This window comes from Acinonyx jubatus, chromosome B1, assembly GCF_027475565.1.
Source record: "Acinonyx jubatus isolate Ajub_Pintada_27869175 chromosome B1, VMU_Ajub_asm_v1.0, whole genome shotgun sequence".
In the NCBI taxonomy this organism is placed as follows: domain Eukaryota; kingdom Metazoa; phylum Chordata; class Mammalia; order Carnivora; family Felidae; genus Acinonyx; species Acinonyx jubatus.
The window spans coordinates 146,585,939-146,714,861 of NC_069382.1; the positions used below are offsets into that span (position 1 = coordinate 146,585,939).

Genomic DNA, 128,923 nt, shown 5'->3' on the forward strand with positions numbered 1-128,923 from the left:
AAGTGGGTAGAAGAGGGAAAAGAAAACAGGTAAATATGTATTTGTTTTCCATGGATGTGTTAATAAAATTTGTGTTAATCTAATTTTTATAAACTGAATTATACTTTAATTCCCTAAAGTAGCCTTGTATTTAAATAAATATATTACTTTGAATTATTTTCTATATAGGATATCTATACATACACACATATATTTGCTTAAGGGATAATAGGCTTTTAATTTTTACCTCTGAAATCTGGGCTTATTATTTTTTGTTTGCGAACAGAAGAAAACACCTATGTTCTGTCATTTCTTCCAGCAGAGGGCACTACAACCCAAGTATCAAGTTTCACATAGTTTTCATAACTCACATAGTTACTTGACAACTCATAAATGTGCCAAGTATAGCCCCATGAGGAGGCAGGGGAAGACAAAGTAAAGACTTCCCTTCCAGACCTTTTTTCTGGTAAACAAAGAATATAAACCAAGATGATTTGCGCATGTTCTTATCAATTTGTACCAAGTGTCAAATAAATGGAGACAGATAACAGCCCAGAGGGCACAGTTATAAAGGTGCCATCACATCTAGGAGGGGTTAAAAATGGTTTTGGGAAGAGCATAGATGAAGTTCCATTTTAAAGGAAAGTATCAAGAACATTCTTGTAAAGGACAATATCAAGTTTTGTGATAAATAAGGACATACATATTGACTAATGGATTGTGCTCTAAAAACCACATGATCTAGTGGAGGGTACATATAAATACACAGCAAACTCAGATGCATGACAACAGCAATAACTGCCCAGTTTAGACCTCAAAACTGTTTCAAATTTCCAGTTGCCTCCTTGACCACACCAAACAATTCAAGTTCCCATAAACTTAACATCACCACAACATTTCATCATCGGACTCACATGTGGTCCTCTTTCTCTGTCCATTCATTATTTAATGTCATTGCTGATCTTGTACATTGCACCATATTCACCAAATTTAAAGCCAAACAGTACATTGAGCATGGTGTAATTAATATACTGAATCAAATGGAACACTGGTAGTACAAGTTAGGGTATCTTTATACTTGTGTCCTTGTTCATTTGTGCTATCCATTGCTTATATTCACTTCCTTATGGGAGCTGCACCAGAAAAGTATAAATTTATATTTAAAAATTTAAAGATCTGTATAAATCTTGTGATTGTCCAGTGAAGGGCTATAGAGAGGGTAGTGGTTTTTTTTGTTTTTGTTTTTTTTTTTAATTTTTTTTAACGTTTTTATTTATTTTTGAGACAGAGAGAGACAGAGCATGAATGGGGGAGGGGCAGAAAGAGAAGGAGACACAGAATCGGAAGCAGGCTCCAGGCTCTGAGCCATCAGCCCAGAGCCCGACGCGGGGCTCGAACTCACAGACTGTGAGATCGTGACCTGAGCTGAAGTCGGATGCTTAAACGACTGAGCCACCCAGGCGCCCCAAGAGGGTAGTGTTTTTAACAGTACTTTCAATCAAGGTTTGAACAGTAACACACCTGAAGGAGTAAATTTAGTAAGTAAACTGTAGTAAAAAGCATTTTTCAAAGTTTGCATAGTTTCTTTACAGAGGTTTTCTGGATTTTTCAAAATAGGATTTTCAGATTAGCCCTTGTAAAAGAGCAAAATTAAAAGAAAAAAACAACCCTGCCTCTCCAAAAGTAGCTTTTTCTCTTTGGTTCTGCTGCATTTTCTTTGACTAAATATTGGCTATGAACTAGCATAGTGTTTCTCTGAGTCACCTTCTATGAAAAGCTGCCAAGCATTGGCAGCTTTTCACAAAGGAGCAGGTGGGGGCCAACCAAAACTTCTGGTACATCAAGAAATCCTTCTGAGAGGAGATTACTTTAGCTGAATTTTAAAGCTAAAGCTTTTCAGGGTGTCAAAAATATTTTCTACACTAAATGGGTATAGGGCATACCAAGCAAAGGGAAAAATATTCACAAAGAATCAGAAGTATACCTGAGCATGCAGCCTGTTTGCAGGTCTGCAGGTAGTTAGGCCTTTAAAAAAATGCTTATTCATTTTTGAGAGAGAGAGAGAGAGAGAGAGAGTCCTTATGAGTGCATGCATGCACGAGCAGGGGAGGGGCAGAGACAAAAGAGGGATAGAGGATCCAAAGAAGCGGCCTCTGCTGATAGCAGAAAGCCCCATGCAGAGTTTGAGGTCAGGAACCATGAGATTATGACCTGAGCTAAAGTTGTGCACTTGACCAACTGAGCCACCCAGGCGCCCCTAATTAGGCCTTTCTTAAGCAGAGAACGTTGAAGAAGTTGTGGACAATGAGGCAGAAAAGCTAGATTGTTGAAGAAGTTGTGGACAATGAGGCAGAAAAGTTAGATGAGGCCTTTGTCAAACTTACTGAGAAAAAAAAATCCTGAGCAGAGAAAAATACAATTGGATGTGTATTTAGCAGTTAATCACCAAATATTTTCGAATTTACACATGTCTAGAACAGTAAACATTGTTATGGAGTCTGGTCAAGAAATACAAAATATTGTCCTTACCTACCAACTTGTGAATTATAAGCTAAAATATGTGAAATACTAGGGGATGAAGCAAGGCAGGACCAAGATGGGAAGTGTACTTATATCAAGATACAATAGTTGTCCTGGAATGGTCTGGGAAGGCACACTAGAGTAGTGGTTTAAAGCATGGACATTGGAATCATTAGACCTGTACTGGAATTCTGTCCCTGCCGTCATCCAGTATGAACTTAGGCAAGTGTCTTAAATCTCCCAAGCCCCCGTGTCTTTGTCTACAAAGTATAAATGATAACAGTACCAAGGCTTGTACATAATGTAACAAACATAAAGCATTTAACACAGTGCCTAGTGCATAGTAAACCACTCTCCCCCCACAAAGAATGGTGACCTATCATTACAGAAGTGAGGCCTTGACAGGAGGGGAGAATTTGGACAGGTACAGAGTGTGGGAAAAGGCTGGCATTTCAGGTGAGGGGGATATTGAACCTGAGCAAAGCAATGAACATGGCACATTTGAGGACGCTAGGAAAGAAATGAACATTAAAGGGAAGAGGAATAAGTCTGGGCATATGGGATTGATATGGAGGGTGGTTCCCATATTTAGAGCCCTAAGTGAAGGAGTAAGATGTGTAGTTATCATATGGAGTCCTCAAATCTGTTGGTGCTCCAAATAGTGGTCTTAAACTAACTTTGTATTGCTTAACACTTTTAAATATGTATGGATGCTGTCGAAATTTATAAAGCACAAATTAGTTTAAAGGGGCCCCTGAATTAATAAATATTTAAAAATTTATCCAAGCATACCATTCTTCAGGTCTCAACTTAAATCTTATATCCTCAGACAAACTTTTCCTTATTCAAATACTTAAAGTAGTGCCCATGCCTTCTTTCCTTTATAGTCTTTATTCTGCTTTAATTTGCTTCATAGCACCAAAAGCTAAGCTTGGAATTATATTATGCATTTATTTGACTATAAGCTTCCATAAAGGAGCTCACTCTTTGACTGTAAGCTCCCATGGAGGCAAGAACTGTTGTATTCACTGCGATCACTCCAGCATCTAGAACAGTGTCTCTACACGGTGGGCCTTAGGTATATATTTGCTGAATAAATAAACCTACAAAGCAGTAGTTTCAAGTGCATACTACAAGGCAAATTAATTGATTATGTTATACGTAGTCAGTCATTTTCAGTGAATAATTCCAATTTAAATTGCTTCAGAAGACTCTTTGCTTCCTCTTTATTGTTATCATTGGCTCTTTGCCTGAAAGAGAATTTATTAATATAAGAGGTGACACAGAAGAATTGTCCCAATTATGAAACACATAAGGGGGAAATAAGTCTTTGTTCTACAGGGATGCAGCTTAAACATGTGAAAGAACACTGCTTCTGAGATTAGGTATATGGCATAGCCATTTATTTCAGTGCTCAAATGATAAAGACATTAATCAGAGCCTCCTATAACCCAAGACAGGTTAAACCTCTAACATGTTATTTAAAATTAGGTAATGTGTGTTGTCACTTGGATGACAAAGCATCCAGGTGATAATAAATTTTGAATTCCTGCAACCTCAGTCATCATAAGACAATGAACCTGTGTCATAAGATTGCTTAAAGTATAATAGAAACAAGATCCGTGTTTATGTATTAAGCAAGCATGTCATCAGAGGATATACTGACCATTTGATGAGAAATTTGGTATGACCCAAAGTACTTATGTCAGGAGACATCTGATATTCTAACATAAATGTTACATTATTTGATCCCTTGTCATGTTTTTTGGGTTCCCTGACCTTTATTCTGACATATACAGACACATATCATTTAGATTGCCACTAATTATAGAGCAAAAGTTAATAGCTTCACTAAAAGTATTTTATGTGTCTCAACTTCCCTCTCCTGAGAGTTTGATAGGGTTCACTTCATTTTCTTCCTATAACAGGAATGGAAATAGTGGTCGTGTGATGCTCCTTTCTTCTCTCAAGACTGGCTGTTATTCTTTAAACTGTATATTAGCAAATTTGCTCTGGATATTTGACCGTGAATGAATAGTATGTTTTAATAGAAATCACAATAGTAAGCAAACAATTACATGTGCGATAACCTGTTTATCCATATACTCCCCTATTGCTACATCAGAATTATTTCTGACATGTCTGTCCCTAAAAAATCCTAAACTCCACCTCTTGCAAATCAAGTAAGATATTTTCAGTGATAATGACTTGGATATTTGCATGTGTAACTCCCTTCCACCCACCATACCTGTGAGGCACAGAGTTAGAATCGGGAAATTTGTCCTGGTTCTCTTAGTGGCAACCTCCTTTACTTTTTTGGAGCCCAGTAAATATGATTCTCTTTTCTGAACAGAAAAGTTCTGACAGAACTATAAGCAAGTCCATAAAGACTCTGTTTTTACAGTTTAAAGTTGTTGATGATCTTTTTAAATAAGATGCTTAATTTAACTCCAGGAAAAGAGGCTAATGGTAGGGGATGTTAGGATCACCATTCAGTGAGAAAAACATTATTCCAATCCCAGTTCTGTTAGTCATATTGTGGCTTGAGAAATTTACTCAACCTTCCTGATCTTAGTTTGCTTTCCAGAATAATGGGAATAATAGTGTACACTTCACAGCATTGTTGGGATTAAGGAAACAAAGTACTGAAAATACTCAGTGCAGCAACAGGAAATCAACAAATCTTGGTTAAATCAGAAAACTGCTCCAGAACTATATTTTGTCACCTCCTTTTGTCCTTAAATATTTGTTTCATATGCAAATGTGCATGCCACTATATTTTATTAGTTACATAACTCAAATTAACTGGATCTTTGTTTTTTAAATTTTTGTTTTAATTTCAGTTAGTTAATGGACAGTATTATATTAGTTTCAGATGTATAGTATAGTGATTCAACAATTCCATACATTACCTGGTGCTCATTACAACTGTACTTCTTAATCCCCATCACTCCCAACTCCTCTCTGGTAACCTGTATAATTAAGAGTTTGTTTCTTGATTTGTCTCTATCATATTTCCCCCTATCTCATTTGTTTCTTAAATTCCACATATGAGTGATATCATATGGTATGTCTTTTCCTGACTGACTTATTTCACTTAGTATTACATTCTCCAGCTTCATCCATGTCATTGCAAATAGCAAGACTTCATTCTTTTCTATGGCTGAATAATATTCCATTGTATATATACCACATGTTTTTTTTTTTTTTAATTTAAATTTTAGTTAACATACAGTGCAATATTGGTTCCAGGAGTAGAATTTAGTGATTCATCACCTACATACAACACCCAATGTTCATCACAATAACTGCCCTCCCTAATACCAATCACCTATCTGCCCATTTCCTACCCACCTCCCTCCATCAGTCCTCAGTTTGTTCTCTATAGTTAAGAGTCTCTTCTGGCTTATTTCCCTCTCTCCTCTTCCTCCCTCCCTTATGTTCATGTGTTTTGCTTCTTAAATTCCACATTTGAGTGAAATCATACGGTATTTGTCTCTGATTGACTTATTTTGCTTAGCATAATACATTCTAGCTCCACCCACATTATTACAAATGGCAAGATTTCATTCTTTTTGATGACTGAGTAGTATTCCATCATGTATGTACATACCACATCTTCTTTATCTGTTCATCAGTCAATGGACATTTGGGCTTTCTCCATAGTTTGGCTATTGTTGATAATGCTGCTATATACCTTGGGGTGCATGTACCCCTTCAGATCTGTATTTTTGTATCCCTTGGGTAAATACCTAATAGTACAATTACTGGATTATAGGGTAGTTCCAGTTTTAATTTTTCAAAGAACCTCCATACTGCTTCAGAGTGGCCTCCAGAGCGGCTGCACCAGTTTGCATTCCCACCAACAGTGCAAGAGTGTTCCCCTTTCTACACATCCTCCCCAATACCTGTTGTTTCTTGTATTGTTCATTTTAGCCACTCTGACAAATGTGAGGTGGTATCTTATCATGGTTTTGATTTGTATTTCCATGTTGATGAGTGATGATGAAAATCTTTTCATGTGTCTGTTAGCCATCCAGATGTCTTCTTTGGAAGTGTCTATTATATCTTCTGCCCATTTCTTAACTGGGTTGTTTGTTTTCTGGGTGTTGAGTTTGATAAGTTCTTTATAGATTTTGGATACTAGCCCTTTATCAGATATTCCATTTAATACAGAAGCTTGGCTTGCAGTAGGTACAATGGATCTTCAATAAGGATCAATGGGCCATGTACATAATGTTTGCTTTGTGAGTGCCAGCAGAAGGTGGTAAACAAGAATTAAAATAACTTTTTAAAAAATAATGTTTCATTGTGTGGGTTTTTTGACAATTGCTTCATCTGTTTTTTCATTCTTATTAAAAACAACTCTTAAAAATAATTTGTTAACCAATTATCAATAAGAAAATTGTTAGATATTCAACATGAAAATTTCAACTTCTAGCAATTTCATTCTTTTATCTGCTGAATATTAGTTAGATTTAGTATAGTTTATTTAACCACTCCTATATTGATGGACACTTTAGTTCTTTCTGGTTTCCTATAATTAAGAGAATCCTGCAAAGAACATACTTGTATTTGTTAGGTAACACAAAACTGTTATAACATGCCAGAGCAAGAATGCATAATGGGGATTCCCTGTGCCTTTTGGTTCTGGATATGTGTTTCCTTCCCTAGACTGGGGAAGTTTTCAGCTATTATCTCTTCAAATAAATTTTCTCCTCACTTTTCTCTCTCTTCCTCTTCTGGTACTCCTATAATAGGAATGTTATTACATTTGATGGAGTCACTGTGTTCCCTAAGTCTATTTTAATTTTGCATAATTCTTTTTCTCTGTTTTGTTCAGCTTGATTACTTTCCATTGCTCTGTCTTCTAGGTCATTAATTCATTCCTCTGCTTCTTCCAGCCGGCTGTCATTCCATCAAGCATGTTTCTCATTTTGTTTATTGATCCATTTTTCTCTGCTATATTATTACTTTTCGCTGTGTTAAGGGTCTCACTCATGTCTTCTCTTTTATTAAATCTAGTGAGTATCCTTATAATCATTACTTTAAATTCTCAATCAGGTATGTTACTTATGTCTGTTTCACTTAGATTTCTCTCCATGGGCTTTTCCTGCTCTTTCATTTGGGATACATTTCTCTGGTTTCTCATTTTGTCTAAGTTTCTATACTTGTTTCCGTGTGTTAGGAAAGTCAGTTACATCTCCTGTTCTTGAGGGTAATGGTCTTATGAAGAAGCCCTATATTTCCCTGCCAGGTAGTGTCCCCTGTTCCCTAGGGCCTGGCACTTCTAGGAGAGTCTCTAATGTGTGCTGCATCTGCTCTGCTATTTTGTTCTGGCTACTTTATCCTTTAGGTCAGTTGACTGTGGAAGCTCTCTTTGCCCATTGTGGGCAGAGGCTGGTCCCTGGCCTGAATGTGGTGCACTTTAACTAGGTGAGTGCTGGTGTGCTTGTGAAATGAGATCTGTCACCACTGCTGCCAGAACCAAGGCTCTGCAAAACTCCTGAGTTGAGAGACAAAGTGTGTGCAGGGATTTGGCTGGGGGAGGGGGCCTGCTGTGCTGGGACTGAGGCAAGCAAGACTGGGAATGAACCTGTGAGAGTGTGAGAGCATGGGGTTTGATGAAAACAAGTTAGGTAGCAAGTGTGGGCACTGTGTTGGTTCCCCCACGTGTCCCTGTGTTTATGTTAAGGGGCAGGGGAGGGGAATGGCACCTGCCAGTTCCTTTGTTCTTAGAGGGGTCTCTCCATGAAAGCTGCCTCTCTGGGACACATTCTGAGATGAGCAAATAGTGTCCCCCCTGTGTGTGCTAGACACTATTCAGATCACTGTTTGGGGGCTAATGTCCATGGACTGTTTGCCTGCCTTTGCTCCAAGAGCAGCACAATGCTCTCCAGGATCTATCTCAGCCAAACTCACTGACCTTTAAAGGTTTAGGCTTTAAGCTCCACTTGTTGCCCGAAGTCACAAAATTCAGCCACTCTTGCTTTCCAAGCTGATTGCTATGGGGAATTATCTCTTCCATGGGCTCCCCTGCATGCTAGTCTGTCCCTTGTCCTTCCCTAAGACCTTGGCTCCCTCTCCACCATGGTGGCCTTGATCTTTTTCTCTCCCAAACAGTGTGTGCCTGTACTTCCTACCTTCATGATGTGACCTCTTCTCTACCTTTAGTTGTGGGGTTTGTGTGCCAGTCTTTAGTTGATTTCTGGAATACTTAGGATGTTTTGATAGTTATCTAGTTGTGTTCATGGGACGAAGCAAGCCTAGGGTGCTCCTACTCCTCCATCATCTTCCCTCTCCTCTCCTCTTAAATAGGATTTTTAAATATATTTTGAAAAGGCACACTTAATGTCTGTTTTAGTCAAATTATCAAGCATTTTAGAATCTGTTATACATGTCATAGAATGTAAATTACTAAACATACACAGTAAAACATTAATCTAAGAAGAGGTAAGCAATACTAAAATAAGATTTTCAGACTTGCAGCTACAAGTTCTAGAAATCTGATACAGTTACATAATTCAATTATAAAATAGGTATTTATCTGTAGGTTTTAGCAAAATGAGTTATTCAAGAATATTTATTGAGCCAACTGCTATTGAGAGTTAATTTGAAAAGATACAATTTCTATAAACCCAGCCAAATGGATGGGTAAAACCACCAAAACCTGCAAGTTAGTATAAATGCATTATTACCTCCCAATGCAAAGACCCCAGTCAAGTTTCAGTAGTTATCCCCACCACATGTGTTACAGCAAGGGACTCAGAATCCCTTGTTGCATTTGGTTGTTTAGACTCCTTCAATCTGGAAGAGTACTTCAGTCTTTCTTTGACTTTGATGACATTGACATTTTAAAAAAGTATAGGACATCTATTTTGCAGGCTTTCTTCCATTGGAATTTTTGTGTTTTTTTGCAGAAACTTCATAGGAATGGTGCTGCTGTGTGCTTGTTATATCCTATCAAGTAGAACACAATTTTGATTTGCCCCATTCCTGGTCATATTAATTTTGATAATTAAGCAGTTGTCTGCCAGTTTTCTCTACTGTAATATGTTTTTAATTAGGAATTTTTAAAATATTTATTCATTTTTCAGAGAGCAAGAGTCTCTGCTCTCTGAAACAGGAACAGGGGAGCAGGAACAGGGGAGGGACAGAGAGAGAGGGAGACACAGAATCCGAAGCGGGCTCCAGGCTCTGAACTGTCAGCACAACACAGGGCTTGAACTCACGAACCAGGAGATCATGACCTGAGCCAAAGGTGGATGCTTAACTCACTGAGCCACCCAGCCACCCCTTCACTGTAGTATTTTTTGTAACTAATAAGCAATTTGTGGAAGATGTATTGACTCTATGCAAATATTTTGTTCTTCATCAGCCTTTCCCTTACTAAATTTAACATCCACTGATTTTTTGGCTTAATCAATCATTGTTACGATGTTTGCTAAGAGGTAATGTTCCCAATTCCATCATTCTACTTACATTCGTTGATGGACATTCCATTGTAAAGAAAGACTATTTCTTTTCTCTGCTTCTTTATTCATTTAATTATTTATAAAAATATTGCTTTGTAACCTCCTATTTTATTCAGATTATAATGCTACTATTATTATTTATTTTGATACTAAAATTGTCCTGGACTTGGCCTGTATGAACCCCTTCATGCTGGCTTCCATGCCTTTTTGGCATGTTCCTATAATTCTTTGAATACTTCCATACGTTCTGGCTTTGTGTGAGTCAGCCTTGAAATCAATCATTTCTCCAAATCCCTGTTTAATAAAGAATGGTATTTAGAAACCAAGACCTGACTGCTAGGTGTGATCATTACTATTGGGGTATTGCTTCTCCCAAGCCCTCTTGGTGGACAGAACTAAAGAATATATGCATATGTATATCCACATCTATATACAGTTATTGAACTATAACTATATATATGTATGTACATATTTGCATCTATATTTCTTTATCAATGTTTTGAAAACTATGGATTCATACCAATATGCCCAATGTCAAAGAAAAATCACAAGGTTCACTCAACCTTTATCCCTTTTAATATTTGTAATTTCCTTCTATTGTGAGAAGCTTGGCTCTTACTATCCTCAAAATATTTACTTATTTACTCAAGTTACCAGAGTAATCTGACTCCTTGACAGGCTGCTGCTTCTGCCTTCTACTTCCCAATCCTGGGCACCCACATGAACACACTCTGTGAGGTCCCACCCTGAGTTAGGCTGCTCCCACTGCCAACTCCTTTTTAAAAATTTCATTCATTCATTCATTCGTTCATTCAATTTTTTTTTAATTTAAACCTAAGTTAGTTAACATATGGTATAATAATTATTTCAGGAATAGAATTTAGTGACTCATCACTTACATATAACACCCAGTGCTCGTCCCAACAAGTGTCCTCCTTAATGCCCCTTGCCCCATAAGCCCATTACCCCACCCAACACCCCTTCAGTAACCCTCAGTTTGTTCTCTGTATTTAAGAATCTCTTATGGTTTGTCTCCCTCTCTGTTTTTATATTATTTTTGCTTCCCTTCCCTTTTGCTTATTTGTTTTCTATCTTAAATTCCACATATGAGTGAAATCATATGAGATTTGTCTTTCTCTGACTGACTTACTTCGCTTAGCATAATACACTGTAGTTCCACCCATGTTGTTGCAAATGGCAAGATTTCATTCTTTTGATTGCCAAATAATATTACATTGTGTATATATAATATATAGATGTACCACATCTTCTTTATCCATTCATCTGTCAATGGACATTTGGGCTCTTTTCACACTTTCCCACTGCCACTTCCTTGGATGGATATGTGTCATTCCACTTAGGCTCTCTTTAAGCTGCCACATTTGAACACCTATTTCACTCACCCCTGTTTAATGGATTTTCAAGTGAATTATGAAAGAAGAGAGGAAACAATTAAGGAAAGAAGGAGGAATACAGGGAAGCAAGTAAGGAAGAGAGGAGCATAGGCTTAATTGATTTTTATATCAAGATCATGTTAACATTTAGAAAGACTTTAGGAAAAGTTTATGCTTCCCTCAGCAGTATATGAGACTGCCTTTTTCTCCATGGCCTGTGTTAAGGTCTAGTATTACAAAATATTTAAATGCTTATTTAATGGGTGCAAATGATACATCTCTATTTAGAGTTCCTTGATTCCTACTGAGATTGCATATTTTCTCCCATGTTTATTTGATCATTTGTTTCCTTTTTTGGTATTATTTATTTGATAGGAAGTGATAGTTGCTTAGAGAAATTTTGCTGTAAAGCAAAATAGAGAAATGACAATGGCTTAACCTATCAAGGATTTTCTTTCTTTCTTAAAAATGGGTGTATTCACCTTTTGGTATACTAAAAGGAACAATCCAGTACAAAGTAGAAAAATTATTGATACAGGAGAGAAAGGCTATCAGTTGCTAGAATGACATCTTAATAGACTAGTGGAGGCCAGCATTAGGGCCTAAAAGGAAGAGTCTCAGATAAGAACGATTGATGCATGCATCCATGGGTCAGAGAAAGAAAATGTGTGGATTCAGATGAAGGCAGGCCACTAGATGAGTGTGGGACTTGACTCCTATTTCTTCAAGAAATAAGTAATAAGACCATCAGTTGGGTGAGAATGAGGAGGAATTATTTGAAAAGAACAGAAGTTCTGAAATAATTGTCCAGGAGAATGTAAGAATTGAATAGAGATGTATGGTAGGATTATTAAATAGCATTTGGGGGCTACTTGAGGTTAGCACCATGAATGTAAAGACAGAAGAGAGTTGAAAGCTTATTCAGGAAATTGCTTATAGAGAAGGACCATGTAATCTAAACTGGGTAAGTAGGGGTGCCTGGGTAGCTCAGTTGGTTAAACATCTGACTCTAGATTTCTGCTCAGGTCATGACCTCATGGTTCATGAGTTTAAGCCCTGCATCAGGCTCTGCACTGGCAGTGTGGAGCCTGCTTGGGATTCTCTCTCTCTCTCAAAGTAAATAAATAAACTTAAAAAAATAAATTAAACTGCATAAGCAAAAGAAATCAGATTTGATTTGGGTGAAAGACCATGTAAAGGGGTTCAGTGGACTGAAGGTCCGAGTGGGGTCCAAGAATTGTTGGAGTCAGGTTACTAGAGGAAGTGAACTGGAGAGATAGGCAGTGAATGCATGACAGTATCTTAATTTCTTCCTCCCCTTAAATAATTATGTATCTGAAAAATGGAGTTCTAGCTTATACATTATTTTCTTATATTTTTAAACGTATTGCTCTATTTTCTTCTTTTTGCATCCTGTGTTTGTAAAAGAGTAAGCTGTATTTTTATATGTTTGATTTCATTTTTTTCCTGGTTATTGATATTCTTAAATTTTATTGAAATATTTTATAGATTAGAACTTTTAAAAGCACTTTATCCTACTTTCAAATTGTTAGGTTCTCTATTCTTAAGATTTATGTTTTTAGTTCTTAGAAATTCTTGGCTATTATTTCTTATAATGTTGTCTCAGTCTATAATATCCTTATGAGATCCTATGGAATATGTTTTCATCTTATTTTTACCTTTATAGGTATTTTAGGTAATCCTCTTTGCCATTTTTATATAAGAAATTCTTGGGCCCAGCATTTTAACTAGCATTGCTAAATGAACCCTATTTGTTCTAGATGTTTATCAACAGCAATACTTAAGAGGTGTTCTTTATAGACTTTTAGAACATGATGCAAATATTAAATGAGACTATTTAAAAATGTTATTATAAAATATTTTAAAAATACATAATGAATTATATGTAGCTTATTAAAAGTTACCTGGTTATAGGCTGAATATAGAAATAGGCAATAGGCAGATTATATATAAAAATGTAAAACTCTGACCCATTACCTTCAGCAATCAGCCCAGAAAACCAACTCACTATCTGTGACAATCAATCCAAGAGGCTCAACAAGAAATTGGTCCCAGATGACTAGAATTTGATTAGTAATTTAATTAATAGCTGACAACTTCAATATTTTCCTCTGCTTCCAACTTAGGACCAATCACAGGAAGCTAAATATGCACCTTTATCCAATCAAGTAGGATGCCTTACTTTTATTTAACCCTTCTACAGTTTTCCTCTGCTCTGCCTATCTTTGAGTCTGCCAGACACAAATGACAATGACTGACTCCCTTCCTACAGAAACTCTGAATAAATACGCTTTACCTGTTCTCATTTGGTTAGTCTTTGTTTATTACTGTGTGTGTGTGTGTGTGTGTGTGTGTGTGTGTGTGTGTGTGTGTGTAGAGAGAGAGAGAGAGAAGAGAGAGAGAGAGAGAGAGGGAATTTATAATGTATTATGTAGTGTGGTTCCAACATTAATTTCTAGCACTTTATTATTAAAGAATTGGCCATTAGGTATACCTAGTGAAGATATCTCAAAAATTAGATATTATGGGGGCACCTGGGTGGCTCAGTTGGTTAAGCATCTGACTTTCTGCTTAGGCTCAGGTCATGATCTCACAGTTTGGTGACTCTGACCACTGCATTGGTCTCTGTGCTGACAGTGCAGAACCTGCTTGGGATTCTTTCATTCTCTCCCTCTCTCTCTGCCCCTTCCCTTCTCACAGTGTCTCTGTAGCTCTCAAAATAAATTAATTAATTTAAAAAATAAAAAATAAAAAATAGATACTATGTATACTGTTTATGTACAAAGTCCTTATGCATGTGTACTTGATTAATTTGTTACTTCAATAATATTTACAACTATGTGCCAAGTACTGTTGTAAGCACTAAAGAGGCAACAATCCCTGTTTTCAATCTACTAATAAATTGATGAATTAATATATGCATATAGGTATGTATATATATATATATACATATATATCATATATACATATATATATGATATATATGTATACAGAGACAGAGATAACAAGCTGTAAATGCTAAGACAAACAAGTAAGCAAAGGTTGAGGATGGAGAGTGAAGGATTCACTATTTTAGAGAACATGGTCAGAGAACTACCTTTGATGAGGTGACATTTGAGCAGAGATGTGAAAGAAATAAAGGATCAAGACTTGTAAGTATCTCTAGGAAGAGTTTCAAAGGAGAGAGAGAACATAAATTACAAACCCGGGGAGCGCCTGGGTGGCTCAGTGGTTAAGCGTTCGACTTCCGCTCAGGTCATGATCTCACCGGTTGGGAGTTCGAGCCCCGCATCGGGCTCTGTGCTGACAGCTCAGAGCCTGGAGCCTGCTTCGGATTCTGTGTCTCTCTCTCTGCGCCTCCCCTGCTCATGCGCTCTCTCTCTCTCTCTCTCTCTCTCTCTCTGTCTCTCAATAATAAATAAATGCTAAAAAAAAAAATAAAAAGAAAATAAAAAGAAATTACAAACCCGGAGGACAACATGGCTGGAACTGAGTGAAAATGAAGTTAGAAAGAACAGAGAATTAGTAGGGCAAGATTATATATGGCTTTGTATGCTAAAACAGTAGTATTCTAACTGTGCTGAAAAGGCATTTGAGCAATATAATCTAATATTTCAATGAGATCACTCTAATTGTTGTATACAGGATAGATTAGATGGAGCCAATTATGGAAGCAGTGATGCCAGTTAGGAGGTCATACAGTATTTCAGATGACTGATGATGAAGTTATTGATTAGGGTGAAGATGATGACAAGCAGTCAGATCTGATTATATAGTTTGAAGGTTGAAACTCTAGGATTTTCTAACGGATTGGATGTGGAGAGCAGTCTAGGATCACTTCAAGGTTTTGTCACAACCAACTGGGTGAGTAATGGTGCAATTTACTGAGATTGAGATTGAGTGGGAAGAAGCAGTCAGGAGGTTTAGGGAGAACTAACTGTTAAGGTTGGGACATGTTACGTATAAGATGCCTGCATGAAATACAAGTGAGTATGTTCAGCAGAGATTTAGATATGCAAGTTTGGGGTTCAGAGAATGTATCAGAACTGGAAATATAAGTTTGGGAATCATGAACAAACAGAGAGTATATTTGAAACAAAAAAAGACCATAAAAGTCAGAGAGTAAATGTGATAGAGAAGATATTTGAAGGCTGAGCCCTGAGAACGTGCAAGATTTACCGGTTGAACAGAATGGAGGATTTTGCAAGAAGTTTCTCAGTCATTGCCCTGTAATTAGCCGTTGTTGAGAAGTCATCTAACTCTTAGCTGATTCATGTTTCAAGTATTAGATACAATCTACTACTGCCACAGGTGCACTAAGAGCATGGCGTGTGGTAGTTTGAACACATTTTCATTTTTTTTTTTTAATTTTTTTTTCAACGTTTTTTATTTATTTTTGGGACAGAGAGAGACAGAGCATGAACGGGGGAGGGGCAGAGAGAGAGGGAGACACAGAATCGGAAACAGGCTCCAGGCTCCGAGCCATCAGCCCAGAGCCTGACGCGGGGCTCGAACCCACGGACCGCGAGATCGTGACCTGGCTGAAGTCGGAAGCTTAACCGACTGCGCCACCCAGACGCCCCACACATTTTCATTATTAATTAGCAATAATTTAAAGCCAAAAGGTATCTACAAATTATTTTCTTGGGTAATTGTTCAATAACCTTTCGAATTAGATGTTTCAACCAAACACTAAAAGTACTGTAATTTAATTTATGTAATAATAATGTCTGCCAAACCACTCAAATCTTTAGTGCCTAAAAGCATGCCTTATAGCAGTAGGAGCCAAATAAATGTTAGTTTCATACTGTAATGTTTTGTTGGCAGATATTTAATAGTCACAAAACCATTTTATATACTAGCAAAGAACACTCTAAAAATTATTACTGTAGAGAATATTTCCTATTCATTTGCTTTGGCAGCAAAAAGGGAATATGAATAAGAAATGTATTCCTTGAAATAAAGATCCCATATCCAAGTTATTTCATCAGTATTTTCACTTCTGACTTACTGTGAGGCTTAGGTCAAACTGCATAACTCTTATATAGAGTGAGCATAATTTTTTCTTGCTACATGTTGGAAGCTATAAGTCTTGATAGGATGGTGTGCTGTCCTCAGAAGTCTCTGGTACCGAGTCAGCGTTAATGATAGTGGTGATTATATAGATGTGTTAGAATGATGTCTCAATTAACCAGCTGTTGTTTTTAGCATGGCCCTATGATTGGCTGAAGGAAGATGGCATGTGATTAGCTTCAAATTGGCAAGAACCCTTTTGAAATTGGGCCCATGTCTGACTCAGATTTAAAGGGTTAAGTCCTGGGAGAAGGAGGTTAACTCTGCATTGTCTTTAATATATTTCGGATGTCAGAGAAAAGATTCCAGATTGTATCCTAGGACCATTTCCAACAGCTGCCAGCCAAAGAAGTAGAAACTCTCTAATGATGAAACCAGTTCAGACTATAAACTACAAGGTATGGAAGCAATGGTTAAAAGGATTAAACACATATGTAAAAATCCATTTGCTTTCTTCCTTATGCCCTATTATAGTTTCCTATGACATGCTTTTTTTTTAAATTTACTCCTTATGCTTATATTTTAAATCTATCTTGTTCAAATTTTATTCTCTCTACTTGAAACTTGAATGATTAGGCATTTCAATTTATTGTGTAAAAATGTACTTATAGTCGTTTAAAAATATCTTGGGAGGTTTAAAATGGCATTTATTTTGTTTGAAAACTTTAATTCAGTATGTACTGAAGACTCCTGGGAATTCCTGAAACTCTCATGGACTGCTAATATCAAAATTAAAGTACTACTAGTAGTTTTGCTGTGTTGACATTTGTACTGATTGAAGCAAAAGCAATGGCGTTTAAAACTGCTGGCATCTTAGTGTGAATCAAGACAATGGCACCAAACTGCCATCATATTTTTGCTTTCAAGAATTCCAGAAAAAAATAATTCCATTTTCACTTAAGAATGTTATTGATGAAGCAATAAAAAGTATTAATTTTATTAAGTCTTGACCATTGGGTACAGAGCTTTATTAATATGCTGGATGACAAAATGAAAACCATGCATAAACACTTCTGGTGCAATACTGAAGTGCAGTTATCTTGAGGAGAGTTCTTGGATATTTGAAAAAAACTGAAAAAGCTACTATTTAACATATTGTACCATTTTTACTTTAAAGAGCGACTGATGACAAATTAGGGTTACTTAGACTTAGTTTTTTGGCAGGTGAAATTAATAAAGTAAGCCTGCCACTTCAAAGAAAACACTAATTTGTTGTTTGTGATAAAATTCAGACTCACAAGTGTTAATTAGAATTTTAAAAAACTTGTATAATCCTCTAAATTTTACAGCTTTCCAATATACTTACTTTTTATAATGAGGTTGGCGTTATATTAAGAAATATGGCTTTTTTGATATTACATAATGAAATGTGTCAACACTTGAGAGATGTGCATGATTATGTGAATTAAGTGAATCAGAACTTTATAAATAGCAAGCTATTACAAAATCATACACATTAAGAGATCCACTCAAGTGTGACAGAGACTGATGGATTTTAACATAACAAAGTACAAAAATTTCATTGATGTGGTCTCAGATTCTACACGGCAACAATTAATCTCTAAGAAGCGACCATTTTTCAAGTTTTAGCATAAAATCAGAATATCCACAATTATTCAAAAGGCTATCAAAATGTTCCTTCTTTCTAATTACATCTGTGTGAGATAGAATTTTCCTAAAATACTTCAATCAGAACAACACATGGCAATACAGTGAGCTTACAAGCAAATAAACATAAAAAAATTCACATTTTTTTGAAAATAGTTTTTTTAAAAATAAAAATGTCATTTAAATGGCTTATTATTTTTATTTTAAACAACGTCTCAAGTTTCTTAGTTTTAATATATAATACATTAAATATTGATAGATAGTCCACATAAACCATAGTGCTTAAGGTCCTCAGTAATTTTTAAGGGTATGGGGTGGTCCTGAGACCAAAATGTCTGAGTACCACTGCTTTAATTTTTTGCAAGGGAGAAGCCAGCCATAACAGATTTATGTAATGGTAGGGTGCTAATTCATTAGCCTTGAAGCTAGATTTTAAAAATATATAAGCCCACAAAAAAATGGTATCTCTTCTTTTTCATTCAGTGACTCAGTCCATGACATATTTAACATAGTGATTATACATATGCAGATCAGAAGCTGTGCAGATCAGAAGCTTTAAAATGTATAATTCTAGTGCTCTGGGTGATATATATATTTTTTGCTTGTTTAATTAATACTTATCTCCTGGCTCCCAGCATTTAACATAATTATTTCCACAGTCACACTGAGGATCTTTAACAAGATGTATTTTTGATGATCAGAGCTTTGTGTGACCCTACTATAAATAGTCTTAGGTTTGTTATAGGTCACGTGATTAAAATCATGGAGATATAATTATTTTAGAATAGAAAAAGACATGGGATGAGGTAGTCCAAACTTTCTTTTGGCAGAAACAGAAACAGAGGCCCAGACAAGGATAAATAACATACAAGGTCAGCATGTGACTAATTCTGGAACTGGAATCTGGTTTCCCAGTTGAATATTCTTTTCACTGTACTGCTATTTATTCCCTACTTTCTGATATGTGAAATATTTGATCTTGAGTGCAAAATATTGAATTGTGATGTTACCATAATTCCATAAATTGCTGATCTTTGAAACTTTCACCCACTCCTTCAGTCCACTAAAAGGGCCCAATTTTATTAAGTTAATGTTTTGAGGTATTAAATTAGAGGTGGAAAAATCCAATGATGAAAATAAAATTTGGAACTTGAGCTTAACTTTCCAGGTAGTATTATTCTAGTTGTTACCATACCTGCTTTGTAAAAAACATGTATTTTTTACTATAATTATTTGGGTAACATAACTAAACTGAAGCCTCTGAGAAACTATAGATAAAAAGCATTTGAAGAGCCACAAGCTGAAAACATTCTGAAGTTTATACCTATAGGAATATTTGAGCATTAAAATCTACTAATTTTCTGTTTTTTTCTCTCATTTTCATTATCTTTTTATTGTTTTCTGCCCATTCTCTTCTTTCTCTTCTCTACTTCTCCCCTTCCTCATCGTCAAATCTAATATGAATTTTCACATTTAAAAAATATTCCATTTATTCAATAATTGGGTGTTATCAGTTTTCACATATAAAATCATCCATTGAGGGGTGCCTGGGTGACTCTGTCGGTTAAGGGTCTGAATTCAGCTCAGGTCACCATCTCATGGTTTGTGAATTCAATCTTCGCATCGGGTTCTGACAACTCAGAGCCTGGAGCCTGTTTCAGATTCTATGTCTCCCTTTCTCTCTGCCCCTCTCCCACTCAGGCTGTCTCTCTCTCTCTCAAAAATAAATAATAAACATTAAAAAAAATTTAAAAAATCATCCATTTAGCTTTTCTTTTGTAATATTTTTCTGTATATCTTTGTAGTATTTTTTTCTCTTTAAAATGTGTATAGCTTTCTTTATGTGGGTATTGCACATTTCTTAAGGCTATTACTACTTACATTTAATTCGTTTTGCTTTTGTGAAAAGATTTTATTATTTACAACTGGCTAATACTGATAAAGTTATTGTTTGCTATATTTACTTTTCAAATCAAGTCACTTTGAAAGCTTTTATTAGATTAGCTAATTCATCCTTAACTAACTTCAATATTCTACCTAGAAAATCACATTGTATGCAAATATTAATTTACCTAGCAACCTTTTAATAGTTAAATGTCATTCTATAATTGTGGTCATATCATATTATCATGAGCATTACAGAAAACTGTTAAATAGCATTTAAATCCCTCATTTTAACAATGGGAAAAACCATGGCTCAGCAGAAATGATAACCTATATTTATACTAGCTAGAAAAAAGTATGCATATTAATCTGTAATCAATCCCTACAATCCCTACTGAAACAGATTTAAAATCATTTTCTCACATGGTGTAAAATAACTGTATGGTTATTTATGTAAAACTCAGAATAAATCATCCCCTTTAAAATCTTTATCTAATATATTTCATAAATTTTAGCTGTTTAGAATACATTTTTGGAAATTTTATACTAATGATTAAATCCCTGTTTATCATAAACCAAAGAGTATATAAGGGAGAATAATTTGTAATACTTGAAATGTATCATTTAATATAAACTTCTCATCTTGCTGTTAATTAGGCATCTAACCATAGTTTTCATGAAGAAATCCTGGCCAGCCAACATTGCATCATGACTGGTTTCATTAATGAATTATGGGCATATAATAACTCCTCCGGTGAGAAGTACTTGAATTATGCATAGATAATGATAGAGATACCTAAAGAATTAGTACACTCACTGGAGATGAATAAAACAGGACACATGGTATAAAGAGGGATGGAGATTAATGAACTTCAGTGTTATGTGAATTTGGAATGGAACTAGAAACTGGCCAGAGTTCAATGAGAATAAGTATGTTTTGAGATGGGGAATAGGGTTGAGGAAGAGATTGAGAGAAGGTACTCAGGTCAGGGCCAGATTTGGAAATGGAAACTCCAAAGAACAAGGGTGTGTGGGGGGGTGGATTTTGGGGTGACACCCACCTCTCAGCCTGGACCAATGGTGGGGCTCGAACTCACAAACCGTGAGATCATGACCTGAGCTGATGTTGGATGCTTAACCGACTAAGCCACCCAGAAGCCCTAGGAATTGCACTTTAAACTGCTACCCTAAACTGTCAGAGATTTCCTTAAGGAGGTGGTAATTGGGTTGAGCTTTTACAAAGTGTCATACTTAAGTGACAGAAAATAACAGGGAGAACACTCCAATGGGAAGGAGTCTATAGTAATAGAAATTACAAAGTCAGAATGAATATTACACATTTTAAGAATGACAAAGCTTAATTAGGCTTAAAATTCATGATGCAATGTAGCATGGGAATTAAAGGTGGGATGAATTTGATTCTTGGAGGATTTAGAATTTCATTGAGCATATTTTTGGTGAGGTAGAAAATAAGGAAACTATTAAAAGGCTTTTTAATAGTGACATGATGAAAGTCATGTTTATAAACAATTAGTTTTTAATGAGCATGAAGGTGAAATGAAAGAAGAAACGAGGAAAAGTCATAAAATTCAGCTGGAAAGCTATTATAATAGTCATGAGAAAGGAATATATGGACCAAAGAAATAATTTGAGGGAATAATTACCAAAATCATTGGCTTGATACAGAGAATTAAAGTGAGCACGGAGTCAAAGATACCTTTCAAATTTTGAGTGTAGCTGATTGAGACATTTGGTGGTGCCATTGACAGTGACAGAGAAATTTGGAGGCACAAAGATTTGAGTTTGAGATAACTGACTAGACTGTAAAATTCTCTGAGAGCAGGGTGGTATCACATTTACCATTTAGCCTTAGCAAGTTGACAGGCTCAATGCCTGGCACATAGTAGTTGCTAAAGAAAATATTTCTTAAAATATATGATTGAATATAGTTATGGTAAGACAATGAAACAAAACATCAATAGGCATTTATAGGACTACAACTTTAATGAGGGAGTAATTGGGGATACAGATTAAGGAATGGTCTGAATAGAGAAGAGTCCTATAGAGTCATGAGAATTAATTAATTCATGAAAGAAATTGTTTTGAAAAAAAAAATCTAGAGGACCTGGTATAGAAACCTCCTACTTGAGGTCTTAAGGGACTTCTTTCAATTTAGAAATTATGAAGAAAAATAAATGCTTATTTAGTGCATGTGTCACTAAACAGTCTTTTCGCATGTAACCCTACTGGGGGATCTTATGGTGTGTTGATTAGTTTGATGTATTTTTTCATTCAGTCAAAGACACTGACATGTAACTAATACACAAGAATGTAAAAAATACATTAGTCTGTCTTACTCAGATCCAGTATCATTTGATGACAATGGGAATATCTCAGTCTGCTTAATTACAAATGAGAAACATGTAATGATTTTTAATTTTTTTAAATTTTATTTAAATCCAAGCTAGTTAACATATAGTGTAGTAATGGTTGCAGGAGTGGAATTTAGTGATTCATCACTTACATATCACACCCAGTACTCATCCTAATGAGTGCACTCCTTAGGGCCTGTCACCTATTTAGCCCATCCCCCCACCCAACACCCTGTCAGCTACCCTCAGTTTGTTCTCCGTATTTAAGAGTCTCTTATGGTTTGTCTCCCTCTCTGTTTTTTTTTTACTTTATCTTTGCTTCCTTTCCCCTATGTTTAATTGTTTTGTTGCTTAAATTCCCCATATGACTGAAATCATATGGTATTTGTCTTTCTTTGACTGACATTCACTTAGCATGGAACATTCTAGTTCCATGCACATTGTTGCAAATGGCAAGATTTCATTCTCTTTGATCGCTGAGTAACACTCCATTGTGTATATACACCACTTTTTTATCCATTCATCAGTTGATGGACATTTGGGCTCTTTCCATACTTTGGCTACTGTCGACAGTGCTGCTGTAAACATTGGAGTACTTGTGCCCCTTTGAATCAGCATTTTTGTATTCTTTGGATAAATACCTAGTAGTGAAATTGTTGGGCTGTAGGGTAGTTCTATTTTTAATTTTCTGAGGAACCTCCATTCTGTTTTGCAGAGTGGCTGCACCAGTTTGCATTCCCACTAGCAGTGCAAAAGAGTTCCTCTTTCTTCACATCCTTGCCAACATCTGTTGTTGTCTGAGTTGTTAATTTTAGTGATTCTGACAAGTGTGAAGTGATATCTCATTGTGGTTTTGATTCGTATTTCCCTGATTATGAGTGATGTTGAGCATTTTTTCATGTGTCTGTTAGCCATCTGGATGTCTTCTTTGGGAAAGTCTATTCATGTCTTTTGCCCATTTCTTCTCTGGATTATTTGTTTTTTGGGTGTTGAGTTTGGTAAGTTCTTTATATCTTTTGGATACAAACCGTTTATCTGATATCTTCTCCCATTCTGTTGGCTGACTTTTATTTTTGCTGATTGTTTCCTTCACTGTACAGAAGTTTTTATATTGATGAGGTCCCAATAGTTCATTTTTTCTTTCGTTTTCCTTGCTGCTGGAGCCATGGCCAGTAAGAAGCTGCTGCAGCTAAGGTCAAAGAGATTGTTGCCTGTTTTCTCCTCTATAATTTGATGACTTCCTGTCTTAATGCTTAGGTCTTTCATCCATTTTGAGTTTACTTTTGTGTATGATGTGAGAAAGTGGTCCAGGTTCATTTTTCTGCATGTCGCTGTCCAGTTTTCCCAACACCATTTGCTGAAGAGACTGTCTTTTTTCCATTGGATATTCTATCCTGCTTTGTCAAAGATTAGTTGGCCATACATTTGTAGGTCCATTTATGGGTTCTCTATTCTGTTCTATTGATCTATGTTTCTGTTTTGGTGTCAGTACTATACTGTCTTGATTACAGCTTTGTAATACATCTTGAAGTCTGGGATTGTGATGCCTTCAGCTTTGGTTTTCTTTTTCAACATTACTTTGGCTATTAGGGGGTCATTTCTGATTCCATACAAATTTTAGAATAGTTTGTTCTAGCTCTCTGAAGAATGCTGGTGTTATTTTGATAGGGATTGCATTGAATATGTAGATTGATTTGGGTAGTATCAACTTTTTAACAATATTTGTTCTTCCAATCCATGAGCATGGAATCTTTTTCCATTTTTTTGTGTCTTCTTCAGTTTCTTTCTTAAGTTTTATACAGTTTTCAGTGTATAGATTTTTCACCTCTTTGGTTATGTTTATTCCTAGGTATTTTATGGTTTTTGGTGCAATTGTAAATGGGATCAATTCTTCAATTTCTCTTTCTGCTGCTTCATTGTTGGTATATAGAAATGCAACAGATTTTTGTACATTAATTTTATATCCTGTGACTTTGCTAAATTCATGTATCAGTTCTAGCAGTTTTCTGGTGAAGTCTTTCAGATTTCCCATGTATAGTATCATGTTGTCTGTGAAGGGTGAAAGCTTGACTTCCTCCTTGCCTATTTGGATGATTTTTATTTCTTTTTGTTGTGTTATTGCTTAGGGTAGGACTTCCAACACTACATTGAACAACAGTGGTAGAAGTGGACATCCCAGTCATGCTCCTGACCTTAGTGTTTTCCCCACTGAGGATGATATTTGCTGTGGGTCTTTTGTATATGGCCTTTATGATCTTGAGATATGTTCCTACTATTCCTACTTTCTTGATGGTTTTTATAAAAAAGGATGCTATATTTTATCAAATGCTTTTTCTGCATCTATGGAGAAGTCCATGTGGTTCTTACGCTCTTTTATTCATGTGATGTGTCACATTGATTGATTTGTGGATAGTGAACCATTCCTGTGCACACCTTGCACTTCTGGTCTGACACCGTGCCATCGGGCACCTCGTCCTCGTGACTGGGCTTTTTCTCCTACTGGTTCTCCTCCCTGGCCCTGTTCTGCTTGGACACAGCTGCGGCTCCTTCAGCTTGTGCATGATGAAGAGGTGCTTGGACAGCGACGGGTGCGATGTGTAGCCGGCACTGGTAGGAGGAGTCATCTGACTTGTGCTGAGGGTGAATACTTGTTCATGGTGAATAATTCTCTTTTTTTCTACCTTGTCTCTTTCTTCTTTCTTTCTTTCTTTCTTTCTTTCTTTCTTTCTTTCTTTCTTTCTTTCTTTCTTTCTTTCTTTCTCTTTCTTTCTTTCTTTCTTTCTTTCTTTCTTTCTTTCTTTCTTTCTTTCTTTCTTTCTCTTTTTCCCTCTTTCCTTTCCTTCCTTCCTTCCTTCCTTCCTTCCTTCCTTCCTTCAAGACAGGCAGGGAGGGGAAGAGAGGGAGGGAGGGAGAGATAGATAGAGATAGAGAGAGAGAGAAAGAGAGAGAGAGAGAGAGAGAAAATCCCAAGCAGGCTCCTCACTGGCAGTGCAGAGCCTGACGGGGGCTCAAACCCATGAACTGTGAGATCATGACCTGAGCTGAAATCAAGAACTGGAAGCTTAACTGAATGATTCACTCAGGTACCCATGAATAGATCTTTTAATGTATTGTTGGATTCAATTTGTTGGAATCTTTTTGAGAATTTTTGCATCCATGTTAAATAGGGAAATTGGTCTGTAGTTCTCCTTTATAGTGGGGTCTTTGGTTTTGGAATCAAGATAATGCTGGCCTCATAGAGTGAGTTTGGAAGTTTTCCTTCCATTTCTATTTTTTGGAAGAGCTTCAAAAGAATAGGTGTTAACTCTTAAATGTTTGGTAGAATTCCCCTGAAAAGCCATCTGGCCCTGGACTCTTGTTTTTTGGGAGACTTTTGGTTACTGAATCACTTTCTTTTTTGGTTATGGGTCTGTTCAAATTTACTGTTTCTTCCTATTTCAGTTTTGGTAGTGATATGTTTCTAGGAATTTTTTCATTTCTTTCAATTGCCCAATTTGTTGGCATATAATTTCTCATAAAATTCTCTTATTTTGTTTGTATTTCTGTGGTATTGGTTGTGATCTCTCCTCTTTCATTCTTGATTTTACTTATTTGGGTCCTTTCCTGTTTTGTTTTGTTTTGTTTTATCAGTCTGGCTAGGGGTTTATCAATTTTGTTAATTCTTTCAAAGAATTCAAAGAACCAGCTCCTGGTTTTGTTGATCTGGTGTTTTGTTTTTTTGTTTTTTATTTTTTGTTTTTTTTTATAGTATTGATTTCTGCTCTAATCTTTATCATTCCCTTCTGCTGGTTTTGGGCTTTTTTTGCTGTTCTTTTTCCAGCTCCTTTAGGTGTAAGTTTAGGTTGCATATTTGGGACCTTTCTTCCTTCTTTAGGAAGGCCTGGATTGTTATATACTTCCCTCTTATGACTGCCTTTGCTGCATCTCAGAGGTTTTGGCTATCATGTTTTCATTTTCATTGGCTTCCATGTACTTTCTAATTTCCTCTTTAATTTCTTGGTTAATCCATTCATTCTTTAGCAGGATGTTCTTTAATCTCCTAGTATTCATGGTCTTTCCAAATTTTTTCTTGTGATTGATCTCAAATTTCATAGCATTGTGGTCTGAAATATGCATGGTATGTTATTGATCTTTTTTGTACTTGATGAGAGCTGATTTGTGACCCAGTATGTGATCTATTCTGGAGAATGGTCCACTGTATTCTGCTGCTTTAGCATGAAATATTCTGAATACATCTGTTAAGTCCATCCAGTCCAGTGTGTCATTCAAAGCGATTGTTTTCTTGCTGATTTTCTGTTTAGATGATCTGTCCATTGGTGTACGGGGGGTGGGTATTAAAGTCCCCTGCTATTATGGTATTACTATCAATGAGTTTCTTTATGTTTGTGATTAGTTGATTTATATATTTGGGTGTTCCGAGTTGGGGGCATAAATATTTAAATTGTTAGCTCCTCTTGGTGGTTAGACCCCTTAATTATGATATAGTGCCCTTCTTTATCTCTTAGTACATTCTTTGTTTTAAAGTCTAGTTTGTCTGGTATAAGTATGTCTACTGAGGCTTTCTTTTGACATCCATTAGTATGATAGATGGTTTTCCATCCTCTTACTTTCAATCTGCAATTGTCTTTAGGTCTAAAATGAGTCTGTTGTAGGCAGAATATATATATGGGTCTTTTTTTTTTAAATCCATTCTGTTACCCTATGTCTTTTGATTGGAGCATTTAGTCCATTGACTTTAGAGTGGTTATTGAAAGATATGAATTTAGTATCATTGTGTTGCCTGTAGAGTTAGTTGGTGTTTCTCATGATGTTCTCTGGTTCTTTCTAGTCTTTGTTTCTTTTGGTCTTTTTTTGTTTTGTTTTGCTTTTTCAACATTCAAAGAGTCCCCCTTAAAATTTCAAGGCTGGTTTAGTAGTCACAATCTCCTTTAGTTTTTGTTTGTCTGGGAAACTCTATCTCTCTAATGAATTTTTGGAAGTGTATACTGGGGGATGCCTGGGTGGCTCAGTCAATTAAGCATTCAACTCTTGATTCAGCTCAGGTCATGATTTCATGGTTCATGAGACTGAACCCCAAGAAAGACTCTGTGCTGACAGTGTGAAGCTTGTTTGGGATTCTCTCTCTTCCTCTCTCTCTGCCCCTCCCTTCCTCTCTCTCTCAAAATAAATAAATAAACTCAAAAAAAAGTGGCATATGCTGTAAAATGTTAGATCATATTCTGAGCTCATGTTTTATCATCTGAGAATGGTATACATCAAAACAATGGCAGTGGTTAACTCTGAGTGGTATGGGGAGATAAAAGAGACTAGAAGAGTAGGTATTAATCCAAAGAGACTTTAGTCATATCTTTGATATTTAAGAGGCTGGATATATTATTTAAAAGTATTAGGAAAAAGAGCAAGACTTCCTCCCATGCTTCTCTGAAAGAGTTAACCTTCCCAATAGGTCAAGCTTCATACTTCTTTATTATTTATACTCCACCTTTCCCATTTTTTGAGGAATGTTTATAAAACCAGGTATATTTACTCATAAAAAGTTCACCTAATCAAATACATGAAATTTCAATACATCAAAATATGATAAAAGCCAAACAACAAATACCAGTGTCACTGTTAACTGAACCCTTAGCCTAGGATGCCATCTAATGACCTGACATCCAAGGCTTAGTGAAGATGCCAATCTCAATCAAGGAATTAAACACGAGTAATGTGTTGCTTCTTTCTTAATATTCTGTAGATTTAAAAATACATGTAAAATAAGTTCTAGCAGTTTCCTTCCATACCTCTTCTAATGACCTTGTGCCTCACCCACCTTATAGAGTGTGAGCCCTTCTCTTTGAAGACTAAACTATATAAGACTAGCCTATATATACTCTACATGTCAATAACTCAATAACACAATGGGTGTAACTGCTTAAAAACAACTATGAGAATGCCAGAGAAGGCAAGGAGAACTATGAGAATGCAAAAAAGAAGAAAAAAAATACAAGAAATAAACAGCAACTGCCCCCTACCACTCATCTGTCTATGTAATCTTTCCAGGATAAGGAATAGAAAAAAAAAAAAAAACTTGATCAGGAAGCTAAGTGTCCTGATGACAGAACTGACTGCCATCTCAGAGTTATGTGTCTGAACAATGCAGATAACATCTCTAGATCTCATTTTATATATATTTGATGGATAAATGGATAGGTAGGTAGGTAAATGATAGGTGACAGATGATACATAGATACATAGATAGATGATAGATAGATGGATAGATAGATAGATAGATAGATAATTTCAGTGTTTGGACTAGGTCCAAGGCCCATAGATATATTTGTTTTTTTTAATGTTTTTTAATGTTGGGAAATCAGCATGGAAGAAATGCAATCTCACCCATAGCCACAAGCTATACTCTTCATAGCATTGCATGATAACATCAAACATATCATCCAGAAAGCTTTTCAACATGGTTTTGTTGTTGTTGTTGCTGTTTTGTTTTGTTTCGTTTTGTTTTTCTGTTTTCATGAGTTTGGTCATTCCTTGTTCTTTGGCCATTCCAATGACCCAGTGCACTAATTGTCTGATCATTTGATAACAGAGAAGCATACACACTCCCTGTTGGGACACATGGAAATCCTTCCTTGTATAGCTTTGGCATCATATTATTGGCCATTTGGCTATTTGGCTTTAATGCTATACTTATGCTCAAAGAATTTTTAAAGAAAGACTCTTTTGGTGGAAAGATCTTTGGCTTTAAGAAGTTCATATTTTTTCAACTTTTCTGTTATAGACTACCCTTTCATCTAGCATTCAAACTTCTTATCAGGTTGGAGATCAAGGTCAAGTTTTTTTTTCTTTCTAAAGATGACAGGTTTTAGTTAATCAGTAGTTACAGACTATTACTACGCCACCCCAGGAACATACATTTTTAGACTTCCTATCATGTGAAAAAGTTCATATAGATGTTATTAAGCCATTTATGTACATAGAAGACCTGTTCATTTTAGAAAGCCAGAGTTAAAAGTATCATGAAAGAAGATATGTGTGAACTATAGATATACTGAAAGTGTAACAAAAGAATTTCCAAAATTTGAGTTGAAGTTGATGTAGTGTTCTATCTCAACAGAACCTACTGATTTTTTCCCAAGAGTTAAACAGCTTGTACATAAACTATTTTCCAGTAATGTCACCCAAAGAATGAAAATAAATTACTTTTTATTAGAAATAATCGCAGTGCTATTGATATTAGACAATTCCCCTTCCATATAAACACTTAAATATCTTCTATTCCCCAACATTTATCTAAATGATAAATGGATCACAAAGCACAAAAAAGTGAACTCTATATAAAAGAACTCTATATAAAATGCAGAAATATATCTTATAATTACTTGTAAAATAATTTGAGTAGCAGTATTTTTAAATATAGAGACTGATAAATTATTTTAGATTTATAGATTTAGATAAATACAAATACTTAAATAAATACAGCAAGGAAATCATTTAATACTTTATATTTGAATGAAGATAGAATATTCTTCAACTTTGAAGATGGTTATAATGAAGTAATTAAGCTATTTGTATTGAAATAAAATAATTTCTCTTATATGTAAAATATATATTTTGCCTACAAATAAACGTTTTCTAGGGGCATCTGGGTAGCTTAGTCTGTTGAATGTCCGACACTTGATTTCAGCTCAGGTCATGATCCCAGCGTTGTGGGATCAAGTCCCAGTTAGGGATCTGCACTGAGCATGGAGCCTCCATGAGATTCTCTCTCTCTCTCTCTCTCTCTCTCTCTCTCTCTCTCTCTCTCACTGTCTCTCTCTCACTCTCTCTCTGCCCTTTTCCCCAACTCACGTGCTCTCTCTCTCCAAAATAGAGAAGAAAAAAACTATTGACTTGAACATTGGCTCAAAAAACTCCAAGACCTATTCTATGAGATGAAAAAAAAAAGCTCATATATTATCCTTTCATCTCAGTTCCATGATTTAATGAACACATGGAAGTGGTACATGAAAATGAGTTGATCTTAGAGTGAGTGTCTCTAATTTTTGTCACCCCAGTTGTCTGGGCAAATGATATCTGTTAGTTTTTATATATATTAAAGAGAGGCCATTCAATTTGGTGTTCTTTTCCTTAGGTCAGTGATACATTCATTCTAGTCCAAAGAACTCATTGTTTCCTTTGAGGGTGGCCTCTTCCATGTTATCACCCTTTGGCAGTGCTCGTACATTAACTCCTTTACGTTCTTTCTTCAGTGGTAAAATTGAATTAAAATTGTCTTAATAAGTGTAAGATAAAACTTAAGGCCACTTCTCAAACTTTAAGCTGTTAGCAAGTATGAGGCTAATTTATTTGTGATAATGCTATTAAGTTCATAAATTAATTTATTATAAAATCTGCAACTACAGGGAAATGTATAAAAACCTTCTATAGATTCTACTCTAAAAGTTCTCTTTTTTCTATTCCTTTCTTTTATTTTGGACACTGAAGAAATATGATCAGTTTGGGAGTGTCTTAACTTTCCCCTTGATGTCATGATGTAATGTCATCTTATTGTTGACTTTCCCCATTGACATTTTGCAACATACACTCATTGTGTTTTGACCAATAATAAATCAATCAACAATGCAGTAATAGAAACCAGTATTGTGCCTGCACACATGTAGCAAGGTGTGCTGAGGGTGCTGAGAACCAATTAAATAAAACTCACATGTAGTAATTTCACTTCTACAGTACAAACTGGTAATGCCTGCCAATCTTCAGAATTAGCTGATAGTTATTCAGCCTTATAAGGAACATTTATTTAAAAAAATGCATATGTGGGGTGCATGGATGGTTCATTCCATTAAGCATCTGACTCTGGCTCAGGTCATGATCTCATGTGAGTTCAAGCCCTGTCTTGGGCTCTCTGCTGTCAGCGCAGAGCCCACTTTAGATCCTCTGTCTGTCTGTCTGTCTCTCTCTCTCTGCACCTCCTGAACTTACGCTGTCTCTCAAAAATAAATTTAAAAACTCTGCATATGCTAAATTAATTAGAATCCAATACATCAATATCTTTAATTATGCATTACAATTAAAACTAATTTAATTAAAATTTAAAAAAAATTGTGTAGACACAATATATATTGCTGAAAAGAGAACCATATAAACAGAAGAGTTTGGAAATAGCACTTTTGAAGTCTGTTGAAAACAATTAGCAATATAAGACTAATCTTAGAAAAAAATGAGAGTTGGAGAGAAGAGTGTACCTAATAATTTTGTGAGCTTTATTATGAACCAGGCATTACTTTAAGTCCTTTACATTTATTATTTCATTTAAACTATGTACAAGTATTATCCTCACTTCACAGAGGGAGAAACTGCGATGTAGAAAGTTTAAGACTTTTCCTAAAGTTTATACAGTTAGTTGATGACAGCAGCAGGAAATGAACCCAGCCATCTTACTTGGAAGCTTAGGGTACTGCAACCGCACCGTGGCAAAGACATTACCTCAGAGAGTAAATGGAGTTATTTTACATATTCACTGAAAGTAGAAGGAGGAGGAAAAAACGAAAACAATTAAAGAAATAGAACATTTAAAATCAGAAGATAATTTGAGAGAATGGAATAGGAAGAAAGATTCCTGAGCGTAACAATTGAACCTCTAGTTTTGCATATATATGAATGTAAGAAATACATGCTTACCACATGTCTCATTCCAGAAACCTCAAAGCAGATTCTTGTACTTACAAGGTTCTTGTACAGAAAAATTTCCTCCATTTAAGCCAGACTTTGTGTTCTCTGTATTATCTACTAACATAAAGAACTGAGGGGCCCCTGGGTGACTCAGTCGGTTGAGCATCTGACTTTGGCTCAGGTCATGATCTCACAGTCTGTGAGTTCGAGCTCCGCATCAGGCTCTGTGCTGACAGCTCAGAGCCTGGAGCCTGCTTTAGATTCTGTCTCTCTCTCTCTCTCTCTGCCCCTTGCCTGCTCATTCTCTGTCTCTCTCTGCCTCAAAAATAAATAAAAACATTAAGAAAAAAAATTTTTAAAAGAACTGAGAATATTTTAATATTATAATATTAATTTATGCAAATATATTAATTTATTAATGAGAATATTTTAATGTAAAGATTAAAGCAATTTTAAAAGCATATGTGTATGATGTTAATTTCAAGTTAAAACTTTTTTTAAAATGTTTATTTATTCTTGAGAGAAAGAGACAGACAGACAGAGCATAAGCAGGAGAGGGGCAGAGAGAGAAGAAGACACAGAATCTGGAGCAGGCTCCAGGCTCTGAGCTGTCAGCATAGAGCCCAAAGCGGGGCTCAAACTCACGGTCCATGAGACCATAACCCAAACCAAAGTCGGACACTTAACTGACCGAGCCACTCAGATGCCCCACTAATTTCAAGTTAGCATGGTACTATAATACAGAAACAATAATGGGTCTTTATTGTATATTAAAATTAGTATAATTTTTCTAGTACTTTTTTTGGTTATAATTTTATGATTTTTTTCACTCTTGAAAAAAATCATATCTCCAAAGAACAAAATTACTTTCTGCCAAGTTATGATTTTCAATATAGGTAAAGTGATTCAGTAACTTTTCTGAATTATTTATTCAGAAATTTTTATTCCTTTTCAAAATTCTATTGTCACATGTCTTTTTTTTGTTGATAATTGATTACACAAACTGACAATTTGGCCAGTTTTTCCATTCATAATATGTCTTGAGAAATATATTTCATATTCATGACTATGTGGAATATTATAATAAAAATGTTGGAATTAGATTGATATTGTTTGTAGCATTTTAGATAAAGGTATTCTGTATGAACAACAACAATGCATGTTTATTTTTTTTCCTTTAATATTTCCTGGCTCTAAGCCTTTAAAAGCAGCTCTTAAAATTGTCATATCCATTCTGAAACTTTACTGATCTTCATTAGAAGTTCATATATTGAGACCAGAATCTCTGTGAACGAATGCAATTATCTAAAGTGACAATAGGGGTGCCTGGGTGGCTCAGCTGGTTACGTGTCTGACTCTTGATTTCAGTTCAGGTCATGATCTCATGGTTTGTGAGTTCAAGCCCCGCATCAGGCTCTGTGTTGATAGCGTGGAGCCGGCCTGGGATTCTCTCTCTCCCTCTCTCTCTGCCCTTCCCCTGCTTGTACTCTCTCTCTTTCAAAATAAATAAATAAAAATTAAAAAAATAAAGTGAGTATAAACACTGAGGAATTCATACCCAGTTAAGATGAACTAAGCTGTTCTTAATGATGAGAAAGAAGAAAAAAGTTTTGTTTTGTTGGTTTTTTTTTTTTTAATGTTCCTCTTTTGCCTTTTGGGGGCTAATTAAATTCTTTCGATAAAATATATAATCTTTAGAGCTAAAATGCACAAAAAAGCTAACACAAGTATTGCCAGTTTACTTATGATCAAAATAGTTCCAATGAGTTAAGTACCATGCCTATGGTCATACTACCAAGGTGGTGGAGATAAGCACCCTGGCCCATAGCCCAGGTCCTCACCACAGGACCATAAAGTTTCTCTTAAAGGGAAGAGACACAACAATTCTCATGAAGAAAGGAAAAAGTACCATTGAGGTGCTCTAATGTTTTGTTGTTGTTGTTGTTTAAACAAATTGGAACCACACCTCAATCCTGATCATACCTCCCCAACCGGAAAAGTATGGTCTTCTGAATCATCAGCAGTTGCACGTTGTGCCGTCCACTGCTTGGAGCTTCTCTATGCTATGAAGCATTAATAATTACTTCACTGTGTTGAACTGGCTGGCACAAAATTGATCATGTTCTTATCAGGCTACATCAGGACAGCAGATCTCAGTCAGTAAACCTGTAGGACTTGTTTCCTTTCTTGTTGCCAGTGACTCTTATTATTTTCCAGCCTCCCAGCCTTGACCTGGCTGATAGAGATCAGATGGTGACTGAATAGAAGCTGCCCCAGTCCTGGGTCCATGATGTACGCGTAAGTACGCAGCTTTTCTCAGTCAGAGTTATCAACAGGGACAGAGGTTCACAACTCCTGAGATGGGCAGGACAAACGGCTAGTGGATGGTGCTTTAAAACTAAGGGGTTTTTTTAAAAAAATGTGTTACTATATTTTCTGTTAAAGTTTTATTTTGTTGCTATGTTTAAATATAAGACTTTTTTAAAACAAAAGGAGCCAATATGATCCTTTCTTTCTAAATAACAGAAATAGAAATGATATGCAGTAATATATTAACTATATTATATTTAAACATTTAGAAAAACCTATGCTTCAAAAAATAATCTATAATACAGTTTAGTTAATTTCTTTGGTATGATCAGTAGCTTGGAATAAATTTTTGTCTTATGCTGCTTTGTGAAGTATATTCTGGGAAAATTTGAAATATAAGAGGAGAGTTTATTGGAATATCAATTTTTAATTCTAAATAATAGAAAATATGGTAGCAGTAAGATTTATATATATATATATATATATGAAGGATGAAAATTAAAATTCATATATAAATAATTATTGAATTAACAAAATCTAGACTATGTGACATTTGTCATGATAGACATACATATATATATATACGTATGTATGTATGTATATATATACACATTTAGGTAATTTCAGGCTATTGTTTAACAGACTCAGAAATAAATAACTAATATTTTATGTGAGTGATTTCATTCAAACACCTGCTTAGTCTAACCTTGCTTCTCAAAGAGATTCTTGACCCCTCTACAGACACCAATTTCCCACAAGGTTTGCATTGACTGATGTTTCAGACTTAATCATGATTCTTTGATAATTATAATTGTACAGTCATTTGATTTTGTCTTCAATGAAACATAGTACTTTAAGCCTGTAGGCTCTGGTGCTCTTAGATAATGAGTATTCTTGCCCTTCCTAAATTACTCTGAAATAAAAGCATTAGCCTGAGGAAGACTGTCTATTTCATACATAAAGCTTCTCCCCACAGGCCTTTTAAGGACAGCCTGATACAGCATATTATCTGTACTTTTTATTAAATAGGAGAGGTGTACTTCTTATTAAATATGAGAAAGTATTATTTCTAATTCACCACAATAAGGACAGAGTAAGACAAAATGTGCAGTAGGAAAAATTAGTTTTGTATTTAATAAACATTCACAAATAATGCTATGCTCACAATTTCAGTTGTAAACAATTAACAAAGAACTTGAAGTTCTCCCATTCTCATTTTGCTCAGAATTCTGTAGTATGGCTTTTCTGTCAGCCTGGTTCCTCTCTTCCCAACTTCTGGTATCATCTCTGTCCACTCCTTTTCCCACTCTAAAAGTATCATTACGGACACATCAAATTTCTGTATTGAAACCTCATCAACTCTGACCCAGAGTTTATAATTCTGAGGATTTTAAGTATCTTTTCTAATTGGATTCTATATCAGTATTATTTTTAACATGGATATTCTTTCAAAAATGTGGGCTGTGCCACAAAAGTAAGAAGGGTAGGTAGCAGGCTTATTGACTTCCTTAGTACAGGTATTTTGTCCATGGGCAAAGAGTCTGTCTCAAAGAATGAATGACTTAGATGCTATAGCTTCTTCACAGCAGCTCCGTCTTTCTCACTGTGGTGTAGTGGAAAGAGCACTAGCCTGACATTTAGACGTGTCCTAGATCCAGCTTTGGACGCATTGTCTGGACAAGTCACTTATCTCTCAAGACTTCACTCCCTTTATGTGTAAAATGTGAGGAGAATTTACACTAACAGAAATGGGGGAGTAGTTGTCACTATTAATGGGACTAGAAATCGTTTTTTGGTGGGTAAGCACAAAGCTATTTTATTTATTATTTGGCTTATTTTGATATTATTTATCTTGGGTTTTTTTCTTGGTTAAATTAAATAATTGTGAAGTAATATGTGATATTGGGGTTTTTGTTATATTTTTACCATGGCATACCTAGTAAGTCTAGATATTGAATTGTGGAACTGTTGTTTTAGATACATGATTATGTGTGTGTTCCATGCTATGATGCAGAACATTTCTTACTGTGGGTCATGGCAAAAAATATTTTAAAAAACTGCATTAGCCTTAAAGTCTTTTGAATTCCATGATTTCAAAAGTGTTAATAGCTAGTTAATATGGAGGACATTAACTTTCTTAAGGCACTAGAGAACCACTTAAATTATCCCCGAGTAGAGCTTTTCTTTCACTAGTCCCTATATCTGGTGCCTCCCACAGGTGAGGCAGAGATGAGATATGGCTGGCTACCTGCAATACAGATACTTTAGTGGCAGGATGCCACACCCTGAGGGCACAATCTGACAAGTGTGGGAAAAAAAGTATAAACAGAATGCTATAGGGATACCCACTCTATCTCATAAAGGCCTCTCTGAACATAAAATGATTGAGTTTAGTCTAAAAAAAACCTTCAGAATCAGCTGGAGGAGAAGGAAGTCAGGATTCTGGACTGGTCGAACACAGCTCTTGCAAAGGTCATGAGACTTGACATACACTGGTGAATGGATGTTGGAAATTATCAGATGAAATGAGCAAGTGGTCAGACGATGAAGGACATTTTGTACCAGATGAAAATCACTGAGCTGTATTATGAGAGTTGAGTAAAACTTTAGGCATAAGGAAGGAATGACAAAACTTGCTATTGAGAACCATTCAGGTAGACAGAGCAGTCTAGGGGGTCTCTACTGGTGTAGTTGCAGAACTGCACATATACACATATACACATGCACATAGACACATATATACATGTGCATGAAGGGAACAGCAGGGAGACTGCTATGTACAGGTTGTTTCTTCTGTCTAAAATGAATGTTCCTTCTCACAGTTGATGAGATTCCATATCTTCCTTAAAGATTCTAATCAAAATCGCTGTGAATTTTTTCTTACTTTACATTTTATGTGTTAATTATTCCTGAAGCACAGCCATCCTATTAAAAACTCGCATAAACATTGTATATGCTACTGTTGTCACTTCTCTGTATGGTCAAGTATTTTACAATTATGGCCCCCAGTCAAACAGACAGCTCTCTATATTCCCAGTGCTAAACACATTGCCTGGCCCATTGGAGACCCTCAACATTAGTCTGGTGACCTATGATAACATATGCCTAAAGCCAAAGAACAGAGACTGAGAAAGGAGGAACGGTTGGAGTCAATGAAAATTTCAAGTTTACTTTTCATTACATATCTATTCAAGAAGGCCTAGGAGATATTTGAGGTAGAGTAATTCAGAAGGTAAACAAAAAGCCAAAGAGTGGAGAGAAGAAAACTTGTGTTGTGGTGCTGATGGGGATTTATTATAAAAGAGATGAAAGCATCACATAATGCCTATAGACTAGATTTTAAAGTTTCATTTATTCATTAATTCAACAAATGCCTATTATTCTAGCTTATAGTGTACCAGTAGCACATTATATACACACATAATATAGACACATATATAATGTACTATATATGCATTGTGAGTATATATCATGTTTGCATATATACACGTATCATATGCACATAAACGTACACATAGACACATACAGGAATATAAAAACATTCTCTACTTTTCTGATGTTTATAACCTAAGGAGACACCATATTAAACTAAACAAACAAATGGTTATGAAAGACAAATACAATAAGTATGAGCTAATTTTTTTCCAAAAGTTTTTTATACTTCACTGTATTTCTTTTAATTATTTCTGGAATCAGTGATAATGTTGGCAGTGATAACTGCTGGCTTTTTTAAAAAATAGACTTTCAGTTTATATGATAACACTCTACAGCCTACTTTTATCTGCAAATAAATGAAAGCTAAGTTTGTGAAATGCATTTGAAAATATTAAATATTTTCCTATATACTTAAAAAAGCCTTGTGAAGATCTAAATAGGGCCTCTTAACATTCTTCAACAAGTGTAGAAAGACAGCATGGAAACCAGTATCTTGACCAAGAAGATAGTGCTGTGTGCAGTTGTTTGCAGTAGTCTTTAAAAAAGGTATTGTAGGTATTTACCCAAAGGATACAAAAATACAGATTTGAAAGGGTATATGTACCCCAGTGACTATGGAGAGAGGCCAACTGTCCATCAACTGATGAATGGATAAAGAAAATGTGGTGTGTGTGTATGTGTGTGTGTGTGTGTGTGTGTGTGTGTGTGTGTGTGTGTGTGTGTTGGAATATTACTCAGTCATCAAAAAGAATGAAATTTTGCCATTTACAATGATGTGGGTGGAACTAGAATGTATTATGCTAAGTGAAATGAGTCAATCAGAGAAAGACAAACACCATATGATTTAACTCAAATGTGGAATTTAAGAAACAAAACATATGAACATATGGGAATGGGGGGAAATAGAGAAGAGAGGAAAACAAACCACAAGAGACTCTTAGTGATAGAGAACAAACAATGAGTTGATGGAGGGAGGAGGGTGGGGGATAGACTAGATGGGTGATGGATACTAAGGGGGGAATTTGTTATGATGAGTACTGGGTGTTGTATGTAAGTGATGAATCACTGACTTCTATTCTTGAAATCAATATTGCACTGTATGTTAACTGAAACTTAAATTTAAAAACAGGATGAAAAGGAAAATAAATAAAATTAACAAAAGGATGGAGTTTAAAAAAAAGGATATTGTGTCTTTGGAGTACTGTGGGGTTAGATGTAGTAGGGTAATGGATGGATTTTTGGGAAAAATAGCAAGATGGTTTTCATGCTATTGAATCATATATTCATTATATGGTTTCATTATTTATGAAGCATTCGAACCCTTAGCATTTCAAGAATATTCACATCAAAATCCAAGTTGAGATGTCAATTCAAAGAGATATGAGAGAAGTTTTCATTTGCTGTTTTAGACTCTGTACATTAAATTTTCTTCCAATAATGTATACAACTAAACTTTGACTTTTAACTGATTCCTTGTAGTTGCCAGTATTAAAATGTATTTGTCTTTGAATTATTTTACAAAGTTTTTAAGATTTTATAATTAATTGTTTATTACTGCTCACTATTTGAAAACAGGCTACTTTGAGGCATTCAGTAATTTACGTAACATTATCATTGGGTGAAAAGAGCAGCCCACAACTTTGGCATTTTATATAAAATGAAAATGAATTAATCTAAAATATAACTGTAGAACATATACAGTAGTGTGATCTTTTAGTGGGACCCATATGAAGTTGCCCTTTTATAGGTTAAAAATGACTGAGCCAGAAATTTCATATGGTTCAAACTACTCAAATCTCTTCCAAGTCTTATTTTGTTTATAAATACACACATATAAACACACATATAGAATGACTGACACAACTTTAAAATTCCATGATTTTAAAAACTATGAAGACAATATTTGAAAAATCCTCCATACTATCTAAAAAACCACAGACTTGGATACTAGAATGTAAAACAAACTTGAATACACATCCCAAAAGGTGAGATAAGGTAGAGTGAGCTGACAAAAATTAACTCCTGGAAAAAAAAAATCCAGTGCAAAACAGAGTGTAGGGTGTATCTATACACTATTGTAAGCAAACAGGGGGGGAAATTCCAGTTATTTATTTAATCTACAAGGTGTCAACAACTCTTACATGTCCCCCTTTTACACCTGTTGACAGATTTTTTCATATGCTCTGTACTGCTTCTTTTCATAATCAACCAGATAAACCGAAATAAATAAAAGGACCTGAAATGAATGAGACGTTTAGTACAACCTGGCAGTGTCAAGTCATAAGAGAAGCTATATAAAGCAAGAATCTACAGCTTTATCTTGATAAAAGTTTTTAAAGATAGATTAAAAATCAGGTCAGTTATGTTACTCCCATCTTACACACTCAACTCCTGGTTTTGGTCATACGTGCAGACATGAACAAGTTGTCTGTTAAAGATAGTGTTGGGCATATTAGCCCAGACACCACCTCGAAACTACGTCAGTGTTTTCGTTTTATCTCTCCTCTCTACTATGTCAATGAGGCATTTCCTGCCCAATTATGTTCTAACTTCTCCTCCCTCTTATCATTCATCCTTCCATAATCATTTTTCTCCTTGACGGTTACTTGCCTCTGATTATACCTTTACTTTCAATCTCAAACTTCAGTTGCTTTGGTGGTACTGGCCACCATTTCTGCTACTGGCAAGAGAGAGGAAAGATCAATGTATTATTCCATTCCGTATATATCATGTCACTTTTAAGAACATATTAACTCATGGGATATTGTGATTGGGTACTTGGGTTATCATCAGATAAAATGGTTCAGACAAGTACCATCACCTGTTCACATTTTTGATAAGGTTAAGTGAAGAAATATGCCCTCTTTAGAGGAAAACATAAACTTAGAATCCTCGCTTTTCATGATTCATCTTTTTTGGAGCAACTACTTCTTGTTTAGGACCGCTCCTGTGTCCTTCACCCTTTGGTCCAACAAGAGCAGGAAAAATTTAGTCAGTATTTACTACTTCTTTAAAATTGGTAAAACCATTCATTTTCCTTTGTTGCTATTTATTTAACTGGTCAGCTGCCATCTTTCTCTTGTTGACAACAGCTTTTAAAAGAATATTAAACATTGCTTATAACAACCCTGTGGCAACAGGGAAGGATATAGCTTACTAGCTGAGAAAGACTTCGTTCACAAACTTCTGGATTTTGAATCAAATTTTTAGTAGTGTTGTGTACATCTATTTGTATTGTGTGATTTGTCCTGACTCTTTCAAGGCTCTCTATTAGTTGGAAATTTGCGTGGCTGAGGTAGAGTTGCAGTTTATTATCAAGGAACATAGCAAAGGCAACTGACTGTATTCTTACTACACAATTCTAATAAGCTAAGCTACGTACCCCTTTTATTAGTAAACTGGAATTCAGGTTCAAGGATCAACCTACATTCCCTCAGAAAAAAGTTTAAGTGGATCAGGCACTCAGGGAGCACACTGCCTATCTCTAAACTAATGAGGATAAAGGGTGCTAGATTCATGATTGTCTTTCTGGAAATGATTTAATGCATTTTAAATAAAATGTAGTTTGATTCAAGACTGATGTATTAGTTGTTCTAGGTGCCTGAAATGGGATTTTCTGCTTCAATTATGTGTTACATATTCATTAGAGTAAATGAAATAAGCATTATTTAGAGTGGAATCTACCTACCAGAATTGCATTTTCTTTGATTCATAAATTAATGTTGTATTTATAATACTTAATTGTTTAATAGCATAGGAGAAGATATATAGAAGCTGAATTCCAAATTCTGCAATATTTATAATAAAATATGGCTATTATTATTCACATAGCTATGAAATAAGCTTTTTTTCTGACTCTAATTCCTTTTCAGAGTTTTATCTGTGGCCAGATGTAATACCATGATAAGTCAATTAATGGACTTTCATGGAAATATAGAAGTAAATTCTTGTTGATTCATTTATAAAAATAGAAGTAGAATCTATCAGAATATGAAATTCAATAATGGAGTCCTACAAAAATGGAGTCCAAACAAAATTTAATATTTACACTGTTTAAACTTTATACATAGTTTGTAGGATCTCTCTAAAAGTTCAGAAGTTCAAATCCAATTATTTTATGTGATTCCATAGCTACATAGTGTTTCTTTAAACCACTGGGACTTAGATTATTTTACTATAGCAATTAGTTCATTATCAGTGGAAGCACCTGGGTGGCTCAGTTGGTTAGGCCTCCTCTGACACTTGATTTCGGCTCAGATCATGATCTCATGGTTTGTGAGTTCAAGCCCTGCTTGAGATTCTCTGTCTCCCACTCTCTCTGTCTCCCCCTTTCAAAATAAATAAATATTTTAAAAATTTATCAATGAGCCATTTAATGTATACTCAGACCTTCAAAAAATAAAAAATAGCTGTTTGAAAAAAATACAAATCTAATGAAATAGCATTTGGGTTGCATGGTATTTTAGTAAATTCATCAATGATAAGGCAATTGAGCATTTGAGGGGAAAATTCTAAGAATGAGAAGCTCTTAAACTCTGTATCCAGTCTAGCACTCTTACCTACTCATTACCTCTTTCACACATGACACCTCAGAAATGTGGCAGAAAGATTCTGGGACATGTTAATTTTGTTTATTTAATATGCAGATTATATTAATTGCAAATGAGAACACTGTTGATGTCCTTTATCTAGGACATTTATATCTTAATCATACATCCTCCCACTGAACTGGATTGCAAAATACCATTGAAATACAAACCTTTATATCAATCATACAGGAAGCTAAGCAAAGAACATTGGCTGCTTACTGAAAGTAACTGCATTTTAAAAGTACATATACATGCATATATGCATTTATTTATTTTGCCAAAAACTGCAAATCAATAGCACATTCTGTTTGGTATCTGTGATCGATCTATCTATCTATCTATCTATCTATCTATCTATCTATCTAAAACATTGCAAGTCCAAATTTATTGTAACTAACAGCACTCTGTAACTATTTAGTCTTTGAATGGTAGACAACAGGGGCACCTGGGTGGCTCGGTCGGTTAAGCGTCCGACTTCGGCTCAGGTCATGATCTCATGGTCCGTGAGTTCGAGCCCCGCGTCAGGCTCTGTGCTGACAGCTCAGAGCCTGGAGCCTGTTTCAGATTCTGTGTCTCCCTCTCTCTCTGCCCCTCCCCTGTTCATGCTCTGATTCTCTCTGTCTCAAAAATAAATAAACGTTAAAAAAAATTTTTTTTTGAATGGTAGACAACATACTGAAGGCTTTTTAAGATTGGCATCCAAAAATGTTTCACATCAACAAATACACAAAATATTTGTCAGGAGAGTGTATGCTTAGCAGTTTATGAAATTATTCAGTCACTATGACCATTTTAATTCTGTCCTCTAAGATATTCTCCCAAATTCAGTCACAAGTAGCAGAATGTGATTTCAATGGAAGCATATTATGCTGTGTTAAGTGAAGATGAGTAAAATTATTTTCGTTGAAACAGATGGAATTGAGTTAAAAAGAAAATTTGTTGAGAGTTCATTGGGCTATTTCGTCAAACTTAAAAAGGAATTGACACAGGAGGTATGGCTCCAGTATGGATCCAGTCAGCTGGTTGTGCTATATAGAAGGGGAAGTGAGGCTGATATGCACTTTCTCATAATTTTTTTCACTTTCTTGTAATTTAGGAATTTTCTTTTCAATTTCTCCTATGTCATATTTTAAAAGAGAATTCCAGGATCATACCTGAGGAAAAAAGTAAACACCTTGCCTATTACCTGACCTGAAGTTCAAAACCTTAATGGAAAACCTTGTTGTTCTTACTATTAGATAACATGTGCTGTTATTTTTCTGAAGCTTCAGGGGAGAAAATAAAAACCTCAGACCAGGGATTCTTGATTTGATTCTGGGAAGTTATTATGGTTGTTCTCAATTGTTTTGTGTCAAATATTGATTTATGTCTTCCTTGTCTTCAGGAAATACTGGCAAGTTTGTGGATTGGGTTCCTTGTGACTTATTCATATTTGAAATTTTTCAAGTCAACCAGACTTCCTAAATAATTGCCATGCAGGAGCCTTTTGGAAATATGAAAGCAGAAGACAAACCTTGATGCTTTAGGAGTTTATAATCTTAGAGAAGTAAACTTTATACACATAAGCAAAAAATAAATCAGCATGTAACTGGTGGCTGAATAGAGCAGTACACTGTAAAATATAGGTAGAAAAAAACAGAAGAATGTTAATATACTAGGATGTTTATATTAATGATCACAGACAGGTAGTATTTCTGTAATTCGTTTACCTTTTGCCTATAAGGTATCCATGTTAATACTGGTTTTCTAACATTTTTACATGACTAAATTTTACAAATATTCAGAGTACTATGATGAGCTCTGTATATTTTTATTTTTATTCATTAATGAACTTTTTATGATAAAAATATTGTCCAGATTTGTGGAACTAATTTTGTTCACTCATACACAAAAACATCTGTGGAATTATTTTGTTTATCTTTTGCAGTGACTTTAGGCTGTTCTCTTTCACACTCACTGTGTTTCATCCACACTGGTCTTATTTTAGTATTTGAATTTGCCAAACTTCAACTCACCCACGTGCGTTGCTTCCTCTGCCTGTGCTGCTCTTCCTTCTAAGCTTCACTTAATTAGATAATGCTTCAGATTTTAGTTTAAATGTTCTTGGGGGGATCTTCCCTGATCCCCTACACTAGATCAAATTTTTGTATTATACACATAGATGAGCACCTTGCATTTCTCTTAGCATTTTCATTGTGGTAATTATATACATATTCTTATAATATTTTTTAAGTCTGCATTTCCCCCTGGGCTATAAATTCTATGAATATGTCTGCTTAACCATTCTACCCCAAACAGTAAAAATTTTCAAGAACTATTTTTTCAATGAATATATAAATATCAGAACTCCTTACCAAGGAAAATCCTGAAGACCCGATTTCAAAGAATTGCTAGAAATATTTGTAATTAGTATACCAAGGATTTGTAATTGGGTGCTTCCAAATTGCATAAAATACAGACAAAGCAGTGGGTTAAAAAGAATTTTCTTTTTAAATATTTCTGTAGGCATGTAATACGAGAGCCCGTGTCTGAACTATCCAAAATAGAGTTACAATAGAGCCTGAATCAAATCTTTAAGCTTGGGAAAAAACAGAACAAAAAACAAAAAAACATCCTTTCCATATTCTTGGAAGATACTGAGGCTGAAGAATTAACATTTAAATATGTGTATTAGTTTCGATGTTTTCAATTGCAATCAATTAAAAACCCAGCCTCTGGAGATATCTGGGTGTCTCAGTAGATTAAGCATTCCAACTTAGGCTCAGGTCACTGTTCGTGAGTTCAAGTCCTGCCTTGGGCTCTATGTTGACAGAGCAGAGCCTGCTTCAGATCCTCTGTTTCCTTCTCTCTCTCTGCCCCTCTCCGGCTTATACTCTCTCTCTCTCTCTCAAAAAGTAAGTAAACATTAATAAAATAAAATAAAATAAAATAATAAAGTAAAATAAAACAAAATAAAATAAATAAAAATCCAGCCTCAAACTGGCTTACACAATAAGAAAAATTACTTAACATAACAGGATTTCTAAAAGCAGAGCTGGTCTTAGTCCTGTTTGATATAGCAGCTCAAATGTGTTAGGTAAGATCCAGATTCCTTCTGTCTCCCCTAGGCTGTTTTTAGTGACTCAGCTTTGCCCTCAGGTTGGCTTCTCTCAGAGTTGCAAGATGGCTATAGCAGTCCCATGTGTCAGATTGATACAGGATGTGCAGAGGAAAAGAAAAGAAATGATCTCTTAGTTTGACTTATTTTATTTATTTATTTTTAAAATTTTGTTAGCATTTATCTATTTTTGAGACAGAGAGAGACAGAGCACTAGTGGGGGAGGGACAGAGAGAGAGGGAGACACAGAATCCAAAGCAGGCTTCAGGCTCTGAGCTGTCAGCACAGAGCCTGATATGGGGCTCGAATTCAAAGACTGTGAGATCATGACCTGAGCCAAAGTCAGACGCCCAACTGACTGAGCCACTCAGGCACCCCTAGTTTGACTTATCTTAAAAGAAAGGAAGCCTTTGCTAGCAGTCCTCCAGCCAACTTCCCCTCCCATATACTTGGCCAGAACTGAATTGACATGTCCACTCTTGAACAACCATTGGTCAGGGGGGTAGAACCATCTAGTTTAGCTAACACTAATTACATGGGAGTGAAATAAATGTAGCGATGTTCCTTAAGAGAACTTTTGCCCAAGGATCAATGGTAATTAGTAGTTCTTTTTATAGTTCAGTGAATTGAAGATTGAGAATTCTAAGAGGCAAAAACATGAACTAGAAAGGTTTTTCAGTGAGGATGCCCAACTTTCTACTCAAGATAACATTAAATAATCATTGGATATTACTTGTATTAGTACTCAGATTCCTTTTTTGGTGAGACGTTTATCCTTTATTATGACAAATATTTGTTCAAAATTTCAAGAAGTCACCTTTCTTTACCCACATGTTAACAGAATAACACGAAGATTCTACTGTTCAGTCTGTGAACATTATGTGAATACTGTTTCTTTCCTCTTGAGAGTAATGTCAAGGGATCTTCAAGGGACACCCTTTGATACTCAAGATAATTGAAAAATAAAAATTCCTAAGTACAAAATTCCATTCTCCATTTGGGAAAGTGATAGGTTTCCTCTACTCTCTAAAATAGACATTTCAAAGTAATAAACACTGAAAAGTTCTTAGGTCATAGTGTAAGATTTAAGTGAAGTGATTTTTTTTTTATGATTTCTCTCTCTCCCCTTGTTATAGTTTAGCATGTGGATGTGGAATGGCCTAAGCCTTGCTGAACCTTTCACCCAGTGATAATCTTACTAAGAAGGGGAGTCCTAGTTGAAGAGAGTCTTAACAGAAACAAATAGCAAGCAAAATATTCCAAGAATACGTGCCACAGTAACATGGACCCCACCAAGATATTTGTTACAGAAAAAAATTAACTCTTATTCTTTTCTTACATTTAAATAAATAATTTTTGTTGAAGGTTTGTCTGGCCATGAAATTCACTCAGAGGAGCCCATCCAGCCTGGTAATATGTTGCCAATCCAACCTCAGGAAGTGTAACATGTAATAATCTGCACTGCCTTTCTGTTATCAACACTAGAGATGAAATATACTGCAACTTTTAGTTGCCATTATCATTTCAGTATTTATAAACATGTACAAATTCTCTTTTTCTCCATCATGTTTCCTATCAGCACAACCTCTTGGAATTAGTTTCATAAATTTATTATCTATTTTCAGACATCCCAGTTTCCATTTGGCTTAATTCTAGTTTAAAAGGATGCTCACTCTTTTTAACACTTTGGGATTTGTTAAACGAGTTTTTGATAATGACACTGCTCACTCTTACTCTTTCCAGATTAGAGTTTAATATTTCTACTCTAGGATCATATGGCAACTCTAGGAGCCCCTTGGTCATTTTAGTTTCCTTTCTTTGGGCCTGTTCTGTGTCCATTAGCATTTTCCTTCAGTGCAGTCACTGTAATTATTATACATGGTGTTACAGAAGATTGATTGGCCTTTTATATTCATGAGATTTTCCTTCCTAACTTTCCTTTACGGTAAATTTACTCTTTTAGTTTTGCAGTTCTATGAGTTTTGAGAAATGTATACAATCAAGACTATATCTATTACCTTAAAAAGTTACCTGTGCTCATTGATAGTCAATCTTCTATTCCTGCTCCAGTCTGCGATGGTCACTGGGCTGTTTTTTGTTCCTATAATTTTATCTTTTTCAAATGTCATATAAATGGAATCAAATAGTCTTTTGTACCCAGCTTCTTTCTTAGTTGTGTGTGTGTGTGTGTGTGTGTGTGTGTGTGTGTCTATCATAAAATCATTGAGAGATTTATCTATGTTATTGCATATATAAGTGTGTTCATTTTTATTGCTGAGAAAGAATACATTGCATGGCTATATCATGATTTCTTTATCCATTTAGTAGCTGATGGATATTTGGAATGTTTCAAGTTTTTGGTGATTTATTTTTTTTCTACTGGTTTTCTATTTTGCTCTTTGCTATTCCTTTCTTTGACTTTTTCTTGGTTTACTTTGCTTTTCTTTTTTCTAGTGTCTTAAGTTAGAGGCTAAATTATTGTCTTATTTTCTAATAAAAGAACTTAAAGCTATAAAATTTTCTTTTAAGCACTGTGTTAAGAGTATCCCACAAATTTTTATATGGTAGATATTTTTTCTTTCAATGCAAAGTATTTCTAATTGTGAATTCTTTTTAATCTATAAGTCATTAGAAGGTGGTTATTTAATTTCTCAATACTTGGTGGATTTTCCAGACATCTTCCTGTTATCAATTTGTAGGTTAATTCTCCAGTTAAGATTTATTTTTAATTTGTTGAGGTGTAACCAGATTGTGGTTTTTCTTAGTAAATGTTCCATATGCAGTGGAAAAGAATATATATTGTGCTGTTGTTGGGTGGAGTGTTCTAGAAATGTCAACTAAGGCAAGATGGTTGATAATGCTCCTAAGGTATTTTCCTTCCTTACTGATTTTCAGTCTACCTATTATATAAATAGGATATACTACTAAGGAGTATATAAGTATACTACTAAGGATATACTACTAAGGAATGTTGATGTTTCAAACTATAAATGTGGATTTCTCCTCTGATTTTAATAGTATCTGCCTCAGGTATTTTGAAGCTCTGTTATTAGTTGCAATGATTGTTATATCATAGTTATGTTGGTGAAATGACCTCTTTATTATTATTCATTATCTTCTTTAGTTCTTGATAAATTCCTTAAATTTGTAGTCTAATTTTGTCAAATGTTAATAGAGTCACTACAGCTTTCTTTTGATTGGTGTTTGTATAATAGAAAGTTTTTCTATCCTTTTACTTGTAGCTTATGTCTTTATATGTATAATAGTTTTTTTATAGACAGAATATAGTTGGGTTTTGTTTCTATGATCAATCTGATAATCTCTGCCTTTTAATTTGGGTTTTTAAAATAATTTACATTTAATGTCGTTTTGATATGGTTGTATATATGTATGCATGCATGCATGTATTTTCAAGTTTTTATTTGAATTCTAGTTAGTTAACATATGGTGTAATACTAGTTTAGAAGTAGAATTTAGTGACTCATCATCTACACACAACATGCAATGTTCATCACAATGTATTCAAATCTAACTATTTTGCTAATTGTTCTATATTTGTTTCATCTGTTCTTTTTCCCCTTTTACTCTTTCCTGCCTTCTTTTGGATTAATCAATTATTTATTTTTTCCCACTTTATCTCTACTATTGGATTTTATTTATAACCCTTTCTTAAAAGTTTTAAGTATCTTTCTATGATTTACATCTTTAAATTATTATAATTTACTTTCAAATAATATTATACCACTTCATATAGTATAAGACGTTAATGCTGTATTCTTCCAGTTTCTTTCTCCCATCCTTTGAGCTATTCCTGGAAAACATTTTACTTTTTGTATGTTATAAATCCCATAATGTATAAAAATCCCACAATATATGGTTACTAATTTTGCTTTATACAATTATCTTTTGAAGCAATTAAAAATAATGAAGTTGTCTTATATCTACCACTCACTACTTCTTAAACACATGGGGCATTTTCCTGATTTAGACTCATTGCACAAGATGTTGCCTCTACCTAAGGTTATCTTTCCCTACCATGTGTATGTATCATTTTTTTTTAACTTATTATGGTCTTGCTTCATAGTGAGAGTTTCCTTGGCTACTCTATTAAATGTTTTACTCCTGCAACCTAGTTCACTGTTATGCTTAAACTGCTTTATTTTTCTCCTATAAGAATTAGTACCATCCAATATGCTATATATTTTTTACTCATTTTTCTGTCTGACTCTTCTAGAACATTCATTGTAAGCTTCATGAGGATAGGGTTATCTGTCTTGATGACTGACATATTCTTAGGCGTATAGCACACAGTAGGTGACTACTCAATAAAAAAGATGGTGAATGATACTAATGGAACATTATTTGCATGACTCTGTTTTTAATAATGAAATGGAGGCATATCTAAAAAGACCAAAATGACATTACTTTAATTGTTATTACAAGTCTATGGGATAGATTTTGAAAGAATGAGTTTTCAATGTTAATATTACCATGACTAACCTATTTCCATCTGTAGTTCCATCAAGTGAAACTGAAACTATTAATTTATAACAAAAATTTTACTAAAATGCTCATTGATGGAATGAATAGTTTTATTACTAATCTTTTCTACCCTTTATGCTAGATTTTAAGATATTTAAATACAAATTAATGGTGATAAAACTATGTTGGGAAATTCTCTCTGTGAAGAAAAGTCTTTCATGTGTCATGACTATCTCTCCTTGGGATTGTTCTAATACCAACTAAAGGCTGTGATGCAGATAATCCATATGCTGCTTCCAGGTAAATTTTTAAAATTAAAATCTATCTGTCTGGGTGAATTTATAAGGGCTTTTATTTCCCTAGATGCTGATTCACTGCAGTGAATAAGAAAAAAATGGAATGTTATGTTAAATCAATATGAGACCTGATTTCTTCCCTTGAGAAATGTACACTATGTGGGTGTGTCTCTTGTTTAGCTGTGTGCATATTTGAAAAATAATGAAAACAGCTGAATACACCTTTGACACAAGCTTGTAGTTCAACTTGATAGAGGTTTCTGTTATTAAATACTAAAAGAGCAATAACAGTAATAATGATCATTTATGGGAAGATGACTGTTAAGTTAAATGTTACACTCATTTATTTATCAGGTGGTTAATTGATAGCTACCATGTGTCAGGAATTAAGTTAAAATATTCTACCAGAAGAGGTAGAAAATAAGTAAATATATAACATAATTTGGATAGTTATAAGTACAACAAAAATAACAAAACAAAGCAGAATAAAAGGGTTGCTTGGAAAGTGATATGGGCTATTTTAAGTTAATCAGAGAAGTCCTCTCTGAAATGGTTTTTGAGCGGTCATCTGAATGAAATAAAGGCATGAGACATACAGATGTCTGGTGGAGTAATATTTTAAGCAAAAGGACTTTTCAATGCAAAGATGCAGACTTAATTTTTTTAATGACCCAGAGTAAAATATTACTCTGAATAACTGGCCAGAATAACTGGGAGATATGACAGATTGAATTATAAAATATTTGAAAATGTAATTATACACATATCATTTTCTATCCCTTTGTTCTTGATTCAGTAGACAGTAGGCATCTGGAGATGTTTAAGCAGAAGAAACACCATCAGAAAAGTACTTTATAAATATCTCTATTCACAGGGTGTTAGATAGATTATCAGAAAGAAAAAGTGAAAACAAAGAGAACAGCTTAGACTCTATTATGATTGTTCAGTAAGGACACAGGGACGCAGAACTTAACCCAAATCTTTGGGTTTAATTATTTGTGGGTTCAATTGTCAAAGGTAGGTGTGTAAAATACAGAAACAGTTTGAGATTTGGAATCATAGTCCTGAATTCAAATCCTAATCCCAAATTTTGCCAATTTTACTTTGCCCAAATTAATCTAAATCTTAGCTAATTCATCGCTAAATGAGGCTATTAGTAACTACATGGTAAATTGCTGGAAAATTTGAGATAAGATGTATCAACTGCCCAACACCATGACTGACAGAGAGGAGATGTCGCAAAGTAGAAAATACACAAATCTGCCTCCCTCAAGATGACATCTGGGGGATACCATCCTTTCATTGACTACTCATTATATGTCAGACACTGTGCCTCAGCATTTAATTTATATTATCTTTTAATATAGTCCATAAAATTAAAGCCATTATCCCCATTTTATCAAAAAGTTACCTGCGAGCTGGAAGTATTAGGCAATCTGTTTCATGTTCTCTTAATATAGCAGGCAAGAATGTCTCGGCTGTCATAAGAATATTCCTAAAATTTTTGGAAGGAGAATGTGTTTATTAGAGATTCAAAGTGACAGAATAATTTCAGAAATATTAAAATTGTGATAGATGTGTAAACTTCAACTGTAAAATGTGGACTTAGGCAATTAAGGTAAAGAAAGGGAAAATAGCTGTGTTCTGGAATTCCAGTGCTGAGGTTTAGTTATATTATAGTATCACACCTAATATAACACAGAATTCATATAGAAACCTCCTCTACTTGTTGAGCTTTAACCTAAATGAGGCATAAAAGAAACATGGCATGGGATCAAATGCATGATGGTCTTAGTTTTTTTTTTTTTTTGAGGTGACTTAATAATCTCTTTGAAAAATGATTGAAGAATTATTACTCTTCATTCCTGTCCTTGGACCCCTACTAGAGCTATTTTTCTTTTTTGAGGCAAGAAAGTCTGACAAGAATACAGAAAAATATTCTACTGGAGTGAGAACCAAAATTAAATTAACATACTGTAAGGGAGGAAAGACATTGGATTCAATTATACCTGACAAAACACTGTGTTCTTTTTTAAATAAAAATTAGCAAGCTAATGGCAGTTTAATAATAGCAAGCTCATTTATAGCATTCACGGCACTTTACATATAGAATTTCATTTTATTTCCATAAAACTTATGAAGTAGATACTCTCACATCCATTTTGCTAATAAAAACAAAACAAAACAAAACAAAACCGAAGCACAAAAAAGTTAAGTATCTTCTGTAACGTCACACAGCTGATAAGCATTAATGTGGGATATAAAGCAAATAGCTGGACTCCAGAGGGTGCTTCTGAACACTATACTATATCTCAACTCAAATCACTCTAAACAAACTTTATGCCTTTTAAGTAACCATAGAGCAGACCATAATGAAAGGCCATTGTTGGGGATTTAATTTCACTGTACCTTATATCCATGGCTAAACACTAGAGAGAAAGGGTCTAAGTCTATGGATATTTGTTTCACAAGTATCTTTGTGCATTCAAAACTGCATTTATTTATTTACTTATTTTTGTGTGTGTAAAGTAATTCTGTCTATCTATTTATTTAGATTGTATTTTTTTAAGTATTGTATTTTTTTATTATTTTTTGTCATCTCCTTAACATAACCACTTCCGTTATTGCTTTTAGTGTTTTTCTTTTTAATATAATTTATTGTCAAGTTGGCTAACATACAGTGTATAAAGTGTGCTCTTGGTTTTGGGGGTAGATTCCTATGGTTCATCACTTACGTACCACACCCATTGCTCATCCCAACAAGTTCCTTCCTCAATGCCCATCACCTATTTCCCATCTCTCCCGTGCTCCCATCAACCCTAAGTTTGTTCTCTGTATTTAAGAGTTTCTTATGGTTTGCCTCCCTCTCTCTTTGTTTGTAACTATTTTTTTCCCCTTCCCTTCCCCCAATGGTCTTCTGTTAAGTTTCTCAACTTCCACATATGAGTGAAAACATATATCTGTCTTTCTCTGACTGATTGATTTCACTCAGCATTAATACCTTCCAGTTCTATCCACGTTGCTGCAAATGGCAGGATTTCATTCTTTCTCATTGCCAAGTAGTATTCCATTGTATATATAAACCACTCTTCTTTATCCATTCATCAGTTGATGGATATTTAGGCTCTTTCCATAATTTGGCTATCGTTGAAAGCGCTGCTATAAATATTGGCGTCCATGTACTCCTATGATTCACTCCTATATCCCGTGGATAAATTCCTAGCACTGCTATTGCTGGGCCATAAGGTAATTCTATTTTTAAGTTTTTGAGGAACCTCCACACTGTTTTCCAGAGTGGCTGCACCAGTTTGTATTCCCACCAATAGTGCAAGAGTGTTCCCGTTTCTCCACATCCTTGCCAGCATCTGTTGTTTCCTGAGCTGTTAATTTTGGCAACTCTGACTGGTGTGAGGTGGTACCTCACTGTGGTTTTGATTTTTATTTCCCTGATGATGAGTGATGTTGAGTATCTATTCATGTGTCTGTTGGCCATCTGGATGTGGATGGAATGCAGACTTGAAACTGCATTTAAAATGAATATTGTGTCAAGTAAAAATTGCTGTGGCTGAGGTAAGAGAGAGGTTTTTTCTTGCTTTCTCCTCTAGGGTTTTGATGGTTTCCTGTCCAAAGGCAAGGGAATTAAAAGCAAAAATGAACTATTGGGACCTCATGAAGATAAAAAGCTTCTGCACAGCAAAGGAAACAATCAACAAAACTAAAAGGCAACCAACGGAATGGGAAAAGATATCTGCAAATGACATATCAGACAAAGGGCTAGTATCCAAAATCTATAAATAACTCACCAAACTCCACAACAAAAAACAAATAATCCAGTGAAGAAATGGGAAGAAGACATGAATAGACACTTTCTCAAAGAAGACATCCAGATGGCCAATAGGCACATGAAAAGATGCTCAATGACACTCCTCATCAGGGAAATACAGATCAAAATCACACTCAGATACCACCTCACGCCAGTCAGAGTGGCTAAAATGAACAAATCAGGAGACTATAGATGGTGGAGAGGATGTAGAGAAATGGGAACCCTCTTGCACTGTTGGTGGGAATGCAAACTGGTGCAGCCGCTCTGCAAAACAGTGTGGAGGTTCCTCAAAAGATTAAAAATAGATCTACCCTATGACCCAGCAATAGCACTGCTAGGAATTTATCCAAGGGATACAGGAGCACTGATGCATAGGGGCACTTGTACCCCAATGTTTATAGCAGTGCTTTCAATGATAGCCAAATTATGGGAAGAGCCTAAATGTCCATCAACTGATGAATGGATAAAGAACTTGTGGTCTATATACACAATAGAATACTACTTGTCAATGAGAATGACATCTGGCCTTTTGTAGCAACGTGGATGGAACTGGAGAGTGTTATGCTAAGTGAAATAAGTCATATAGAGAAAGACAGATGCCATATATTTTCACTCTTATGTGGATCCTAAGAAACTTAACAGAAGACCATGGGGGAGGGGAAGGAAAAAAAATTAGAGAGGGAGGGAGCCAAATCATTAGAGACTTAAAAACTGAGAATAAACTGAGGGTTTATGGGAGATGGGAGGGAGGGGAAAGTGGGTGATGGGCATTGAGGAGGGCACCTGTTGGGATGAGCACTGGGTGTTGTATGGAAACCAATTTGACAATAAATTGATGGGAGATGGGAGGGAGGGGAAAGTGCGTGATGGGCATTGAGGAGGGCACCTGTTGGGATGAGCACTGGGTGTTGTATGGAAACCAATTTGACAATAAATTTCATAAAAAAAAACTTGACCCCCCCAAAAAAATGAATATTGTATGTTTTCTGTTGCTGTTTCTCTCCATTAACATGTGTGCATCACTACGTGTGTGTTTTAGGGGAGGTTGTTAACCTCAGTTAACCCATGTTATTGAAGAGGTATTACTAATCACAGGCATTACCAGAAATGAAGGCTTTTTGGCAAGAAGTAGAGAGAATTGTTTCCAAACAGAATATCTAATGTGTATCTGTGCTTCAGGTTGAATACAAATACGTTAAGACATGTGTAAGACATAAAAAGAATTTTCCCTTGGGGCTGCTGCTGTGAGAACACCTGATTAGCAAATAAATTATGCTGCACATTGAGGAGTGTACATCATTTATCTTAAGCTGGTTTATTCACATTTCTTTAGTACCAAGGATAATCAGATATTTAAATTCTCATTCTGATGGCACCGGCTATCTGATGGATTCACTTCATCCACTTCAAATTAATTGTACAGAGTCTCTTTCTAACCTTTTAATGGCATTAAGAACAAACACAGAAATATGCCCAATGAGGAAGTTATGTGAGAGTGATCAAAAAGTTTTGAATAATATTGGTCATACTCTGTTAAAGGATGTTTATATAATCATTACAAAGTAACTTCTCTTTTGTGCATAAACCCTTAGCCAACTCATTCTCATTCCCTTGTGTTACTAAGTCAAACTAACCTTATTCAACATAAACTCTTGGCTCTGTTTCTAATTTTGAAAGGCATCATTTAGTTGGTTGATTTGAAATCAAAGGCAAAGCCTTAAATTCTTAATGAAAAAAAAAAGCATACTTACAAAGTTCTCTGGGACCTGTGCTTTCATCATTTATATTCACTTAATATATAGTTCCTGTTGATATTTTTATAATTCTTTTTTTTAATGTTTATTTATTTTTGAGAGAGAGACAGAGACAGAGTGCAGGCAAGGGAGAGACAGAGAGAAATGGAGACACAGATTCTGAAGCAGGCTCCAGGCTCTGAGCTGTCAGCACACAGCCTGATGTGGGGCTTGAACCCATGAGCTGTGAGATCAGGACCTGAGCTGAAGTGGGCAGACGCTTAACTGACTGAGCCACCCAGGCACCCCAATATTTTCTTTAATTCTTGAAAGTTGTTTGGGAAATGTTTTCTCAACATGTCTTTCCCAGGCAGTAAAGAGCTTTAACCCTTTGGTTTGGCCCACAGGTGGAAGAAATTGACATGCTCACCTGATTTTAATTCATGTGACACTATGGGGATAGGTTTGTTAGTCACCAAATACCCAGTGCTTATAATGGTGCTGGACAAACAGTAGGTGCTCAATAAGAAACTGTTGAATAAATTACATGTGGCAGAAGGATTAGATCCATTTTATATGAACCTAAGGAAAGATAACTAGTGTAATAGATGTAAACTTTAGGAATGCATTCCTTAAAACCATTGTAAGGTTATTTAAAGGTAAAAGGAGCTTCCTCAAAGAATTAGGAAGGAAGGGTTTTAAGAACGGGTTGGAAAACATTATAGTGGTGACATAATGAAAGAGAGTTTAGCATTGGTGATTGAAGTGGATTAATAATGTTATATTTAACCATGAATTTCGAGAAACTATATGTGTTCTTTGGTAAAATCAAGAAAGAGGTCTTCATATCCCTACCCCCATACTTGCAGATACATTTGTATCTGCAACCAGTTTCATAGGAAGCAGTTCCCTTTATCAACACTCTCTCTGGAGATCCCAGCTTTTCCTACCTCTTCTGAGGCCCTACGACAGAGAGGGAATAAAGGACTCACGTCTGTGTCTACCACCTGCCTGCTGATTGCTTAAAGGTCAAAGCCGGCTCCAGTTCAGGAGTTTCCTATGATGAAAAGACTTTATAGAGGTGCCCCTTGAAAAGGTTCTCCTTGGGTGTACGACAGGCAAAGGCTGCAAATTGAATGTGAGGAAGGTGATTAGGGTCTGTGTGACAGATCAGGCTACAGTGGGCTCCATCTTGGGGCATCTTCAGGATTATGCTAAAGAGTTTGTACATCAGTGTGAAAGTCAGCAGTTCATTCTTGTGAATGGGTCTCAGTGAGGAGATTATATACTAGTAGAGTTCTATATATCCTCTCCGTTCCAGAACAGCTCTGTTTTAAATCAGTGTTCTACGGTAGAGTTCCATGTAAGCATTAATTTGGGAAAAGCGTTCTCACCCCCTTGGACATGTTTCTTTTCCCTGCTTAGGGTAAATACCTTGGAATCCTCCTTAACTCTTTCTCTCACATTCTGCATCAATTCATCAACAAAGTCTGTCAGCAAGGCCTGCAAAATATATTCTGAATCCAATAATATATTCTGATCTTTTCACTGCTCACATTCTAGTCCAAGCCACCATCGTCTCCAGCCTGAACTTCTGCAGTGGTCCCCTAACCAGTTTTCCTGCTTTTACCCTTCACGCTACCCCCTCCCTCCACCACAATGTGTTCTCTACAGAGTGATCCTTTTGAAAAGACCCTTACATTCCACCAATCAAAACTCCATAATGCTTTCCTTTCTCACTCAGAATAACATATAGGAGTCCTTATGGTGGCTTGCTAGGTTATGATCTGCTGTGTGACTCTCTCTGACCTCGTCTTCTCTTCTGCTTGCTCACTGCACACTGGCCACATTGACCTTCTCGCTCTTCGGCCAACACACCACATCTGCCCCCACTTCAGGACACTCATACTTCTCTGTTCCCTTTGCTTGTAGTACTTTCCCCTCAGACAGCTGCACGACTCCATCCTTCACTTTGTTCATGTCTGCTTGGATGTCATCTTTGCAGAGAAGTCTCCTCTGATCGCCTTAATCCCACCCACCTCCATTCATTCTCTATTCTCTTACCTGACATTTTACATTTATATATAGATTATGTGTTGTTCACTGCCTTTCTTCCTCACCAGGGGACATGAGGGCAAAGAATATACCTTCAGTCCTACTATATCCCTACTACTAAAATAGTGCCTGAAACAAGTAGACAATGAACATATGTTGACAGGATGAAGTCAAAGCATATTAATGGTATGCTTGGCAATCATAATAACCGTAAGATCTTTTCCATGCAGGAATTGTGATCATTCTAATGCAAATTTTGTAGTTATCCAGAAAATAAAAGATTTTGAAGAGCCTGATATATTTTTGAGGGACACATGAAAACTATAGCTATGTTACCCATATGTGTAAGAATTAAATTAAATTACTATTGTTGTTCTTGTAGCTGCTTTCACAGAGATGGAGCTGACCTTGATAATATTGTAGCAAGGGAGAAGGTGGCCTTTGAGTGCTTAGAAGATGGCAATCATGATTTTGAAAATAAGCTATAAGGGGGACAGATCTCATGTTGGATCTAAAAATCATAGGTCTAAAAGAATTTTTTTAAAAGCATTTTTGGAAAGCACATGAAATTCTTATCAGCAATATCCTAGGATGTCCTATATGCTTTTATGTTACATTGCATTATGTAAATAGGATTTAATAGGATTAACATACCTGTCTCCCTGCAACGTACAGAACTATTCCACACTACAATAAAGGAACAGGTTGCTATCCATTTTCTGCCCAGTCTGCAACTTTGCCCCTTTCCATTACCTGCCAAACCAGTCAATTTTATGACTAACTCATACTTGAAATCCCCCCAGGTTCTCATCACTTTGCTAGCTCTTTATGCTACTGTAGTCACTTATTATCATCACATTTTTAGAATATGCTTTCATGTGCCTTTTGAAAAAAACCAGGGGCATTTCCTGCTAGAGTCCCTTGATTTGTGTTCCTAGTCTTTAAAATTCTTATCAAGTCTGAAGCAAATTTTGCCTCATCATGAATGTATCAGTGTCGTTACTACTTAGATGACTGAATTTATCTATTTATTTATTTATTGTAATTTTTTTACTCAAGTATAGTTGACATACGATGTTACAGTAATTTAAGGTGTGTAATACAGTGATTCAACTTCTCTATACATCATGCTATGCTCACCACAAGTGTAGCTACCATCTGTCACATACAGCACTATTACAACAGTATAATTGACTATATTCCCTATATTCCTTTTATTCCCATGACTTTTTCATTCCATAACTGGAAGACTGTATTTCCCACTCCCCTCACCCATTTTGCCCCCACCCTTCTCCCCTGTGGTAACCATCAGCTTATTCTCTGTATTTATAGGCCTGATTCTGCTTGTAGTTTCTTTGTTTATTCATTTGTTTTGTTCTTTAGATTCTACATATGAGTGAAATAACATGGTATTTGTCTTCCTCAGTCTGATGTATTTCATTCAGCATAATACCCATTAGTTCCATTCATGCTGTCACAAATGGCACGACCTCATTCTTTTTTATGGCTGCATAATATTCCATTTTACACACATACACACACAAACACACACACACACCCCATATCTTCCTTATCTACTAATTATATATCTTATAAGAGTTTAATATCCAAGATAGATAAAGAATTTCTACAACTCAACACCACAAAACCCAAAATTTGATTAAAAAATGGGCAGAGAACCTGAATAGACATTCTTCCAAAGACATACAGATTGCCAAAGACACACGAAAGATGCTCAACATCACTAATTATCAGGGAAATGCAAATCAAAACTACAATGAAATATCACCTTATGTCTGTTTTCTTTTGTTGATTTTATCAATTTTCATTTGAGTGATATCATTTATTGGTGAGTTTTCTTTGACTTCCAAATAAAGTCTGTAGCCATATTCGTGTTTAAAAAGGTGCTTTTATAATAATGAGAAGTTGTTCTGCTTGCAAGCAAGGAGTAAACAGGAGCAGGATGTATTTAACCCATATCACATGCTGGAGAGCTCCTTTGATCCATCAAGGTCCTGCTCAATTGTCATGTCTGAGATGTCTTTCCTGTATGCCTCTCTATCCCTTTCCCAAACACCTTTATTATTCAATCTTCCATGTTTACTTCTCACTGTACTTAGTAAATCTATTATTTTTCCTATGACACTATATTCATTTTATTATTTTATATCTTTCTACTCTACCATAAGCCTCTTGAATATATGCTGGAATGTATTAGGCACATAATAAGTTTCTTAAATAGAATTGAATTAAGTATAACAAAAGGACGTATAGCAGTTCCACTGGCCAGATCATGAATCATGTATCTGGGTTCCAAATTCAGTAGTAGCAGAACTTTGCCTAGAGATAAACACTTGACATATTTCACATCAATAAACTAATTGTCATATTATTATGGTAATGTGAAATATAGTGTTGGGATCTTTTACCATGAACTCAATAATCGCATAGTAAGACTATAGGAGAAAAAAAAAGTATTGAAAAAACTTCTAGTCTATGTGGAGTTCAGAGAAAGGAGATAATACCCACATCTACAAAGCTCAAACCAAGCTTTGCCTCAGCATCTACAAATAAAATACTATAGTATAAATAATACAGATATTTTAATTATATCTCTATTAGTTATTATTAAATGCCTATTATATATATATGACCTGAAAAGATTATAATTAGTAATTAGTTCAGAGAAGCTGAGAATTAGTCTATCAATGCTAACACTAATACCAACACCAATGCTAAACCAAGAAATAATTATTCAATAATAGCATAAATGTTTTCCAGTGATATAAACTTAGAAAATCAAACACACACACACACACACACGCACACATACACGCACACACACGCACACACACAACTATAATAGGAAGTCTAGAAATGGGAAAAGCAATGCCAGTATATTTCAGTAATGAAATATGGTGAATTAACTAAAATCCCAATTTTATAACTGAATTAACTAAAACAGATTAAAGTTTAAAAAGAGGCAGTGTACTGTACCAAAACACATGCTATTGAGGGTCTCAAATTAGTGGTTTAAGTCATATCAAGCAAAATGACAGGCAGAAGATAAATCCTAAATATGAATTTAAAAATTAACCTTTTTTGCCGTCTGACTCTTTATTCCATCTAGATAATATCTAGTAGTTATGTTTGCTGAGTAAGAAAGTTTTACTCTAGCTTGGGAATGTCTATCATGTGACTATCCTCTGTGACTGGTATAATCCCCCTGAACCATATAGGCTTACATATATTTCAATTAACTCTTTATTTTTCTTTTTATTTATTTATTTATTTATTTATTTATTTATTTAATTTTTTTGAGATAGAGAGTGTGTGTGTGAGTGGGGGGAGGCAGAGGAAGAAAGAGAGAGAGAGAGAGAGAGAGAGACAGAGACAGAGACAGAGAAAGAATCTTAAGTAGGCTCCATGCCAGTGTGGAGCCTTATATGGGACCCAATCTCATGACTAGTGAGATCATGACCTGAGCCGAAATCAAGAATCAGACCAACTCTGAACCGACTGAGCCACCCAGCTGCCCCTAACTCTTTAAAAGGATACAAATGGATTAACTTTGAGAATTCTGGAATAAGAGTAATTTAGGCATTAATAGGCTATTTTCATTTTCATGACTTATTTCTAATTCATTATTCCTGAATCTGGTAAAAAATACTATAATTTTTCCATATTTCATGGATTTTGAACAGCTTTGTTCCAATGATTCTCATATTAAGATCTATAACCTAAAGATATATGGGACTGAGATCTGAAGGACTGAGAGATATCTTAATCATACAATAATCTCCCCCATTGTGCCTAACATAGAAGAAAAATACACATGCTATTTAATGCACAAAGATATGCTTCTTTCTGCATACTTCTACTTACACTACACTAATTAGAATCTGAATTATTTTGTTATAAATGCCTCCATTTTAAGAAAGGTTCTGTAAAAGAAACTGGGGAAAAGCAACTCAATTTCAATTGCTTAAATAAATTTTCTAAAAGTGCATGACTGAACTCTGGTAAGCATCATATGTCCAACAGTCAGCCATCTTTGATACAGTAATCATAGAGCTTATTACAACTAATTTTTGAGAGAGGCAAGCTTTCTCACTTATTTATTTAGGTATGATTACAGCACTTGTCACCAAAGAACCTGCCTCTAAAAGAGGACATAACTCTGAACTTAATTACTAATCTAAACAAATGGCATTTTGGAGGAGAGGTTATGTTTGCTCTTTTCATCAGAGCATTCGTGAGGCTGTCTGCAGAGAATGGCATAGACTGAACTTTCTTACAGACATCTTTTTGGTCTGGGATACTGTAGTTAGTCAGCTATATCTACCTGAGTTAAACCATAAGAATGAAATAGCTAGGCGCTGGGGCAGGTGAGTTCCTGGGAACCTTTAAGAGCTATTCTCAGTTTGCTACAAATCTGTGAGTCTGGTGGAGGCGAACCTTGCTGGTTTTCAAAGCTTGATCTTTTTGTACTGTTTTCAATCCTAGCAAAGCCATAAAATGCTTCCTCATTTTACAGGTGAGAAGACTGAGCTTCAGAATTTAACTAACTTGCTATTATGAGCAAAACCAGGATTAAATCCAGTTTATCTGGGTTTATGTCCGTCATAAAAAAAGTAGTTACCCCTTTGGAGCATGTACCAACATTTTCCATTTAACTTTAAAAAATTTGCTTCAATGGAGGAATATATTTGAGTTGTATTTTCCTTCTCCACTTAGATATTTCCCAACTTTAATTTTATTTTAACATGAAGAAAATAAAACAAGGCAAAACAAACAACCCTCCTCCTCAAAAATGAAGGGAACAAAGGCTTAATTCTCTTTGAAATAAATACAATACAAAGTCCCATAAAAAGGTTAAAAGGTTCCATTTAGCATCAGACTCATATTCCGATTTAAAGAAATAATTGTCATGTACAAATCAGAATAAACATATAGGAAAATACAAAGGGATTTGAAATGTCATCAAAATAAAACAATCTTTTTCAAAGTTTGAACGTGTTACGTATTTTAAAATATCTTTCTAACTTTTCATAGCCAAATTCTAGTTATTGCATACTTAAGACTTGAATGCATTTTGTTTTGCTTATTATGCCCAGCACAAACATTTTACAACAGACTAGCCAACAAATTTACAATTTTTTTTGAATGCTTTGTTGGGTTTTATAACCTTATTTTCCCAATTAGGCTAAAGACCACTTCCTTTGTACGTAGCTGGTATCTGCATAATGTTTCTGCCAGCTCTACCTCAAAACATGGAAATGAGTATTTGGTAAAACTTACTTCAACTTCTGTGAGACAAAAGTCAACATCTCAGTTACATCAGACTGAGAATAACTGATCACCAGACTAAATTCGTTTTAAAATTAAATACGGCCATGATTCAAAAAATCTTCTTCACCATGATGCAATGTTATCATGGCTTAGTATATGGCTATAATCCCCACAAATTTGACAGAATTTGTTTTTGGCCATTTCTTGCATCTTGAAGGGGTCAGGTACAACAAAGCAAATTGATAAAACTTAGGAAAAAAGAAAGTGAGAAAAACCGCAGCAACCAAAATATCCACAAAATAAATAATCAAGAATTTTTAATGTCAAAGGTCTTGTATATGGAAACTTCAATTATGGGTGAGGAAGAGGGTATTGCACATGGGGATATTAATCATTTTTTTTTATTCTGGATCTGTGGTGCCAACTTTAACATTGGCTTTTATTAGAGGCATGCAAACAGGTATCAGTGACACAACTAAAATAAAATGAGTCAAAGAGAAAAGGGCATAAAATAAGGACTTTCCATTTGGCTCAGAACCAAGTGTAAGGACAGCACATTGTTCATTACTAACAACATTGATGTCTCAATTGAAATCGCTGTCTCTTCCTTTAATCTTTCTCATCTTGCCAGGAGACACAATCATTTACCTAAACACTAAAACAAGAGAGCCATTAATTAATGGCTTATCCCACAGCTAAGCAATCAGCCAGCAAAAGTCAAGAATTGACTAAATCCATCTCCTCCTCTCCATCCCACTGCTCCAGCCTTGGCTCAGGTCTTCACCATCTTTCTCCGGGACCTTCAAAATAACCTTTAAACTAGTCTTTCTCTCTGCACTCTTGCTCTAATCCCCATCCTGTGATTATCTTAAATTCTCAGTCTGATTAAAACTTTTTTTGGCTTCCCATCTTCAGCAGAGTCGATTTCAAACTTTTTACTTTGGGTTACGGGACTCCTCATGAGCTGATCAGCCCACCAGCCTTAGCATATCCTCTTTCTAGTACAGCAGTGCTGAGAAAACATGCAACCATGAACATACTTTGGAGACCATAATAAGTTCTTTGAGAACAAAAGCACATATATATTTTCAATCCCAGTACTAATTACATCAGTACCATCACCCCCCCACCCCTTGCTTATTTGAGACTTCACTTTCTGTGATTTCAGTTACCTGTGGTCAACCTAAAGCAGATAATCCTCCTTCTGACTTGTTAGAAAGTCAGTAGCCTAATGCTAGTCCCAATGCTTATGTCATTCATCTCACATCATCACAAGAAGGGTGAGCACAGTACAGTAAGATATTTTGAAAGAGAGACCACATTTGCATAACTTTTATTACAATAGCTTGTTACAATCACTCTATTTTATTATCAGAGATTGCTGTCAATCTCCTACTATGCCTTATTTATAAATTAAACTTTATCATACTTATGTATGTATAGGGAAAAACATAGGGTTTGATACTATTCACAATTCCAGTCATCCACTGGGGGTTTCAGAACATATCCCTATTCACACTCAAAATTTAATCGTGTCACCTTCTTGATAAAATCTCCTGACACAGTCCTCCAAAAAGTTAATTGTTTTCTCTTCTTGCATAAAGTTTTATTTTGGTACATTTCATGCTATATATTAATTACTTGTTTCCACATTGGTATCCTCTTTTAAAGAGTGAACATCCTAAAGGCAAAGAGTGTACCTTAAAATCTTCATATCTCTAGGGATCTAGAACTGTTTCTGAAACATTTTTCTAATGTGGTAGGTACTATTCTAAGAACTTTCTATATCTCATTTAATGAATAAAGTTTGTAATAAATATTGTTAGATAAAGTTAAAAATATAAAAACTTGGGGCACCTGGGTGCCTCAGCTGGTTAAGTGTCTGACTTCAGCTCAGGTCATGATATCAGGGTCTGTGGTTTTGAGCCCCACGTCAGGCTCTGTGCTGACAGCACTCTCAAAAATAAATAAACATTAAAAAAATTTAAAAATATATAAAAACTTATAAAAATATCTCACTTGCAAGATATTAAACTTTGAATGCTATTCAGGGATTTGGAAAATAAATAAATGCCAACTTTCAAGTTAGAGAAAGATAATTTCAATGGCTTAAGATATTTTGAGTGGGGAAATAGTGCATGAGTAGAGACAGGTAAAAGTCAAGTGGAAATAAACATTCTTCCTGGGAACTGGAGTCTTATCAAGAAGAAGTCACAATTGGTGATTTCATTGGGAGGTGCTAATGATATTCAAAGAACCATGATCAGGTCTTTTAGAGCAGTGTTGCCACTTTTAAAACAAATCATTAAAAAGTATTAATATTATTTTTTTACTTTTAATCAAGCAGAACTGATGAGATTATTATATAACTGTTGCTAGAAACTTCTTATTAAAATGTTGAAATGTTATTTATAAATTATCTTTTTATTAAGTGAGTCTTTGCACTTCCCCATTCAAATTTCAAATTGCCAATATGTCAGACAAAATGCAGTGAGAAAATATTCTCACTTGAATGACAACATTGGTAGAACTTTAACCAAAATTTATGCTGTGATTCGGGTGTTGGGAGAGGGTATGCAAATTAAAGCCTTGTGTTCTTTTCAAGATCCAAGTATCCTATTATTTAGCTGTAAAGGATTTTCTTAGAGGAATATAACAAATGGACATAAAGTAGAACCATAATGACTTTTTAAATTGTTTTACTGTTTCTTTCTGTTTTCACAGACCAGTTGAGTTTTCAGAAGTTGATTACCCACAAGTTGAATATCAAAGAAGACAACAATTTTGGGATCCTATACGTCTAGCTCTTTTCACATTGGCAATTGTAGCAATCATAGGAATTGCAATTGGTATCGTTACTCATTTTGTTGTTGAGGGTAAGTATCCAGGTCACGTTTTTATTGCCTAAGTGCTCTATGACTTAATATCTTGAAATTCTCTGTTGTATAAAAAATGCTATTTGCATGATATTAAAATTTTAATTACTAATTTCTTATTGATGTTAAGTTATTGTTTGTTCCATTATTGAGTTCAGGGTTACATATTTCCAGCCAGTGAAGCTTGCAATATACCTTATCACATGGATAGACCTCTAAAAGCAATAGTTTTAAAATGAGAAAGAAGAATGAAAGCTTAATCTTTAGAATAGATACAAATCACATCATGTGCTGAGTTTAATATGTTTTTGTTTTTCAAAAACAATATATTAATGAGTTCCCCAAGCAAAGATGATAAGAGAAAAGTTACCTAAAAAAGAATCTTTAATGGGCTAAAAATCAAACATTATCTTTGAAGGAAAAAGAGATTGTTTCATGACTGGAGGAAGAAAGGAAAACTCAATTTTGCATGATGTGCAAAAATGGATAATACTAATTAAACCAGATGACAGTCAACCAATATTCATTTACCTTTACTTTGGCATGTGTATTTATAAACTCATGTGACTGAGTCACTGACTAAAATTCTCCAGAATCATATGACTCACAACAATAAAGTCACACTTGAAAGATCAGGAAGCGATGAAATATTGTCAAACATGCTAAGTTTACCTTCCTACCCACTTTATTGGGGGATTGAAAATATCCATTTTTTGACTTTCATGAAATAAAAAGGATAAACAAAATTGTCCTCTGTAATTATGTCTTTCTTGTTAATATATCCCCAGGTCAAAAAGGAGTAAAGTAGTTCTGTGTGTAAAATGTCCTCCATCCCCAATACTGCAGGTGTTCAAAAAAGAAAAAAAAAATGAAGGGATAATAAAAATAATGGCATGATAGTGTTTTTAAAATGTCATAGAGGTTGTGCTAGGCTGAATAATGCCTCCCTTCCCACTTTGGTTACCCATGTCTTAATCTTTGGAACCTGGGATGTTATCTTATACGGCAAAAAATACTTTACAGATGTGATTAAGTTAAGGTTTCTGAGAAAGGAAAGTTATGCTGGATTTTCTAGATGGGTCCTAAATGTAACTCCAAGGTTTTTATAAAAGGGAGGCAAGCAATTCAAAGAAGGAAGAAGGCTATGTGATGACAGAAGCAGGGGCAAAAAGGAATAATGTGATATGGAACCATAAGCCAAGGAATGAGGATTGCCTCTGGAAGCTGAAAAAGGCAGCTGAAAAAGATTCTCCCCTTACAGCCTCCAGAAGGAACCAGCCCTGAAAACAGGACTTGACTGTAGTCCTATAAAACTCACTTCAGACTTTTAACCTCCAGAACAGTAAAATAATAAATTTGTGTTGTTTTAAGCCTCCGAATTTGTGGTTATTTGTGACAGCAGGAACAGGAAACTAATACAGGGGTTAATACTCAAGAATTTCAGAAATCTATTACATGGAACTTCCCTGCAGTTAATTGAAAGCTGCATCATTATAGATGGAAATTTAGTAAAACAAAAGAGAAGATAGTCTATGACAAAGGATTAATGAATCCAAGGAATAAGATAGAGGTAATAACGTATACATTTCAAAAGATGATAGACACATTTCAAAAAAGTAATATACATATTTTTATAGCATAAAGAAATAAAAATGAAACGAAATCACAGTATAGTGACTAGGATAACACCAAGAAGAGAAAGTATCTAAAAAATAATAATTTTCAAGAGTGAAAACAAATGGATCTAAAAGGCAGGAAAATAAAAATGAAATATATGAAATAATCAAAACAGAAGTAAGGATTTTAGCATACTTGATAAAATTTACATCACTAGGATAGAAGTATATTTGAGGAAGCTATTTTTATCCTAGGGATCTCAATAATTATGAATTATTAGCTTTCACTGTATTATCATTCTGATGAATTATCTACTCCCTAACATATGGGAAATTTTCAAATAAGGATTATAAAATAATCCAGTGACTTGTAGAATATGAATGGTTTGTCAGTGCCCTCCAACTAAATATCGCCAAAATTACAGGTGCATTTGAACAAGGTGGGTTTATTCTTGTAGCAGAGGAGAACATACACCATGGGGGACCATGAGGCGGTCAGAGATTGTTGGAAAAGGTGTATTATATGATTTGGGGAGGGTTCAAGGAAGTAGGATGCATCCTTCATTGGATGCTGTCAGAGAGCTGGAATAATGCTGTGATTTGGTATCTTAATAAATCTTACCTGAACGACAACAGCAATGAAGTGGGGCTAACGCTGTTAACTGTTGGAGAAAGAGCACTCATTTATAATAGCCAGAATAAGGGAATGTTCTGCCTTGTTTGATTATTTGTTTGAACAGTGTTTTTGTCTGAGCTCAGATATATCTATAGATGATCTCATTTTTGTCATCACCTATATTGTCACAGAGTGGCCTTGTCTAATGTTGATGTTCTACAAAATTGTAACAGAATACCAGGGCCTAGGCGATAGTATCAGGCCAGTTCCTAGATGTCAGGAGCCATTTTTTCTCTTTCTCAGGTTTTATATTTACAACTCCATAAATTCTTGGGTATCCCTTTAAAAGAAAATTTCTGTGTTATTAATTAAATATTAAGTGCCTAACAGAATTAATGTAGCTAACTTTTTGTTACTCATCATGATAAAAAGACTGATGAAGTGTTGGATTCTTATTTTTCCTTGAGATTTCCATTTAGATCCTCCCTTTTTATTTAAATGAAGGTAAATTAAATATTTAAAAGTGAAGTCATAATTGAATAGTAAATTATACATACTTTTGAGCCTTGTTGCTACTCAATATTGTTATGTGTCATCCACTTTGTAGTTAGCTTTAGTCTATTTATTTTCAATATTGACTAATATTCTGTTGCAAGACACATGCCATACTCATCTATTCTAATGTTCATGGACATTTGGGTAGTTCCAGGTTTTAGACATTAAAACAATACAGCTATGAACCTTCTTATGCATATGTATTGGTACACATATGTGAAGTTTATCTAGGGAGCATAAACAGATGTAGAGTTACTGCATCACTGGGCATATGCTTTTTGAACTTTATGGATAAAACCAAGCTGTTTTCTATCAGTACTGTACGGGAGTTCCCACTGCATTCCATATTTTCACCAGCATTTGCCATTGCCATACTTTATATATTTGCTAATTTGGTATAGATTGTAGTGTTATTGTAATTTAAAATTTTTTTAATTTTATACATTTATTTGTTTTTGATCAAGAGAGACAGAGCACAAGTGGGGGAGGGGCAGAGAGAGAAGGAGACACAGAATCCGAAGCAGGCTCCAGGCTCTGAGCTGTCAGCACAGAGCCCGACGCAGGGCTCAAACTCACAAACCTCGAGATCATGACCTGGGCCAAAGTCGGATGCTTAACTGACTGAGCCACCCAGGTGCCCCTGTAATTTTAATTTGTATCTGACTTATTACATACTGTAATTTTAATTTGTATCTGCCTGATGACTGCCAATAACACCGGGCACTTATCCATGTATTAACTTATAATTTAGATTTCTGTTTTTGTAAAATGCCTGTTCAAATCTTTTTCCCATTTTTTATTGAAGTCCTTAATTGATTTGTGTAGTTCTTTCTATATTCTGGATATATATATCCATGATCTGTTGAATATGTTGTAAATATCTTCAACCAATGAAAAACATCAAATATCAATGAAAAATACCAAAAATATAATGATAGCTTCATAATTGTGTGAGGATAATTTAATATTAATAAATAAAATCATCACCACCACCATTCACATGAAATATTAACAAGAAAAATTCAAACACTGAGTTTTCAAGTTGTCTTTTTTTTTAGGTACCTAGAATTATATAGTAAATTATATTTTTCAAAAAATAGTTTCATTATGCAGATTAATTTTTCAGAATCATTTAGAATTACTTATATCTTTTCTTATAGGGTAAAAACATATCTTTTATAAAGAATTCCATGAAATATTTTGAAGAATTGCCTTTAGAATTATATTTTCACAAAATCTGAAACTCAATTTTCTAAAGTTTTTTTTGTTTGTTTTTAAGAGAGAGGGGGGAAAGAGAGACTGCTTGCATGTGCACATGCACAAGCAGGGGAGGGGCAGAGAGAAAAGGAGGTTCCACATCCAGTGAGGAGCCTGATACAGGGCTCAATCTTAAACCGTGAGATCATGACCTGAACCCAAATCAAGAGTCAGATGTTTAATGGACTGAACTACGCAGGCACTCCTCTAAAGCTACTTTTGACTTCTTGAAAACCTAAGTGTTCTTAGTTAAGTCTGGATTGAAACAGCATCATTTGTCTTCCCAATCTACAAAACTGGCTCCAGTTCCAGGAATGTGGAGAATATATGCTCCCATGGGATTTAGAGTCAAATTAAAACCTTGGTTTTAATCTCAGGCCCATCATATACTAGCTGGGTCATTTTGGCAGGGTACTTTCCTAATTCACTGAGTTGCAGTCAATGAAAACAATATTTTTAGAAAAAGAAACATGAGTCGAAATAATAATATTAGTTCCTTCTAGATGTTAGGGTTATAGATTACTTTTATTCTTTTTTATATATTTCTGTTCATTTCAGAGTTTCTAATATAGCACTTATAGTCTGAAAATTTAAAAAAAATAAATTAAATTAAAAGTTAGAATGCTTAGCACAGAGTCTGATCTATTATATACTTAAGAAATATTGACTATTAAAATAATTATTTTTCCTTGACTTGTAAAAAGCTTAAGGTATTGTTCTTTTTACTCATATTACCTAAAATGGTACTTCCTCTTCAAATGCAAAAATGGTACAATACTTTGCTCAAAGACTTGACATTACAGTGGACTAAAATCTATAGGTTATTATGATATTGTGGCAAGTACCAAATAGAGCTCTTCACAGGATGGTTATAGTGGCACAATTGTGAAGTCCTTATCTAACTAAGGCTGAATGTTCCAGACATTTTCCCCATTTGGAAGTAATGTCATGAGTAGAATTTATGCATGGAAATGCCTTTGGAATGGCATTTCAAGCAAAGGGTCTACAGAAGCAAAATCTTAGGGGGAAACAAATACCCAGCATGGTGAATGTAGACAAATGCAAACAGTTTGCTGTAGTTTCAACATAAATCCTAAGGGGAATGTTGCAAAGAATATGCTCAAAGGCACAGGTAGGATCCAGGTCAAGGAAAACTTTTGGAGATCATAGTAGAGTTAAGACACCTTACCATAAGAAACGGAGAAAAGTGGAAACATTTTAATTGGGGAAGTCATCTTGTCAAATTTGCAATTTTAAGATTATTATGTGGGGAATAGATTTGAGAAAAACAGGACTTGAGGCAGGGTATTAGTTAGTATGCTATTACATTTTATTTATTTTTCTTTTTTTACATTTTTATTCATTTTTTGCGAGACAGAGGGAAACAGAGCATGAGCAGGGGAGGGGCAGAGAGAGAGGGAGTCACAGAATCCAAAGCAGGCTCCAGGCTCTGAGCTGTCAGCACAGAGCCTGACATGGGGCTCAAACCCACAAACCAGGAGATCATGATCTGAACCAAAGTCAGAAGCTTAACTGACCAAGCCACCCAGGTGCCCCAGCTGTTACATTTTCTAGACAATAAATAATAAGGGAATAAACTACAGCACTAGTATCAGTACAACATGTGAATAGAAGATAGATTTTTAAAATTTAGATAACATAGTCAGAACTTGCTGATTAATTAGAAAGAGATCAAGATTTCTAATGTCTAAGATTTCTAGTCTGGTTGTAATGATATTATTGTAATGATAGCATTTAAGATAGACAATCTAGATGGGCAACTTCTTTTTTAATAAAAAAGTCATTTTGTTTTGGATAGATACTAGCTAGGTGGTTGATGAGGACCTGAATTAAGGATGTAGCTTCTCTGGGTGGGAGAAAGGATTTGAGATATATTAATACATTCAATACATAAAACTTAAAGATGGAAAGGCTGGATGTTGGAAATGAGGATGAAGCTAAGTTTGGGGTGACTGTGGATGATGGAGCTGTTAATGAAGATAGAAAATGTAGAAGGTGGGGCAGGCTTGGTACAGGAAGAAGTAAATGATTATTTCCATTCGGAAATATTATTTTTAAGGTGCCTATTTGATGTCCAACAAATAGTCTCCTTATTTGATAGAGAATTGAAATTCATGACAAAGATCTAGCCTGAAGATAAAATTTAGGGGTCATCAATTGTTAAAATAATTAAACAGGGAAGTCATTGGACTAAGGTGGCTCTAATGCCTTGGTAGCCTACGTAAGGAAACCTAAACCTAAACCAGAGTCAGTGCACTCAAATCTCAGAAAATGAAACTTAAGAACAACTATCACATGGGGCGCCTGGGTGGCGCAGTCGGTTAAGCGTCCGACTTCAGCCAGGTCACGATCTCGCGGTCCGTGAGTTCGAGCCCCGCGTCAGGCTCTGGGCTGATGGCTCGGAGCCTGGAGCCTGCTTCGGATTCTGTGTCTCCCTCTCTCTCTGCCCCTCCCCGGTTCAAGCTCTGTCTCTCTCTGTCCCCCCCCCAAAAAAATAAATAAATAAACGTTGAAAAAAAAAAAAAGAACAACTATCACAAACAGCTCAGTAGGCTTTCCTTTATAAGGCAACTGCTTAATCTACAGGCAATCAAATGATTTCCTTACTTTTCTTTTACATCCTGTCTATACAAATTTCCCTTCACTTCTGTCAGTGGAGGGATCTTAATCACTTGGTTTGATGCTGCCCAGTTGGAATCGCCCTTTGCTCAAATAAACCCTTGCAAATGTAAATGTGCCCCAATTGATCTTTCAACATCAACAAATACTTAATGTTTGAGGCCATCACCATTAGGATCACCCAGAAGGACTTAACTAACATTAACATGACCAGGACAAGATAAAATGCTAAGTGGCTAAGGATAGAAGTAAAAATAAAGAGCTCTCCAAGGCAACTGAGAAGGAGTGGCCAGGTAGAAAGAAAGTTAGAAGATGTCTCCATAAAGTCTAGGATGGGGTTTCAAGGAATATTATTAAGGCGGCAAAGAAATCAAGATTAAAAAGAAGAAAGACCCCCAAAAAGGTGGCTCTTAGATATTATGACTGTTGTCCTTGACAATGGCAGTTACACTGGTGTGTCAAGGGTAGATTACAGAGAATTGAGAGTTAATTGGGCAAAAAGAAAGTGAAAACAATAAATACTAGTTCCTATTAGTAGCATGGAAAAAATTGATAGCCTGTTCAATGTATCTTCATAATACAGCTCAGCTAAGATATACTTATGTTACAATTCTTTGAGGAAATTGATAATTTTTACATGACTTTTAGCAGTCACTTTCAATATTTACTCTCCATGTTACATGTCCAATTGTATGAAAATTTTGATATGCATAAACACTGTAAATGAGGTATTCTGAAAGTATACTTGGAGGCCTGGATTTTCTATTTTAGATGGGTACAATGATAAAATTATAGAATATTTGAAAAATGTCCACAATAATTTTTGCACCAAGAAGAAATAAACTGCACTATGGTAAATCTATTTCCTGGGGTTGGGGGACACAAAACTAATTATATTTAAGCATGGAACTTTTATTTATTTTTACCTTTCAGATGATAAGTCATTCTATTACCTTGCCTCTTTTAAAGTAACAAATATAAAATACAAAGAAAATTATGGAATGAAAAGCTCAAGAGAGTTTATAGAAAGGAGTCATCAGATTGAGAGAATGGTAAGTTCAATAGAAATTCCAAAAGTTTGAGTGTGTTTTCTGTTTCACTTTCAATATGGTTGCTATAAGAACTTAGCTTCTTCCTGCCTTTACTTCTTCTGTGCACTGTAGATAATATATAGATCATATGGTTGTGAGGATTAAACAACTTAATATATGTAAAATATTTAGAATAATGTTATGTACCATTAAACGTATGTAGATTACAGTAGGCCACCAATTAGCAACAACAACAAAAAACCCTGATGAGTCAAATAGATGTTCTTCCTATTTTTAACTCTTGATTTTCTCTCCTGGTTCTTTTTCCATAATCTTTTTCAACATAAGAATATAGGATTGCCATTTTGCCTTATCATTTTGTTTATTTTGCTTTTAAAATTATGTAAAGCATCACATACGAGGATGTATGTTGGCAATTTTTGATGCCAATCTCAAATCTAGTTCTGACCCTCAAATATTTTGGTTTCCCTTGAAAATTTACACATTTATCAAGGCATGTCTAATTTTGAAAGTATATAAGACAAGCTAGATTTACCTATCCTAGTAGAAAGTCAAATAGAATAGTCTTCTATTTTTTGTCCCAAGAAAAGCTTGTCCACGGAGACCACAGATTTGTTTAGCAAAACCCAGTATATTAGCTTAAAGTGTACTCCTTAATGCTTAGGAGAGTTATTCTGGAACAACAGAGCAATAGCTCTGTAGAAAGGAGATTGAATTAGTATGATTATTTATGATTACCTGTAAATACTAGCTCAATTAAAAGATGACCTTAGCACTCCAACCCTTCACTCATTGTACTTTCCTTTCTCTGAATTATTAACAATGTAGGAAAGTATTTGCATTTTATTTAGTTATGTATCTATATGTAGGTTGATTCTAACTATTGAAAACCAATGAAGGTATTTTTCATTTCCATAGTTGTTTAAATAGTGTTTGTCATTTAACAAGTGTTTATAATAATCATGTTGCAGCAATTCTTATGCTATTCAAAGAAGAATGCTCCCAGAAGCAATTTTAAATACAACTCACTTATTTTTTTAAAGTTCTCCACCATTTTGCTATATCTTCAGATATGTCCAAAGTCTCAGTATTTCTTTATTTCTTTCATTCTTCTCAAAACTTTCTGCTTTCTGCTTCAATTTGAACTGATTGCTTTCTAGGTCCACTTCAGAGAGGTAACCTGGGTCAAAACAGGACTGCTCTAGCATGTGAGATCCATTGCTTCTTGAATCCCATATTTTCCTTGATATGGTGGGTTATGTCCTCAAGCACCTTCCTTAAGAAAAAAGTGCATGGGAGGTAACATTTATGAATTACTTTATGTTGGAAAAAAGTCCTATGTTCCACTCAAGCAACAGTTCGAATATAAAACTTTAAATTGAAAATCACTTCTCTTCAGACCATCTGAAACCTTGCTTCATTTTTTTTTATTCTATCACATGCAGCTGATGAGAGATGGTGTTTCTTTTAAGGAAATGTCTTCTTTCTCTAGAAGATTTTGTACTCTATTTTTTGTTTTCCAAAATTTCATAATGATGTGTCTTGGTATTTGATATTTGATATTTCATTCATTTTTGTTGGGATATCATCATACTTTAAAAAGTGTGTAAAACATTTCAAAGAATATCCAAGAACCCACCACCAATTTTCAGAACTTTACCAGTACTTCTGAAACCTCTATATGTTCTTCTCTCTCTCCTTCATAGTTAAACATTTCTATTTTGAATTTGGATTTAATCATTCTGTGGTTTTATCACCTATTTATGCATACTCAAATAGCATAGTATGCAATTTTACCTCTTTTGAACTTCATGTAAATGTAATCATATTATATCCTTCTGTGATTTCATTCTTTCACTCAACATTATATTTTTGAGATTTTTCCCATTTTGATGCATGTAGCTATAGCTCATTTATTTTCACTTCAGTGTAGAATGCCCTACAAAAGAATATACTACTAATTATTAATTCATTCTGCAATTGACAAACATTTGAGCTACTTTGTAATTCTGAATAATGCGGCTAATTAACATCCTTTCAGTTTAGCGCATGTACTCCTAATGCATGTGCAAGAGCCTCCCGTAGGTCATGAACCAAGCAGATGGTTTACTGGGTTATAGGTTATGCTAATACTTAGCTTTAGCAGATTTTTATCAATGGTTTTCCACGGGGGTTGTAGACATTTACACCACCACCAGCAGGGCATGAGAGTTCATCTTGCCCTTCCTACTCACCAAAATTTTCTACAAAATTGACTTTTGCCAAACTGGTATCTGTATAAAATGGTAACTCATTGTGGATTTAATTTGCATTTTCCTGATTATTAATAAGGTTCACCAGTGGTTAGCAACCATTTGTATTTTGTCCTTTATAAATATCTACTCATGATTTTTTTCCCATTACTTTTCTTTTTCTTTCTTTTTTCTTTAGTTAACATACAGTGTAATATGACCATGTCTTCTTGTATTTTTGGTTTTTAATTTTTTCTTAGAAACATTTTTGGGAAATGAATACTTTGTTCATTATATTATTGAAAAATTCTTTCAATGCAATCCTGTTTTCCATTTTGTGGCTTGCCTTTTCATTTTCTTTATAACATATTTTAATGAACAGTATTCTCAGTTTTAATATAGTTACGTACATCATTCTTTTGTTATTAGTGCCCTTTGTGTTTGTAAAAGAAATCCTTTCTGATACTGATGTCACTGTCAAAAGAATCCTTTTTCCTTTTTGCATTTAAGCATTCATTCTACATGGAGTTGATATTTGCATATGTGTTTGATTTAGAGATTTAATTTCATTTCCGCCCTCCCCCCCCCCCCCCCCATATGAGTAAGCAGTTCTCTTAGCACCACTGATTGAGCAGTCTTTTTTTTTTTGGCTGATATGCCATGCCATTTCTGCCACAAATCAAGTTTCCATATGTGAATCTGGATGTTGCTGGGCTCTCTAATCTGTTCCATTGATCAGCTTGTTTTGCATTGTGTCAGTACCACAATGTTTTAACCTCTGCGGTTTGACAGTAAGTGTTGATACTGGTTATATTAGTTTCTTAGTGTTGCTGTACCAAATTACCAAAAACTAGTGGATTAAAATAACAGAAATTTATTCTCTCACAGTTATGGAGGCTAGAAATCTGAAATCAAGGTATTAACAGGGCTGGGCTCCTTGAAATGTTCTAGGGAAGAATCTTTATTTGCCTCTTTCAGCTTCTGGTAGGTTCAGGCATTCCCTGACATAGCTACATAACTGCAGTCTGTGTTTCCATCTTCACCTGACCTTTTGCTCTGTGCTTCTCCACTCCAATAAAGGCATTGGATTATTAAATTAAAATCATTAGATTCAGGATTTTCCTGGATAAAACCACATTGGTTTTATCTTGAAATCCTTAACATAGGATCTGCAAAGATTCTACCAAATAAGATCGCATTCACATGTTCCCAGAGTTAGACATATCTTTTTAGGGGGCCATCATTCAACCCAGTACACCTGAATTTATCACCATCTTCTTCAGGTATGTCTTAGTTATTCCTAACCCTTTTCTTTTCATATCAAATAATATACACATATGCACACATACAAACATTTATATTGGGATTTTTATTCAGATTGCTTCAAATCGAGAGATTTACAGAAATAATTGATATCTTCATTTATTTACCCATATTTACTATATTTCAATAAAGCTTTAACGTGTTTTTCTTAAAGGTCTTATTCATCTTTGGTTAGATTTAATAGTAAAAGCTCTTTTTTTGTCATTGCTTATAGTTTGGATATTAACCCTTTATCGACTATATGATTTGCAAATATTTTCTCTCATCCCATAGGTTGCTTTTTCATTTTGTTGATGGTTTCCTTTGCCATGCAGAAGCTATTAATTTAATGTAATCCCACTTGTTTATTTTTGGCCTATTTATTTATTTATTTATTTATCTATCTGATTTTGGTGTCATATACAAAAAATCATTGCCAGGACCAGTGTCAAGGGCCTTTTTCTCCATGTTTTTTTTCTAGGAGTTTCATGGCTTCAGGTCTTAAATGTAAGACTTTAATCCATTTTGTATATGGAGTAGGATAAGGATCTAATTTCATTCTTCTGCATGTGAAAAACCAGTTTTCCTAAGACCATTTATTGAAGAGATTATACTTTCCCCATTTTGTATTCTAGGTGACCTTGCCAAGGATTAGTTGACCATATATGCATGGTTTTATTTTTGGGTAGTCTATTCTTTTCTATTAGTCTACATATTGGGTTTTGTGCCAGTATCATACTGTTTTGATTACTATAATTTTGTAATATAATTTGAATTCAAGAAGTGTGATGCCCTCAGCTTTGTTCTTATTCAAGATTGCTTTGACTATTCAGGGTCTTTTGTGGTTCAATATGAATTTTATGATTGTTTTTCTATCTGTGGGAAATTGCCATTGTAATTTTGATAGGTATTATATTGAATCTGTAGATTGCTTTGGGTAGAATGGACATTTTAACAATACTAATTTTTCTAATCCATGAACACAAGATATCTTTCCATTTATTTGTGTCTTCTTCAATTTCTTTTATCAATGTTTTATCATTTTCAGTGTACAAATCTTTCACCTCCTTGGTTAAGTTTACTAGTTTACTAGTACATATTTTATTGTTTTTGATGCTATTGAAAATTATATTATTTTTGGGGCGCCTGGGTGGCGCAGTCGGTTAAGCGTCCGACTTCAGCCAGGTCACGATCTCACGGTCGGTGAGTCGAGCCCCGCGTCAGGCTCTGGGCTGATGGCTCGGAGCCTGGAGCCTGTTTCCAATTCTGTGTCTCCCTCTCTCTCTGCCCCTCCCCCGTTCATGCTCTGTCTCTCTCTGTCCCAAAAATAAATAAAAACGTGGAAAATTATATTATTTTCTTAATTTCTTTTTTAGATAGTTCATTATCAGTGTATAGAAATGTGACTGACTTTTGTATTTTGATTGTGTATCTTCCAACTTCAGTGAATTCATTGATTAGTTCTAACAGGTTTGTGAGGTGTGTGGGGAGGAAACGTGTAATCTTTAAGGTTTTCTACTGTAAGATCATGTCATTTGTTAAGAGAATTTTACTTCTTCAATTCTGATTTGGATGCCTTTTATTTGTTTCTCTTACCTGGGATTTTTGTTTTCTTCAATAGCTGGGATTTTCAGCACTGGGTTGAACAGAAGTGGTGAGAATGGACATCCTTGTCTTGTTTCTGATTAAAGGAAAAGCTTTCAGCTTTTCAGCACTGAATATGATGTTAGCCGTGGGCTTGTCATATATGACCTTTACTATGTTAAGGTACATGCCTAATTTGTTAAGAGTTTTTACTCATGAAAGGATGTTGAATTTTATCAAATGCTTCTTATGTCTCCATTAAGATGATCATATGATTTTTATTTTTCATTCCGTTAATGTGGTGTGTTACATTTATCAATGTACTTATGTTGAACCATTCTTGTATTTCAGGGATAAATCCTATTTGATCATGGTGTGTGATCCTTTTATGTGTTGTTGAATTTGGTTTGCTAGCATTTTGTTTAGGGTTTTTGCATCTATGTTTCATCAGGAATATTAGCCTGTACTTTTCCTGTAGTCTTCTCTGGTTCTGGTATCAGGTAATGCTGGCCTCATAGAATTAGTATAGAAGTATTTCTTCCTGTTCAGTTTTTTGGAAGAGTTTGAGGTGATTGGTATTACTTCTTTAAATGTTTGGTAGAGTTCACCAGCAAAGTCATCTAGTCCTGTACTTTTCTTTGTTGCAAGATTATTGTTTACTGATTCAGTCTCCTTTCTGTTATTGGTCTTTAAAGATTTCCTGTATCTTCATGGCTTAGTTTTGATAGGTTGCATGTTTCCAGGAATATACCTATTTCTTCTATGTTATCCAATTTTTGGCTTGTAATTGTTCATAGCAGTCTCCTATGATCCTTTTTATTTCTGTGTATCAGTTGTAATGTCTCCTCTTCCATTCTTGATTTTATTTATTTGAGTCTTCTCTCTTTTTTTCTTAGTTTAACTAAAGGTTTGTCGATTTTGTTTAACTTCTCCAAAAGCCAATTCTTGGTTTCATTAATCTTCTCTATTATTTTTATGGTCTCTATTTCATTTATTTCTGCTCTGATCTATTTCCTTCCTTCTGCTAACTTTGGGCTTAGTTTTTATTTGTTTATTTTTTCTAGTTCCTTGAGGTATAAAGTTAGGTTTTTTATTGTAGATTCTTCTTTCTTGATGTAGGTGTTTATCACTATAAACTTTCCTCTTATAATTGCTTTTTATTTATCACTTAAGTTTTGGTATGTTGTATATCAATATTCAATTTGTCTCAAGATTTTTTTTGCTTTTTTAAAGATTTTTTTGCTTTTGATTTCTTCTTTGATTTATTGCTTACTCAGGAATGTGTTGTTTTATCTCCACATATTTGTGAATTTTCTTATTTTCCTATTGTTATTGATTTCTAGTTTTATACTATTGTGATCAGAAAAGATAACTGATATTTCAATCTTCTTAAATTTATTGAAATTTGATTATAGCCTAACATATGATCTATCCTAGAGAATGTTCCATGCATACTTGAGAAAAATGTGTATTCTGCTGTTATTGTAGGGCATGTTCTGTATATGTCTTTTAGGTCATTTAATTTATTGTGTTCAACTCTACTGTTTCTGCATTGATTTTCTGACTGAATGATCTAGTCAGTGTGTCAAGTGGGTTATTGATATTCTCTATTATTGTATTGCTGCTAATTTCTCCCTACATTTCTGTTAATATTTATTTTATATATTTAGGTGCTCCAATATTAGGTTCAGCAAAAAAAAAAAAAAATTTAAGATAGTTATTTTCTCTAGTGTCATTCTCTGCCCCAAGGCCCATCTGAAATGCCAGAGCAAGATATGTGGTAGGGTTTGCCACAAAACTGTTTTGTTTAGAAAACAGATTATATTTTGACGTGTGCTCCATTGTTTTTGGCAGAGTTTAAAAAATAACTAATATAGTAATTAAAACAAGATAATAATTGTTTTCATTCTAAGAATTACTAGTTTAATTATGTTAAAAAGTCACTGAAGAGTGACTATTTAATTCAATGCAATGCAGCAAGGAATTACTGTGTACCTTTTCTAAGACTAGCACTCAGCTAGATATTCTAACACAGACTGATCTTCACTTTCCCCTTGGAGATGTTAGGCAATTAATTAGTGCACTCTTGGAAAGATTCCACACCTTAGGGCCAGTGCTCTGAAAACTTGTTTTTTTTTTAATTGAAAAATAAATATAAATAGAAGTTCTAATATTTTTCACATCCTCTATGAATCATTAGCTTCACTTTGAAAATCAATGCTCAGAATAATCCAAAAGATTATTACTAAATTACTTCACAGGTGATTGCACCCAGAGGTAAGAGGGTTGGGCTATTTACGTTATACCAATTAGAGCTGTCCAGGTAAGGTGGAGCATAAGCTCCCAGACATCAATAAGTGAGGTGCTCAGGCTAGACAAGGCAGGCCTCTGGAGAAGTACAGGTGTAAGCTGTTACCAATCAATATTTCTAGAAACTGGATTATGAGTACACCTTCCCAGTAAATGCAGTTTAGATAGGGAACAAGTATGCTACATTTCATCTTTTACCACAATTCATCATCTGTAAGTGATTTCAGCTTCTTAAGAAACTCCTTAAGAAAGAGGAAAAAAAATATTTGCTTGTAAGTGATTATAGACATATAATTCCCATTGGCAAGGCCTCCAGATCATCTGAGACATGATCCTGACTTTGCTTCTTCTTCTTCTGTTGCTCTGTTGCTCTGTAAATTCCTATTCCCATAATAAATGGAACGCTTTGGGTAGAAAGTACCAGAAACCCAATTAACAAGTCAAACAGAAGGAAGGAAGGAAAGGAGGGAGGGAGGGAGAGAAGACTGTGGGAAAACCTAGAGATTCATTTGACTTCAGATATGGTGGGATTCAGAGGCTCATACAATGTCTTCAAGCTATTATTATTATTCTCCATGTGGCAGACAAAATAGCTTACATTTATTCTATATTCACATGTTACCAGGTTATTAACTGAAGCAAGAAAAGAAATTTTTCCGTAATAGTCCTTGAAGGAAATTTTGAAGAATCAATATAGTTGGCTAAAGTTGGAATACCTCCTCAACCCTTCACTAATCACTGTGACCAAGAGAGTAAACCTGTGCCACCTTGTGTTAGGTGGGAGAAGGGGCAAGTTTACTTTCAACTGGATCATATGGAATGAGTTCTCTGTAGGCAAGCAGGGGTCTCTTAGGAGAAAAAAAGGGGAAGTACCAATGGGTATACAATAACTCTAATTCTAAAAAATTTTATCTCTAACCCAGATATCTCTGAACCCTAGACTTGTACGTTCAATGGTCTACTTGACATTTCCACATGGATTTCTCACAGGCATCTTGAAGTTATAACTAAATCCAGTTTTTGAAAGTTGTTGCCTTCTCACTCTCTTTCCTACATTTTTCCACTCAACAAATGGCATCACTGTCCATCTAGTTGCTAGAATACTATTTTTCCTTATCCTCATGTCTAATCCATTCACATTTGATGTTTCTACTTCTAATTCACTATCTCTATCCTGGACCTAGATAATCATTCATATAGCCAGCTCACCATAATCATTGCTTCCACTCAGGCTCCCTCTAATATCTGTCTACATAGCAACCTCTAATATTTGTCTACATAGCAACCAGATGTTAGGAGCACCTGGGTGGCTCAGTTGGTTAAGTGTCCAACTCTTGGTTTAGGCTCAGGTCATGATCTCATGGTTTCATGAGTTTGAGCCCCCCATCAGGCTCTGTGCTGACAGTGCAGAGCCTGCAGAGGATGTCTCCCTCTCTCTCTGCCTCTCCCCCACTCACACTGTCTCTGTCTCTCTCAAAATAAATAAAATTAAAAAATAAAAACCCCATACGATAGGTTTTATTTTGGTTAAAATTTCATAAGTGGCTTAGAATAAGTCATTTTATGTACTTATAATAAAATCCAAGCTTTTTACAAAGTTGTCTAAGGAGCTTAATGCTCTGCCTCTGACTATTCCTCCAATTTCTACACTCCTCCTTTCTCACTGTTCTCTATCATATTGACTTTTTTTTTTGAGGTGTGGGGGATGGTCTGCACATTCTATTTCTTCTACCTGGAAGATTGTCGCATGATCTTGCTCTTGCTTACTCTTTCTGATTTTTTAGATTTCACTTAAATGTCCCTCCTTGGAAAACCCTTACATATTATAGACCCTCCAACCATAAAACTATCTTATTTAACTATATGAGTTGCCTCTTGTAATTAATTTATTTTTGCTTATTGCTGTCCCTCTATTCTATGAGTTCAGGGACCACAATTTTTTATTTACTAATTTTTAATGTTTATTTATTGTGAGAGAGAGCGAGCACAAGGGGGAGGTGCAGAGAGAGAGGGAGAGAAACAATCCCAAGCAGGCTCCACATTGTCAGCACAGAGCCCGATGCGGGGCTTGAACTCATGAACTGTGAGTTCATGACCTGAGCCAAAATCAAGAGTTGAACCCTAGCCAACTGAACCACCCAGGTACCTCATTTACTAATTTTTATCCAGTGTTGTCACAGTGCCTTAAACATAGAAAACTCTTGATCCATTGTGTTGAATGAATAAGTAAATGAGAAAAAAAAAGGAAGGGGACAGAATATAGTGAAAAAGACATGAAAAGATGCAAAAGCCAGCATTTTTTTTTCTTCACACTGTTGTTTATGATTAACCACAGCTGGAGAATCAATCAGTTAATGAAAATGTTATTGTGTACCTATTTTGTGTAAGACTATGAAGAATGCCAAGATTTGAATAGCACAGTCTCTTGCTTATTGTAGTTTATAATATAGTTTATGTATAAAATTCTGTGCGTGTAAAAGAATACAAACTGAAAAATTAGACAAGAAGATGATTTGGTAATATGAAAGCTTCCACAGTACAGAATGTAATTGTCAAATATATATGATGTGAATGAAAGGTATTCTAGGAGTTCAGAGGAAGGAAAAATTCTTTTAAGCTAAGAGGAAGTTTTCTTGGAGAGGAAAGGGACAAGGATTTGTTTTATTGGTGTATTCACCCTCTGTTATTATATATTCCCCTGACAGTAGCAGAAAATCTTTAAACTTGCCTGACTTATTTTCGTGGGTGGACCTGGAAAGGGATTCCCTAGGTGGCATCCAGTAACTACTGATCTTTATGAGGACTTAATCTGAATGCAGTTCCCAGCCAGAGGGAAGGTGCAAGCTCAAGCTTGTGAAAGATAGTAACTGGATGTCCTATTAGTCAGAGTCACACGTATTGTTTCAAACACGTCATTTTGTTTTTTGATGCTGGAGCTCAAGCCGAGGACTACAAGTGGGATCTGATTTTAAGGTGAACTTTCCCCCCATTTTAGCTTAACCTCTATCTTGTTTTAAATAGAATAATCTCTAAAAAACAACGACAACAACAACAACAACTATTCTTTGATTTGGACATGAAAAGGGAAAGATACAATTTGTTTTTGTAATTTGGACTAAATGTAGTATTACTGAGTTCTCAGTAGAAAAATATAAACATAAGTTAATTTTCTCTAGAATTTGCTTACAATAATGATTAGGTGTCTGAAAAGGAACCATTTTTCAGAAGCAGAAAAAAAAAGCAACCTCCCAAGAGATGATCTTTTATAAGGTTTAGATTCAGGACATAAAAGATGTATTTGAGGTCTTCTTTAAAAGTTTCTTGCCCCAGGACCTCTCTACTTCCACCAACCTGAACATCTGTCATCAGCTATATAAATCACTCAGAGTTGTCAGTGTTACTTAATATACTTGAGAACACCAGATCTAGGGCCAGATTCCCTGAGTTCAAATGCCAGAATCAGCATTTCCTATGCCACCTCAGACAAGTGTACTTAAGTGTCCTCACCCAGTTTTTTTTTTTTTTATCTTCAAAATGAGGGTGATGAGAATTTTAAAAATACTTTACTCCTAAGATGGTGTGAGGTTTAAACAAAGGAATTGGGTCAATGTATACTGTATAGTATGGACTTTAGTACATGTAAACTATTATTTGTGGTCACATCAATCCTGTACTGTACCCATTTTTAAACAGAGGTCAACTCCTCAGGAGATGATAGGCTTGTTAACAATAACATTCTAGTTTGAACAGATTCTTAGTACTTTCTTATATCTGTCTGATATGACAGAATCCTGATCCTTTCCCCTACTGCCATTATGTGCACAGTTCAAAATTTCAGGGGACATTTATGTAAATTGTTGCAGACCTTAAAATCATATTTTTCTCCAGGTTACTTGATATAGGAAAATAAAATGAATTCAGAGAAGCTTAGTGAAATCATAAGTGACATAACTCAAAACTGATCCAAACCCTTGGAATGACAATACAAAAGGGGGGTCACCACTAGAGTCTCCTGCCTCCCACCTTGCTTTATATTCCCATAGATTTCTACTTTTTGGAAAAATTTTTAATTTTTTTAATGCTCATTTATTCTTGAGAGCGATAGACAGAGTTGAGTGGTGGAGGGGCAGAGAGCTAGAGACACAGACTCCAAAGCAGGCTCCAGGCTCTGAGCTGTCAGCACAGAGCCCGACATGGGGTTCCAACTCACGGGTCACAAGATCATGACCTGAGCCAAAGTCGGACATTTAACCAACTGAGCCACCAAGGTGCCTCAAAGGATTTCTACTTCTACTTTGCAATAAGATTTGCAGATAAAACAAACAATGTGCTATTCTCTTCTTCCCTTTATCATATTGCTGATTTTTAATTCATTTATTCATTCATGGATTTTCACCATAATTCATCAAACATGCATTGAGTGTTTACTGTGGGCCAGGCAGTGTTCCAAACACTGGAAATACAAAGATGAATCAGACACACTCCCTACCATCATATAGCTCACAGTCTACAGTGAGAAAGCCACAATCGTAAACGGGTGTGATAATTGCTATAACAGCCTCATGTGCAAGTTTCTGGGGTGGCCCAAATAAAGGAGTATTGAACTTTGAGGAGGGCAAGTCAAAGATAACTTATTTGTCACTGGAGAGTCTGAATAGTATCAGAACTGTAATTAAAGGAATTGCAGAGGGAAAAAGTGCATTGTAGAAAGAGGGAAATGAAATGTGCAAAGCCATAGAGGTGTGAATCAGTCTAGTGGGATTAGGACAGAGCAAGTAACTCAGTAGATGAAAAAATAGGCTTTGAAGGTAGGGATGGCTCAAGGGCCACTGAAGGGAAAAGATTGCAGAGCTCATGCTGAGGGAGACAGAGGGCTTGAAGTGGGAGGATCACATCCTCAAATTTGCACTTTGGGGATATCACTCCGGTTGGTACTATTGTGGGGGAACAACTGAGGGGAGAAAAGACAGAGTAGAACCACATAAACGTGCCAGTGAGGGGATGCTGCAGAGACCCAGGCACAAGTTTCAAAGGAGCTGATTTTAGACTACAGCCGTGGAGTTGGAGGAAAGGAGAGAGATTCAATATTGAGTAGGTAAAATCTATTGAGCATTGTTATTAGTTTAAAGGCATCAAGGAGAGGGAGAAATCTTGTGGAGAGGGAGACAATATCCCCTCTTCCCAGTGGATGTAGTATTTGAGGGGAAAGATTTACCATGGTGGTGGGCCTTCTGTAAACTTATGTGGACCTGGAAGTTCTGATTTCTGACGCTCAGTCCAGTGTTTTTTACTGTGAGGCAGTGCCTCAACAGTCTTTTGGGAATTAGGTCCCAGGAAATCAGCTCACTGAACATTCAAATCCTTCAATGGCTCAGGCTGGAGAAGCTGAGTAATAAAATGCTGATGGTATGGAGTGTGGTGAAACTTATTTCCGAACCTGGTACCAGTTGGAAGCCTGCCTGCCACGGAAAGATGACTAACAAGTGAGGGTGTCAGAGTCAAATGACACGTCCTTACTTATTATGTCAAATGCTCTAGTAATGGGATAATTATTTAAGAAAGCAAAGAGTTGAGGGGTGCCTGGGTGGCTCAGTCGGTTGGGCATCCAACTTCGGCTGAGGTCATGATCTCATGGTCCATGGGTTAGAGCCCCGCATCGGGCCCTGTACTGTCATAACAGCTTGGAACCTAGATTCTGCTTTGGATTCTGTGTCTCCCTCTCTCTCTGCCCCTCCCCAGCTCAGGTTCTGTCTCTTTCTCTCTCTCTCAAAAAGTAAATAAACATTTAAAAAAATCTTAAGAGAAAGCAAAGAGTTGAAACAAATAATGGACTGGATGCCATATTTGGAAATACCACAAACTTAGGATGGGCTTTCTTAAAAGTGAGGATGCTTCCTTTAAAAATAGCACAGATACTTAAATTCATTTGACAATGATCAAATGAACATTATCAATAGTTTGCTATATGACAGGCAAGGTGTGAAATGTGTGAAACATTATTTCATTTAATCTTCAAAACAACTCTGAGGTAGATATTGTTGTTATCCTGCTTTACAGAAGCTGAACAAAAGTACACAATTTTGTTAAAGTTATTCAGTTCTGCAAAAATTAGAACCTCTTTTAGTCTTACCACTGTGATAAACCAGTTCCCGTCTGGGAAAAAAACAAAATTCTTATTTTTGCCTCAACTCTCTAGAAAAGACAAAGGAGTAACATTTTTCTTATGACTAATACTTCTATTGTTTAATTATTCTAATCAGATGTCTAGGATATTTCGACGTTCTTCTGGAGGAGGTCGGTTTATCAAATCTCACGTTATCAGACTGAGGTATGTATACGTAGTTTGCAACTTCAAGCCAGTATCCTTAAGAAGTACTTGATCAACATGACTGCCCAGCTCCCTTGGGAAAATCTTTACAGGAACACAAAGATTTCATAAACCCTGAGTAGTCAGCTTATGGTGCACAGACATTTCCCAGTCATGACAAGAATATGTCTGGAGGCAATGCCAGTCATTAGACACTGGAAGGGGAAGAATGGCACTGGTACTGGGCTAAGTAGAATTTAGATGAGCTCTTTTTGGTTATCCTCTTTGTAGGGCTATCCAATAATCAGACTATGACTCTCTCTGCAGTAAGATTTTTCTTTAATGCCATTGCATTTTTATTATTATCTCTAATACCTTTTCATTTTTATTTTTGGATGAGAGGCAGTATGCATAAATTAAACATACATATGTTATGAGTCTCAAACAAATTATTAGAATCCATCTAATAATTAGTATATACTTTTTTATATGATGTCCAAAAGGCTTAGCATTTACTGAAATAATGTATCTTGTTTTCTACCCATTTTGGTGAAAAATTTTTAAATTTTTCGGTGGCTGTCAATCAATATACAAATATAAATACATGTAATACTTAGTAGTCTGCTTCATTTCTTGACGATAAAAATACCTGTGGTTAAGGAGAACCTGCCTTTTCTTCTCCTCTTTTCCACTTTTGTTCCTTTCTTACTTTACTTTCTCTCTCCTTCCTTCCTACTTTGATTCTTTATATGTTTCAAGGTGAAATTCATTCTCAAAAGGTAACTAGAGGCTTTCTAGACCTATACATGGTATAAATGCATATCTTTGAACCTCTTATCAAAACATTTATTTTAATAAGTGCTTTCTCTAATTATCCACTTACCAAACATACGTAAACTATCAAATTCCAAAACATAAATAACTTAACACAATAAAGGTTTACTTCATTTCCATGACATAGTCCAAAGAGTCAGAAGTGGCCACAGGGGACATGGGTACTGGGAGGGACTGCAGAATGGAATTGCCCACTAGATCTTTGGTATCTGGTTGGCAAATCCAGGAAGAGTGAAAGCAGGGAGGGTAGTATGGGAAGTTTTCAGGGGCCAGGCTGGAAGTGGGATACATCATTTCTGCCCACAGAATTCACTAGAGTTACAATAAACTGCAAAGGAGGTTAGGGAATGAAATTTAGCCCTGTGGTCAGGAGGCAAAGGTAACTGGGTTTTGTGGGCACAAAGCATTGTCTCTGCCACACCACTACTGAAAAATGGTGTTGGTTACCGTGGCTTATAATGTCTTCAAAAGCAAATTGTTTAAGTGCATATAAAGCATGATTTCATGAACATGTCTTCCTTTCACTACCGCCTGCAGACTGTGACCTAATTAAGGAGAAAGAACAATTTTTTCCAGCTCTGTATCCTACTCAGCGTTTCTGGAGATAATTTAGAAATCTGATACACACATATTTCATCCATTTTTAAAAATTTAGTGGGAATCTTAATAGGTAAAAATAGTTAATAATTAGAGAGGTGGCTTTGTTGTTATTATCTCTATTTATCTGCTTTTTTGCTCTTTAGTCCAGATGAACAAGGTATGAACATCCTTATGGTGCTTATGTTTCGATACCCATCTACTGATAGTGCTGAGCAAATCAAGAAAAAAATTGAGAGGATTTTATATCAAAGTCTGAAGACAAAACAGTTGCCTCTGACTATAAACAAATCATCATTCACACTCACATGTAAGTCCTTTTATCATCTTTGTGGTTCCTTGGCAATCCTCTTTATTTTTCATAAGAATTTAGATCAATGTCTTCTCCCATTTTAAGACTTCACCACTGATATAGCAATGTAAATCTAAAACATAAATTCACTATAAGGCAAATTTTAATTTTGGAATTTATTTTCATATTTGATTAGGTGTTTTGCTAAGGTTTCTAAAATTTTTCCCATGTATCATGTTGGATCTTTGCAAAAGCATGAGAGGGAAAGTATTTTCACCACTGTAAGGAATCTGAGCCTCAAGGAAGATATAAGACAGGGCATTAGCAAGCCTTGGGGGCCAAAATTAAAGCACAGGTGTTCTGACTCCCAGAGATCTTTACAGGTCAGTTCTGGGGATGAGCGCCTATAGTATCAAGAAAACCAACATCTTTAGAAAGGTTTACCACTGTAGGAAGAACCATTGCCATGATCTATGAAGAAGTTCTCTGAATCATTTCCAACTTAAAACAGTTTTGTTCATTTCCTCCTTTATTCCTCACAAAATAAAATCAAAAAAGTTATTTTGTTTTCCCCCAAAAGTAGACAAAAATAAAGATGTTAAGAAATTAAAACCACCTTTAGCTAGTTGGAATCTAAACTGAGATGCATAACCATGGGGTTCCAATGATAAGTTTCATGGTCGAGTACTGTGGCTTTTTAGTTCCTTACCCCCTCCCCACAAACACTAGCAGATGTCTCACATGCGGTAGGTGCTCTGGTTCTGTTCATTGTTCTGATTAAGTACACCAAGGGCAGAGATTCCTGATTTGCCCTTTGGACCAGAAAGTCTGTTCCTGTTAAAGTATCCATGAATTTAAGAAAAAGATTATTTAAAGTTAATTTCTCTGTTTTTTAGAAATCAGGAAACCCCCTTAAAATCCATTTTGAGATAGAATCCTCACACACAGTAATGACAACTTTCATGAATTAGATATAATGAAGAGTGTACTATCTACCTTAAGTGTTAATCAATTATATTCCAAAGTAAAAGATGATATTTTTCAGCATTCCATAAAGGGCAATCTCAAATTAAATTTCAATTCCTGATAATATAATTTCTCCTAATGCATGATCATATATGCTAAAATAAAATATCCATCATAAAAGACATGTCAAAGGGATTTTTTTTACAATTAAAAAATAATTTTTCCAATATTTTTAAAAATAATTTTTCAGACTTCTTGGTCATGCACACTGACTTTTTACCCTACGGGTTATTGTTTTAATATCAAATAATTATATTCTATAACCATACTCCATAACCAAAATTCTACTACAAACATTTTCTTCTGCCACAAATATATCTCCTGTTACATAAAGAGAAGTGAAACGCCCAGGAAACCTCTAGTACAGTTTGGGGTTCATATCCCTTCTTGTGGAGAAGTCAGTGTTCCTGAGGAAATCGTTATATACCTCTCAATTTTCTCTGACAAATAAACAAAACAAACAAACATCAAACCAAAAAAAATGCAATGAAATTGAACTTAAAAGAACGTGAAGAAAAGTTTGAAGGGAAAAAGATGTCACAGAAGGGAGGCATAAAGTGGTATGGGGAGAGTGTCCCTGGACAGGCTGTATATCAGAGCTTCTTCATGCCTCTAGTTCCTGCTGCCTGAGCAGCAACCTTCTACAATATTCACCAGGAGGAAGAATCCCCAGTGAGAGAAGACCATCAACTCGTATTGACTGAATTCCTATTGTTTATAGACCAGGGCCAGAAATGGGGCTGTGAAGAGTCTGTGATGCCCTTGGCTCCCTGGAGCTGCCCCTTTACACTGGCCACCAGGCATGTGACTGACATGCATGGTCTGGTGCACCTAATACAGAGAGCACCAGCTACATGGGAATCAGAGGTTGCCTCTTCCGGTTACGCTAGGGCTCTCAAAGAAGGCAATTAGGGATATTTATCCTTACCATTCTTTCCCAATGTCCTTTGCAGATTTCATAGCAAAAATCAGAAAATAACAAAAATGCTCTCTTTTCATTTCTAAGTAAATTTATACATTTTGGACCAAATCAAATCTGAGTTATGTATACATTCCTTGACTGAAAAATCTAATGCCCTCTTGAAAGATGGATAATAAGCATTTCTTCTAGTGATAATTTGAACAAAATCACATATAAACAGGAACATATTCTTTGAACAACTAATTCAATTTTTGTTTATTGCAGCCATCGACAGCAAAAAGATGAGGAATCTTCTCAACAGCCGTAAGTTCCAAAACCCACCACTGTCTATTTCATAACGAAGATAATGAATCAAAATCACAGAAAAGTTGGAAGAATTCATCAAGTCTTTTTGCTCATCTTATGTTTTTGTAAACCACCTAGTGTTTTATTAATGGTTATTATTTTTTAATGCTTATTTATTTTTGAGAGAGAAAGAGAAAGAGCATGAGTGTGGAAGGGACAGAGAGAGAGAGAGAGGGAGACACAGAATCCAAAGCAGGCTCTAGACACTGAGCTGTCAGCACAGAGCCTGACGTGGGGCTTAAACTCATGGACTGCAAGATCATGACCTGAGCTGAAGTTGGACGTTTAACTGACTGAGCAGCCTAAGCACCCCTCTTGCTGGTTATTTTTAATATTTAAAACATTTAAATTTATAAATTTACACCAAATACAGTTTTAAGTTTTATGACTTGCAGAATGTAGTAAAAGAAAATTCATAGCTTCTTGATATTATGCTTTTTGTGACTATATTTCTAACATTGTATTTTGAACATTTTAAGGTGTATTTATTTATTTTGAGAGAAAGTGTGCATGCAAGCAGGGGAGGGGCGGAGAGAGAAAGAGGAAAGAGAATCCCAAGCGGACTCCACGCCATCAGTGCAGAACCCCACGTGGGCATCTAACCCACAAACTGTGAGATCAGGACCTGAGCTGAAACCTAGTGGGACATGTAACCAACTGAGCCACCCAGATGCCACCTAACATTGTATTTTAATATTCTCTTTAAATATTTCTATTTTAATATTCTCTCAAATTCAAGAAAATGTTTTAAAGTGGTAACTAGTTAGGATTTTTCCTGTTAAATTTCTGTTTTCTTTCATTTTTGTTAAAATATCTGCTGTGTACATTTTCCGCCTTCTCTCAATTTCCTCTATCTCAATTTCTTACAGGATTATTGGGTCATACACTTTCCCCTATAAATTCTATACACATTATTCTGTTTTCTTCTAGTGTTTTGTTGTAGAGGAAAAGTCTAAGACTGCTGCATTTTTTATTTTTACATAGGTTAACTTTTTTGTTCTTGGATGAATGTAGGAAATCTTTATCCTAAATTTTTTGTCAAGAAATCTAGACAATTATATTTTGCACTGAATTTTGACTAGGACATTATGAATGTTTTCAATCTGTACACTGTTTTTTTTTTCTTATTCTGGAAAAATGTTCCATTGTACATTTGATGATTGATTTCCATTTCAATTTTTCTTTTTCTTCTCCCTCAGGAACACCAATGATTTATTTGAATTCCATTTTCTGCTCCCCATATCCATCATTAGTTCTAGTTCCAGTTCAGGTCACTTTCCTCCACATTCCGAAAGATCTTATCAATTCTGTAGTCCCCCAAACCACTTATCTCAGTTGTCTGGTGTTACTTTTCCTCTTCCATGTGGATTTCATATCTGCTATGATATGCCTGTGATATCTAGAATTTTATTTGATTACCGACAGCTCTTTTGTTATGTGTACTCTTCTCGCAGCATATCTTCCCTCTTATGTTTGGCTGCTTTTGTTACATTAAGATCATGTTTACTTGCACAACTTGGCTGGTAACAAACATGTTTCCTAAAATTTTTTGTGGAAGATAACTTTCAGAAATATGTCTGTCTTCTGAGTTTTTATATCATCTGATTTGGGGGTCCCTAACCATACTATACAGTAAGATGCAGGCTTAAGGTTTGATCTTACAAGCAGAGTTTATGAAAACTACATCAGTCTCCCCCTTTGCACCACCAAATGTAGCATTCGCTGATGCCAGTGCTCTTCCTTTCACTGCTTAAATACTTTTTATGAGGCATCTCAGCCCGTTCTTGGTGCTGTAACTAAATATCATAGACTAGGTAGTTAATAAACAGCAGAAATTTGTTGCTCACAATTCTGGAGGCTAGAAGTGTGAGACCAGGGTACCAGAGTGGTCCAGTGGGGACCCTCTTCCAACTCACAGATTTAAAGAATCATCATGCCATGAGCAGAGGGGCTAGAGATCTCTCTGGAGACTTCCGAAGCACTAATCCCATTCATGAGGGCTCTGCCCTCCTGACTTAGCACCTTCCAAAGGCCCTACCTAGTAATACCATCACCTCTAGGAGTTAGGATTTTGACATAAATTTGACAGGTTCACATTCAGACCACTGCATGAGGTTAACTACATTTTCATAGAATTTCTCATCTTTCCTATATCTCTCTACAGGACGGTGTGCCAGAAATGTGGCTTCTGCATACATACATACATAGGAAGAAAAGAGTTTATGAGTCACAGTGGGATGGCTTAACCTATAGTATCTGCTTGGCTGGGAACAAGTGCAGTGTAGCTTAATTTCCTGGACTGGGGAATCCCCATAGCAGTAAGACAATGGCTTTGTCATCTTACCAGGATTCTCCACACCATTCTGGTTCACAAGCTAGAGCTTATATAGTCCAAGAAGTTGCTCTCAAACCCCACTGGCTATTGGAGTTTCTACCAGAATTTATATATACTTTTTTCTTATTTTTCCTTATGTTGTAGTGATTTTGCTCTGTTGCCTTTGAAAAAATACCAGACTCAGATTTTTCATCTGCAATATGAGGATGACACCTAGCATAGGAATTGAGAAAATTAGAGAAAATATATGTAACAGTACATAAAGGGTCTGGCTCACAACTACTACATAGTATTTATATTAGCATTACTTTCATGCATATTTTAAGAGGAATTTGGGAGAGGAAGTATCTATTAGGTACTACCAATATATTAGCCTAGAAATCCCATCTGTTTAATTTCATGGTCACCTTAAACTGGAGCTATTTAACTCAGAGGGAATTATGATGAATCTATAAACATGATTACAGGCGTCTATTTTTAACCTGTTTCTGAAAAAATATTCCTTTTTGAAAAAAACCTAGTATTTTTAATAAAAATATAAATAATTGAAAAGTACATTCATTAATAGTGGTACCTGGCTGCCTAAGTTGGTAAAGCATGTGACTCTTGGAGCCATGAGTTTGTGCCCCAACTTGGGTGAAAGCTTATTAAAATTAAAAAAGAAAGACACATTAATAAAATATATCAATATGTTTTCTAGTCTTATTTAAGGTTGATTTGAATTCTAACAAATTGAGGGTTTCTTGTCAGGGAATCTGATTAAAAAAATTTTTTTTAATGTTTATTTATTTTTGAGAGAGAGAGAGAGAGAGTGAGACGGCACAAGTGAGGAAGGGGCAGAGAGAGAGGGAGACACAGAGTCAGAAGCAGGCTCCAGGCTCTGAGCTATCAGCACAGAGCCCAGCATGGGGCTCAAACTCACGAACCGTGAGATCATGACCTGAGCCAAACTTGGATGCTCAACTGACTGAGCCACCTAGGCATTCCTGTATTTTTTTTAAAACTAGTCTTTCAAATTTTAGAAAACCAAAAAAGGTCTTTATTGTTTAAGACTGTTTAAATTCAGGACTTGCAAAGACTGTGTATAAATTCATGTCAAGGGAGAATCATGACCTGCATTTGGTACTAGGCTCTCTCTCAGGAGCAAGAACACAAGCTTTGATGTAGATCCTCCTAATTTTATGTCCAACTCGTTCACTTACCAGCTGGATGACCTCTAGCACTTTATGATCTGGTTCCAAGGCTCAGTTTCCTCATCTGAAAAATGGCTTGCTATAAATAAATCTAAAACATTTAGCAGAGGATCTCTCTCTCTATATTTTTTTTCATGGTGTAAAATCCTTTTTATTTTTTATTTTTTTAAATATATGAAATTTATTGTCAAATTGGTTTCCATACAACACCCAGTGCTCAACCCAAAAGATGCCCTCTTCAATACCCATCAGCCCTCAGTTTGTTCTCAGTTTTTAAGAGTCTCTTATGCTTTGGCTCTCTCCCACTCTAACCTCTCTCTCTTTTTTTCTTTTTTTTGATGCTCAATAAAATTTTTATCTACCTCTCTATGTATCCATCCATATATGCTTAATATAGAGAGACAGAAGTTAATTCCTAGACTGGATGCCTAGACATGTTAGTAAATATTTCTTCTGAACCTCAACAGGATCAGGAAGATCCCTATAGATTAACCTCAGACACTGAGTACTGGGAAAGGGTTAAAGAACAGCAGGCACATGCACCCAATGTTTATAGCAGCACTATTGACAATAGCCAACCAAAGTATGGAAAGAGCCCAAATGTCCATCAACTGATGAATGGATAAAGAAGATGTAGTATATGGAATATGGAATATTACTTGGTGATCAAAAAGAATGAAATCTTGCCATTTGCAACAACGTGGATGGAACTAGAGTGTATTACGCTAAGTGAAATAAGTCAGAGAAAGACAAATCTCATGATTTCACTCATATGTGGAATTTAAGATACAAAACAGATGAACATAATGGAAGGGAAGTAAAACTAATATAAAAACAGAGAGGAACACAAACCATAAGAGACTGTTAAATACAGAGAACGAACTGAGGGTTACTGAAGGGGTGTTGGGTGGAGGGATGGGCTAAATGGGCAAAGGGCATTAAGTAGGGCACTTGTTGGGATGAGCACTGGGTGTTATATGTAAGTAATGAATCACTAAATTCTGTTTCTGAAATCATTATTATACCATATGTTAACTAACTAACTTGGATTTAAATTAAAGAAAAAAAACAGCAGGCACAATGGACTACCAAAGCATCTGCACCCTATGCAAATCAGGATATGCTTCTTTTCTCTCCCTTTTCACAAAAACAAGCTAACATACATTTCTGTGACAGGCTGTGGAATAAGGATGACATCTTCAAACATGCCTTTACCAGCATCCTCCTCTACTGAGAGGATTGTCCAAGGGAGGGAAACAGCCATGGAAGGCGAGTGGCCATGGCAGGCCAGCCTCCAGCTCATAGGTTCCGGCCATCAGTGCGGAGCCACCCTCATCAGTAACACGTGGCTGCTCACAGCAGCTCACTGCTTCCGCAAGTAAGTTCTTGAGGCTGCTGGGAGTCTTTCCCTAGTGCAATTTCATGTAATTGCACAATACCTTATATTGTTGTGAAGAAAAATACAGTGTACTCTGAAGACGATATTACAATTATCCAAATAGCTTTTAAAATTTTATAAGTGTATTTTTTCTACAGAAATAGTGTAATCTTAAAAATTGTGTTTAAGACAAATCTTTGTACCTTGGTGTTCATGAAAAACTATCCCAACTTTTGTGAACCAGTGTGGATGTCCTTGACATCATGAAAATGTTCTTGACAGCATGTCAGGAGCCCCAGGCCATCTCTCTCTGACACTAACCAGCTGGATCTATCACATACCTGGGCAAGCCATTTAACTTCTGAGTTTCAGTGTCCTTATCCATAAAGTATGGATTGAGCTGGGCCTTTTAAATGAGGTCTCCTTTCTGGCACATAATGCATGGAGTGATAGGGTATTCCTATAATTTATTTTTTTAATGTTCATTAATTTATTTTGAGAGAAGGAGATAGAGATATCAGGTGGGAAAGGGACAGAGAGAGAAAGAGAGAGAGAATCCCAAGCAGGTTCTGTGCTGGCAGCATGGAGCCCAACGTGGGGTTCGAACTCACAAACCATGGGATGATGATCTGAGCTGAAATCAAGAATCAGTCACTTAACCAACTGAGCCACTCAGGCCTCCTGGGATAGGGTATCTCTATTTGATCTACTCAATTGGTTTATGAGTTCCTTAAGGACTGAAATCACATATGTCTTCTTATCTACCAGAATTCTAGTTTTCAAAAGAAATCTTCAGCCCTAAGATTTCTGCATCAAATAAAACATTCCTTTAAAGTATAAATAAGTAAAACAGCCTTCCCCATCTCCAGCTCCCCACCATGTCCCTTTCCTCCCCCTCCCCACTCCCACACCCACCAGTCCTGCTCATCCTGAAGCAGTGCAGAGTACTTTGAAAATTACTGATCTTTCTGGTTTTTCACTAAGAACTTTATCATTCACCAGCATTGTAATCCTGTATGAATGAGGAAATCCCCTTTATGAGTTCTCCTCTGTGTGATTTCCTTCTACATAAGTTTCCTTTACATAGAGAATTTCAAGTTTATATATATAGTATTTCTAGTCATTCCTCACAGGAATAATTAGAAAAAGAGGGAACTGGACTTTGAGGACAAATAGGGAGGTAAAGAGATAATAGGACTAGACAGAATTTCCTTGTAATACAAGCTCGTGAGAGAGAAAAACTTCTGTGTGAAGGGAGAGCCTGAAAAATACTAAGAGGGACTGAGAAAGCCAGATCAAAGGGATTGGGGGGTAGGAAAGAACCTCTAACAGCCTGACATGGAGTTAAATCTGCTTAGCCCTTGAATATTGGGGTTGTGTATGGACAGAGGGCAAAAAAACCAAACCTGTATACACATGAGGGTTTGTGAAGCAGGCCAGATTATACTTTGTCCCAAAGATCATGGTAAGACCCAGAAACAAGAGCCAACAAGTGAGTCATAAAGTTAGAATGGATGAAGTATCTGATACACAGGGAAAATGCCTCCTACTATCCATATTACCCAAAACAAAATGATTTTCTACACATTTCATTGAAATTATAGAAGAAAGAGAATCTGAAGAGTTTTTAATGAACAAGGAATTAGAAGATTGACAATTAATTATAAAATACCCATTACTATTATTAATCTAAACAAAGCATGGAAATTCCAAAATATCTTTAAGAGCTTTTGTACTCGCATTTGTCTCATTAATATTTTAAACTCTCTGCCTTAAGGCCAACAACTGCAAATTCTCTCACCAGAGAGATTTTTCAGGAGCATAATCCCAATAGTTGCGAGAAATAGTCTCAATCTTTTTTAGATGACACAGGTAAGCATCACAAATCTTACCCTGTGATTTTCTTTGCAGAAATAAAGACCCAAGTCAATGGATTGCTACTTTTGGTACAACTATTACACCACCTGCAGTGCAACGAAGCCTGGGGAAAATTATCCTTCATGAAAATTACCATAGGGAAACAAATGAAAATGACATTGCCTTGGCTCAGCTTACCAACCGAATTGAGTTTTCAAATATAGTCCAGAGAGTTTGCCTCCCAGATTCATCTATAAAGTTGCCACCTAAAACAAGTGTATTTGTCACAGGTTTTGGATCCATTGTAGATGATGGTGAGTGGTTCAACCTAATATACTTAGTACACAATTGTCTTGAGCTCTAACAAGCTGTCCTAGAGAATCTCTCTTTAGACTTTTCATAAAAATAATGATGGTTCCAATGTGTACAGCCCAGAGCAGAACAGGAATTTGTAGGTTAAAAAGGAATCAAGTCCCATTCCTTGAGTTCACAATTAATTGGAGCAATGATGAAAAAGGGGTGAGGCTAACTGAGAACAGCATATCAGACTACTTTAGGTGCTACAAGAAGGGACAAAATACTATGGGACTATAAGGGAGTAAATGATTCTGAATTGTATATTTCCCAATGTAGAAGCTCCTAGTTAGCATATACTTCAGATCACAGTCTTACTGATAACTTTTTCTTTCTCTTTTCTTTCTTTCTTTCTTTCTTTCTTTCTTTCTTTCTTTCTTTCTTTCTTTCTTCCTTCCTTCCTTCCTTCCTTCCTTCCTTCCTTCCTTCCTTCCTTAAGTACTTCCTCATTTAATGGGGATTTATGATGACCATAAACATAAAAGTGTTTTGTGAATGTTTTGAGAATTTTCATTTTGATTGTTTAATTTAACATACATTTCTTTTCACCTGTCACCTCCTGGTTGGTTCAAAGACATCAGTTCTAAAATTTTATAAATTGAAGACCAGAATTTAATATTTCTAGGTACCAGTTCATTTCACTCTAAATAGAGAGATTAATTGAATATTTTAAAATGGGAAATAAGGGGTGCCTGGGTGGCTCAGTCAGCTGAGTGTCCAACCCCTGATTTTAGCTCAGGTCATGATGTCCTGGTTACTGGGTTTGAGCCCTGTGTTGAGCTCTGTGCTGACAACATGGAGTCTGCTCAGGATTCTCTCTCCCTCTCTCTTTCCCTACTCACATACTCTCTTTCTCAAAATAAACTTAAAAAAAAACAGATAAAATAAAATGGGAAATAAATGTTTAAGGTTCTGTCAAAGATATCCTGAAAAAATTAAGAGACAAATGTTAATATATATTTACATTTTTTATAATGTTTATTTATTTTGAGAGAGAGAGAGACAGAGCATGAGCGGGTAAGGGGCAGAGAAAGAGGGAGACACAGAATCTGAAGCAGGCTCCAGGCTCTGAGCTGTCAGCACAGAGCCCGATGCAGGGTTCAAACACATGAACTGTGAAATCATGACCTGAGCCGAAGTCGGACACTCAACCGACTAAGCCACCCAGGCACCCCTGCTAATATTTAAATCTGGATTTTTTTTCTTGACAGAACTCTATTATATGTGAAATTTCCCAAATGCCCCATGCATCTCTAGCGTGACTTTGTGAGATGTTGTTATAAGTCTCTTTTTGTGTTCTCTTATCACTAGTCCAAGACTATTCACCAGCAGCTTCAATCTGGAACCATATGCTATTTACCTTCTTCTAAAATCTAGTCTTGCTTTGTACTGGCATCACATTTATGGCATATTGTGGGCATTGGTTATTTTTCCCATGCTTCAAGGCACCTCTAAATAATTTGCCACAGCACAGAGTAGGGAACATAGCTCTGTGCAGCTCATGTACTGGTTTTTACTTGAATATCTTTCAGAAAATCAATGTACTTGCCTGAGCCTTGATTTCCTTACACATAAAAGGCTACTGGTTAGTCAAGATCAGTGTGATGAACCCTCTCCTCATGAAAAAAAAAGTGTAGACACACACACACACTATTACATGTAGTTGTAAGGATTTCTCCTTTTTTTTGTTTATTTCTGAGACAGAGACAGACAGACTATGAGTGGGAGAGGGGCAGAGAGAGATGGAGGGACACAGAATCCAAAGCAGGCTCCTGGCTCTGAGCTGTCAGCACAGAGCCCGACGAGGGGCTCAAACTCACAGACCGCGAGATCATGACCTGAACTGAAGCTGGACGCTCAACCCGACTGAGCCACCCAGGTGCCCCAGTTGTAAGGATTTCTAATGGCTTGAAGATTCACAGATATGATATAATATTGGGGTATGCATATGCATGGTTCCTTGAATTTAGACATTTATGATACAGAACATAAATAAGGCAATAATTAATTATAATTAATGTTAATAAAATAATCTTTTGATTTTGTGCTTTTGTTCCTAGAAATATACAACACATACTTATTCCATGTCTTAGATACAGTTATATTCAAAGAACATATTTTTTGCTTGTGTGTGTGTGTTTGTATGTGTGTGTTTATATAATAGGACCCACGCAAAACAAACTTCGGCAAGCCAGGGTGGAAACCATAAGCACGGATGTGTGTAACAGGAAGGATGTGTATGATGGCCTGATAACTTCAGGAATGCTATGTGCTGGATTCATGGAAGGAAAAGTAGATGCATGTAAGGTAAGTCCAAAGTCAAGTTCAAAACTTTGAAAAGAAAATTCCCATTAGCTATTTATAAATTTGGCATACATTTCCCCTAGCAGAAAAAAGTCATCTATTTCACCAAGAATTCAGCTTATTTAATAATCATAATTTAAAAAGTTCTTGTATTAAGTATTTACTGTATGTCAAGCCAAGTGCTTATTTCATTTAAAATAGTGAAATCAAAGAGGTACGATTTTTACAAATTGGGAGATTAAAGTCTATTGCTCCCTATTTTTGGTTCAAACAATTACTCTTCTGTTCTATTGTTATTTTCTTAAACAGAATTGGAAACAAAAGACAGAGAAACCTCTCCTCTGAAGATCACCTTCTTCAGCTCTGGCATCATATCTCATGTATCTTACTTTCATCTCCTGGCCTCCAAGTGTCTGTGTCCCTCCCACTATTAATGATGTTAACACCTGAAACAGGTTTCTTGTCCATCCCAAGCCTGCATTATTAACACTGGCTCATTTAAATGCTGGATCCTTAGTTCCTAGACCTCCTACTCCCATTGATCTCCACTTCTGAGCCACATTTCTAGGGCCACATTTTGAGCCTTTCATCTCTAAGAACACTGATTCCCCAATCTTCCTATTTAACTTCCTGCCTGCATGTCAAGCTATTCCTGCTCCCTTGGCCATACCCTTTATATTATACCCTTGTCTACCCATCCTCACTCCCCAACTTACACAGCCTACACAAATGTACATTATGTCCCTTCTTTGTTTTATCTTTACCTTCACCTTCTATTGCCATCCAACAGACAATTTATTTAGATGGTTTATTGTCTGTCTCTCCCACTAAACTAGAATATAAACTTCAAGAAGGCACGGATTTGGGGGGGAGTCTATTTAATTCACTATTGTATTAACAACACCTAAATCAGTGTCTGGCACAGATATTTGTTGGCCAAATAAAATACCACTTTTCTTCAACTTCATAAAGACCTATAGACCATCGCTTCTCTGCTTTATCACATTCCATTAATCCTTTCTTCCATTGTCCACTTGTCCAATTTAGATTTCACTATTAATCATTTTTTGAACACTTTTGCTAATATCCTAAGTTCTCTTGTTGATCTGTCTTTTCCGTGTTTCTGTCTGACGAAGTCCCAAAACCGGAAGAACTTTACAATCTACTCTCTCTCTCTGCCTGCACCAAGGATGTCAAATGCTCCTGGAAAAAATACAACACAACACATTGGTTCCACTTTAGGTTTCAGATAACAAAAGTGACAATCCTACTATTTTTTTTTCCAAATCTACCTTTCTCTGAACTTACTCAACATTTTCCACTTTCCTTAACTTCTGGTTTTTTTCAACCTCTTTATTTTCAACTGATAATTTTGCTTCCCAGTTTTCAAAGAAAAGTAGAAATCATGAGTGAAGAATTGCCTCATCTTCCAACACCATGAATGCAGACCTGCCTTCATCTGAACCCATAGTTAACATAGTTAACATTTCTCTTATACCTAGCTCCTTCTCTACTCATATCTCTCAAGTTAGGGGGGAAGAACCTCTAACTTTTTCTTGACTTATAATGCCTCCAGCTAGCACTGCATCTTATCTCTTTACTGTGAAATATTTGGGAAAATGTCTATATCCATTGTCTCAATTTTCTCACCTCTCACTAACTTTTCAAACCATTTCAATATGATTTCTGCCCTTTCACTTCAAAATAGCTCTTCCTGAGGTTTTCACTAACCCACCAATGCCCTTCAGTAAATTTATTTTTGTCCTATTCCTTTTTTTCCCCCTCTTAGCACCATTTAATAATGCCTACCACTCCCTCTTTCTTGTCTTCCTTGGCTTATAATGATTTTCAACTTACACCTCTGTCTACTTCTTCTCTGTTTCCTTTTCAGGTTCATTCTCTTAATCTCAGCCATTAAATTTTGATCTATTCTATGTCTGCTCCTCTTTTTACTCTATACTTTCTCCCTAGAGGATCTGATTTTCCTCTTTAGCTTCAAATGCCATCCTTTGACAGATGATTCATGAATTTATACGTTTAGCCCCAACCTCCCCTTTTATCTCCAGATTTATATATTCAACTCCTACTTGACAACTCCCCTTGGATATTTCAAAGATATCTCAAATTCAAAATGTTGCACCTGATTCTGTTCTTTTTCCCTCCCCACCTGACCTTCTTCCTTTATTTTGTCTCTGTGAATGGCATCCCTTTTCACTCTGTTAAAGCAGAAAACTAGAAGACATTCTAGTTTTCTTTCCCTTCCCCATACCCAACAGATTACCTAATCCCATGGATTTTACCTCCTTTTCCCTACTTTTTCCTCACACTCCCCGATCTAAAGGAATTATTCATCTAGCTCATTTCCTTATATTCACACCTATGCTCCTATAGTCCATTAGTCAAATGAAAGCCAGGATGATTTACAAGATGTTAATCTGATCTTGTAAACCACCTTCTTAAAACACTCCAGTGGTTTACCTTCAGTCTTAAGATAGAAAATATAACTTCTAAGCAAGACCCTCAGGGTTTCTCCAGGACTAGTTTTCTTGACCTTTACAGACTCATCACAGTCACTTGCCCCCTTGTTATCTTCTCTTCAGTACTCCTTTTTATCCACGCTGCCCCAGGCTTTTGCATATGCCAGGTTTCTTCATGTCACAGAGCATTTGCAGTACTGTTCCCTTTGCCTAGAACATGTTATATAGCCACCTCCCTTGTCATAAAGGTTAAATTCTTTAGATATCAGCTCAATTACATCTCATCAAGGAAAACTTTCCTGACCTCCCTGACCAGTCCTATTCCCCTATGTATGCTTCCATAGCATTTACCATAGTAGTCACCTTGCATTTATTTGTGGGCTTGTTTACTTTAATTTGAGAGACAGAGACAGAACATGAGTGGGGAGGGGCAGAGAGCAAGAGAGACACAGAATCTGAAGCAGGTTCCAGGCCTGAGCCTGGGACACATAGCTGGAACTTATTAAGTACTTCACAAAAGAATAAATGAATGAGGTAGAACAGACACAGAGAGCTTACATATTTTACCCTAAGTCACATAGACAGTAATTGATAGAGCTAATCCTAAAACATAAGCGGTTCAAATACCAAGACCACACTTTTAACCTCTACATGTATATCTGTTTATGTACTTAACTGTCCTTATTCCAAAACAGATTTAGGAGTGTTTATATAAAATTCAGCAAGCAAGCATAATTATAATTAGGTGCATGAAAGCCAAGGAGACCAAGAATCAGTCTATAACATTGAGAGTCTAGCTAAGAATATTCGGAGATCATCAAAACTTTCCACCTATTCCCCTATATACTAACTTCATATTTAATATTTTGTATATATACTTACTAACCCATGCAAAAAGCGTCTAATGAAACTAGCAAGGGGGCACCTGGGTGGCTTAGTTGGTTAAGCGTACAACTCTTGATTTCAGCTCAGGTCATGATCTCATGGTTCCTGAATTTGAGCCCTGCATCAGACTCCATGCTGACGGTGTGGAGCCTGCTTGGAATTGTCTCTCTCCCTCTCTCTCTGCCCCTCCCCAACTTATGCTAGCGCTCTCTCTCTTTCTCTTTCTCTCTTTCTCTCAAAATAAATAAACTTAAAATAACCTAGGACTTAAAAAAAAACAAGGATGCTGAACCAGAAATAATGTAACCATTGCACTTTAAAGTTTAGAATAAAATTTTAACTCAATTCAGAGAAACATTATATAATCTATCTCTAGTCTGGCTGCATGTTCTGCATGCCAGTTTCCTTTTTGTCTGTGGAAGGGAGATGATTGCAGTGACCTACCTCCCGAGTAAGAGTTTATAATTCTAAATATATTTTTGTTTTTTCTCAAGGGCGATTCTGGTGGTCCTCTGGTTTATGATAATCATGACATCTGGTACTTAGTTGGTATAGTAAGTTGGGGACAATCATGTGCTCTTCCCAAGAAACCTGGGGTCTACACAAGAGTGACTCAGTATCGAGGATGGATTGCCTCAAAGACTGGTATCTAGTGTGAATTGTCTATGAATTATATGCATGGCATATGAAGCTGAAATTCCTGCATATTGTATATTATTTATATTCATGCGGTTTGGATCAGTGCTTTTTCTGGATGTCAAGAAATCCTCTGGCTCAGACCTATGTAATATCATGAAGTGGTCTTTGCACACAAGTGACCGAACTCTTTCTCTACCCTGTGGGAGGAAGACAGAGAAAATGGCAATAGCACCAACTCCTCACAAGGGAAACTGTGGTACTTATAATAAGAGGACTATTTATAATGGTTTCCCCCAGTGGAAGACAAGGAACACCATTTTTCACAGGATATGATGAGCTGCCAGGGCTGCCAAAAACTTACTCAGAGTATATCCTGGAGCACCTGTGACTCTTGTATCAAACAGCTGTCTTCCCTGAGAATTCAGAGCTTCAACATTCAAAGACTGATGGCTGGACGTTCACTGGCTAGAATGGAGAAGCATGGAATTACAATATAACTTGAACTCTAACCTGTGTTTCTAAATAATAATACAAAGCATTATCATTAATAAGACTTGTGATTTAGAAGATGTTTGGGTGTACCTGAACTTGCTGTTAACACTTACATACACAAAGACTAGCTTCAGGATAAAAGCTGTATTGTGAAGGAGTGTTTCTGATTTATTCTTTAACAGCATCTTGCCATCCATATATCAATTGAAGTCAGGCCAGAAAGAAGAAAAAGAAGAATCTTGGGAGCATTTTTCCATGTGTACGAGGAGGATAAAAAGAACTGATGGGACATAGGCTAGTTGAGTTGCTTTCAAATGATTAAGGGCAAGAAAAACACACCTTAGATTTTTGGTGGAATGAGCTATCCAATTATTTATTTAGACATATGTACAGCAGCATACAGTAACTGGTGCTTTTGTAAGCATAGAATTGTAAAGTCTTCAGCTCTCTGCCAGGTCAGATATCTATCAGGTTGGGAGAATTGATTTGCGTAAGCACTTCGGACAGTGCCTCACATATATTAGGCACTATGTGGATATTTCCTGTATGTGGAGGAAAGGAATGCCTCCATGAGTTTTAAGATAAATTAACTTTGTCAAATGAGTGAATGGCTTTGGGACTTAAATACAGCTCAGAGTCTAATGGCAGAGAGCACAGCCTTTGGAACCAGACTGCCCAGGCTAAACGTTGGCTTTGCCACGTATGAACTGTGTGTCCTGATGCAGGTTTCTTGACATCTCTGTGCATTAGCACTTTTATCTCTACAATTAGAATAAAATAATACCTACCTCACATGGTTGTTATGAGGATTAAATGCATTAGTAAAAGTAAAGCACTTGGAACAGTGTCTGCACACAGTAGTCTCTCAATATGAACTAGCTACTGTCAATTATTATTAATGTGCTTTGGACTCAATAAAACAGCATATTTTTTAAAAGCAGTCCCTTCTTTAAAATCATGTAATTGATTTAAGAATGCTTAAATAACACTGTAAAAAAAAACCCTAAGTGATCTACCGGATTTTCAAAATCATGTTTTGATATCTCAATATGTTTAGGACTATGTCTGGTTATAGACATAGTTGTAGGGTATGTGGTCATCAGTCACCGGGGTTGTGACTACAGAGATGCAGCAGTATTCATCTTCAGGGTTCACATGTACGACCAAAGTGCTTGATTTCTTGTTCTGATATATCAGAGAAAAATCTAGCCTTTCTATTTCTTTAATGACAAAGTTTTGTTAATTTACATGTATGTATGTTTATCTGTAATATATGTAAACAAGATAAATATAACTTAAAAACTTTCCTAGTTATCATTTACATCTTAATATTGAGATACAATAAACACAAAAGGGTCATCCACTCACACTCTCCTTTAAAAGGAAAATGTCACCACATTTCTGAGTTGATGACTGCTAATAACTAAATATCAACAGAAGCAGAGTAAAAACTTGAATGTTTATACTTCCTTCTATGCAGAGAAACAAAAGCTTCCTAGAGAATATTTAGCATATTTAAGATGTATTTGATTCATAATAGACCTTTTTATATTAAAGCTAAACATAGTCTTTTGTAGAAAGAGGAAAACAAATCTGTCTACAAAATCAATAAATTTCTACTGTGTAAGTTCTCTAACAATGAATATATGCTTTTGTGTAACTATATTTACATTTCATAAGACTGATAGCTTTTTTGCATAGAAGTGCCTGTGAAACTGCACACTGATTTAAATGATTCAATGCTCAGTTCAAATTCAATTCAGTGACATTTTAACACAAATGAGAGCAATAAATACAAAAGGCCATAAGTAAATCTGAGAAATGGAAAAGTGGATTTTTAAAACAGGATTCATATGTCCTATTTTTAGTTTGATACCTGATCTGTTGAGTGGTATTATAGGAGTCATGCAATGTATTTTACCTCATGTTTTCCATCTACCAAATGGGACATTAACTATCTACCTCATGGGACTGTTGTGAGGCTTTCCTGTTGAATAATAAGTTGAAAAGTCAAAGAATGTTTAAAGCCTGCTAAACAAATGTGAAGTGTGTTATTGTAAACTGATATCAGTACAGATGATGGTGCAAATACATTAAGATTGTAAAAAAAGGTTGTATTTTTTAAAATAGTGTTCACATTTTTACTGATAAATAGTATTGCTTTGTGAATTTTGCAAAAATATTGTGGTTAAAAAAAACAAAAACAAATAACAAACAAACCTGGGTTTTGCCTCCTGTGTTGTAAATGTTATAGTAATACTCTCATCTTAAAAAAACAAACAAACAAAAACCACTAAAATTTGCTTGACATATTGTTTTGAAAGACAGGTCAAATCCATTAAACTGACAGTAAACAATACAGCACATAATCCCTGTTGAATCCTGATGGCATTTGGGGTGCCATAAGAACTAAAGGGTTCGTTTTTAATGCTAGAACAACAATGGACCAAAATTTTTGCAATGAAATTCATAATTCAACAGTAAGAGTAAAAGTACATCAATGGGAATCTACCCTCTCCAACTGAATAAATCTGTCACTTTGTTAATATGTTTGTTTGAGGGTGAGGGGATATATTCAAGGCATTCCTTCATGCACTCATGAGAGTGAAAAATAACCTTGTTACAAATGACTGGAACCCTTGTGGCCAGTCTAGTCTTCCCCCACTACTCTCATCTGTTATGTGGCTGTCACTAGCCAGGAACATTACAGTTCTAGAAGTCGCAGGAATTAGATTGTTGCCACCTAATGTTTCTCTGTGCAAAAAAAAAAAAAAAAAAAAAAAAAGTGAGGAAAATTAAATTCACATAGTATTCAGCAAAATTTCATTGGACCAAAACAGTTTTACTGTTAAGACAATCAACAAAAGTATATCCAACTATACCTAAGGAAAGGAGGATAATTTTAACGAGGCAAAGCTGAAGAGCTAGGTAAATTGGCAGCAAATTTAAAACCTTAATATGGTATAAATTAAAAATCTAGATTATATTTTTAAATAACGAGCAGCAAAAGATTTTGAACTCTACTAAAACAACCAATGTCTTTCTCTTTGCTCTTTTCACTGCCTCATTAGAAAATCTGTTTTATGAATAGATAAAACACAGCCCACTAAAATTCAGCAAATTAAAATTTTTGATTGAGTTGGGTTTTTTTAATGTTTATTTATTTACTTTTGAGAGAGAGAGAGGGAGTGCATGAGCAGAGGAGGGGCAGAGAGAGGAGAGAGAGAGAATCCCAAGCAGGCTCCACACTCAGCACAGAGACAAACCACCGACTGAGCCACCCAGGTGCCCTAAGTTGTTTCTATAAATACTTACAATAAACATTCTTCTACAGATTTCAATATTTTCCTTGCCTTAAAGTTTTAACATGGCTAATAAGAAATGCAATCATGTCATAAAATTAAAAATCATGTCACAAAAATTAAAAACTTTGCTTCCAACTGCTTCAATCTGTGAAATGCAACATTAATCTACCTACCTCATGATGTTTATGAAACTTTCCTGTTGAATAATACCATCTAAAAATCAGAGAATATTTAAAACCTGTTTGAAAAGTGCAAAGTTTATTGCTGGACACCGATACCAGCATGGTTGATGCCAAACTTGCACTAAGATTGTCATAAATTTTTATACAGTGTTACCATTTTCATTTATCAATACTAGTTGCTTTGCGTATTTTGCAAATGCCAGTGTTTTGTTGAATTATATTTAGTATTTTCTTTTTGTTAATGTTTTATTTATTTTTGAGAGAGAAAGAGATAGAATGTGAGTGAGAGAGAGGCAGAGAGAGAGAGAGAGAGAGGGAGAAACAGAATCTGAAGCAGGCTCCAGGCTCTGAGCTGTCAGCACAGAGCCCAAGGCAGGGCTCGAACTCCAAACTCAGAGATCATGACCTGAGCCAAAGTCAGATGCTTTAATCAACTGAGCCACCCAGATGCCCCTTTAGCATTTTCTTGAAAAGAAATAATACATAATCCAACTCATGTGTATTATTATTGCTAATTTATTGCAAAAAGAAAAATAGGCAAATTAAATTGTTGTTCACTTGATAGCTTTAAGAATGATTATAATCCAAATTCATTTCATTTAAAGCATATTTTACTATAACATGTTAGAGAACTCTATAATCAATCTAGTGGCAACATTTTATTTTATTTTGATTTTAAATGTTTATTTATTTTATTTTTGAGAGAGAGAGAGAGAGAAAGAGCAGGGGAGGGGAAGAGGGGCAGAGAGGCAGAGAGAATCCCAAGCAAGCTCTGCGCTGTCAGCTTAGAGCCTGAAAGGGGCTCCGACTCACAAACCTCAAGATCATGACTTGAGCCAAAATCAAGAGTTGGACACTTGACCAACTGAGCCACCCAGGCACCCCTCTGCTGGGAACATTTTAAAAGCTATTGTGTAGTTGACAGTGGAAAATATCAAAGGCACTCCAAAATTAGCATTTAACAAAGTCTACTTTAAGAGTCTGCTTTGTAATATGTTAGTCTATATTTGGATTATTAAAAATTCTTTAACAAAGGTATGCAATAAAGAGTAAGCTAACCAGTTGTCATAGCTTTCCTTGAAGTTCTATTTTTATATATTTTGGTCCATTGTCAGAATCTATATCCCTACTTTTATTTAAAAAATGTAGTTTCGTAAATAAGGAGATCATCCCATTGGATCTTTCTTCTCTTTCTACCCCAAACCTAGGTATTGTCTGTAAGAGATGCTCAGATGTCCCCCTTTTAAATATTTCCAGGAAGAGAGATTTCATAAATGCATGGGATTGCCTTCCTAATGGTTTTAATAACCCCCTTTGTCTGTATTGTCAACCAAGGAGAAGCGGCTGTAAAGCAACCAGAAGTGTTGACTTGGGGTCTTAAGGATTGCAATCCAGGAGACAGAGTGGACAGAAATTAAAAAGTGTGCTCTGGAGGTGCAAGCGGGGAGTGCAGAGTTACCAAGGCAAAAACCACAAGGTGACACAACTTGTTTCAATGGAATTATGATTGGTGCTGACAGAGTTAAACTATCTAACACACTTATTGGCTACTTAGCTAATAGATGGGACCTTATCTCTATTTTAGTCCGAAGTACAGGATGTGTTCCAGAAGGCGGTCCACGTGTAATGGACAAGTTGCTGCTGACAAAAGTAAAAAATCCGTGGCGCTCCAAAAATGGAAAGAGGCATGCATAAACTGCTTCCTCAGGGTCTTCCCAGCCCTATTTTGAATGACTCTCTTAGCAATGCTTACTTTACCTTTGAAATCTTTCACAGTATTCAAAACAAGCACTTTTTGCCGAACCCCAAACCTGTATCCTCTTGTTTAGATATAAGTGGAGATTACTGAACTCCTGGGATTCACTCCACTAGTGTTTGTCCTACAAGTGATAATCCTCAGGGAAAGAGAATTAGAAAACCAAATGAACTTAGGCTGAAGTGCACTATGGAGAAAAGAATTTAAAAATGGAGAGGAGAGATCAAAAGAATCTGAAAGTAAAAGGGAAGCCATTGGAAAGACAAATATTAAGTACCAGCTACTTAATAAAAGTTTCAGAGAAAATAAAATAGTTGGACTACAGAATAAAATATTTTTTTAAAGTAAAGTAAAGGGATGATTGATTTATCTCTTGAAAAAATACTATAGGAACATTATAACTATACTTTTTGAGAGAGTGCACACAATTGTATTGGCTTAACTATTTCTGTTTTTATCTTCTAATCCTTATGTATATTTTACAAAGTTGACGTTAAAGCATATATAAAATTATGGGGTTTTTTTCTGAGATCACATTATATATTTTTCAATGACTACGTGTTTGGTATAATTATTTTTTCAGGGCTACCTTTGAGTTGCTACATCAAATTGTTACACAGACCTTGCTCAGAATGACAGGTTAGTCTACTGTCAACCAAATTTTATACTAGGGTCATGAGCTATAACCTAGGCATCCTTCCCTTCCTCACTCCATGAATCCCCTAGCCCTGCACCAAATGAAGAGCCCTGTAATCACCTACCCTTTCCACCTTTGCTTCTTTCCCATTATGCCTATGGTTTCTTTTCCTCCTCACACTGTTCTTTTTCTTCCCTCCTTGGTTTAAAACCTCTTTACTACCCTCTTTCTCAGCTGATTCCCCTGAGTCTTCCTTGCTTCTTTTTATTAAAATATTCCTAGACCCTCAACCTTTTCACAGAATGCTCCCCCACCAGCTTACCAAAATCTGGATGCCCGTATCTAACATATCCCTTCATTTTAGGCTTCCCAAGTGATTGTCCTTTTTCTCTGGCTGTAGTATTCAGTCAGAATTCCTCCAACTCTTAATTATAAGCTTCTAAATACTTGTGTAGTCTTCCAACAATTACTGCTACACACTAGTATAAAACATGTAGTATTTTTAGTATATAGGCTCATACCTCTATCTATTCCACACATTGTGCCTCCTAATTACTGCCAACCTCTTGATCACTCCTCACAATTATTGACTTACTAGGTGTCTGCTCAAAATAGATCTCTCTCCCTAACTTCTGTCTTCATTGTAGTCAATTTCAACAGCCAAGTGGATAATCCACACTTAGTTTCAATTCTTTGAACTCATAAATCCAAATGACTCTAACTTCCAAATGACCCCGCCTCCATAATCCCCTGCCTAGATTTTTGGAAGAACTCCAAAATGATCTTCCTTCTCCAACTTCATGTCCTCTAGTCCATTCTCCTGCACTTCTGTTTCAATTACCTCTAATTTCTCCATCTCCTACAGAAGAGATACTTAATTTAGAGCCCAACAACTTGGATAGAAAAAAAAATCTTAACTTTATTTTCACTAACTTTTAACAGAAATTTGCTATTTCTTTCTATTGTAAAATAGGCATAAAAAACCCAAAAAACAAAAATAAAAATAGTAACATAAGTTATATCAGTGACTTTGTCACCAAGAGAGATTATAGATATTTTTACTTCATTTAACAGTTGTTACATACTTATCAGAATATGTTTATGCTCATCGCAGCTTTGAAACTATGTTATTCAACATTGCTAAATCCTATGATTTAATATGTTAATGGAAAAACATATTTATTACTGTCACAAATTTAAAATTTTTCCCATAACTATACTACTATATATTGGTTTCCCTATAATTCTGTGTATTCTATTTTATGCATCTAAAAAAAAAACACACATTTTTAGGAGAAGGGATCCACCGCCAAAGATAGACATGGCATTAAAAGAAATTAAGAGACCTTGACCTATAGAGTAAAAAACAAAATCCATTTTCTTGATGTTAAAAAATTTCACGATTATACTCTTCCTATTTCCATTTTAATCTCCCATCTTGGCTTCTTCCTTTTGCCATTCTTCACTTCAGTTTTTAAAAAGGTACCGCTAGTCCTTTAAATACACTGTAATGTTGCATCGCAAATGAACCCTTTTGCATAGAAGCTACCCCACCCCCATCATTTTAGCAAGTGTGCTTTCTGAAACTGTTATACCAACTGACCATATTCCCAGAGTATATGATGTTAAATTTTCACTAAAATCTACTAACATTATTAAACATATAGGTTAAAGGATAGAAAATAATATTTTCTTTTAATGTTGTGGTAGGTAGGCAGAATTCTGAAATGGTCCTCCAAGATCTTCTGTCCTAATCTCATTGTAAATAAAATGAGATACACATGTCCATGATAATGTTACATTACATGGCAAAAGGAACTTTGTAGATATGATTAAGATTACTAATCAGTTGACTTTGAATTAATAAAAAAGGAGGTTTTCCAGGTAGGTTTAATCTAATCTTTTAGAAGTAGAGAATTTCTCTTTCTGGTAGAAGAAAAGTCAGAGATTCTAAGTATGAGAAGACACACTATTTCTTGCTTGAAGATGGAAAGAACTGTGTATCAATTGCAGATAGCATTTAGGAGCAGAGCAGTCTTAGCTGACAGGCAGCAAAGGAACAGGGAACTTAGCCTTTCTGCAAGGAACTTAATTCTGCCAATGACTGGAATGAGCCGGAACATGATTTCCCTCCATAGCTTCCACAAAAGAACCTAGCTGAGCTCATACCTTGCTTTCCACCTATGAGACAGAAAGCAGAGAACAAAGTTGAACTTGCCCAGACTTCTGATCAGCAGAATAAAAACAGATAACAAATGGCTGTTGTTTTAAGTGGTTAAGTTTATAGGAATTTGTTACTCATCAATATAAAAATTGGCAAAGATATAGAATTTTTATTTATTAGCTAATTTGAACACTTTGTCCATATATCACTTATCAATTGTAATTATTGTGTGTTCCTGTCTTGCCAAAAACTTTTTTTCAAAACAAAAGAGGGATGGAAATGTGAGTGAATGTGGATTGTCAAATCAACGTTATAAAAGAAAGTACCACATGTCCAAGTGTTTGCAGAGGTGCTGATAAGTGCATTTTCATTCAAAGACATCAAAGTTTCTAGCCTCAAATGTTTCACTCTTTAACAGGAGAGATGGATCCATAGACCTGAAAATAAGAAAAAGTAAAACTAGATGCCAGCTTGAAGGGAAAGCGAGGGGTTGCTCAGATAGTGTGAGAGCCAGGGAAATCTGGAGGAGTCATCCGAGAATGTAGGCTTTCAAAGTCTCGGGACTCTGTGTAGACGGATTCTAATTAAATTACTTGAATCTTACAGTGAGGTGGATTTTGAATTGAGAACTGTGCAAGAAAGAAGGGAAAGGATATTTTAGGCACGTGGGCAAAGACACAATAGGAAAAAAAAAAGGACTTGATAAACAGAAACGAAAACTCAAAGTCAAAGAAGGCAGATGCAGCCGTAGCTACAAAGAGCATATGAAAGAGAGTATGATCAGCTGGTGAAGCCTTTTAAAATGGCGGTTGGTACAAATATATTTTCATTTTTCTACCTTGAAGCTGGATTCCCCTTTAGAATACACACAAATGAACCACTGGGCCAGGCATAATGAGTACAGGTACCATTGCACTGAGAAAAAAAAAAGTCAAGGGCTATCAAATGTTTTATGAAAACCTTTGGTCTTGTTTCACGATTGCTTCTGAAAGAGAGGAAGAGCAGGGCCTGAGGACTAGACCTGTAGTGACTCAGAAGGAAGAATGACACCTCTTGAAAGACAAATACAAAACTTCTCCAAGTTTTCAAGGGTGTTGCTTAGGTTTTGTAGGCGATACCGTTTCTCATTTATTTTCATTAGCCAAAGCCAGGAAATTCTTACTTCCTGCAACAAAGACTTATCAAGTGATTCTTCACTTCAAACCCTACTATTGGCTAAAATGTACCCATCCCAACTTGTTAAACTAGTTTATTCTAAATCCTTAAGCATTCTTTCTTTAGTTAGCTTACAAGTCTGAAAGAATGCCCAGGATGCTACTCATTTGACAAGAAATCTTAAGAAACACGGAGGTGGAGAAGTTTGTGTTCTCAGCAGAGTATGATGTATCAGTAAGTTTAACTTTATTTCATGTTTGACAGATTTGTTTCAGGTTGTGGTTTCTACTTCTGAAAATTATCGCGAACTGGAAATTGAATAGGTTTTTCTTTTCCTTGGCTGTTGTTGAAGACAATACGGTCGTGTTAGTGTTTTTTATTTCAGGAAACCATGCTAACAATTTCATATTTAGGATCTGAAAGGTTTAACAAGTTGGATTTTTATTGGAAATTTTAATGTGAAAATGAGATAGTCACAGAGACAGGAAGGAAAAACAGAGTCTGGGGTAACATTGTGTAAATTTGTATGAGTGAAAGGTTGGGGCAATTCTTGCATGTATCCAGATTCTAGAATATCTAATGCTGTTTGTGATCTTTCCAAATCATGCATTCAGTTGACACATTGAAGATACGGGAAATATACAAGTTGTAGAGCAAGTATTGTATTTTACCCCCATTCTGAAATTGATCAACATCATTGAAACTCAAAAAAAAAAAAAGAAACAATGTCCTTTGAGACTTTTTTTTGCTTTTTAAAATAAAAAGTTAAAGAACAATATAAGAATAATGTATACACAAGAATATAAAATAAGAGCAAAAAAATAATCCTAATATTTTTGTATTTAATAGATTTGAAAGGAAGTCTATGGAAAATAAATCTTAGACGTTTTTTAGTTCCCACTCCTCTGTCTAATCCATTCGGCATTTTTCTATATTTTTAACATTAATTATTTATTTGCAAATATGAGTCAATTAGTACAAATTACTCAAAATAATGAGGGAATTACAAATCTCTTTCCTAATACTGTTTTTCTAGAGTTGCACTATTTCCTTTGTTGGTAATAATTGAATATTGTGTATAAAACTCAATTAAGCACACATGGACTTCTGGATCACAGTCTCCCAACAGATTTAATTCTCAATAGTCATTCAAAATGTTCATCTTTCTGCCTGCTCCCCATAGAGCTACACATTAATAACTTTAGGTTGTTAAAAGACAACATGAAATGAACAAAAACAACTTTTCACACTTAATTGATCTTATTTCTAGAACTGGCACACATTAGGATTCACTTTTTAAATGGAATGTAATAGAAGTGGGACGATGATCATTATTAATATTATTTTTATTTTTACTTAAAATTGTCTCCATTCTGTAGGGGGAAAAGTGGTGACTCCATATGATAAAGATAATCCAATTAATTAATTAATTATTATTATTATTATTTTTTTTTTTGCTCTTCAATATGCTATTCAATTAATAGTCCTCAATTTATTCAAGAATTACTATGTACTAGTCACCATTTGGGACATCAGAGGCATAGGGATGAGTATACACACAGTTTTAATTGCTTCTTTTAAGGGTTATGTAAATGTCAATTGTGTATTAGGGCTGGTTAAAGAAACCTACCATAAAGAAATGAAAGTGACATAAAGGGATAGAGACAGGAACAACAAGCTGAAGTAAAAATCTAGGAAAAGCAGAAGACCTACCTCTGATCAATTGACCAGGAAACCATTTAGACCTCTCCATTCCTATTATTTTATATTCTTAAGATTTTCAAAAATTTCCCCTCCAAGTCCAAAATCCTTACAAATTCTATTGCCCCTATCCATATTCAGATAAATGATTATATCTACTGTATAGATTTTTGCCATATTAGTTTTGGTTTTTCTTAGTTTTGTGGCTCCCAGAAGTAATAAGGGGTGCAGGTGTTTGGATGGGTGGGGGAGGTATTGAAAAACTATCTCTGTTCTTCCCTTTGGAAATCCATGCCTCAGTGTAGTTAAATCTGAGAAGACTTTCTCCATTTGAAATATACAGGTAAATGTTTATTAGTTTTTGTCACCTGTGGGTAATGTGAAGAAAATATACCTATTCTTTGTTGTACATGTTAGCACCTAGTAGAATTCTTGGCATGTAATATGTTAATTGAGCTTTTTGATTGTTCTTCAAATTTATATGGGACTAACAACTTATCAGGTTTGGTTATTTGGAACTTCTCCATTTGACTTAGCTGGATTTCATATCACTTTCAAAGACTCTTTCACACAGAAAATTTTGTTTACTTTTCTAGTAAGCCACTCTGTATTTAGATATAGTGGTATAAACAGGTGTAAATAGATTTATAATTTTTAGTCCTTATTTTCTTTCCTAAAACTGAGTAACTATGAAATAGATTCCTTGGATTATCACATTCCTACAATGAGTTTCTGAATAATTTTACATTTCTCTTTGCCTCACACAGACATATGAGTCTCTTTTCTTTTTTTAAATTAAGACATAATTAACATACAATATTACATTAGTTTCAGGTGTATAACATAATGATTTGATATTTGTCTATATTGTGAAATGATCACAATAAGTCTAGTAAACATCCATCACCATACAGTTACAATTTTTTTTCTTGTGATAAGAACTTTTAAGATCTACTCTCTTAGCACCTTCCAAATAGGCAATATAGTCTCCTTGCTATACATTACATCTCCATGACTTATTTATTTTATAACTGGAAGTTTGACCACTTTTGACCACCTTCATTCATTTCTGTTGCCCTCCCTTACTGCCTCTGGCAACCACCTAGAGTCTCTTTTCATGTAGTAACACCCACCAATGGATTTTAAGTTCTTTCCCACATTGATTGTAAAAATCAAGTTTGGGTTTTATAACAATAGGCATAAAAAGACTCTGTCAAGGTTTGTTGTTGTTTTTTAAATATTTTTCAGAGACACAGACAGATATACAGACAGACAGAGTGTAAGCAGGGGAGGAGCAGAGAGAGAGGGAGACACAGAATCCGAAGCAGGCTCCAGGCTCTGAGCTGTCAGCACAGAGCCCAATGCAGGGCTCAAATTTACAAACTGCGAGATCATGACCTGAGCTGAAGTCTGATGCTTAACCAATTGAGCCACCCAGGCTCCCCTCAGGTGATTTTTAATTTGGAAACCAAGCTTGTCATTTAAACAACATATTTCCCTTATCTTCTGTAATTTCCCTCATCTTTTGGGCTCTAGGAATTCAGGACTGTCAATGTAGGGCTAGAACAAGATACAAAAAAAAAAAAAAAGAGAGAGAGAGAGAAGACAGATGGCCCCTAAACTGAGTAAGAGTAATTAGTATATCTGAAGTAGCAAAATTCCAAGTTTAAATTAGGTTTACCAGAACACACTCACATTATACATCGATATAACATTTGTATTTTCTTTTTTATCAACACTTTTAAAAAATAACACAATGAGATACAAACATCTGTTTTTCTACAGCTAAGTATTTTTACAGTATGATGTCATGATACATTATCTCTAATTTAAACCTCTGTTTTTGTTTTTTAATTTTTCAATCATGGTAAAATGGATACACACATTGTAAACAACACTGTAATAATGAACATCCTTCTGGATAATTTTTGCACAATTTGAAATTATTTCCTTAGGATAAGTTATCTTGTGCATTTTCACAATTTTTGGAATGCCATCCCTTCATTAACAAACTGCTCTACATCCTAACCTTCTTTTTTCTCTGCGTATTCTCTATATCCCTATAAAACTGAAATATAATTCTTTCTTCAAGACACGTTATTTTTTACAACCATCTCAACTAAGGGTTTATTACTGAAGATTTAGTCTTGGTCCTCCTCACTCTTTACTGCCACCTCAGACCATAGTTCTCCACACCCTTGTAAACACCCTTGAAAACTGCCTTTTTCCTCTGAGGCTCACACAGTTTGCTCTCTGCCCTCTTTCTTTTCTCAATATGGTCCTTATGGACCCATGAGTATGCCCCCTCTTTACTGAAGACTGTCACTTGCTTCCCTTTTTTTTTCTTTTTGTAAAGTGTATTTATTTTGAGAGAGAGACAGAGACAGCACAAGCAGGGGAGGTGCAGAGAGAGGGGAGAGAGAATCCCAAGCAGGCTCTGTGCTGTCAGCATGGAGCCTGACGCTGGGCTTGAACCCACAAACCATGAGATTATGACCAGAGCTGAAATCAAGAGTCAGGCACTTAACTGACTGAGCCACCCAGGCACCCCGGCACTTGCTTCCCCATCTCTTCCTCTACTTCACGTCCTACATTTACTCTAGGTAACATCACTACCTTTGTGCTTCATCTGCAACATCCTAGTCATTTATTTCCTCGATCTTCTCATCTCTAGAATATTGTCTTCAAATACTACTCTCATGTCCACACCCTAGACTTGGTCATGACTTGGAATTACCTTTCTGAATCATAACTTTGGACAACTATTTCTATTCTAACCTTCCTTCTTAAAGTCTTAGTTATTTCTAGTGCATAAGGGTTTTTTTTAATTCATTGGCTCTTCTAATCTGTGAATTCTTCATACCTATTAGTTGCCATCCCCAACACACACACGTGCGTGTGCACACACACACACGTTTTTGTTTTGCTTGTGATCCTTGTATTCATCATTTCAATAAATTTTTTAATGATGGCAAACTCCACTAAATTCTATTGTCCTTTTTTTCTTTCATCATTCACACCTGGATAAATTCTAGAGAGAATATAATTGTCTGAACAGTGGCTCACCCCTGCCCAGACCAGAAAATTCACAAATGTACAAGAGGTGCCAATTCATCTAGGATTCAGCTCTCTCCAGCATTCCTACTACATTCCCTTAGTCTGTACTCCCATTTTCCACTGCTATTTCCACCTCCTCCAGCCTCTCCAAATTTCCAGTCCTCACCACCTGTCCTCTCATGTGTCTACTACTTCAAACAGAGAATGTGATTTATCAATTAGAAAAGAATTCCTTCAACTTCCTGACATTGAACCAACAAACCTACCTACATCCATTCATACTCTAACTGGATGCCTACAGTGTGTCCAAATTCTTCATTCTAGGTTAAGCCATATGAAAAGGTCAATACATGAACACTTTTGACCTCCACAAATAGCAATTTTATATGTAGGAACCTAAGAGTTTAGAATCCAGGATCCTTCAAATATCCACCCAACCTCAGGGTCTCTGCTGGCTTGTTAACAGCATTGTAAGCATACTCAAAACTGTCCCATTCACAAGGGGAAAAAAATCCTCCATCAACCCATATGCCTTGATGACTTACTATCTCCCCATCCATAGTCAAATTCATGGGGGGAAAACGTTTACATCTGCCTTTCTGTCTCCTCACTCCTAATTTATCCTCAAATCCACTGACATTTTGTGTATAATGCCACTACTCTGTTCCTTTTCCTGTCATAGTCACCAGTGATTCACTACTGCTTAACCCAATGGGTTTCTACATTTTTATCATATTTGATTTCTCAACAGTGTATGCCACTGTGGATCAATCCTTCCTTGAATATCCTCTTTCATCATCATATCACACTTTAATTTCCTCTTTATTTTCCTCTGTGGTTTTCAGACTTCATTCTTTGCCCATATCTTAAATGTTAGTCAGTCTTCATTAAGATTCCTCTCTGAGTCTTCCTTTCTTCCTATTATTTCAATTAAGAAAATTATTGACCACCTACTATATTCCATGTGTTAAAAGTACAGTAATGAATTTGACACAGTACCTGGATTGTTCACTGCCATAATCTCAGTTACCAGAAGTACCTGGTATAAGTATAAACTTAATAATCATTTTTAAATGGTAAAGTAAAACTGCTAATGCATATTGAATGTTTTAAATTCATGTTTGTAAGCCAACCTACCTATTCCTTTTCATATTTGGAACATATAACTTAAAATTTGCCATTTGGCTTTCCTTTTATTTATGAAAATTGATAAATAGAAGATTTGATCTATTATTATTCACTTTCCTCTCCTTTAAAAAAAAGTAGTCAAATTATTTAGTGTTTCCTGTGATGATGTCTACATGCCATTTTTAGGAAGTGAATATCTCATGCAAAAATGCAAAAGCAAAACATGAAAATAAACTAAGATCATGTGATACTGATTTATCTAATCTGTTAGCTCCAAGAACTTTGCAAGCAAAGGTATCAACTTTTTATCAATGCTTGGTATCAAATAACTTAAAACAGTGAAAAAGACACAATTTATACAAACAAGGCAGTTTTTAAAAGAAGAGTTCTCCTCCTGGTGTGGCATTTAAGTAAAACACAAAGTGGGTTTTTTTTATTTTGGGGGGTTTTTATTTATTATTTTTTACAGTGTTGGCATAGTACAATATTTTAAATGTCCCTATAAGAATAAGTAGTGTGCAATAATTATTTTATTTTATAGACTTGTGGAAGGGAAGTTTGTAGTCTGAAAGTACTATTGCCCAGTCCATCCGCAATTAATCTTATTTCACAGATTCACGGCAAGGTTTTTCTGTTTCCCAGTTCATTAGCCATCTAAGAAAAAACTCCTTCCAAATTTCCTAGATATTGGCATATTACTGAGTTAAAATGCAAACTTAATCCTCAGTTTTGGTAAATAAACCACATAGAATTTCAGACTCATACAGAGGGGTCATAGTAAGTGGATACTGAGAAAATTTCTTATGCAAACAAAAGATCTAAGTAATAATAAGATGAGCTCAATGTTAGTTTATTTCAACAATAACAATGAATGTACTCAATTCCTACCAAGGACAAGACTTGTAACTGGGTACATGGTAGGGGAATAAAGGAAACCTGATTTCTGGTAAGGGGATGATTGAAAGAACAATAAGTAGTAATGAATATAATACAATTTAAAATTGAATAAATGTTAAGTACAAGTATAATCTATGCACTTCAGCAAAATTACCTGAAAGACCAGTACCCATACTGCTGGTGACAAATGATGACTTTAGGTAGGATTTATTTTAATGTATGATAGAGAAGATAAAGCTACTATATCAAACTCAGCATTTGGTGGATATTATTGCTTAGGGATTGGCTATATTAAAAATGAGTTCATTTAAAAATGTAAGGAAATTACCTTGAGATATTAGTGCTTATGGCAAAAAAAAAATTGTGATGATTGCAACTAAAATTTGAAAATCATTCAAAAAAAGAACAATGAATTTTAAGCAGGACAGAATATGAACACTTCAAACACAGCACTTGAGTGAGTTCTTGAAGATGAGTACATTTTTTGTACATAGGGAAGTGGCAATTGTAGACTGGGGTCGTTAGACTCACAATACAGAAAGCCTCCTTATTAAGTTAATGTAATAGGTGTTAAGTTTTAGCTTTGACCACATTGAAATCCTCAAGAAAATGCAAATTAGAAGCCCTACTTTTTAAAACACGTGCTCATTATGGGTTTATTATAGAGGGTACTTATATACTTCAGCATACATAAAAATAAAATCATAAACACAGCAGGAGAAATTTTGATTTTTAAGTTTCATGGTTGATGCTTTTTTATAATTACTATGGCTAAATATTGCTTTGATTGTAACTACCTGAATTTTCCAGTCCTTTCAAGTTTATCAAATGGAATCTTCTATAATTTTTGCAATTCAAGCTCAAATACCAACTCTCTGGCAAAATATTCTTGTGCCCTCTAAATAATCTCTATTTTATGAAGAACTAATAAATTAAAATCCAGATTACTGAAATGTTCCCCTTACAAAATAAATAGCAGCTTAGAGCAAATAGCAGGGAAGAAACACTGGGTTTGGAGTCAGAACACCTAAATGAAAATTCCTCTAGTTAATAGCAATGTGTCCTTGGACCATACACAAGACCTGTTTTTATTGCTGTACCAATATTTCAGATAAACACCATGAAAACTACAAAAGATTACAAATGTGAAAGGTTATCATTGCTAATGGACCCCAGTGAAGGTGCCAATTAGAAGACAGTTTACTGTGTTAGGATTTATTTGATCATGACCCTTATGCCAGACACACATGTGTAACAAATGACTAGGTGATTTTCTAGGGGGTTGTTATACTTCTTTGACTTAGATTCTTACTTAGGTTTCTGAGAATAGACTCCATAGAATGGCTTATAAATGTCCCACTTATAAGCGAATTAAGTCTCTTCCACAAAGGATTTTAGTTCCCTCCAACAGGAAAAATCATTTTCTGTCCTCTACTGCTTTTTTGGGTTCCCTGAAGGTCATAGCCCAGATAGTCGGTGACCTCACTGTCGTGAGACATGTGACTAAGGCATGCCTCTCCCACATGGTCTGCTGAACAGCTCCACTGTAAGGCTTTGGTTGCCCTGGTTACTACGCAAAATACTAGAAGCTCTTAAGTGCTGCCATGTACTATTTTTCTGAGTCTTGGTGTTCTTCCAGATCCTTGGATTTGGGCTGAAAATGAAATTGCTTTTTTTTTTCATACAGTTCTGCTCAACAAAATTTCCCTTCCTTTTCCCAGGTTTCTATTTTTCTCACATACCCCACTGGTCATTGCTGTCGTAATTTTGGATTAGAACCTGTGTTCCACAGAGAAAAATGTTCATAGGTAGAAGACGAAGAACTTAGGTGGGCTCCAATAGTTAGTACTTTTATGTTCTTGGGCAAATATTTATTTATTTATTTATTTATTTATTTATTTATTTATTAATTAATATATGAAATTTATTGTCAAATTGGTTTCCATACAATACCCAGTGCTCATCCCAAAAGGTGCCCTCCTCAACACCCATCACCCACCCTCTCCTCCCTTCCACCCCCCATCAACCCTCAGTTTGTTCTCAGTCTTTAACAGTCTCTTATGCTTTGGCTCTCTCCCACTCTAACCTCTATCTTGGGTAAATCTTTATAGCCTCAATTGAAAAATAGGCAAATCATACCATGTGAACTTTACAAAGTTATGGGATGGGGGTGCAGATCAAGTGTTACGGGGTATGATAAAGCTCTTTAAAAACTATAAAGTGCTATATAAATTAAAGCTATTATCATTATTATTATTGTTAGGGTGACCTGTGCTTCACCCTTCCACCCTCTACCTCACCCTCCGCTCTCCCAAACCTGTTTGAAATAAGGTGGGGCATCCTTGACTAAAGGACCACTCCCTATCTTCTCAGGGGCCCTAAGACTCTCTAGAACCACCCCCACAAGGCTCTGATTACACTGTGCAAATTTATCAAACACAGACAGAAAGAACTCCCAACAATTAAGATAGCTTATCATATACATACAAATGTCATTTATATTTAACTGAAGTAATACAGTCACCCTGTGGCAGGTATTTTGCCACTGAAATGTGAGGATGAGTCATAGGAAACTGGGGACAAGAGAACTGTCTGTACACTCAGTTATCACATAGACAGGAATCTCCCAAATGAGTGTGACTTCTACGCAGTGGCTGGACTGCCTTGGTCAGAACAGAGTGTTTATATTTTTCTCTTCTTTCATTCTTTCTTTTTTCTTTTCTTTTTTTTTTTTTATACTTTTTAAGCCATCCCATTTTGTTCAGCAGGGTCAACCAGTCTTCCTCATCCAAGTCTGATAGCAAGAGCTAATATCAAGTGAGAATTTACTAGCTCTTCATTCTTATATCTCTGTAGGGGTCATCTGCATTTTCCAGATTAATAAACTCAGGCTGTAATAAATGAGGCAAGGTCATGTGACTAGTGAGTGCAAAGGCATTTTGTCTGAAAACGACCTGGGCTCTTTCCACCCCATACATGCAACCTCTCTTCAGAAAGCTGGTAAGGCTGCTGTGACCAAAGCAATCTCTAAAAAAAAAAAAAGTAATGTGAGAAATATTGCTTGTTTTCTGTTGAAGACTGTGTGCTACATGCAGAATTATCTAGAAGAGATGGAATATCATGTAAAAATGTGTAAAATATTGTAACACGGTATTGTCTTCAAACATCTTATTAAAAGCCTGACTCATAATAGTGCACAATACATGCATTAAGATACAATCCAATAAATACGCTACTGTCAGCTTCTTTCTTCCTCATGAGGCCACAGCAACCCAGAGAACTTTCAAATATGTGACAGATCACATACAGACCAGATTATACAGCTGAGTGGGATATTGAGGAAACTCTCTGGGCAATTAGGAGAAATTATCTAGATAATTGTCTTAATTCTTGACTTCATCTTTTCAAAGTGATTCTCTCAGATTGTAGGGGGATAAGACTACAACCCAATGTTTTCACTCCTTATCCCATATGCCCTTCAGTTAAATTTCATTGTCTCTGCAGAAAACAGAACAATGTTTTGAACAGAACAGTTCAATGAATAAACCAGAATTTATTGCCCACTTTGGGCCAAAACTGTGTTAAACAGTATTGTTATAACAAGAAGAAAGGCAGAGAACACAGATGGGCACAGAAATAAGAGATAAAAAAGCACAATAGGGGTGGCAGATGTGTTGGTGGATACTTTCTTCTGATTATTTCTATTTCCTCACTGAAATTGTTTTAAGGCCACTAGCTGAGGGTGAGGATGAAGGAGGAGGTATTGAAGATTTGAAAAGACAAGGTATGAATAATTATCTATTTCTCACACTGGGAGAAAGAAAGAATAACTAAATGAGTATTATGGCAAGGAAGCACTGAGGCTAACTTGAGGTTAGTGCTCCTGCATTTACAATGAGACTCATCAGCAAAATTGGGTATTTTTTTCCCAGCCATATTTGTATAAACACAGAGTAGGTATAAAGTTGTATTTAACCAGGGTTGGAGTTTTGTTAGATGATTATGACAGAGAGAAGATTACAGGACGAAAGATGTATGCCAGGAATGAGTATAATTAGAGACCATGGGATTTATGCCAAGTAAGAGAGCAATGTCACCATGAGGGTGAAGGGAGACAGTGAAAAGATAGTAGGATCCATGTATTGTAAGTACCAGTGGGGGTGAAGTCAGGGTACTAAGGTAATGAGCTGGAAAAAAAAAGAGTGGTGGTAGTTGCAGAGCTTGTTGATTAAAATTTAGATTGTGGAGAAATTGAAGTTATTGGTAATAACAAGATACAGAACATATATCTTGCTGGACAGCTGGGGTAGGGTGAAGGACAAATAACCAGAACATGAAATAGAACACAACCAACCCAACAAAATAGCAACAACGCAGTAGAGGAAACTTCAAGGTGGCTGCTAACTGGAGTAGGATCGCAGTGAAAGGAACTGGCCCTTAGAGGAGGGAGAAGGCATTGGAGTAGTACATCGAAAGGTTTCCAGAAATGGAAATACCAGCAGCTGTGAAAAGAGGAGGTTAGAAATACAGGGGAAGAGAGGATATTTTAGGCAGAGGAAGTGTTGTGAGCAAAACAGGAATGGGTGAATGTAAGAAACAGAATAACACACGTGAAGAGAAGTACTATCCACTAAAAACCCAGAATTAAGCTAGATACACCAAATGAAAGACTCTTAAAAATCTAAATTATATCATGTTCTTCCTATATTTAAAGTTGTCCAGTGGGTTCCTATGACACTTTGAATTATCAGTGTTTTGGCATTGCCTTCAGGGACCCCATGACTTGATACTTGTTTGTCCCTCTGGCTGAACCTCTTCTACTCTTTCTGGGACCGATCATGATCCAGCACCCTGGCCTGATTTCTTTCAAGAACTCAACAAGCTCACACTCTTTTTCTAGCTTTAGGAACTTGCTGCCACCTAGTTGTTCTTTACTCAGAAGTAAAGTTTCTAGAAGCTGTTTCTTCACAATTCACCTCTCAGCTGAAATGGCATCTCTGCAGGGACAACTCCTTACTACTCAGTTAGGCATCCACTCTCTATTCATTAATATGCTTTATTTTCATGAGATGAAACTTATTCTTTGGCTTCTTTTCAGCCTCTTTCCACTAGCCTGTGAGCTCCATAAAAGGAGATAACTTATCGGTCTTTGCCACAGTTTTTCCAGCAGCAGAATCAGTTTTAGCACATAGTGGGATCTCTATAAATATATCCTCAATGAATGATTGAACGAATGAATGAATACTAACCCAAAGAGCTTACAGCACACACAATGAGAAATATTCAAGGGTTTTTGAATGACAGAATCACATTATTAGAAGTGTATAATTGGAAGATAATTCTGGCAGCAACACTGTAGAATGTATTTGAGGGGAAATTATCTGGGCATGAAGAGATCTATTAATAGCTACTGTGTTTGTCCAGGTGAGACACATTGAATGCCTGAAGTATGATGATGTTAAGGACATGCAAAGAAGGGGACAAATGGGAAGGAAAATTCAGAGGTAGACTGACTATGTGAAGCAGTTGTGCAGAGGGAGATGTCCTATGATTTCAAAGTTCACAGAGTGGGTAATCTAGAAAACTGTGAATAATCTTATTAACACATATATTTGTCTTTTAAAAACGTTATTTAAAAAAGTAAAGGGAAATAAAGGAAGAGTGTAATAATAAATGTACAGACTTAGCTAAAAAGAGGGTGGTGATACAATAAGAACAAAGCAAAAGAAATGAGTAGAAGGAAGAAAACGGAAAGAAAAACCACTATGGAGAAGCAAAGAGAAAAAAGAAAAGATTAGTGAAGGTGTGAAGAAATTATAACATTTTTACACTCTTGATAGGAATGTAAAATGGTGTGGGCACTTTGGGGAAGTTTAGCAGTTCCTCTAAATGTTAAGCATAGAGTTATCATAAGACCGAGAAATTCCACTCTTAGCTATGCATGCAAAAGAGATGAAAACACATTTCCAGACAAAAATGTGAACATGAATGCTCAGAGAAGCATGATTCATAATAGCCAAAAAGTAGGGACAATCCAAATGTCCATCACCTGATGAATATACAAATAAAATATAGCATACCCATAAAATAGAATATTATTTGGCAAAAGAAAACAAATGAAGTCTTACCTCCCACTATGGAAAACAGTATGGAAATGATACATACCATCACATTGATAGCTTTGAAAATATTATGCTAGGCAAAAGAAGACAAATACAAAAGACATTTGTTATATGATTGATTCTGTTTATATGAAATGTCCGGGATAAACAAAACAATAGAGACAGAAAGTAGATTAGTCATTGCCTAAAGTCAGGGAGTTAGGAAAAAATAGAGAGGGACTGCTAATGAGTACAGAGTCTCTGTTTGGGGTAATACAAGGTTTGAAAATTGATTGTGGTGATAGTTAATTTTGTGAATATAATGAAAACCATTGAATTCTACACTTTACATGAGTAAACTGTATGGTATGTGAATTATATCTCAATAAAGTTGCTAAAGAAATAAAGGAAGGAAGGAAGACATCAAAAGGCTCTGGCAGCTCAAAGTGTGTTTTGATTAAATGTAAAAACTCCTGACAGTTATTCACTAAAGCTGTCAAAGTTACCTACCTATCATTACTCTCCCCTTTTGGCACTCATGTGACTTCTCTAGCAGTAACAAACCTTTCTTTCAATAGTTCTTTCTGACTCAAGAAAGGCTTTACCTCATTTTCTTTTCACATTTCAAATTTAATTTTTAGAAATAAATATTTCCCTGTGGTAGATACAGTGACAGTAGAATTTGTTCATTAGAAAATATTTGTAGCTAATACATCTGTGCATGCTTTCAAAACAATCCCTGCCTTCTTGTGGAGGTCAAAATTTGTCATTAAACAGCAGTAGGAAGAGAGATGATTAAGGATAAATGATGCTTACTTGAAAATATTAATAAGAGCAAGAAAATGTACCAACAAAACTGAACCAGTGTTGGCCAAAGTAGTGTGGTACTTCTCTGGCCGATCACCTTCTCTTCAATAACGCAATAAGCCAATGGCCTATGCAACTTTTTGGTCCTCATCAGGTTTTAATTGCCTCAATACTCTAAATTTTCTTTCAAGGGGGACACCTGGGTGTCTCAGCCTGATAAGCATCTTACTCTTGATTTCAGCTCAGGTCATGGTCTCATGGTTTGTGAGTTTGACTTCCACGTTGGGCTCTGCACTCTGTCAGTGTGGAGCCTGCTTGGAAGTGTCTCTCCCTGCCTCTCTGCCCCTACCCGACTCGCGCGTGTATGCACACATGTACACACACACACTCACTTTTACACACACACTCTCTCAATTCAAATAAACTTAAAAAAATTAAAATTTCCTTCAAGAAACAGCTTCTTATAGAACTTCATGCAAATTTGCATTCATGAACAGAACTTAATTATCCCCTTCTGAACTCTTATCAGCTAAAATACCAGTTAATTATGACATTAGTCAACTTTTCACTTATAAGACATTATGTCTACCTTATTTGCATAATGTGGAGTTATAGAAACAAGACACACAGCTTGTCAGAACACGAAAGATAAA

The 128,923-nt window shown here is 35.5% G+C and overlaps 1 protein-coding gene across 2 annotated transcripts; it reads left to right on the top strand.

Annotated features, from left to right (window-relative positions):
* The first annotated feature begins 16,704 nt into the window (after positions 1 to 16,704).
* On the top strand, positions 16,705 to 106,716 carry TMPRSS11F (transmembrane serine protease 11F). 2 transcript variants are annotated; one of them, XM_027057774.2, is made up of 11 exons: positions 16,705 to 16,860; positions 34,210 to 34,290; positions 65,829 to 65,980; positions 73,598 to 73,716; positions 87,404 to 87,471; positions 89,028 to 89,191; positions 91,386 to 91,424; positions 96,171 to 96,372; positions 98,284 to 98,543; positions 100,748 to 100,890; positions 104,744 to 106,716. In XM_027057774.2, exons 2-11 carry the CDS (start codon positions 34,280 to 34,282, stop codon positions 104,900 to 104,902), a joined length of 1,317 nt encoding a protein of 438 aa, XP_026913575.1. In that variant the 5' UTR covers positions 16,705 to 16,860; positions 34,210 to 34,279; the 3' UTR covers positions 104,903 to 106,716. The 2 variants fall into 2 exon arrangements, with proteins under 2 accessions (XP_026913575.1, XP_053073258.1); XM_053217283.1 differs by lacking the exon at positions 16,705 to 16,860 and adding an exon at positions 24,180 to 24,983.
* The last annotated feature ends 22,207 nt before the right edge of the window (positions 106,717 to 128,923 follow it).

Coding starts and splice junctions, on each gene's coding strand:
- TMPRSS11F (XM_027057774.2), top strand. Junction 96,373..98,283: donor GCAGCTCACTGCTTCCGCAA/GTAAGTTCTTGA, acceptor TTTTCTTTGCAG/AAATAAAGACCCAAGTCAAT. Junction 98,544..100,747: donor TGGATCCATTGTAGATGATG/GTGAGTGGTTCA, acceptor TTTATATAATAG/GACCCACGCAAAACAAACTT.